This window comes from Elephas maximus, chromosome 11 (genome assembly GCF_024166365.1).
Source record: "Elephas maximus indicus isolate mEleMax1 chromosome 11, mEleMax1 primary haplotype, whole genome shotgun sequence".
NCBI lineage: Eukaryota > Metazoa > Chordata > Mammalia > Proboscidea > Elephantidae > Elephas > Elephas maximus.
In genome coordinates, this window is record NC_064829.1 from 35,409,943 (window position 1) to 35,554,121 (window position 144,179).

The following is a 144,179-nucleotide window of genomic DNA, read 5'->3' on the forward strand; positions in this document are numbered from 1 at the left end:
TTAGTAAGGTGAGTTCTAAATCTGATCACTTTCGTGTTATAAAAAAAATCAGATTAGACACAGAGATACACACATTCAGGGGAAAGACAAACACCATATGAGGATCTTCTACAAGCAAGGGACAAAGGAATATCCAGGACTACCTACAAGGAAGGAATCAACATGGCAGACCCTGATTTGGACTTTCAGCCTCCAGAACTGTGAGAAAATAAGTTTCTGCTCTCTGAAGCCACCCGCTTGTGATATTTGTGTAACAGCAGTACTAGGAAACTAAGGCAAATATTTATAAAACAACAACAGCATCCATAGATTAACAGAATTAATTATATATATTCATATTATTCACAATACCCAAACAAAAAACCCATTGCCGTTGAGTTGATTCGACTCATAGTGATCCTATAGGACAGAGTAGAAGTGCCCCGTTAGCTTTCCAAGGATCCTTTGGTGGATTCGAACTGCTGACCTTTTGGTTAGCAGAGAAGCTCTTAACCACTGTGCCACCAGAGCTCTGATACAATACATGCACATCATTTATTTCAATGTACATTCTCAACTATTTTTTTATGGTGTTTTTTCTCTACAAGGGCACATACTTTAAGCTCAGAGATTCCTGTTTGGTCCCCAAGAACACTTTATTAATAATCTTAGGTATTCAAGTGATACTGATCTTTGTGTAGAAGACCACTTCAGGTTAAAATAATTTAGACCTGGGAATATTACCTACTAGCACCAAAAACAAAAGTACTGTAAAAGCACACTTTGTAGTTATTTTATCTATGAATCAAAATGGAAAACGTCTAGATTGTAGCTTGCTATTCTTTGAACTCTACGCTTTTCCATTTAAAACAGATTTGGTTTCCTTTTTCTTAAATTGGCACTCAGGCAGAATCTTTATTAAAAACAGCGATCTCTATGGAGATACAGATTATATTTCATGTTAAAATGTTTGCTGTTGACATTCTTTGGGTTTAAATTGGTGGCACATATAGTTTTACAGGAGTATCCTAAAATGATTTTGACAGTAGAAAAACGGTGCCATAAATATTAATGCATTTTTGCTCTTGACTATAGGGTAGAAGAATGTAGGATTTTAGAATGCTACTTTTTAAGCCTTACACAGCAGTTGAACCACTCTACAGATTTGAATTTGGATGGAATTGGCACAGAGCTTTCAGGATGTCCCATCTAATTTAAAGATTGTTTTGGTGATATGAAAGCTTCTTGAGAAGTAAAGGTTAGGTCTTGAAGCTTTCAACATATTTTTGACTCTTTAAAGATTTCTTTTTTGTTGTTGTTGAAGTTTAATCAGATCTCTTGAATACTTCTTTCCATACCTGAAACCAAAAAGCAAACAAAAAAACTAAACCAAACGCATTGCAGTCAAGTTGATTCTGATTCATGGTGACCCCATTTGTTACAGAGTAGAACTATCTCCATAGGGTTTTCTTGCCGGTAATCTTCATGGAATCTTTCAGTTGGTAACTTGCACCAGCCAGGGAGCTCTTCAAAATTAAGATTGATCTATTTATTCATTTATTTTTGTTGTTCAAGTTTAATCTTACATCTTCTGAATATTTCTCTTGCTACTTTAAATGCATGAAAATTTTCCCTCTAGTTAGGGAATTCCACAAATATTCCATCTTAAGGACATCTGTGAACAAGTTTTCCCATGGTCACCTAAGTGTTAAAAGACCACTTTCAAAAAGGTTCTGATATTAATGACCCCACACTAAATAAATACCATGACTCTCTTCCATGAGTGCCCTTAAATTATCATTGTTAGGTGCTGTCAAGTTGATTCCGACTCATAGCTACCCTATGTACAACAGAACGAAATACTTCCTGGCCCTGTGCCATCTTCACAATCGTTGCTATGTTTGAGCCCATTGTTGCAACCACTGTGTCAGTCCATCTCATTGATGGTCTTCCTCTTTTGTCCCGACTCTCTCTTTTACTAAGCGTGATGCCCATCTCCAGAGACTGGTCCCTCCTGACAACATGTTCAAAGTACGTGAGGTGAAGTTTCGTCATCCTTGCTTCTAACGAGCATTCTGGCTATACTTCTTATAAGACAGATTTGTTCGTTCTTTTGGCAGTCCATGGTATATTCAGTATTCTGTGTTACCACCATATTTCAAAGGCATCAGTTCTTCTTCAGTCTTCCTTATTCATTGCCTGGCTTTCCCATGCTTATGAGATGATTGAAAATACCACAGTTTGGATCAGGTGCACCTTAGTACTTAAAGTGACATCTTTGCTTTTTAACACTTTAAAGAGATCTTTTGTAGCAGATATGCCCAATGCAATGGGTCATTTGATTAGAAGCATCAAACTTTACTGGTATATTTTTGATGCTATATTCTATACAATGATGAACATTTCTTTCTCCAAAGTTTTTAAATTTAATTCTTTCACCATGATAAGTTATTTATATCTTTGTCTCTGGCCTATCGAAAATGAAATGGGCATTTGGGAGTCCATGATTCTTCTGTTCAAATGGAGGTAGCACAATTTGACCAGACTCTCTACAGTAAATTCAAGTATTGGGTAGAACAGATAATCTACCATCAAGTTATCATCAAAGCCTAATATTCTGTTATTATATAATTGAGGCCACAGGGTTGACACTATCAAATACATTCATCACTTCCTTAAATCTGCAACTAGAAACCAATGCCAGAATTTTAAGTTACAAAGACATCACTGACAGCACGTGGGACATTTTCAAAGCTGTGCCAGGGGATTTAAGGAGCATTGCTTCCATTAATCTTGCTAGAAGTCTCATAACTAAATCCCTATGCATTGGTTTTAAGATTTGCTCAAAAATATCTCAGCATACAAAGTATGGACAAGTTATTAATTACGACTTTTACTTTACAACATTCTGAAACTATTTCTAAGTAATTTAGCGCTGAATTTCCTCTTCTATAAAAGATCATAAAATGCTTTCTGCCTAAATGAAAGATTTGCTTTTTGATAACACGAACTTTTACGAAGAGCGAAAACTAGTTTTTACACTGAGATTGACTGAAAAGAGAAATAGTAATAAAGTGAAAAGAAACCATAGCAGGTCTATTGATTTTTTTTTTTTTTACCAAAAATATATAATCTTTGGATTTTTTATTGCTTAGAATTGCAATATATATATATCTTATATGTCCCATGAGTCAGAACCAACTTGACGGCAACTAACAACAATGACATATATATTATATATAATTTGTTGATTAACAATTGTGTGCCAGGTATTGTTATAGGTCCTGGGAATGCCAATATTGATAATAATTAGAGTAGTTCACAGTCTGTTTGAAGAGAGAGAAATATAAAGTATAGTATAGAAATGTAACAGAGAAGAAGCCTGGGAAAGAAAAAAGTTTGAGGCATCAGAGTCATCTCAAGTTTTTGGATGATAGAGTTAGTTGATGTTCTAGTACTATAGGACATAAAGCTAAAAACCCATCAAGTCAGATTTAGAGGACTTTGTAATGAAACGATAATATGTACTTCATTTTGTGGGGGTGTATGATCAAATCAAGGGTTTAGAAAGATAACTCTGGTAGTCTCATGAATGAAGCTTTGGAGTGAATAGGCAATGAAGATGGGCAGGTCGTAAGGATGCTGTTTCAAAGAGCAAGTAAGAGGTGATACAAATCTGAACACAAGTGTCAGAAAGAGAAAGAAATAGATTGAAGGAACTGACTGATTGTGGGTTAGGGAAAAAAAGGAATCAGTGATAACTGAGGTTTTCATCACGCTGGGCTGAGATATCAGAGAAAATAGTAGAGATAGCACAAAATTGAGGTGGAAGGCAATGATTTCTGTTATGGTTATGAGAAGCTAGAGATCTCTGAGATGTGTAATTGCTGAGTGAGTTTTCAGGCTGTAGGTACAGATTTTGAGACATAAGGTCATTAATTATGGGGTTGAGAAGCTCACCCAGAGGGGGAAAAAATGGAAATAATGAAAAGAAGATTGATTGGAGAATCTTGGTGGTGCTTGATATTGGGAAAGGAGTCAGGAAAGGAGAGGGAAAAAAGTAGTTAGAGAGATAGAAAGAGGACCAGGGAAGAGTGTAATCTATGTAAAACTATGGAGAAATTTCATCAGGGGTCCAACGGGCAAAGTAATTGATTGGGATGAGGCCATATATTTGGTAACTATGATGTTATTGATATCTTTATACAGGACATTTTCAATAGACTGGTGGAAACAATAACTGCAGGGAATTTAGGAGTGATAATGTATATACATGATGAAAAATATAAAGAAGTGTAAGTGGATAGCATAAACTTGCATTCATAGATGTTTGGAAACAGAAAGGAGATGAAATTGGTAGTATATTGTTGATACAGGTTGAGAGAAAGATTCTTTGGGAAGGAAGAGAGATCTAAGTGTATTTATAGGTTACACCAGAGAGTCAAGTGGAGAGAAAACAAACAAACAAAGGACCTTTGGGTAAAGGAGAATTTTAATGTTTCATTTGCTTCCAGTTTTAAGAAATCATTAAGTACAATCTCTCATACATAAAATCATGGAAAGGATGATTTGAGTAGTAATAACTGCTCAGAGAACTACCTGCGTCAGTCAGGATAGGCTAAGGTTTGCTGCAGAAGTAATCCCCATTCCACTATATTAACATTTTAATAGAATAAAATGTTTTTTTTTTGGTTGTGCTTCATGTTTAATGAGGGCTGGCGGAGACATTCACTGCAGTCATTCATTCACACACTCAGAGTAATAGAAGCTCCATCTTTTTTTTAAAAAAATTTTTATTGTGCTTTAAGTGAAATTTTACAAATCAAGTCAGTCTTTCATACAAAAATTTATATACACCTTGCAGTATACTCCAAATTGCTCTCCCCCTGATGAGACAGCCTGCTCCTTCCCTCCACTCTCTCTTTTCATGTTGATTCTGCCAGCTTCTAACCCCCTCTACCTTCTCATCTCCCCTCCAGACAGGAGATGTTAACATAGTTTCAAGTGTCCACTTGATCCAAGAAGCTCATTCTTCACCAGCATCTTTTTCTATCCCATTGTCCAGTCCAATCCCTGTCTGAAGAGTTGGCTTTGGGAATGGTTCCTGTCCTGGGCTAACAGAAGGTCTGGGGGCCATGACGACCGGGGTCCCTCTAGTCTCAGTCAGACCATTAAGTCAGAAGCTCCATCTTGGCAAGTCCTTCTGCACTTACACTGTGGGAAAAAGGGGACATCATGAGTCTCACATTGATTCCTACAGAAGTGACATAGGTTACTTCTGCCCACATTTCATTGGCCAAGCAAGTCACGTGGCCACACCTAATTTCAGATGGTCAGGGAAGTGCAGCCCTACCAGGTATCTGTAAGAAGAACCAGGTATTTTGTGAACATTTGCAATGATTACAACACTACCTAACGAGCTTAAAAGGGAACTACGTGATTCAGGGGAGATGGATGAAGGGGCAAAATGGGTTGAATTAATTACATTATCCAATGCTATTATGCTTCTTGAAATGCATATAATATTGAAATCATTTCATAGGAACACCTGGGAAAGGGAGTTCTTCATAATAGTTTCCGAATGGTTCTAATAAAATGAGACAATTAGCCTTCTCTGATGTATTAGGTATGATTAGTTTCATTTGCATGCAACAGAAAAAAAAAAAAGAGTGTAACAGGGGTTGAAATAAAATGCATTTTATTTTTCTTTTCTGTAAAAGTCTGGGTAAGAGGTCCATGGCCTTCATGATCATCAAGAACCAGCTTTCTTCTATCTAGTTTCTTTATCATTTTTAGTGTTTGCCTTCCATTTTATGGTCTGAAATGCCTGTTCCACCTTCAGCTGTCTTAGCAGCTTTTTAAGTTGCAGGATACTTCCTGTAAGTTTCACCACCACTTACGATTATATTGCATTGCTCAAAGTTTAGATACCTGCAATGAAGACCGACCTATGTGGCCTTTATTCTGGGTGCCCATTTGCTCAACTAACATTTGGGTGTTCCATTTCCGAGCAAGAAGAGCAGAACAGGTATCATATTACTACCCATTTGACATACATCACCATTCTTATGTGTATGTCCTTTTTTATAATTTAGGATTCCTTCCTATTTTTAGCAATTCCCAGCATGAATAGAAAACAAAAGGCCTCACAACGGGACCAATAAGCAACATCATGATAAATGGAGAAAAGATTGACGCTGTCAAGGGTTTCATTTTATTTGGATCCACAATCAATGCCCGTGGTAGCTGCAGTCAGGAAATCAAGTGAAGTATTGCATTGGAAAAACCTGCTACAAAAGACGTCTTTAAAGTGGTAAAAGAGCAAAGATTTCACTTTGAGGACTAAGGTGCACCTGACCCAAGCCATGGTGTTTTCAGTCACCTTGTATGCACGTGAAAGCTGGACTATAAGTAAGGAAGACTGAAGAAGAATTGATGCCTGTGAATCATGGTGTTGGTGAAGAATATTGAATATGCCACGGACCGCCAGAAGAACAAACAAGTGTGTCTTGGAAGAAATACAGCCAGAATTCTCCTTAGAAGCAAGGATGGGGAAACTTCATCTCACATACTTTGGACGTGTTCTCAGGAATGACCAGTCCCTGGAGAAGGACTTAATTCTTGGTAGAAGGTCAACAAAAAGAGGAAGACCCTCAATGAGATGGATTAACACACTGGCTGCAACAATGGGCTTAAATATAGCAAAGATTATGAGCATGGCGCAGGACCCAGTAGTGTTTCATTTTGTTGTACATAGGGTCGCTATGAGTTAGAACTGACCCTACAGCACCTAATGGTGACGGCGAACATGGCAGGAATCAGGGCATCCATACTCCACATCAGAAATATCCTGACTGACTCAATATATATACACTTTTGGAGCTAAAATGTCTTCTGTAGCCTCTTAATTGGAGTGAATCAACACTTTAAGAAAATGTGTGTCAGTATTGGTTTTGGTGCTAGGATAGAAGATCAGTTTTTCATTTTGCATTTTGTGGCCACATACTTCTTGTTGTTGTTAGGTACCATCGAGTTGGTTCCAACTCATAGCAACATCGTATACCACAGAATGAAATGCTGCTTCGTCCTGTACCATCCTCACAATCGTTGCTATCTTTGAGCCTGTTGTTGCAGCCACTGTGTCAACCCATGTTCTTGAGGATCTTCCTCTTTCACTGTCCCTCTGCTTTACAAAGCATGATGTTCTTCTCCAAAGGAATGTGAAAGTTATCAAGCAATATCATTACTATCACACACAAGCAAAATTTTGCTGAAAATCATTCAAAAATGGTTGTAGCAATACATCGACAGGGAACGGCCAGAAATTCAAGTTGGGTTTGGAAAAGGACATGGAATGAGGGATATTGTTGGTGGTGTCAGATAGATCTTGGCTGAAAGCAGAGAACACCAGAAAGATGTTTTCCTGTATTTTATTGAGTATGCAAAGGCATTGGACTGTGTGAATCATACAAATGATGGATAACGTTGTGAAGAATGGGAATTTCGGAACACTTAATTGTGCTCATGTGGCCACTTACTAGCTTTGCCTAATTCACAGCTCATGGTGGGAAGTGAGAGCAGGCTTAAAAAGGTTTGACCAATATTTTCAATTGGCTATTACTTTAGCTAATGAGCCCTGGTGGTGCAGCGGTTAAGCACTTGGCTGCTAACTGAAAGCTTGGTGGTTCTAACATATCAGCTGCGCTGTAGGAGAAAGATGTGGCGATCTGCTTCTGTAAAGATTTACAGCCTTAGAAACCCAATGGGGCAGTTCTACTCTGTCCTATATGGTTGCTATGAGTCAGAATCGATTTGGTGGCAGTGAGTTTTATGACTTTAGCTAATAACGTCCTACACAGAACTGGGGCCCACTATGGAGTTCTTGCCATAGAGCTACAAAGAGATAGTGAGTTTTGGAGAGTGGCAAATATCCTTCATTTTTGCTTTATTCCCATTATGGGAGCTGTAAGATGGAACAGAGATTGCAGCCAAAAGAGAGAAGAGATAAAGTACTGCAGAACTTCAAAAGCAGGAGAGGTTGGCAGGTGTGTTTGACCCAGCATTGGACCTGGCACAGATTTCAGAAAATAGCAGAGATCTGTTACTTTACACTTTTGTTTTTCATTTGTTCCTTGTTGGAATCTTCCCACTTAGCACACCAGATGCTGAACTTCCAAGATTATTATGTTGGTAGTAGTAACACAAATTTGAATTCCAAGAGAATGCATTATTCAGGTTGTAGATGAGACAATTTTTGCCAAACGTGCATGAATTAAACATCCAGTAGCCCAGGGCTTGATGGAGCTCTAAGTCAGGGAAAGCAAGAGAATGATTAGGGAACTGTGGTGACCGAGACTCCTGAGGTTTAGGTGTCCCTTCTCTTGCTGTTTTGCACTTTAAGATAGGATAATGATGACATAACAGAAAGGCACACCTAAAACTTGAAGATTTTCTATCTAATTAGGATTGGATCATAGTCTAATTAAAATCATAAATAGTAAACCAAAAAAAAAAAAAAAAAGACCCGTTGCCATCGAGTTGATTCTGACTCACAGTGACCCTATAAAACAGAGTAGAATTTCCCCAGAGGGTTTCCAAGGATCAGCTGGTGGTGCAGCTGAGCTCTTAACCACTGCACCACCAGGGAAGATGTATAGAAATCAATTTTAAGCACAGGAAGGAAAGTAAAAATGAAGACTTTTTATTTTTAAATTGATATTTTAGTCCACTCCTTGCTGCTATCTTTAAATCTCACATAATATTACAAGCCCCTCTTATATTTATTTCTCTCTAAAGTTTGTTCAAGTTTTCATTTTTATGGGTGATATGATCAATCTCAATATTGATTATTTTCTTTTTGTATTCCTGACCAACTCAACTCCTTTTTATAATTTCATAGCCTTTTCATATCACCAAATTTATCTCCATGTTAGCTAGCTCTTCTTTATGACAAACAAAAATAAATTAAAAAATGATCCGATAACAACCTGACCCCAAACTGTGTACACAACTATTTATTATTTCTTGAATCGGTTTTTAAAAGTTCATATGACACTGTGTATATCAAAAACCGATTTGAAACACTCAAAAATAAGATTTTAATGTAAGATACGAAACCATCTTTTAAAGTTCAGGGACATAAAGCATCAACATATTTATTTATCCACAGCTTACATTGGTCTTATTTTAAGTGACTATACATTAATAAAAGATAACTACTGTTCATGCCAAATCACATCGCTTTTTCTTTATACAGAAGAGAAGCAAAGTAATCTATTATTTTATATAGTTATCAGTGGAGAGAAAACAGATCAGCCATATTACAATACCAGCTTATAAGAAATCTCTTGACAAGAAATTTTGCACCAAAATTTATGGTGCATTTGTGGTAGCAGATTATAATCTCTAGTGAAAGGAGGATGAATAACACCCAAAGGATGCTGCAATGCAGAAGACTATAAACAGCCTTATCCTATACCCACATCTTCAGCACTCTAGGAATACCATGGCTTTAGAGGTGTATGCCGGTTAGCAACAGGACGTCATGGCAAGTTGTTCCACAGATTCTGGAAGGGAATACTAACAAGAGAACACAATATGGATAAACTCTTTTACCCAGTTATAAGAGCAAAATATGACAGAACCAAATCAAACCCATTGCCATCAAGTCAATTCCTACTCATAGCGACCCCTCACGACATATCCCTGGCAAAATATGCTCTCTCTACGTGTTTGCGTGTATATATGTGAGCTTAAATGTGACTGGCACATGTAATAAATCGTAGAGTTAAAAGATATTGAAATTTCAAAAGGGTCCTGAACTGTAAGGTACAGTCACTTTGTTGTCAACATTTCCACAGATTTTGTATGAGTGGGAGGAATTATTGGCTCTTAATGAGAGTAAACTAAATCTCTTCTCTCCTTCGTTCTGTTTTGGATTAATTGGTGTTGGCTTGCCAGAATCTCAGTGCAGATCATAAAGAATGGGAGGGCTTGGCATGTACCATGTTTTCTCCACTGCATTAATTGAACTGTAAATGAGATTTTGGTCAATAAAATAAAACATGCTGCCCAGAGCATACAAACAAAGGCACAAGGAAAAGATTCAAATGCTTAGTAATGTGAGTTATGTGAACACAGCCTAAAGCTTCTTCCATGCATCAACTCAAATAATGTACAGTGTGTACTCCTTGTTGATCTATTCCCTCATGCCATTTTACAAATTCTCAGGCATACAAAAAAATAAATTTCGACATCTGATGTACTTTTCTTCTCCAAAATATAATTTTTTAGCACTGCTTTTGGCATAATTCATTATGATTTCAATATCTATGTAGGTTTACATAGACATTGAAATCATGATTACTCTTCCAATATCCTGGACTCTCTATCCTTTGTTCTCCTCTCCTCCCATGACCTTGTCCAACAACTTCTTTCAGTCTCTCACACTCATGATCTTTCCTTACATCTTGCCATTTCCATTAACTGACCTCTCATACTTTTAAGTATTCCACACTCAAACTACCAACCTCTGTTTTTCCAGCTCACTCCCTCTAGTGCCCTTACTTCATCAGTGTTTCTTTTTCAAATTGGGATTTAAAGTACATTGATTTTCCCTCATCTTCACTCTCTTCATGTCCTCGTTCCTCTCTTCTAGTAACAATACCAGTTGCTGTTAAGTCCATTCCAGCTCATGGTGACCCCATGTGTGTCAGAGTAGAACTATGCTCCATATGGTTTTGAATGGCTGGTTTTTTGAAAGTAGATTGCCAGGCCTTTCTTCTGAGATGCCTCTGAGTGGATTTCAACTTCCAACCTTTTGGTTAGCAGCCAAGCATATTAACTGTTTGCACCACCCATGGGCTCTTCTTTCTTCTCTACCCACCTTAAATTCCATGGTCAGTCACAGTCACTCTTTCCCACATATCTTTGACCCTACTGATTTTTTCTCACTTCATTATGCTCAATGTTGTAGATTAAATTGTGCCCCCTCCAAATAAGTGTTTGAATCCTAACCCTTATACTTGTGGATGTAATCTCGTATGGACATAGGGGTTTCTTTGTTATGTTAATTAGATCATACCCAAGTAGGATGGGTTCTAAATCTGATCACTTCTGAGTTATGAAATAAAAAGAGTAGCAGATTACACACAGATACAAACACATGGAGGGGGTTGGTGAGGACGGAGACAGACAGATGCCATGTGAGGCTAGATTGTCTGCAAACCAATGAGATGCCACATGAGGATGGATTGTCTACAAACCAATGAACCAAGGAAAGCCCAGGATGACCTACAAGGAAGGGATCCACACGGCTAAGACTCTGAGTTGGAATTTTAGCTTTCAGAACTGTAAGAAAATAAAATTCTTTTCTTTAAAGCCTCCCACTTGTGTTAGTTGTGTCATAGAGTGCCATGAATTACGCTGCATGTTCCCCACCCATTCAGTCCTCTACTCTCCTAGATGGCTACTGCATACCTTCTTTTCTCCTCAAATACCAACACCTCTTCTCCTTTCTACCTCTCAACTGATGATGTTTGTTCTTATGTGACTGAGAAAATAGTGTTCTACTAACACTCTACCTCCTATGTTTGTGCCCGTCTTCTCAGCTTTCTTTTTTCTATTACAGAAGAACTAACCACACCTCTGAGAATAGCCGTCTTTACCATCTGTGATAGGAGTCCCATAAATTCTCCTGTTTCTCCTTAGAGCATTGCTTGTCCTCTTAGCTAAATATTCCCATCATTTACAGCCACGCTGTTTTCTCTCATCTGGAAGGAAAGAAAGGAAGCAACGAAGGAAGAAAGAAGGAAAGAAAGCCTTACTTGATCTAATTTTCCTTACTTCTACTTTTCTTCACTTGAAAATTTATTTATACTTTCTGACTCCAATATATTTCCTCTCACTCTTCCTTGAACCCCTCCCCAATCAGCTTTTTACTCTTCAAGCCCACAGAATCTGCTTTTAGAGGTCACTGCATAATGACCTCCATATGTGTGGAGGTGCAAATAGTTAATGCACTCAGCAGCTAACGAGAAAGTTGGAGGTTTAAGTCCACCCAGAGGCACCTCAGAAGAAAGGCCTGGTGATATAATTCTGAAAAATCAGCCATTGAAAACCTTGTGAAGCACAGTTCTACTCTGGTACTCATGGGGTCACCATGAGTTGAAATTGACTCAATAGTAACTGGTTTAATGAACTCCATGCTGCTAAGTCTGATGGTCGTTTCTCAGTTGACCCAGCTGATAACTCCCATCTCTGTAGAACACTTTCTTCACTTGACTTTCAAGATACCCCCCTTTCCTGGTTTTTCTGTGGGTTCACTGACTATGCCTCCTCAGGTTTCATTTTTGGTAATGCCTCATCTCCCGACCTCTTAACCTTGGTGTACTCAGGGCTCAGACTGTAGACCTCTGTCCCTTTCAGCATTTAGTCATTCCTTTGTTGATGCCATCCATTTTCATGGCTGTAAACACCAAATTATGTTGAAGGCTGTCATACTTATTTTTCTAGCCTGGGCCTTTCCCTGAAACCCAGGCTTTTGTATCTGTATAAATATCTAAGGCGCAGATACCCAAGGCATGTCACCAAGTCATGTCAATATGTCTAAAACTGAACACTTGATCTACACCCAAAGCCCTCACCCCCAACGAACATGTTCTTTCCCAAGTCCTTCTCATTTAGTTAATGGCAACCCTACCCTTCCAATTTTTTTTACGTCAAAAACTTAACAATCATTTTTTATTATTCTTTTGCTAATACCCCCATCCAGTCACCAAGCAGTAAGCAAATACTGTCAGTTCTACTTTCAAAACACATCTGCTTCCATCCTGGTCCACTCTGCTCTCCTATGTTGTCTGTATGGTTACAGTAACCTTCTAACTCCTTCTGTTCTTGACCCTTTTCCCCACTTTAGCCTATACTCACTAGGACAGCCAGAGAATGCCTATAAAATCTTAGTCTTATTGTGTTGTTACTTTTCTCAAAACCCTGGAATGGCTTCCTAACTCAAAGTAAAAGCCAAAGATGTCATGAACACCTATAGTCTAACCCAGCCTGTCTCTCATTTCCATGCTGATCTTTCCTGCAAATCTCTCCCGTATCCGTTTTGCTCCAGCCACACGAGCATCCTTGCTGCACCTGTAACACGGGCAAGTGCCTGCTTTAGGGTCTTTATAGTTGCTATGCATTCTACCTACAAAGCCCACCCCCTCACCATTTTGGATTTTTCCTCAAATGTTATCTCTCAATGAGGCTCACCCTGAGCAAATTGCAGTCTTCCTCCAACACTTTCCACCTCTCTGTTTTTCTCCACAACATTTACATTATCTGATGGATTATATACTTTACTTATTTACTTGTTATTTTTCTTTTGTCAGTTCCCCCCATTAGAATGCAAGTTCTATGATGGCTGAGTTTCTTCTTCTTTTGTGTGTTTGTTTTCTTTGTTTTCATTGCTCTATCCCCAACACCTAGAATGATGTCTGCTGTATAATAGGTGTTCAAAATTATATGTGGATTGAATCAATTAATAGGTTAAAAAGCTAACATTTTTTTATACATAATATGGGGACAAAATATACTTTTAAATCGTATGGCCGCTTTGGGAAAAAGTACATTTGACAGTATTAACCCAGGTTAATGGGGTCTGACTGTGGAAAACCCTGTTAAAATTTAGGGTCATCTTGTCCCTGAAAATGAAGAGTAGCTTCTAGGATATCCAGGTATTGCTAAAAATCAACTCCTGTCCTTTGCTTATGTCATTTTTGTCCCGTTTTTTATTCTTATCCTGCAAAAGTTCTAGAGAGAAATGTTTCTGGTCAGAAACTTGCCAACAAATAACATGTCTTTAATTGAGCCTCCTTGCTTTCCCCACAGAGGAATTAAATGCCCAAGTTCAGGCGGGTGGCAGCTCTTGATCTAGAATCCAGGACTCTCTTCTGTTTATTTTTAGCTGCTGTGACTATAACTGCTTCTTCTATCAAATTTAAGGAAAAGTTATGCCTATTCAGTGGGGAACTCTGAAGGTAAACACAGAAAATCAATTCCTAGCAAAGTGATTACGTGATGACGGCATGTCCCAATGTGGGTTGGCGGTGGCAGTGGGGATAACATTATTCTGATACATCAAGTCACTGATCAGAAGTAGCAGACTAAGACTTTTTATTACACAAACTAAACAGAACTGAAGGAAAGTAGTGACTATTTTCTCTTAAATCACCTATCTAGTTGTGACACTTTCCTTACAATTTGCTCTTGTCTGTTTCATAGCGTTTTCCCTGCTAACCTCATTGTTCTCCTCCTCCTCTTCACTTCTGGAGGAGCCTGTTTGTACACATTAACTGAGAGTCAGCCTCTTGCTCTCTAGAGGAGCTGTCTGTTTTCTACTTTTCATCTTGGAAGGTCTAGGTGCCTGGGGCACTATTTGCTGGCTGGCTTTGAATATCTCTGGCTGGAATTCAGAGGTATTAAAGATATTCTCTTGGGTATTTATTTCTTTCAAATGGCATTATTCTTCAGATTGCCATACACTAATGCAAAAAAATCCTGAAATATTTAGATTCATTATCTCCAGACTAGAAATGTGGAGAACTGCTTTCTAAAGGTCCCTCAGGGCTTCCGTTAGTCGTTACCATTTGATTGCCAGCTGCTTTCATTTCATTCTGCCTTCAGCTGCCAGAGAAGTTGAATACTATAATACTTCTCTGCCTTTATGCTAAAAAAGCCTTTATCCTAGAAAGGATTCCTGTCCTATATCTGCTTCTACTGAACTCTATACATGTTCTCATTGCTCCTTTTCTGTTACATTTGATTTGGAACACCCATCTTTGAGCCTGCATTGCTACCAGTGTAGATTTTCTGGAGGCCCAAATCCTGCATTATTCACAACACCAATCAACTGTCTCATGGGATGTCCACCTAGGCGTGTGATACACTGGAACCCTTCACATTGCAAAATATGGCTTATTTTATGCAGGATAAAAGAAAGTTGCATAATTTCAGAAATGCCATCTTTTAAAGCTTTCATTGAAGTAATTCACCAGGACTACTTAGTTCCATCCCTAATGCATGCTCTTTTCTCAGGGGTCTGGTGCCTCCCTCCTCTGCGCACCCCTGTTTTCACATCCTGATGTTCTGGATGGCCTTTTCCATCCTGGGTCTTTTTCGTAGCATTCCCATCTCCCCAGGGGCTTTCCCATACCAATTCCATGGTACCCCTCTAGCTAAGGAAACACTTTATCTCTCTGCTTCCTTCACTTCCCATTTATACCTCCTGATTTTAAAATTCATTCCTTATGAAGACATTTGCACCTTCTAAGGTGACAATTAGCCAATTTGTCATCTAACAACTAATTTGTGCTAATAAAAGAAAGCCACCGGAGATAGCTCCTTTCGCTCATGGCCCTCTAGGCCTCGTTGAGTAGGAAGTATATTTTGCTTGCGATCTTTTAGCTACAATTGTCCCACTTTTGTGGTCAAAACCAAAAATACAGCTAATAGTACATATAATAATTTTAAATATGTATTGAACACTTCCTAAGTGCTGAGCTCTCTGTTAAGTGCTATAATATGTTCTCTTTTTTAGCCTTCTTCATTACTCTAGAGGCGTAACAACTGTTATAAACCTCATTTTACTCAAGAAAAGTGAGATTATGGAGATGAAGTTACTAGCCCAAGGTCACACAGCAAGTCTGACATAACACTCCTGTTAATAATCCTCACAATTGCCGAGCTGGCTGGTGCAGAGAACTTAACTAATTTTCCATGTGTCACAAAAGCAGTAAATAGCAGATCTGATTTTCAAAGTCGGGTCTTCTGACTTAAGAACCTTTGGATTTTTCTGTGACGCCAGCTGCTTTATTATATTAACTTTGTAGAAAGTAGTAAGGCTTTTTGAGATCTGTTTACAAGATGAGAATATTTTGTTTGAGGTTGTGTCAGTTACCTCATGTTATAAAAATGCTGTGTAACAGTCAACCACAAAACTTCAGAGACACACACATAAATGTTTATTTGGCTCAGGAGTCTAAGTCTGAGGAGTTCAGCTGATATGGGCCTCGTTGGCACACTTGCTGGCAGTCAGCTGTGGGTCATCTAGGCTGCTCTGTTCTGCTGGGCCAGGCTAAGGCCTGTGTCTGGAAATTGGCTGGCTGCCATCAGATCTAGATGGCCTCAGCTGGAATGACTGCAGCAGCTTGGCTCTCTGCCACGTGTCTCTCATTATCCAGCAGGCTAGCCTGCAAATATTCCCATGGAAATCTTAGTGGAGAAAGAGCAGATAAGCCCAGTCACACAAGCACTTTTCAACACATACCTTGTGTTGCATTTGCTAAAATTCCATTGGCTAAAATGAGTCACATGGCTGAGCTCAGAGTCAGAGTAGGAGGGTTCTACAAAGTTTATGGTGAAAGGTGTGAATACATGGAACGGTGAAGAATTAGGTCATTTTTTGTAAACTACCATTTTTTTTTTTTTTTTTTTTTTACCATAAGGTTGTTACCGCAAAGAGCGGATTCGAGCTGCCTGCCGCAAGCCAATAGTGAGACAGGAGGAGGTAAACAGCAAGAGGGCTTTATTGAACACCGTGTTCAAGAGACAGAGGAGGCAAAGTTTCCTCTAGATTCCGTCTTCCCCAAGAGGGCTACAAAAGGGTTTTATAGGGAGAGGGTCAGGGTTTAGAAATTCCCAGCAATGCTGATTCTTCTTCAAGGGGGACGTAATGATGAAGTGGCTTATTGTTGACGTCTTGCTGGCCTCTTTACGCCATCCTGGTTTCGGTCACTGGATGGGTCCGGGTTTTGCTCAATTATCTCGGGTCCTGATGGTATTGCTCATTGTTTTCATCATCTCGGAGAGAAGCATGGTTTAATCAACAACAAAAATCTTGATTACCTTGTTTTCTACAATGGAACAGTTGTGAGACAGATTCCAGAGCAAATAATCGACATTTTCAAAGGCTAAAGATTTTAATCACGGCTTATACAGCTAAACTAGAAAATATATTCTCTCTTATTTTAACACTAATACACTACAGAAAATGTATTTTGTCTACTTCAGGGTCTAGCAAATTTCTAGCAGAAACAGAAAAGGGATCCAGTAATCCTCCGTTTCAACTCTTCAGGTAAAGTCCACACTGAAAAAAAGAATGTAACATTTCTTTACTATATCGTCACTGCTCTGATGTATTACCTAGTCGATCCTGGCTCTAGAAGCCAACATTTACAAAAAATTGAACATGTGACTTCAGTGACATAAATGTATTCATGCTCTTAATCATGAACCATAAAACCAGCTTCCCATTTTTACAGTGCCAAAGCCATGCTGCCTGAAGCTATAATTCTCTTTCAAATAGAACCTTGGCCTAACTCTCCCAGTGCCTGATGTTTTCATGGTTTAGAAGTTTGCTTTCTAGAATTTGATGCAGCTGTTCTCTCTGAATGAAAGTCCGTGGGGAAAGGTGGATAAACACATAAAGCTTCTGAAAGCCATTCCAGATCCCTCAAAGTCAGCCCTCAGCTTAATGTCTGAGTCAGAAGCGTAACAAAGTTAGTCTTGGTAATTGCTCATGAGTTATCAGAGAGACTCATTATCAACACTCACAAACCTGGTTTCAGTCCAATGAAGCTTTATGAGGCTAAATTCTAAGCAGAGTCAAAATATATGAGAATAAAAAGCTCAGCCTAGAGAATGGATGCTTACAACTAGATATACATAAGGAATTTGTAGAACCAATTAACATTGTTTTATTTTTTTGATTTACCAGAACACAAAGATGTTCCCAGCCACTCAGTCTGTTTTCTCAGTTCAGAGGCATATAATGATAAAGCAAGGACATGCAAGTGCCCCGAACTTACATGAAACAGTAACTTGCAAAAATCATTAATTCTACAAACCTTTTATTTTATTTTTTTATTTACCCACAAAAAAATTATGGATTATATTTCCATCTGTCATGACTATTTTGTGCATCCTCTTTTTGACTAATTTCTTCTTTCCTCTGTACTTTTTCATGTTAATTGATGATGGTCTTCCAATAGACATTGCATCAATATCTGAAAGGGGTTCCAAGCTTCAGATCTATGTGGGTGGGTAGATGGAGGCTGTGGGGAGAAGAGGATGTCAAGGCATCTTGGGAAGGAATATTCACTTTTCACCTCTACCCACCCACATTCACTATTTTCCATGTGTGCCCTTACAATCCTCTCTTTACACATGTATTTCTTTAATTTACTGACCACAATTTTTTACCATACGCCTTTCTGTTTTCCCCATATTTTGGCTCACCACCACTATTTCTTTAAATCAATGTGTTCTTTTATTACCCTTTATTCTGTGAGCAGGACTTATCTTTGCTTTATGACCCCACACTGGAAGAACTTATTTTCATTTGTTCTGATCCAGGGCTTCAAACTGGTTTGTTTCGCTTTGAACCCCTGCTGAAAATTTTCATTTCCACCGCAGATATACTGAACCCAGAATCTACATTTTAACAAAGCCCCCAGGTGATTCTTACATACAATATATTTTGAGAACCACTGCTCCACTTGTGGTCCAAGGAATTGGTGCCTAACCAGCAGCATTAGCATCGCCTAGGAACTTATCAGAAATGCAAATTTTCAGCAAGTGTTTGAACTTGAATGAGCCAATTGGAAGCACTGTTCTGATCTGAATTGTATGGATTCATACAGGTCCAGCTCCAGTCTTACCTCCACCATCAAAACTTTCCTAGTCTTCCCAGCTCAGAGAAGTCTTTCCATCATCTGACCTCCAGGATAAATGTATATCTATTTTTTGGTAGTCAATTAACTCATTCAACCAGAATTTATAAAGCACTAGACACTGAGATTTACAAGTGATTACAATAACAAATGCTGTCATCATTATTTAATATAGAGATAGAATTGAACAACAATCACATAATAAAATAAGCATTTGGCTTCAAATTATGACAAGTAAAGGGTATTAGTAGTTATAAGAGCAAGGGGACCTGCTTGTGTTCAGGGACACGGTTAAGTCTCTGAGGAAATAGTATTTAAACTGGACTGGGAGCTGGTTTAAAGGATAGGAGCAAAGGAATGTACTAGAAAGAGGAAGAAAATGTATTTGAGATCTTAGGGAAATAAAAAGAGGCTGGTATTGCTGGAATCTAGAAATAATGAAAAGCGTTGCTAGATAAGAGACTTGTAGCCTTGTTAAGAATTTTGGTTATTATCCCACGAGTAAGGGAAAGCCATCTAAAGCACAGGAGTGATACAATCTTATTTGATATATTTAAAAGATCACACCTGCTACTGTGTGGAGAATGGGTATAGAGGGAACATGAGTGGAAGCAAGGAATTCAGGATTAGAAGGTTATTACACTAGTCCTCCAGAGAGAAGCTGAGGGCTTAAACTGGAGTGGTGCAGAGACAGAGGAGACAAAGAGCCCAGGTCTATTTTGGAAATGAAGCTGTGGAAGTTAGTGATGGATTTTAAATAAGGAATCATGAGGGAAATGGGAAATCAAATATGCTTCCTCACTTTCTAAAATAGACAAATGGATGGATGGAAATATCATTTACTGAGATTAGAAAAAGCACAGGAGGAGCAGGTTTTGGAGAGGCGATCACTTGTCCTATTTAAGGTATATTTGACTTAAAATGATTTAGCATAATCCAAATGGAGATGTCAGAAAGGAAGATTGAACACTCAAGTATAGACCCTAGAGATGAATTCTGATCACTACGTTGGCATACCCAGCTAAAGGGATTATTTAACGTCCTCCTTTATATGACCAAATTATTTTCACTAATAACCGTGACATGAAGCAGATAATAAAAATAACTAGAAAAAAAAATACAGTGATACTTTTCTTTTATCATGTGTGTGTATGTATGTATGTATATAACTAAATATTCCACTATACAAAAGGAAAAAAGTATTGGGGTATTTTTCAAAAAAAGAGAAAAAAAAACCTTACACCTGTCTGTGGAGTCAAGCATTACTATATGAAGATTTTTGTCTTTGTTCCTGCTTCCTGGGAGGTAACCTCTAAATTCTTGGAATTTCCTGAGTGATTGAAGTGTCTTTGTTATCCATGAGCAGTTTTGACCACACCTGAGGGTTTATGCTAAAGAGGAGACTCCTGTTGTCCAGAGGCTAGCCATGCAAGAAAGATCCATCATATGATATCAGCCCAACCAAGAGGAAGGAGGCTGGAGATTGAGTTCAACCATGTGAACAGTGATTCAATAAATCATGCCTACATAAGGAAACCCTGGTGGCACAGTGGTTAAGAGCTACCGCTGCTAATCGAAAGGTCTGCAGTTTGAATCCACAAGACACTCCTTGAAAACCCTATGAGGCAGGTCTACTCTGTCCTAACCTACTCAATGGCAGCGGGTTTGGACATAATGAAAACCAATAAAAACTCTGGACACTGAAGTTCCGGTGAGTTTTTCTGGTTGGTGAAAGACATTTGTACTACTCAGACTGGCGACATGTCCTTTGGAAATGGTAGCTCTGTGTTGGAGGCCCTCCCATACTTCACCTTATGCATCTCTTCTTTATGCTGGTAATGATTTGTAGGCTATAAAATAAAACTTTAGTTGTTAGTATAAAGCTTTCCTGAGTTCTCTGAGTACTAGTGAACTATTAAACCTAGGAGATATGGTGGAAATGCCTGAATTAGTAACCAGCAGGTGGCAGTTGTGAAGAATTCCTAAGATGCGACTGACATCTGAAGTCTTGGGTAGACTTGGGATTCTGGAGAACTGGCCTTTTAACTTGTGAGGTCTGAGCTAGCCCTAGTGGTTAGGGTCAGAGGAGAAAGAACTATACTTACACCTCATTGTCATGTTACCATAATAAATAATGACATTGTTTCCTGTTTTTGAGCCTTCTGCAAATTTATTAATTATCTTGCCAAAATTGGTATTTTTATCACATACTTTATTCAATATACAGTATAGCCAAATATGTCAACCAATATTCTTCCATAGATAACTGAAGAACACTTTTTATTAATTATAATTTCAAAAGTTTTCTTTCACTAGAGCTACCAGAAGATGAAAGAAGCAAGAGAGGATCTTTTCCTAGAGCCTTCAGAGAGTGAGTTTGGCACTGTAACACCCTGAACTGGGACTGCTAGCCTCTAGAACAGAGAGACAATAAATTTATGCTCTTATTTAAAAAAAAAAAAAAAAACTTTCACATGAAGCAAGTGGATATGCAAAGACACGTTAAATTTACCTATCAGTGTGGCTTGTTGTTGTTATTAGGTGCCATCCACTCGGTTCCAACACATAGTGACCTCATATAAAACAGAAGAAAACACTGCTGAATCCTACGCCAACCACACAATCGTTGCTATATTTGAGCGCATTGTTGCAGCCACTGTGTCAATCCATCTTGTGGAGAGTCTTCCTCTTTTTTGCTGGCCTTCTACTTTACCAAGCACGATGTCCTTCTCCAGGGACTGCTTCCTCCTGATATCAGGTCCAAAGTATGTGAGACAAAGTCTCCCATCCCCACTTCTAAGGAGCATTCTGGCAGTACTTCTTCCAAGACAGATGTGTTTGTTCTTCTGGCAGTTCATGGTATATTCAGTATTCTTTACCGACACTGTAATTCAAATTCATCAGTTCTTCTTCGGTCTTCCTTATTCATTTTCCAGCTTTCACACACATATAAGGTGGTTGAAAATACCATGGCTTGGATCAGGCACACCTTAGTCCTCAAAGTGACCCCATTCCACAACAAACTCCAGAAATAATAATAATAATCTTTTTTTTTTCAGGATTTATTCTAATGGCTTTGAAATATTTCTGCAGCTTAAAAACCGGAAACACAGATAAAAATTGCACATGGTCGCATAGAATGAGAGAATGGAAATAACTCCAGTTGTTTCTTTGTCTCTACAATTACTGTGTTACCACTTGTTACTTGGAATCTAGTATTTAAAAGCAGGGGTATGTAGAGCCATTGGACTTGGAGAATATGCATGATGCAAGTCCAAGCTGTTTTGAACCTATATGAGATTATCCTTAAATCAATGTGTGTATCTGAATCAGGATAAATCAGGGACTGGCTGTAAAACTTAGAGTTTTCCTAAGTATTTCCATATAGAATGTATTGTTTTTTTAAATTAAATTTTATGAAAAAAGTAATAATCTAAAGCTTACATATATATTATTGAAATGCAAAAAATAACCACAGTAGTTGTTTAGATCCCCATGTGTCTGTCAGTTTGTGGTAATAGGGGGGCTTGCCTGTTGCTGTGATCTGGAAGCTATGCCACCGGTATTCAAACACCAGCAGGGTCACCCATGGCAGACAGCCTTCCATATGGATATACCTCACCAGAAAGTAAACAAAAATCCTCACAACTGGACCAGTGAGCATCACCATGAAAAATGGAAAAAAAGATCGAAGTCATCAAGGATTTCATTTTACTTGGATCCACAATCAACACCTGTGGAAGCAGCAGTCAATAAATCAAGTGACTTATTGCATTGGGCAGATCTGCTGCAAAAGACCTCTTTAAAGTGTTAAAAAGCAAACATGTCGCTTTAAGGACTAATAAGCTTCTGACCCAAGCCATAGTGTTCTCAATCGCTTCATATGCATGGGAAAGCTGGACAAAGAAAAAAGAAGACCAAAGAATTGATGCCTTTGAGTTGTGGTGTTGGAGAAGAATATTGAATGTACCACTGTACTACGGACTGCCAAAAGAACAAACAAATCTGTCCTGGAAGAAGTACAGCCAGAATGTTCCTTAGAAGTAAGGATGGGAGACTTCGTCTCACATACTTTGGACATATTATCAGGAGGGTCCAGTCCTTGAAGAAGGATATCATACTTGGTAAAATGAAAGATCAGCAAAAAAGAGGAAGACCTTCAATGAGATAGATTGACTCAGTGGCTGCAATAATGGGCTCAAACATTGTAAAAATTGTGAAGATGGCACAGATTGTGCAGTGTTTAGTTCTGTTGTACGTGGTTTGGCCATGGGTTGGAACCGACTCGATGGCACATAACGACAACAACAACAATTGTTTAGAAGTTAGTCTGACGATAGATTTTTTTTTTTCAGTGAGGAGTATTTTATCACTGATATTGTTTAAACTATCCAGCACATGGTGATGATAAAAAAGACTGATTTTTAGTCTTTTTTATTATTTTAAATTATAGACAATGCATTACTTTATTACCTACACTGTGGACAGACTCCCCCACTTTCACACTATTGGTGTGTCACTGGTTCACAGATACAAATTTAGGAGTCGACAAACAATAGACAGTGTTTAAACTCCTGAGAGCGATAGAGATTTTCCAAGGAAAAAGTTTTTAGTGAGAACAAAAGAAGCTTGGGGCAAAACTATCAGGATCTCCAAATTTAGGAGCAGAATGGGAAAGGAGGACAGGAAAATCTGACTAGAGAAATAAAATCGGAAGACAGTTGTGTCATTGAAACCAAAAAGAGTATATTTTGAGAAGATAGAAGTATTCATTTCTGTGACATGCAGCTGAAAAATAAGAAGAGAGCTGAAAAAAAAAAAAGATCACGAATTTGTTAACATGGAGGTAATTGCTGGCCTTTACAGGAACAGTTTCATTAGGATATTGGAAGTTAGATTGGGATACCTAGAATTTCCAAATGAATTAATTAAAAAATGGAAAATTATGAAAATAGATAATTTCTTATTGGCCTAGTAAGATGGTCACACAGAGAATCAACATACAAAACTCCACAGCTTTGTCAAGCAATGATTGTTGTTGTTAGTGCCTTCCAGTTGATTTCAACTCATGGTGACCCATTTGTCCAGAGTAGAACTGCTCCCCAGGGTTTTCAAGACTGTTACCTTTTGGAAGCAGATTGCCAGACTTGTCTTCCAAAGTGCCTCTGGGTGGGTTCAAATCGCCAATCTTTTGGCTAGTACTCCAGGGCTTAACCATTTTGCACCGCCCTCATGCAACAATATAATTTAAAAAATATATTAATTATAAAATATGTATGCATAAGTCTAGGAAGCAATATGCAACACCTATATGAAGAGATAAAATAAGAATGGAATAAATGGGGCAAAATATTATATTCTTAGATGGAAAAAGCATAATGTTGTAAACTTCTCAAGTCTCCTCAGATTAATCTATTAAGTTCAAAGCAATCCAAATGCAACTTCTGTTTTTTTTTTTTTTTAATACTTTAGATGAAGGTTTACAGAGCAAACTAGTTTCTTGTTAAACAATTAATGCATTTATTGTCTTGTGACATTGGTTGCCAACCTCATGGCATGTCTACATTCCTCCCCTTCCCGACCTTGGGTTCCCCATTACCAGCTTTCCTGTCCCCTCCTGCCTTCTCGTCCTTGTCCCTGGGCTGGTGTGCCCATTTAGTCTCCTTTTTTTTATGGGCCTGTCTAATCTTTGGTTGAAGGGTGAGCCTTGGGAGTGACTTCATTACTGAGCTATAAGGGTGTCCCGGGGCCATACTCTTGGGGTTTCTCCAGTCTCTGTCAGACCAGCAAGTCTGGTCTTTTGTGTGTGTGTACGTGTGTGTGTGTGTGTGAGTGTGAGTGAGTGAGAGAGTTAGAATTTTGTTCTACGTTTTTCTCCAACTCTGACCCGAACCCTCTATTGTGATCCCTGTCAGAGCAGTCAGTGGTGGTAGCCAGGCACCATCTAGTTGTGCTGGGCTCAGTCTGGTGGAAGCTGTGGTAGTTGTGGTCTGGTCCATTAATCCTTTGGACTAATCTTTCTCTTGTGTCTTTGGTTTTCTTCATTCATCCTTGCTCCTGAAGGGGTGATACCAGTGGAGCATCCTAGATGGCCACTCACAAGCTTTTAAGACCCCAGACACTACTCACCAAAGAAGAATGCAGAATATTTTCTTCATGAACTATGTTATGCCAATTGAGCTAGATGTTTCCCAAGACCATGGTCGCCACAACTCTCAGCCCAGTAATTCAGTCCCTCAGGGAATTTGGATGTGTCTATGAAGCTTCTGTGACCTTGCCTTGTACAAATTGTGCTGGCTTCCCCAGTATTGTGTCTTGTCTTACTCTTCATCAAAGTTACCACATATCCTTTTGTCTATTTAGTCTTTTTCCCTCCCACCCCTTCCCTCCCTTGTAACCATCAAAGATTGTTTCTTTTCGTGTGTAAACCTTTTTATGAGTCTTTATAGTAGTGGTCTTATACAATATTTTTCCTTTTGTGATTGACTAACTTCACTTAGCATAATGCCCTCCAGATTCATGCATGTTATGAGATGTTTTTCAGATTCATTATTATTCTTTATCATAGCTTAGTATTCCATTGTGTGTGTGTACCATAGTTTGTTTATCTGTTAATTTGTTGATGGGCACGTAGGTTGTTTCCATCTTTTTGCTGTTGTGAACAATGCTGCAGTGAACATCGGTGTACATATGTGTATTTGTGTGATGGCTCTTATTTCTCTAGGATATATTCCTAGGAGTGGGATTGAGTAACAGGATTTTTTTGCTACCTAAAAAAGGGATTGCAATGTACACCTGGAATATAAAATATAAAAAATAGCCCTTACGTATTTGAAACAGTACAATTATGAGGGACTTGCATCAACCAGATATCAATTTATACTATAGAGCTACTCTAATAAAACTGGGTTTGTTGGCAAAGGAATAATAAAATTGATCAGTAGAACATAATAAAAGCTCATATATATATGTATTTAATATATGTTTAAGCTAGTACTTCAAGTCAGTGGTGAAAGGATGGTGTATAAAACACCACCAGGGCACTGTCTTGTATCCCCTCTCTTGGCCCAATCTCTGATGCCAGCCGATGCCATGACACATAGTTATGTACAGGTTTTGAGCAGTTTGCTATTAGCTCTGCAAAGCAAGTGTGTACTGAGCAGCTCTTGCTTCCTACTCTGATGCTCCCGCCCTGGTCCATTTGACCCTGATAAACAGGGGACAGGGGCTAATGGACGAATATGTCTCTCTTTTAAGACCTGAGTGAATGGCTTTAAACTACATGTTCTGAGGCATCTCAGAAGGTCCCACACCGGAGAACTAGTCATCTGAAGATTTGGTACACCAGACAGTGTTTGAACTGGCCTTTAGTCCTTCTCTGCTGATGCCCTATCTCTCACTCCAGATCACTCAGAACACGTTCTTAAATTTGTTACCTCTGTCCCAGGCTCTGCTTTTGGGAGGAATCCAGGCTAAGTCAGGTAGGCTACTCAATTAAAAAATCCATTGCTGTCGAGTCGATTTCTACCCATAGTGACCCTATAGGACAGAGTAGAGCTGCCCCACAGCGTTTCCAAGAAGCAGCTGGTGGATTTGAACTGCTGACCTTTTGGAAAGCAGCTGAGCTCTTAAACACTGCGCCACCAGGGCTCCATTGAATAAAAAGCGTTGAAAAATTGGCTATGCAGTAGAAAGAAAAATACGACAGAAAAAGAATAAAAATTTATCTGTATACTTAAAGAAACTCCACAAAAATTAAAAGGCTAAAATGTACAATGTCGTTAGGTGCCATTGAGTTGGTTTCTACTCATAGAACTTGATGTACAACAATGGAATGAAACACTGCCCAGTCCTGTGCCATCCTCACAGTCTTTGCCTGAGCCCATTGTTGCATTCATTGTCAGTCCGTCTCATTGAAGGTCTTCTTCTTTTTCACTGACCCTCCGCTTTACCAAACATGATGTCCTTCTCTAGGGATGTAAAATAAATTAGGAAGGTATGTGAAAACACACACACATGTTGTTGTTACGTACCATCCAGTCCAGTTGATTTCCACTCATGTAGACCTTATAGGACAGAGTAGAACTGCCTCAAAAGGTTTCCAAGTCTGTAATCTTTGTGGAAGGAGCCCTGCTGGTAGAGTGGTTAAGTGCTGGGCTGCTGACTGAAAGACGGCAGTTTGAACCCACCAGCTGCTCTTTGGGAGAAAGATGTGGCAGTTTGCTTCTGTAAAGATTACAGCCTTGGGAACCTTATGGGACAGTTCTACCCTGTCCCTCTGTGAGTCAGAATTGACTCAACATCAATGGGTTTGGGTTAATCTTTATATCAGATTGCCAGGTCTTTTCTTCTTGGAACCACCAACCTTTTGGCTAGCTGTTGAACACTTAACCATTGTGACACCAGAGCTCCTTACACACACATGCACACACACACACACACACACACATAAATGGCCCCTACCTCCATCTCATCTTTCTCCTGTAATGTGAACTCTTTGCTTTATCTTGTCAATGTGATTTTATTTGCTCTATCTTCCAGAAATTTGTTAATATATTCTGTTTGCTAAAGGCACCTTCTTGTTTTAAGTCTTGATACAGGTTTATTCTCTTATATACATCTTTCTTGTATTACAATTGTATTTCGGGTGGTCAATGGAAATAAATGAATGTATTTAGTTTGCCTTTTGGAGCCATAATATTCTCAATTTTGCATTAGTTAACATAGCAGCATAGAACTGTATTAATCAGTATATTTTGAGAGTCTCTGACAAGTACAATTGTATCAAACAATGATGATTCACTAATTAAACTAGTCTCAACTGTCTTGTTGAGGCAAAAATGTCACCTGATGGTGCACTGTCTTTATCATAGTACACTAGAGATGGAAGGTCTTAAGAGATCATTTAGTCCCTGGGTATCCAATGATAACTTGATGATCAAAGTAGCCTATATTATCCTTGTTATAGATCCCATGAGAGTGTTACATTTTTTTAAAACTACATGAATCAACATTCATGTATTAGAAGGCTAGCAGTTCCTATCTACCTGTAGCCAACATTTAAAATTATCTAATGGCAAATTGAATTAATCAGTAATTATTATGTATTTTAATTTAATCTGATGGAGTTTTATAAATAATTTTTGAAAAAACCTCCATATGCATTTCACTGATGTTTTAATTGCATGTTTAAATTTACATTTATGCCATGCATACATACTCTAGGCTCACCATTTTAAAAGTTAGTGCAGCCTATATTTGCATAGGTGTCTGTTCAAGTGGTAACCTTTAAACATTTTTTGTTCCTAGTAATCAAAACTCCTCTATAAAAAATGTCAGCATTATGACCTAGAGAGCTAAAGATTTTGCCCAGATCTCCATGCAGATCTGTTCTAAATGCCTCATTTTCTGCTTAAGGAAAAAAAAAAAAAAAAAAAGGCAGAAAACTATTTCTTTGCTGTATTTATTCAGCCATGGGAATAACATAGGACCATTGAGGCTACATAATTTTTTACTTTTTATTTTGAAATCACTATAGCTTCAGAGAAAGTTGTAAAGCTAATACAGAGAGGACCCCTGGACACGTCACCCAGTTTCATCCAGTGATTACATGTTATGTAAGTACAGTAGAGTATCAAAACTAGAACATTGACATTGACACAACGTGTGTTTGTTTTTAGGGTATTTCATCACGTGTGCAGATTCCTGTGATGACACTGCAGTCAAGATACAAAACTATTCCATCCTCACAAAGATCCCCCTTTAGTTGCCTCTTTATAGTCACCCCTTACCCCATCTCCCAGCCTTTTCCAACCCTTTGCTGTTCAGGTCTCCAAATCTAAAATTTTGTCATTGCTAGTAAGTAGAAACAGAACTGAGATTCATATGTTGATCGTATATCCTGTGAGATTGCTGAACTCATTTAGTAATTCTAAAAAGACTTTTTTTTTTAAACGGATTCCTTCGACTTTTCTGTGTAGGTCATCATGTCATCAGCAAATAGAGACCATTCTATTTCTTGTTTCTGATCTGTAAGCCTTTAATTTCCTTTTCCTGTCTTAGTGTAGTCTCTTCCACTTCCAGTATTATGTCAAATAGCAGCAGTGAGAGTGGACCATCTTGCTTTGTTCCCAACCTTAGGGGAGAAACATTCATTCATTCACTATTATGTACAATGTTAGCCATGGACATTTTGTAGATGCTCTTATCACCTTGAGGAATTTTCCCTGTATTCCTATTTTTCAGAGTTTTTACCATTTATGGTTGTTAAATTTTGTCAGATGCTTTTTTCTGCATCGGTTGATATGATATGTGATTTTTCTGCTTAAACTGTTCGTATAGTTGATTACATTGATTGATTTTCAAATGTCTAGCCATTACATGCCTGGAATGAACCCCACATGCTCATGGTGTATACTTTTTATATGGTGTTGAATAATATTTGCTAATATTTTGTGGAAACCTTGGTGGCAGAGTGGTTAAGAGCTGTGGCTGCTAACGGAAATGTCAGCAGTTCAAATCCACCAGATGCTCCTTGGAAACCCTATGGGGCAGTTCTACTCTGTCGTATACGGTCGCTGTGATTCAGAATCGACTCGGCAGCAAAGGGTTTTAATATTTTGTGAAAAATTTTTGTGTGTATGTTCATGAGGGATATTGATTTGTAGTTTCTTTTCTTTTTCTTTTTTTGTACTGTCTTTGTCTGGTTTTGGTATCAGGGTGATATTAACTTCAAAAAAAGAATTCTATAATATTCTGATTTGTGGAAACAATTGTTTAGAATTGGTAATTCCATATAATTAGTGTTGTCTTTTTAAAATATAGAATTCTCCTGTGAAACCATCTGGGCCTGGAGATTTCTTTCTCAGTAGGTTTTAAAATTATGAATTCAATTTCCTTACTAATTATAAGGCTATTCAACTTACCTGTTTCATACTGGGAATGTTTTGGTAGTTGACGCCTCAAAAGGAATTGGCTCTTTTCATTCAAGTTATCTGTTTTATGTTTGTAGAATTGTTTGTAGTAGCTGCTTATTATATATATATATATTTTGTCCATATGGTCTACAGTGGCATACCCTATTTCATTCCTGATATTGATAATTTGTGTCTTGTCTCTTTTTTGTCAGTCTTGCTAGAAGTTTGTCAATGTTATTGATCTTTTCAAATAACCGGCTTTTTCTTTCTGTTTTTATTTTTCTGTTTTCAATTTCATTTATTTCTGCTTTTATCTTTATTATTTCCTTCCTTCTTTTGCTTTGAATTTATTTAACCTCTCTTTTTGTAGTTTCTTGAGTTAAGAATTTAGATAATTCTTTTGAAACTTCCCTTCTTTTCACTGTGTGCATTCAATGCTATAACTTTCTCTCAGCACTGTTTTATCCACATCTCACAAATTTTGATATGTTGTGTTTTCACTTTTGTCCAGTTTAATATATTTTTAATTTCCCTTTAGACTTTCTCTTTGAATCATGGACTTTTAGAAGTGTTTTGTTTATTTTTCAAGTGTTGAGGATATTACAGTTATCATTCTGTTACTGATATTTAGTTTGATTCCATTTTGATTAGACAACAAACTGTATGATTTTAATTCTGTTAAATGTTTGAGGTTTGATTCGTGGCCCAGGTTATGGCTGTCTTGGTATGTTATATGGCTATCTTGGTATATGATATCTGTTCTGTAGGCACTTGAAAATAATGTGTATTCCACCGTTGTGGGGTGCAGTGTTCTATAAATGTTATTTAGACCTCGGTTTTGATGGCATTATTGAGTCCTTCTATATCCTTGCTGATTTACTGTCTAGATAATCTATCATTTGTTGAGAGAAAAGTGTGATGGTTAATTTTATATGTCAACTTGGCTAGGCTATAGTGCTCCGTTGTTTGGCCCAACACTAGTCTATATCTGTTGTGATGTGGTTAGATCAACTGGCCTTAAGTAAACTGGATTACCCTCCATACTGTGGGTAGGCCTCGTCCAATCAGTTGAGGGTCTTAAGAGCAAAAGGGAGTTGTCCCTAGGTTATATCCTGCTTGCAGACCATAAATAGGACATTTTGCTAAAACTCCCTCACTCTTTACCCTTCACTCTACCTGGTGTCTGACCTAAGGAATTTGGGGCACAAAGCTGCAGAAATCTCCAACTAATTGCCTGAACTACAGATTTTGGACTTAACAGACCCACAGTTTGGACTTGACCGCCACAATTATGTGAGTCAATTCCTTATCTATCTATTTCTATGTCACTGGTTGTGTTTTTCCAGAGAACTCTAAGACAAGCGGTATGCAAGTCTTCAAGTATAATTGTGGACTTATTTATTTCTTCCTTCAATGTTATCAGGATTAGCTTCACATGTTTTGAGCTTTGTTTTTTGGTACGTACACATTTAAGATTGTGATGTCTTCTTGGTGGACTGGCCCTTTTATTATTTTATACTGTCCCTGGTAATTTTCTTTGCTGTTAAGTCTTCTTCATCAAGTATTTATATAGCTACTCCTGGTTTCTATTGATTAATGTTTTCATGGTATATCTTTATTGTCTTTTGCTTTTGACCTACCTACATCTTTATATTTGAAGTGAATTTCTTATACCAAACAAAACAAAACAAAAACCAAACCCATTGCTATCAAGTCAGTTATGATCCATAGTGGTCCTAGAGGGACAGAGTAGAACTGCCCTAAACGGTCTCCAAGGAGTGGCTGGTGGATTTGAACTGCCAACATTTTGGTTAGCAGCTGTACTACTTAACCATTGTGCCACCATAACTAGGTTATATAGTTTAATTCACTCTGCCAGTCTCTCTCATTTAATTTTTGTGTATACCATTTACATTTAATCTAATTGTTGATATTTTGGACTTACATATGACATTTTATTGTTTATTTTCCATTTGTTCTCTATGTTTTCTTTTTCCTATGCTTTTGTGGGGTACTCAAACTTTTTTTAGAATTTTACTTTATCTTTAGTGTTTTTGAATGTATCTCTTATATAACTCTTTTAGTGGTTGTTCTAGGTATTACATAATATATATATATAAAACGTATCGTAGTCTAGGAACGTCGTTACTTTATCAGTTCAAGTGAAATGTAGAGACTGTGTGCTTCCTTTTATGTCTGTTTATTCTCTTCCATTTAGAACATAATTATCTTAAATATTTTCTGTATACGTATTGAAAACCAGATCATACAGTGGTGTGCTTTTTGCTTCAATCATCAAACATAATTTTGAGAGCTCAAAAGGACAAGGAAAATCTACTGCATTTTTGCTCTTATGTTTTCTCTTTTGAGAATTTCCGTTAGATATTCTTTCAGAGTGGGTTTGCTGACAACGAACTGTCTTAGTTTCCTTCCTCTGAGAATATCTCGTTTTTCTCTCTATTTTCAAAAAATATTTTTTACTGGCTATAGAATTCTGGGTTGACAGTTATTTTTTTCTTTCAAAAATCGAAAAATATGCGCCACTTCCTTTTAACTTTCAGTTTTTAATGAGATACATACTGTCACTTTAATTGCTTCTCTCCCCACCACACACAGGTAAGGTGTTTTTTCTCTAGTTGATTTCAAGATATTTTTTTGTCTTTAGTTTTCAGAAGTTTGACTCTGAAGTGTTGTATTTTGATTGGAGTTCAGTTATCTTCTTATCTGTGTAAATTTATGTCTTTTGCCCTATTTGGGAAAATTTTCAACTGTATTTCTTAGAACATTTTTTCAGGTCTCTCTCTCTCTCTGTTGTTGTTGTTAGGTACTGTTGAGTCAGTATCATGTGTTCCACTCTCTCTCTATGTGTGTGTGTGTATATATATATATATATATATACATATAACAAAACATACATATGTTTCTATTTCCACAGTTCCCTAAGTCTGTTATTTTATTTTTTCTCTCTTGTTCAGATCAATTTCTGTTGTTCTTTCTTGAAGTTCAGTGATTCTTTCTTCTCTCCTTTCCACTTTGCTGTTGAGTATGTTGATTATTTTATTTCTTTAGTGATTTTTTTTCAGTTCTGTCATTTCTATCTGGCTCTTTTTTGGATCTTTCATTTCTTTGCTGAAATTTTTTTTTTTCATTTTTTGGGGGGAATTTTAATTGATTGTTGAAGCCTATTATGATGGCTGTTTTTAAATTCATACCAGGAAATTCATAACCTTGGTGTCAGTACCTTTTGATTGTCTTTTTTCATTTAGGTTGTGATTTTCCTGATTTTTGGTATGACAAACAATTTTTGGTTGAAATACAGACATTTTAGGCATTAAGCTATAAGATTCTTTTACAGCAGACTTTCCCTGGCACTGTTTAAGTGAGGATGCCCTTACCTATCACTGCCACCAAAAAAAAAAAAAATCAAACGCATTGCTGTTGAGTTGATTCCAACTCATAGTGACCTTATAGGACAGAATAGAACTGCACCATGAGTTTCCAAGGAGCAGCTGGTGGATTTGAACTGCCAACCTTTTGGTTAGCAGTTGAGCTCTTAACCACTGCACTACAAGGACTCCATTACTGCTACATGGGCGTAGAAATCAAGCTTTCCCTCTTGGCCTCCATTTATACTGAGGAAGGGAGGTTCTTCTCCTTATTGTGTAGGGGTGGGAGTTTAGGCTCCCAGTTAAGTGTCTGCTGATACTATACTGGGTGGGAAAGACATGGGTGCCTTGTTTCTTGGCCTCAACGATACCACTGAGGTGACATCATTACCGCTGGTTGGTGTTGAAAGTCCTGACTCTTCACTAAACCTGCTCTGACTCTTTCTTAGCAGGAAAGTGAAGGAAATCCTCATTACCTCCAGATGGAGGTGGACGTCCAGACCGTCCATGTGGTCTCCACTGATACCACAGTGTTAATACTTACTGTAAGTGAAGATGAAAGTTTCAGCTTCTCACTTGACCTTCTCTGACACTGCCCTGGCAGAGGGGTTGCGGTGCTTCATTACAACTTGGAGAGATGTTCTATGTGGCACATTTCTGTCTAATATGACATATGCAGAGTATTGGGATCTTTTGTCAAGGCTTTGTTAGAGGTCAGATATAGCTAGTTTTACCTATTTTCCCCTTCCCATTCTTCTTTCTTCCCTAATGGGATGTTATGACTATAAATGCCATCTTGCAACCTTGTTGGAAAGGTCAATATATCACAGACATTGTATACCTTCTATCAGGAATCAGCAAACTTTTTCTGTAAATTCCAAATAATAAATATTTTAATATTCATGGGCTATGCTATCTCTGTCACAGCTACTCAGTTCTGCTGTTGCAACATGAAAGCAGCCACAAGCAACAGTTGAACGAATGGGTGTGGCTGTATTTTAATAAAACTGTGTTTACTAAAATAGGCAGTGGGCCAGTTTTGGTCCATGGGCTCTAATTTGCCAACGTCTGCATTATATTATTCTGCAACTGAACAAGTGTCAGAGACTGCATAACTCTCCTTGTTATGGGAGCAAAATAAAACAGTATTTGTTTAAGACATTGTAGTTGGGGTCTCTTACTTGTAGCTGAGCATATTCCTGACCCAAAGCCCATATGCAATATATCCAAATTTCCCACTAGAGATATTGTGAAGACAAGGAAATTTTAAACTTCACAATGGTAAAATGCTTGACCACTAGCCCAAAGCTTGGCTGTATGAACACACCCAGAGGTGCCTCAGACTATAGGCCTGATGATTTGTTTCCAAAAGATCGTAGCCTTGAAAACCCTATGGAACAGCTCTACTCTGCACACATGGGGTTGCCATGAGTCAGAATTGACTGGGGGGCAACTAACAACAACATTAAGATTTCCAAGGAGTTGCATTAGTAGTAGAAGCATTAAAGAAATGAGGGCCCACCCATGTGTTTTTTACTTCACAAAATAGCACCACCACTTGCCAGGAAGAAGATGGAGTATTTGTCTGTTCATCTTTCCCTGTCTCAGGTAATCTAAATAATTCACAAAACTAGACAACTGTACTTTTATAGGAACCCCTGATGGCGTAGTGGCTAAGAGCCATGGCTGCTAACCAAAAGGCTGACAGTTTGAATCCACCAGGTGCTCCTTGGAAATCATATGGGGCAGTTCTACACTGTCACATAGGGTCTCTATGAGTTGGAATTGACTCTACAGCAATGGGTTTGGTTTTTGGTTTTTGTACTTTTATAACACAGGTACTCTTCCTGTGCTCATTAGAGTTCTATTTCTGTGTCTGTTTCCTCCCACTCAGAAACATATAAAACTCCATTACCATTAAGTTGATTCCAACTCATAGAGACCCTACAGGACAGAGTAGAACAGGCCTATAGTGTTTCCAAGTGTGAAAATCTTTACGGAAGCAAACTACTGCATCTTCCTCCTGAGTGGCTGGTGGATTCAGACCACTGACCTTTTGGTTAGCAGCTGAGTGCTTCACCATTGTGCCACCAGGGCTTCCCAGAAACATAGACATACAAATTCCAATCCAGTGGAAAATTACAACTTCCAGAAAGCAATAGGAAAGGTCATGAAGTAATGCTGGGGGTTGATAGGAGAAGGTATGCTGCTTGCCTTTTTCATTATTCTCATTACATATCCTTTCCTAAATGTAATGTGCTCTAATCAAAGAAATTTATGTTAACAGAACCCTCAGACAGATCTTTGCATTTATCAAGTTAGCAGACATATTTTTAAGAGTCTAATAATTTTCATCCACTACTCATCAGTTTGTCACACTGTGGTGGCTTGCATGTTACTGTGATACTGGAAGCTATGACACCAGTATTCAAAAAACCTGCAGAGCCACCCGTGGTGGACAGATTTCAGAGGAGATTCCAGACTAAGACAAACTAAGAAGGACCTGGTGATCTACTTCTAAAAAAAAAAGGCCAGTGAAAACCTTATGAATAGCAAGAAGACACTGCCTGATATAATGCTGAAAGATGACCCTCTCAGGTTGGAAGGTACTCAAAATACCAATGGGGAAGAACTGCCTCCTCAAAGTATAGTCAACCTTAATGATATGAATTAAGGTTGAGAACACTATTTGCTGAGGTGGCACAACTCAAAATGAGATGAAAGAGCTGCAAACATCCATTAGTAATCAGAATGTGGGATGTATGAATTACGAATCCAGGAAAATTGAAAGTTGTCGAAAATGAAACAGAACATATAAAGATCAATATCTTAGGCATTAGTGAGCTGAAGTGGACCAGTATTGGCCATTTTTAATCATATAATCATGTGGTCTACTGTGCTGGGAATGACAAATTAAAGTGGGATGGCATTGCATTCATTGTCAAAAAGAACATTTCAAGATCTATCCTGAAGTATAATGCTATCAGTGATGAGATGATATCTATACACCTACAAGGGAGAACAGGTAATAGGACTATTATTCAAATTTATGTACCAACCACTAAGGCCAAAGGTGATGAAATTGAGGCTTTTTACCAACTCCTTCAGTCTGAAATTCATCAAACATGTAATCAAGATACATCAGTAATAACTGGTGAATGGAATGCAAAAGTTGTAAATGAAAATGAAGGATCGGTAGTTAGAAAATATGGCCTTGGTGATAGAAAGATGCTTCAGATCGTATGATAGAATTTTATAAGACCAACAACTTATTCATTGCAAATACATTTTTTCACCAATGTGAATGGTGACTGTACACTTGGACTTCATCAGATGGAATACACAGGAATCAAACTGACTACATCTGTGGAAAGAGACAATAGAAAAGCTCAATATCATCAGTCAGAACAAGGCTGGGGGCCAACTGTGGAATAGACCATCAATTGCTCATATGCAAATTCAAGTCGAAGATGAAGAAAATTAAAACAAGTTCACAAGAGCCAAAGTACAATCTTGAGTATATCCCACATGAATTTAGAGACCATCTATAGAATAGATATGAGGCATTGAACGCTAGTGACTGAAGACCAGGTGAGTTGCCAGAAGACATCAAGGATATCAAACATGAAGAAAACAAAAGGTCATTAAAAACAGGAAAGAAAGAAAAGACTATAATGGATGTCAGAAGAGGCTCTGAAACTTGCTCTTGAATGTAGAGTAGCTAAAGCAAATGGAAGAAACGATCGTGTAAAAGAACTGAACAAAAGATTTCAACGGACAGCTTGAGAAGACAGAGTAAAGTATTATAATGACATGTACAAAAACCTGGAGTTAGAAAACCAAAAGAGAATAAAATGCTTGGCATTTCTCAAGCTGAAAGAACCGAAGAAAAATTCAAGCCTCCAGTTACAATATTGAAAGATTCTGTGAGAAAAATACTAAACGATGCAGGAAGCATCAAAAGAAGATGGAAGGAATACACAGGATCACTGTACCAAAAAGCATTGGCAAGAATTGGACATGTTAGCAGGAGGGACCAGTCCCTGGAGAAGGACATCATGCTTGGGAAAGTAGAGGGTCAGCAAAAAAGATGAAGACCCTCAAGGAGATGAATTGACACAGTGGCTGCCAACCATGGACTCAGCATAGCAATTATTTGTGAGACTGGCACAGGACTGAGCAGTGTTTCATTCTGTTATACATAGGATCTTTATGAGTTGGAACCACCTGGAAGGCAAGTGACAACAATAATATTCATGTTGGCAAAGGTGTAGTAAGATTGTCACATTACTTCTAATAGTGTAAATTGGCACGAATTTTTTTTTTTTTTTGAAGAACTACTTGGTAATATGTATCAGAACCTTGAAAGAGTTCCTATTCTTTAATCCACTTATTTCACTTTCAGGAAACTTTCTTATGGAAATAATCAGTATGCAAATAAAGCTTTATATAAAAGGAGTATTCAGTGTAACATGAGTTTCAGTACTGAAAAATTAGAAACAGTCTGTATTTCAACAATAAACAAGTCACTAAACTAAGTAAGATATATCCATGTAAACAAATATAACCATTCTAAAATATTTCCAGTATACAAAAGTAATGCTTTAAATATAATGTTAATTGGAAAAAAGCCAAACATAAATGTGCAGTTAAAGAAATATTCTGATTTTGCACTAACCTTTTTTTGTGTTCTCACTCTAACTTTTGTCTTTGTTCTTATGATTGCCTTCTCAAACTCTCTCATTCTCTGTCTATATTTCTCTCTGTTTTACAAACCTACCTATGTAGTTGTCTGCATAGCCCTTTTGTGATCAGTAGGACATACATGGCTCACCTACATTTCCCTCTTCTTTGTTTATTGGGAAGCTGCTTTCCATTAATAGTTTGTGCAGCCATCAGGAGAGGACCTGTATAACTGTTTAAAGAGGAAGAAAAGGGCGTGTGGTGCAAATTATTGTTTTTACAGGGTATTGTATGAAGTGGTGCATCCTGGTGCATCCTGTAGGGGCACATGCATCCCATTAAACCCACACATGGGGAGGTGGAGCCAAGATGGCGGAATAGACAGATGCTTCCGGCGAGCCCTCTTAAAACAAAGACCCGAAAAAACAAGCGAAACGAGTATATTTATGACAAGCTAGGAACCCTGAACATCAAAGGCAAGCTTAGAAAACAAACTGAGGGGTGGGGGAGGCAGAGATGGTTCAGAAGCGGAGAAGAGTTGCCAGACCTGAATTGCGGGGAGCCCTCAGGCACAATTCCCGGGAGCAGTGGCGGTGGACTGGTACTACTCTTTGGCCACAGTTTCCTCAGGGAGAAGCAGCCAGCCATGCAGCCTACTCACATCTGGAACCAGAGAAGGACAGCGCTCTTGGCAAAAGCTAAGTACTTGCATATATTTTACTGCACCGGCACCCCCCTCCACCCGCCCAGCTCCCAAGCCGGCTTCAGCGGCTGATTCCCTAGGCCTGAGATAGGCCCTCTTGAGTGCCTAGAGCCATCCTCCGGCCTTGGAAAAGGAATGAATTTGCAACTGGGGTAAATGATAATTTGCCAGCACCACTAACCAGGGAAGCTCAGGACAGAAGCGGCTCCTGTCCATGCATAAACGGTCCGTGGACTTTGAGTACTTTTCCGCTCCGCGTGGACCTGTATGGGAACATTTCAGGAGAATAGGCCCTTGCTGGCAGACTCCAACTGTTTCAGCTGTGCAGTTGAGAGGTGGGTGTTTGATGTTTGACATTGCTTTGCCTATTAAACAAGGTCCTCACCTACCCATATCAGGGGCCTAAGGACTGGTGGCTCCACTCAGGTCACCCAGCCACCCGTGACAGGGGTCCAAGGATACTGGTACCTCCCAGTCCTTACAATCAAAAACACTGGGTGCCCATGGTCCATCTACAGAACCCACCCACCTGTACGCTTTAGGGAACAGGGACACGCTTTCCTCAGAGACACATGGAGGATGATTCTCAGCCCCCTGCCTTGTTCAGAGTGTGGCCCTCTGCTGCAACCAGATACCATGGTGCCTACATCAATCACCCCTGCCCCTCTAAGATTGTAGGACAGAGCCTGTACCACACAATTGATGATCAGCTACCTGGACACCTGAGCTGAATTCATACAAGAAAAGTGAATGGACTCCTAGACTGGTATACCTGATAACAGCTCTAGCCACCTGGGGACACTACATCAAAGCTCCAAAGGCAAAAATAAGCTGGCTCACTCAAGTAACCCATTTGGGCATATCAAAACAAAACAAAGCAAGAAGCTATGACACAGTAAGCAGACGTAAAATAAATACAATAACTTATAGACTGCTTGGAGACAACAGTCAATATCAAGTCACATAAAGAAACAGACCATGATAGCCTCAACGAGCTCTCAAAACAAAGAATCAAGGGATCTTCTAGATGAAAGTACCTTCCTGGAATTACCAGAGGCAGAATACAAAAGATTAATATGCAGAACCCTTCAAAACCTGCACATGAGTCCACCGGGACATGGGCATCCCAGAGTCCAAAGGGACATATGCATCCCACCAATCCTACTCTCCCTAGATGCATCCACGCCAAGTCCAGTTGGACATATGTGTTCCACCAATCCTACCCTCCAGAATCCAGAGGGACACACTCAATTCAGACACACTAAATGATTCAGCATGTATCCCGTTTATGAAGAAAAAAATCAACTAGAATTTTTTTTTTTAATTTTAATTCGATCATGAAAAGGATAGAAAAAAATCTAAGAAAGAATTACAGTCAAATGTTAGCATCGCTTATTGTTGGGTAGTGGGATTATATATGGTTTTAATATTCTTAAATCCTTAGAATTTTTGTTTTCTGATTTTTATATGATGAGCAAATATCATAAAAAAATTAAATCTGGGGTGAGTCATGATCCAAACAAGATTCTGTATATGTGAGAAAATGTAGTTTGTTCACCATTAACAAATCACTAGTCTGTTTATACGCCTCCTACAGAGCTTGTTGTTTTTTTTTGCAGAGACTTTGTACTCTGTTACCTTAGCACTTTTCTCTTAACATCTCTCTTCTTTCAGATTTTAAGGTCAGAGGGAGGGGAGTGAGAAACGTTTTTCCTTGCTATAACTTACTCTGCATCAAGTATTAAAAATATCCCAATATCGTCCATAAGAGATGCAGTCTTTAAAAATCACACATACTGGTGTTGCTTCACACTGTTGCCCATTTCTTTCTCCCTAAATAAGTCCATAGAATAGGAGTTAAAAATCTAAATAAGATCCAAGGAATATAACTTAAAAACCTTGGGCCTTCCTTCTTTGGAAGTAATTTATTCACTATTCATTCACTCCATTAATTTAAAAATATTTTTTTACAACTATGTATTTGATTACGTAGTGGTGGAAGATGATATAAAGATGAAACAAAAATGTTCTTCTACCCTAGCATAACTCACAATTTTGAACTAAAGGAAAGATATGCAAAGAAGCAAATACAATGCAATTAGCCAGTTAAATACATAGTAGAAATGAAAGGATAAAATGCCATAGGCCTTCAAAAAAAGAACCAGATGAATGTATGTCCAGAACAAGATGATACATACAACTGAATAAAACATGGCTAGTAGACATTAACCAAAAAAAAAATTAAAGATTTTAAGTAAGCCAGTTTTCATAAAATGTGCACATGATCTAAGCCATGGTGTTTTCAATCATGCATGTGAAAGCTGGCCAAAGTATGTGAAAGCTGGACAATAAGCAAGGAAAACTGAAGAAGAATCGATGCCTTTAAATTGTGGTGTTGGCGAAGAATATTGAGTACATACCATGGACTGCCAAAAGAATGAACATCTCTGTCTTAGAAGTACAACCAGAATTCTCCTTAGAAGCAAGGATGGTGAGACTACTGTCACATACTTTGGACATATTATGAGGAGCATCAGTCCCTGGAGAAGGAAATCATGCAATAATAATAAACTCAAAATCAAATTTTAAAGTAGATCAGTGTGAAAAAGAGGAAAACTCTCAAAAAGATGAATTGACACAGTGGCTGGAACAATGGGCTCATGCATAGAAACGATTGTGAGAATGGCGTAGGATTGGGCAGTGTTTCTTTCTGTTGCACATAGGGTCGCTATGAGTTGGAACTTATTGGACAGCATCTAACAACAACAACAACAACATAGCAATTCAATAGAGCATGTACAAAAGACGTTGAATAGCCAAATCACTTTTACCAATATGCTAAGAGAAATATTTTTCTGCAAAATAGGGCATTTATTGAGTATCCTTCCTTACTGTATCTCAGGGTTTTTGAACCTAGGTGCTGTTGACACTTCAGACTGGGTAATTCTTTTTGATATGGTGACATCCCTGAGCATTTCAGGATATTCAGCAGCATTCATCACCTAAAATGCCAGTAACAGTCTGCTTTCCTAGTCAGGATCATCGAAAACGTGTCCTGACATTGCCAAGTGTCTTTTGGGGAGTAAAATTACTCCCACTTGAGAACCACTGCTTTAACCCCTAAGGAGCCCCAGTGGCGCAGTGGTTAAAGTGATTGGCTGCTAACCACCAGTGGCTCCAAGGGAGAAAGATGTGGCAATCTGCTTCTGTAGAGATATACAGCCTCAGAAATCCTATGGAGTTGTTATGAGTTGGAATTAACTTGACGGCAGTGGGTTAGGGTTTTAACCCCTCTAAAACATTAACTTAGCTATAGGTGGCCAGGAAAAAAAAAAATCACCAATTTTATCATGTTCGAAATTCAATTAAAGTTGACTGTGGTCCCCAGGGAAACCCTGGTGGTGTAGTGGCTAAGATCTACTTCTGCTAACCAAAATATCGGCAGTTCAAATCCACCAGATGCTCCTTGGAAACCCTATGGGGCAGTTCTGCTCTGTCCTATAGTTTTGCTAAGTGTCAGAATTGACTCGACAGCAATGGGTTTTTCGTGGCACCCAGGGAAAGGTCTGTACATGGCAACTTATAAGAGACTCAACAGAATCTCAATACGATGTCATGAAGGTTGCAAGACACTCTTTTTATATGTTGTTGTTGTGTGCCATCAAGTTGATTCCAACTCACAGTGACCCTATATGACAGAGTAAAACTGTTGCATTTGGTTTTCTAGGTTGTAATCTTTATAGGAGCAGATCACCATATCTTTTCTCCTGTGGAGTGACAGGTGAGTTTGAACTGCTGACTTTTCAGTTAGCAGCTGAGGGTTTAACCATTGCTACACTGGGGCTGCCTTTTATATGTTAACCAGTAAACCAGTGCCGTTAAAATCACCTAATATATGCCATGTAGTCAGTCGTTGGCCCAGAAAAAAAAGAATCTCGTTAATGGGTAGTTATCAAGTACAATTATGATTTTTGTATTTATACCTATGATTTACTAAAATGCTGAGTTTATAAAGGGTTGCCAAGCTTCTGGCACTGCACCTTTGATATTTTAGTGATTAAAACTAATACTTATCATACTAGTGCTATGATAGGTGGTGGAGACCTACAATAATTAACACACTGTCTATTCCCCAAAGATAGCTACAGCCACAGCCCTTTCTGGCCCTAGATTCAGATCGAGCCCTTTGTCTTGGACCTCAACCTGCTCCACAAGAACTGTCCTTCTCCCTAAAGCCAAAAACCAACACGTAGCCCATATTGTAGATATTTATACGACATATATTTACACTACATATACAATAGACAAATAGATCAAAAACTAAACATGACCTAAACAAAAATTACTAGCTCCCTTCCCTTCTTTCCCTATGCCTTTTTTAATTGAGGTCAGTAATGAGGAAGATTTTTTTTTTACTCTGAGCAGCATGGTGGATGGGGAAATAGTGGAGAAAACTTGACAGAATGGATATAATGCTGTATAGAAGACAATGCATAATGAAAAAGACATTTGTGGCAAAGGATTGAAGAGACAAACAAGGCCAGGTAGGTGTGAGCCAAGAGAGCAGGAGATATTTAGAGGAGGGATTGTGGCTGAGAACTGTGGAACTTTGAATTTTTAAGAAGTTGATCTATCTTAGGAGATTTCAATACAATGATTGATTAATTAATAATGATTACTTAATACTCAGGCTGCAAACATTTAAAAGAGAGGCATTAACAACCGACATTGGTGTGGGGGGTGTACCTACTTTTCCAGCTCTCTCAACCCTTTATGGGACTACATCCTTGCAAACAATTCATGGGAGTATGTGAAAAACTTGACCTCGGAACTGGTACAAAGAACTTTCCAGACTTTCATTTGAGCCCAGGACTTCTAACGCTTGTTTTCCCCGAATATATGACACACTTTGGCTTTTGATACTCATCTTGGACTCTCAGACCTGATGAAGCATTTAACTTATGCTTCTTCAGTTCATTCCTTCGTAGCTGGTTCTGGTAATCCTTAAGGAAAAATACTTCTCTTTTACTATGGCCTAGGAAACCCTGGTGGCGTAGTGGTTAAGTGCTACAGCTGCTAACCAAAGGGTCAGCAGTTCGAATCTGCCAGGCACTTCTTGGAAACTCCATGGGGCAGTTCTACTCTGTCCTATAGGGTTGCTATGAGTCGTAATCGACTTGACGGCACTGGGTTTTTTTTTTTTTTTTTTAAGGAAACTCAAGGTACAAGGAACAGGTTTTCTTTAATGTTTCTGTTGGAAGAAGATTTTTCAGATACAGTGATTTAGGGCCTGGCTTACAAGCTGAGGAAGCCCTGGTGGCGTAGTGGTTCAGTGCTTTGGCTGCTAACCAAAAGGTCAGCAGTTTGAATCTACCAGGCGCTCCTTGGAAACTCTATGGGGCAGTTCTACCCTGCCCTGTAGGGTCGCTATCAGTTGGAATCGACTCCACGACAGCGTGTTTGTTTGTTTTTTTTTTTGGTTTTACAAGCTGAAGGCAACACATGGAGTCCTTGTTATTGTTAGGTGCCTTTGTGTCGGTTTTGATTCATAGCAAGCCCATATACAGCAGAACAAAACACTGCCCAGTCCTGCTCCATTCTCACAATCACTGCTATGTTTGAGCCCATGTTGTAGTCACTGTGTCAGTCCATCTTGTTGAGGGTCTTCCTATTTTTTGCTAACCCTCTACTTTACCAAGCATGATGTCCTTCTTTAGGAACTGGACCCTCCTGATAACATGTCCAAAGTACATGAGACGAAGTCTCACCATCCTTGCTTCTAAGAAGCATTCTGGTTGTAGTTCCTCCAAGTCAGAATTGTTTGTTCTTCTGGCAGCCCATGGAATATACAATATTCTTCACCAACACCATAATTCAAAGGTATCAGTTCTTCTTAGGTCTTCCTTATTCATTATCCAGCTTTTGCATGCATATAAGGTGACTGAAAACACCATGGCTTGGGTCAGGCACACCTTAGTCCTTAAAGTGGCATCTTTACTTTTCAACACTTTAAAGAGGTCTGTGTTTGGAGTCTTTTTAACTGTAAAATTAGTGCTGTATTTTCCATAAATCCTCATGCATTATTCAAGATTCTTTTGAATTCTTTCGTCACTTTGCTGAGTGACAGAAATGCAACTGAAACTAGTCAAAGCAAAACAAAAAGATCAACAAAAATGTAGAGGGTTGTGGGAGGGGTTTATTGGCTTATGTAACTGGATAAAAATCTATTATGGAATGGCTTTGGGCACCAGTAGATAGAGGGTTTCATAATGTTTTCAGAACTCTGTTTCTTTCTCTCTCCATTTCTCAGACATAATCTTTCTGTATTTGAAAAAAAGAAATAGAAAAAAAAAAAAAAAGCCATTACCAACACTCCACATTTCCTTTTGCTTCAGCTAAGAGCTCGGATATTTGGAGTTAAATTCTTTATCCAGTGGCATGACCTAAACTATAATGCCTGGAGCATGGGGACCTCAGTGTACTTATTTGTATGGAGTTGTCATAGTTTCCTGTTACTTGTTACTATTGAACATGGTATTATAGGGAGGTGTCCCAGGAAATCACTCGGCTTCATCCCGACACCTTCCTTTTTTCATTGTGAAGTAGCAATAATTGTTTTCCCTTTGGTTGTCAAGAATCAATATTATATCTGTGTTCCTTTTTCTCCCAGTGGAAACACAGGTCCAAAATGGACAGGCAGCAATCTCAGTTTTCAATTCAATGGAACCATTGTTGAGTAAAATGTTCTCTCCAAGATACAGCTTTCATTGAGTCTTCAATGTGTTGTTCCATTATCCTATAAGGCCAGCTAATTTTGGCTGATTTTCATGTGAAATCAATGAATGTGGGAGCAGCAACTCAATTATATACTTTTTTGTGCACAGCGACTTCCTGGTCATAAATAATGTTCTAAGGATGAAATGATAATATAAAAAGCAAATAATAAGACTACAGTTGGTATGGCTTGCAGAAAGATAAAATCCAAGTTAGAATAAATATCTATTCCAGTGATGAAAAATTGCTTTACTCTAAGGTGGAAGATATCAAATGCAATCAACCTGCCGTGCCTCCAGGTGACTGGTTGTTCTTAACTAGAGGGTTCAGGGCTGTTGCATAGTAGGCTGTCACCTGGGGGTATAGCTAGACCAGTATGCATGACAGGATTTATATGTCATTGAGCCTCTCCCTGCCAATATGCTTTTATAAACCGCTTGGTAGTCCTTCAATATCTGCTTAAGCTAGCTGATATGAGTTTCTGTGGTTTACTACGAAGAACCCTGACTGTTTCAAGCATTGGCTCCCAGGAACGGAGTAAAGGAAAATTGTCACTTCTTTGGTATCCATGAAAGGAGATGGAGTCATGCAGGAATTGCCCTAAAATAGGTGTCAGATATTTGATGGTCAGAAACACATTTTACCCTATGGGAAAATGGAAAACAGAATTTTAAAAACCCACCTCCAGGGAGAAAATAGAATGATTTGTCTGAGTCATATATATCCATCTCTGAATCTGGAGGTCAGTTTAGAACAGTCCCTTCCAAATCATTAAGAACAAATCTCCTCAGGAAATAGTTAATATTTCTGATCACTTAGTAGGTACAAGTCATCTTTCTAAGCACTTTGCTAGGGTTATCTCATTTAATCCTCGCAATTATCTTATAAGAAAGGGACAGTAGTAATCTACATTTTACAGATGAGGCACACAGATGTACATAACTTATACCAAAGTCACAGACAGGCAGGACATGAATCCAGACATTTTTATTCCAAAGCCTGCATGTTTAACCACTAAGTGATACTGGGGGAAGAAGGAGGAGTGAGCAAAACTAAAAGACATCCACTGCCTTCCATGAGCAGGTTACAACTCTGGTGTTGCAGATTGAGTTCTCCTGAAGCAAATGCCTGAGATGAAGTTCCAGAAGTATGATATTTATTATGGATCTGCATCTGTGAAAGGTACGGGAAAGAAGCAGAATTGGGCAGAGGGAGACTGCATGGATCAGATATAGCTGGACCTTTATAATCTCAGTCACTGATGTGGATTGTCAGGGGAAGGACATGAACTCAGGAAAGGTGGCTCTTAGCAGCTGAGGCAGACTCTGGAGGAGCAAACAGCAGGAGACTGTCTACTGGCCTTAGCTTTTGCAGCTGGACAGGGAGTCCTTTCTTAAAGAGAGGTATAGCAAGGAGGTTGGTGGGAAGAGGCACATTTGCACACCTATCATCTAAATATCATAGCTTTCAACCTTGATCACATACTGTCACCTGGGGAGTGTTTTTAAAAATTCCATTACCTGGGTCCTATGCCATTGTAATTAAACCCAAATCTCTAGGGGATGATCCAATATCAGCATTTTAATATAATTCCCAAGGTGATTACAGTATGTAACCTTGATTGAGAATCACTGAGAGAGAGCAAAAAAAAAGTAAGTGTTATTTCGGAACTTACAAAATAAGGGGAAAAATTTATTTGCATTGTTTAGAAAGCCATTTAAGGTGCTGAGAAACTTATTTGTGATAACCTTTTGCCATCGAGTCAATTCTGACTCACAGGGATCCTATAGGACAGAATAGAACTGCCCCATAATGTTCCCAGGGAGCAGCTGGTGGATTTGAACTGTCGAACTTTCTGTTAGCAGCCAAGCTCTTAACCACTGTACCATCAGGGCTCCCATTTGTGATAAGGTTACTATAAATCCATATTTTAGTTTGAGTTTTTCTATAAATAGTTTTCACATTCAGAGGTATAGATAGAATGATACATAAACACACATAACTTCATATAATTTTTTCCCTCAATATTTCAGAATACCCCAAGCCTGCTCATATGGTGTTGCAAGCAAATAGTTTTTATCCTTGATCTTTAAATGGATCTCTTGAAAAATTTAATTCTTCAGCCCCATGGAATCTCAGATGGATGAGTTTCCAATTATCTATTTATAAATGCAATTCTGACCTCGCTGCTGGAAAGGTCATGCCTAGTGTGATCTCTCAACCATATGGCTGAGAAAATGAAGTGGTAAGTTTGTTCTTCTGAGATATATGTTGATGCCTCAACTAATTAGTCTTTTCCAAATATGTGTCACTGCTATCAGAAGACACGAGACAGAGAAAATCTCTAGTATTTAGTTAATAATACACCATCTTACTTTGAAATGAAGCCAGATAGACCAAACGGTAATGTTAATTAGGAGACATACGAGTGAAACCCTATAATGCTGAATTCCACTGATTCAGCCCCACTATTTTTACTTGAACTGGAACACATTTAGAGCAAAATTTAATGTACCATTAGCTTGTAACTTAAGTATGTGCATGTGTGTGTATGATTGTAATAGCTATTTTAATAAAAATACCTAGTTGTACTCCATCTGTGTGCCTAGCTCTGTCCATGTATTCTGTTTCTCACAGTGAAGGCCACTCTCATTTGTACTTACAGATGTAACACCCTAACTCAGACTTTGGAATCAATTCTGTCCCAAAGGCCAAGGAGATAATGAAGGACCTAAAAAAAAAAAAAAAAAAACCTATTGCCAATGAGTCGATTCCGACTCATAGCAACCCTATGAAGGACCTAGAGTGTGTAAATTTCTGGTTTAGCATTGTTACTGTAATGCTGGCCTTGGTAAACAATCTGCTTCCTCTCCTTGAGCACTTAGTTCCATCTCCAAAGAGCTTACCTGAATTTACTGTGCTTGCTGACACTGGAACAGTTGTAACAACCAGTCTATTTCCTTTTGGAGTAAAAATCTTGAATCTTGATGCTAGCCCTGACTTTTGGCTAATATGATTTTTTGTTTGTTTTCCTTTTTTTCTAGTAAATATTTTGGGTTTGATGATAGATCTTCAAACTCCTATTTCTGATTGTCATCCCCTGTCCTGGACCCTATTTTCTGGAACCCAACCTTTGGCCAATTTGGTAGGTCCTTTGGAAGTCCTACCAGTTTCGACAAGTGTGATTTACTTTCCAAATTGTTAACAAGTAATAAACTTTAAATATTGGTCTCTCGGCATGGAATTTTAATTAGACTTTATACACAGTAGCAAAATATAATGCATAAATTTTATATTTTGGCAATATATTGTTAATGCACACAGAATGATCAATTTATATCATAATACTGTTGTTGTTGTTAGTTGCCATCGAATCGATTCCAGCTCATGGTGACCCCATGTGTGCAGAGTAGAACTGCTCTACAGGGTTTTCAAGGCTGTGACATTTTAGAAGCAGATCATCAGGTGCCTCTGAGTGAGTTTGAACTGCCAAACTTTCAGCTGGTAGTCAATAGCATAACCATTTGTGCCACCCAGAAACTCCTATATAATAATATAGAGGATGGATAGTATACAAAGAGATTTAAAAATAGAGCTCAGGGGTCATAATGTTCTAAATTAAAATGTGAGGTATTAATAGAGTGCTATTGCAGAAATTATCAAGCATGGAACTGGAATCGTTAAACTTCCTACGACAAGGTCAAATGTCTAATATGATTTGCACAGGCCAAATATCTTTCAAAGTTCTATGCTTATTTTGCTGTTACTAAATAAATTAAAATTACATCTACATTTCTCTTTCATACTGGGGCAGTGATCTGTTTCCTATCATACAAAAAGTGTCATATAAATGATATTTTCCAGAATATATTAACATATTTGATTGGAAAAAAAGAAGACTTTAACACTCTCTGTGGGAAGAATTTTATCGCTGGAATGTCAAACTTACAAAAAACAAATACTTAAAATGGAAATGGAAATAATTGTAATGGAAAGATTTGAGGGAAATGAAGTTGACATGGGTAGTGAAAATAAACTATAACATTTTCTAACATTGGTTCTGCTCCTTCTCCTTTAAGGGCTGCCTTTCCATCTTCTCTAAAGTTTTTAGCCTGAAAGTTTAGTCCATCAATGACATGATGTCACCCTAACATATTCACATGACTTACATTCTTGTCTTCTCTCATTCTCAATTTTGAGAGAACCAAAATCATTAGATAAAAAAATTATATATATATATATAATGAATATATTATAAATGTACATATAGGACAGAGTAGAATTGCCCCATACGGTTTCCAAGGCACAGCTGGTGGATCCAAACTGCCGACCTTTCAGTTAACAGCCAAGCTTTTAACCTCTGTGCCACCAGGGCTCTATATAGATATATATACATACATACGTGTGTGTAATGTTGTCTTCTTTAATGCATACTAGTCAAAGATCACCAGGAACACAACTGTAGCTGAACAAAGTTGGGTTTATTTGTGATTCTTGCAATAAGAAAGACCACACAACTTGGGGAATCAGTAAAATGGTGTTAGAAGAGGCCTGTTTTGGGTTTAGACTGTGTCAGGGTTTTGGGGAGGGTCTAGTGAATTTGATTCTTTCAAAGAGTGGAGGAAATGCTGTGATTTGGTGTCTTAGTAAGTTATCTGGAAAGTGGGAGGGACAGAGTAAGGATAACACTATATTTGTAAAAGTGGCAGCAGACGCTGGTGGCAGCTAGAGAGGGCCATTTTTTTGAATTGTTTTTATTTGGTTTATTGGTTTTATCTGTGCTGAGGTATGTTTATGAAGTGGTTTTGTTCCCTCATGGTCACAGAAAAGGTTTCTCTGATGTTACTGTTGTGAGACATTGTTTGTTTGATAGAATTCCACGGTCTAGCTGCCGTGCCGGGCCAGCTTCCTGCTGACCACTCCTGGGGCTACATCGTCCTCTCTCTCTCTCTAACATATGTATAAAACCTATTTTGGATCATCTATTGCATTATTTTCATGTTTTATTTACATTTGTGTTTATTATTATATTGGAACAAATAGGACTACTTTAAATATTAGGGAAAAAACAGAAAAGGAGAGAGATTAGGTAATTATGTAAATAACATAATAGCATCAAATGATCATTAAATGATATCTTCATGTACGCTACCAACAATGATTTCTTGGCTGTTTGGTTCTAAAAGAATGTTTTCACAAGGCATATGGTAATATATAAAACAAAAACCAAACCCAGTGCCGTTGAGTCAATTCTGACTCATAGTGGCCCTAGAGAACAGAGTAGAACTGCCGCATAGAGTTTCCAAGGAGCACCTGGCAGATTCGAACTGCTGACCCTTTGGTTAGCAGCTGTAGCACTTAACCACTACACCACCAGGGTTTCCATACGACTTTGTCCTATAGGGTCGCTATGAGTCGGAATTGACTCTGTGGCGCTGGTAATATATAGATATGACAAAAGGATCTGTGCTCTAAATTTTTTACATGTTGAGCAGTGTTTTGTTTCAACAATATAATACCACTTATTACATTATACTGGGGTTCTTGATATTAATTAATTTACTGATTTTGTACTTTTATTTTTATTTAATTTGAGAAGTTTTAATTTGTGGTTGGATAAGAATTATAACAAGAAGTACTTAGGATTAGTTTTATGGCGTACATATATAACATATATAAATCATATTAAAATAATAATCTTGTGATTATGAGAAAAAAACTTTAAAAAAGTATTTCTGCATTCAGATTTGATGAAATTACTAGACCACTTGCCTTCATTCCAACACGTCTGTGCTTTCTTTTTTATGTGTTTTCTTGTGTTTTTTATTCTACCTAAATTACCTTCCTTTTAACTTTACCTCTTGAAATTTTGTACATCCTTTAAGGCCCATCACAACTGCCACCTATCCTTTCTCATCCCTTTAGTAGAATTTTATCCTTTCCTTCTCTGTGTTCTTATCATATCTCTGTATCTCCACATACTCCATTCTGTTCTGTTTATGTGGGTAGCAATCTGTCAACTTGTAAACTTCTTGAGGGCAAGGAACTCTATGTGAATCACTATCTTCCCTATGTTGTTTTACATAATTTTGGCACATAGAATTCACTATATAAATATTATTTTGCATAAAATTAAATTGATTAAATACTTGAAAATTTCTAGAATTTATAAAAGATTACTGGCATCAAGCCATATATGCATGCAAAACCTGGACAATGAGTAAGGAAGACTGAAGAAGAATTGTTACCTTTGAATTACTGTGTTGGCAAAGAATATTAAATATACCATGAACTGCCAGAAGAATGAACAGATCTGTTTTGGAAGAAGTACAACCAGAATGCTCCTTAGAAGTGAGGATGGGGAGACTTCATCTCATGTATTTTGGACATGTTAACAGGAGGGACCAGTCCCTAGGGAAGGACATCATGCATGGTAAAGTAGAGGGTCAGCCAAAAAAAGGAAGACCCTCAATGGAATGACACAGTAGATGCAATAATGGCCTCAAATGTAACAATGACTGGGAAGATGGTGCAGGACTGGGCAGTGTTTCATTCTGTTGTACATGGGGTTACCATGAGTTGGAACCAACTCCAGAGCACCCAAAAACAACAACAGCGATAATTGACATCAGAATATTAATCTTGAAATGAAAAGGTCACTGTGATATAATAAATATCTAAACATAAAACAAAAAAATTGCTTGCCATAATAGTAATAATTATTGTTATTATTATGAATAATTATTGTACAATGACTGTGTGTCAGACATTTTTCTAAGTATTTAACACGCAAACATGGATTTAATTTCTAAATCAACCCTATGACATTGGAAACATTATTATCTCCATTTTACAGGTAAGAAAATTGAGGCATAGTGAGATTAAGTGACTCACCCAGAGCCACATGCTTACCAAGTAGTGGAATCAGCTTCAAAATCTAGGTTTGGCTCCACAGTCCAGGCACTTAATGACATAATTAAAGAAATTAAACAAATGGTAAAACTACAATTCTATTACATGTAAAATTTACTTTTCAATGTAAAGCCATCAGGTACTAGAAAGGATTTTCAGAGTATACTGTATTTTATGCAAATAACATGTGCCTTCTAAGTTTGTTTGCCAGCCTCTCCATCCCCTGTGAGGTATTTTCATAAGTGCTGCTATGCCAATTTTTTTTACATGTTGTTGTTAAAAAAAAAAAAAACTTATCATAGTGTGCTTACGAAAATACCAGCAGCAGGCAAACAAATGTAGAAGGTGTGCGCTATTTGTGTAAAAATAGGGTATTGTGGAGTCTTGATAGGGGAACTGAAGTAGATAACTGGAAAGTTCTCATTCAGTTCTATGTTTTTAAGTTTACCCATGTTTCATAATTTACTTAAAATTAAGGCATTTAATGTTTCTACATATTTCGTACTTGACTATTCTAGAAAAAATAATTATGACCTTCAATTAAAAGGAATATGCAAAGATGTTGTTATGAAGTAAAGTTGAAAGCTCAAAATGCTTAATGCTGTCAAATAGTTAGAGGTCATCGTAAGTCCCTATCTGCTCGTAAACTAGTTTCCTCTGAAGGGATTTTATAATACTATTTCTAGTTAAGTGAAAATCCTGTCTATTCACAGTAAAACTCTAAAGCTTTGTTATAATAATTGGCAGTAAATACACTGGAGCAGAAATTTTACAGTATTTTTTTTTTTTTTTCCTCCAGATCCAACACAGATGACTAACATTTAAAAGACTGGAATTGTATTAGACGCTTCAATTATTAAATGACAGAAATGTTCCAAGGGAGATGATAAAGACCTTATTCAAGTTTGACCTGTGACCCAATTTTGCTCCTTTTTAAAAATAGTGTGTTTCCATGCGATGTTCAATAAATTGCAGATGATTGAGATTTATCAAAAGACGTTTAATTGGCATCTCATAGGGAATCTGACCAGAACATTTTTAAAATACCCAAATCAAGAGCAAATGAAGCTTACGGGATGCCCCTCTTACACATACCAAATCTTACATGAATAAATAAATTCACTTGTGAATGAAAACCAGAAATACTATTAGAGAAAGTTTACGCTCCCAGGGAACTATCAATAGCTGGCTCATGGACATATGAGGAACAGATAACCGTAGGAACAATTTAAAGGACCAATAAACACAAGGATTCCCCCAGAAATTAGGACCATCCAATTTGCATAGTGAAGTTATTAAATACTCCTATTTGGCATCTAAATAATGTTCAAATCTAGTCCCCTAGATAAGCATTAAAATAGAATATTAGCCTTCAGTTGTCATGGAAATTTAAGATTTTGACTGTTGTTCATTCCTTTTACCATGGCTTTGTATACATAAGCTTTTAATCATCATAAATATTTAAGAATATATGCCAAATTTTAAATGTTGTTGTGCTGCATTGGAGTCAGCCCTCGCCTCATGACGACGCCATGCACAACTGAACAAAATGCTGTGCCATCCCCATGATCCTTTGAAGATCAGGCCATTGCAATCCATAGAGCTTTTATTGGAAAGTATTTCATCAGGCTTTTCTTCCTAGTCCGTCTTTGTCTGGAATCTGCTGGAACCTGTTCAGCATCATAGTAACGAGTAAGCCTCAGCTGACAGATGGGTGGTGGGTATTCATGAGGTGCATTGGCCAGGCGTCAAACCCGACTCTGCCTCATGGAAGGTAAGAATTTTACCACTGAACTACCTCACATTTTAAATAAAATCATTAGCACATCTCTAGGATTTTGGGCAAGAAAAATAAGATGCAGTGAAATTACTCACTCAATGCCAAGTTGTTAATTATTTGCAAATATGGCTTTAAACTTAAGTCTGCTGATTTTCTGGACAGTGTTATTCCTACCCCATTTTATAGGTGCCACCTATTTTATAGACAAATGATGAAAACTCCTTTAAGTAGTACAGTTTTTAAATCGGGTGAGAAGTTTCAGTTTAGGATAACAGAATGAATACTTTTCCCTTCGAATCTACTTTTAGAGCCCACTGAGATAAAAGTACAGAAATATAAATTAAATGAAGAAAGTGGAGCAAAGGGTATCAGAGCTCAGAATATTCTAGAGGGAACTCTAGTAGCAGTGAGAACTGATCTGCTGTTAGAAGCCTGGAAAAACTTTAAGAAACTATTGTGGTAGAGAAAAAGATTAATGATAATAATGAGTTGAAACAAAATAATTCACTTTCTTTATACAGACGCTTTGATTTCTCTACCCTACCCCCACCCCCAGAGATTTACGATCAGGCTCCCCCAAACAAACAAGCAAACAACAAACAAACCACTTTATCTAAAAATAATTTGGGGGGAACTAAGAGACCTCTAGATTGGTTATTTCACTCCCAAGTAGAGCCTTCCTTATTCTGGAATTTGAGGATGAACACATCTGATAGCAGTCTTCCAGCCCACTTAGCCTAAATTGAAGCCAACCAGATGAGATGCCATGGTAGCCTTCCCAGAAATGTTTCCCATTCAGGATAGAGGATTATAGGGAAATTTACCCTTTTACAAATAGCGGAGGGAACTCACACCAACTTCCAATTTTAATTCTTAAATATTGAGGAATCAATCAACAATCACATGTTGAAGTTTGGGTTCCCAGGATGCTGACTCCGAGATGAAGGGTAGCATGCAAGAAGTTTATGAGGGAATACCTTTGGGATCAACACCTGCAGGGTAAGGAAAGGTATCAGGTTCAGGCAGAGGGCAAAATGATGCTGTGGTAGAGTCACAACAAAGACACAAATGTCCCTACAGGGAACCCTGAGGCTGGGATAGCCCTTCAAATTTGTCGGAGCAAGGGCTCTGGAGCTTTATATTCCAGTATTGGGTGGTGGCTCAAATGAGGTGCGTTTGCCAGGAGCCAAATATGAGTCTCCTGAATGGAGGGTGAGAATTCTACCACGGAGTTACCAATACCCTCACATCTTTCACAGCAGACATTAAAATTGGGGGGCTGGAGGCATTGCCTGGAAAGGTGATATTGCCTCCAGGGTGGCTCATGGCAAACACAACCCTGGTAAAGAGCAATCAGTATCTTGAGTTCTCGGCATACCCACAGAATGTGTAGGGTGAGCAAGCCATGGACAACAGACTCTCCCAAGAGGGAGAAAAAAAAGAAAAAAAAATTTTTTTTTTTCTTTTTCAGGGAGGCAAGATACTAATTGAGATTCAAAGAAGAAGAGAAGTAAAAGCCACCATGTAAAGCTCCGAAGGTAACCAGTATAAAAACTAGAAATGATAATGTAGCTCTCAAATAGTAGGAAAAGTAGGAACTGAAATGTACTGATGCCATTTTTTCATATTTGAGGATTAGTAAATACCATCTGGACGGCACCCAACAACAACAACAAATGTTGTCTAAAGCTAATAAATTTAGGAGAAGTAATAAAACCTTACTATGTGTTTTTTATGTAGAGAAGTGGAGGTAGCCATCAAAAAGTGAAAGCATAAATGTTTAAAAGACGGTGACTTTAGAATTAGGGAAAATGTGGGAGATGATGGTTTTCATCCTGTTTTATTCTATTTAAGCTCTTAACACGTCCATGTCTTTTTACATATGTAGGTTTCCTTGAATCTAAGACTTGATATATTTTTTAAGTTAAAAAAAAAATTTTTTTTTTTTTTACTATAGGAAAAAAAGTGCTAGAAACATCATCTTCAATCAATTACAAAAGACAACTAACCTTGTTAGCTGCCCAAGTCAGAAGAGTCATGTATTGAAATTAAGCGAATTAAATAGTGGTTTAGAGGAGAGAGGCAAGTTTTATGTTCAGCCAGCTAAGACTCTCTTCTTCTGTTCAAATTAAGAGATAATTTAAGAAGAATTAATTCAGCTAACTTCTCTTAAGTGTCTATGTGCCAGACAGTATTCTTGGTGATAGGAATAAAAGATGACTCTTTCTCTGATGAATTTCCCAGGTTAATAGGGGAAGAAAGTCATGCAAACCAGTAATTATAATACATCATGTTATTTCAATATCTAATTTTCAAGTTTGACATTTTTTAGGATTACCCATTTGTATTTTAATTTAAACATCATTTTATAATTTGAAATTAAACATGTAGCCTCAAATCACCTTTTCTTCTTTCCATGTGAAAGAAGAATAACATGTTCTAAAGCAAAGTTTGGTTTCAAGCCCTCAGCTACCAGGAAATTGGCTAGAACATTGCTTAGAAGAAAATAAAAATCTGCTCATTTACATTTTATTTTTTTTTTTAACCTTAATTGTTTCCTTTCACTCTGGATAAGTAGGAAGATTAATTTTCAGATATTCCTAAAGCCTTTCTCGGCTCTCAATTAGATCAAGTTGGGAGTTTTCTTCCTTATTACACTGCTCCTTCCCTGCTGGCAGAAAGTCTCTTGTCTCTGTCACTTGTCTATAGCATGTGCTGTTTGTCTTCCCAATTAAATTGAGAATCCCTAGTGTTTCTCATTCAGCAAATTAAGAAAATATCAGGGATTCGAAATGCTCCTTTGCATAAAAATATGTATGAATACTGTTCAGCAAATATTGCCGTATTTAATGAAAGTTTCAACAATCAGAAAACAGAAAGCTATTAAAAAGGAACAATTTTAGCAAACTATATTACAACATGATCAGGGTACAGTCTATTAGATTAGATATTTAAATGCCACAGAAGTATTCGGTATAAATGTTGTACATTAGAAATTCTAGGTTATTGCAGCAAAAACTAGGGAAATGACTTGGTGATCAAATAAATTTCCATTGATTCATAATTGAAATCCAGATAATTGCCCCCTTTATGTGGTACACCAAATTTTTCGGTGCCATCTAAGACTCATGCAACTAATATAATTATTATTATTATGAATCCTGTGTAGGACACGAAAAATGTTAAGTAAATCTTAAGTAAAAAAGGTAGAATACAGCATCATTATTGCAACCAAGAAAATATATATTTATAATACATATTTATACATATAAGCAAATATTAAGACTATATAAAAATGAAGTTCTGTTGCATAGGATTATGAATGTTAGGCTTTTTCCAGATTTACCCAACTTCCTGTAAAGCTGTTTTATTACCTCTCTAAATAAAGTTAAAGTGTTTGTGGCTGAACATTATGTATTGTACAGTCCCTTTTTGGAAAAGTTTATATATGTCTATCTGGTATATTTATATATATCTATTGACTGCTTTTTTTTTTTTTTTTTTTTTTTTTGACTGCTAACCAAAAGATCAGCGCTTTGAATCCACCAGTTGCTTCTTGGAAACCCTATGGGGCAGTTCTACTCTGTCCCATAGGGTTGCTATGAGTTCGAATCAACTTAATAGCAATGAGTTTGTTTTTTTGTTGTTTATCTATCTATCTATCTGTCTGTCTGTCTGTCTGTCTGTCTATCATCTATCAATCTATCATCTGTCTGTCTATCTATTATCTATCTGTCTACCTACTTACCTATCTATATAGTCAGTAAAATATAGGAAGGGTATATATTAAAAGATAAATTCCTTCTAATACATGGGAACAAGTGCATTTGGTAGGAACCTTTATCTTTTTAGACAAGTCTATATTTTTGGGGGTTAAAACATTAAAAATTAAAAAGCACAAAAAACTTTAACTAATTGATCTTAGCTATCCCCCATTACATCTCCCACTGGTTTCTATACCCTCGCGAAGTCCTCTCCCACATCGAATCTGAGGTGGCCAGTGTGACCAATAGAATACAGCAAATGTGACACTATTTAGCTTTTAAGGCAGCATCATAAAAGCCACTACAGCTTCTGCCTTGGTATCTGGAATCATGCATTCTGGGAGAAGCCAGGAAGCACACTGTAAAGATCTACAAGCAGCCACACGAAGGAGTCCATGTGGATAGAAAATGAGGCCTCCAGTCAACCACCAGCATCAACTTACGGACCATGCGAGTGAACAACCTCAGAAGCAAATTTACTAATCTCCGTCAAGCATCAGGATGGCTGCAACACCAACCAACATCTGATTCTGACTGTAGTCTTGTGAGAAACCTTGAGCCAGAACCACCCAGCTCAATTCCTGACTCACAGGACCTGTGAAAAAAATATATATGATTATTGTTGTTATAAACCTCTAAGTTTTGGAGTCATTTGGGAGTAAGTTATACAGCAAATGATAACTAAAACATAATTCATGATATTTCTGTTCTTTGGAAGTTGCAAGGAGCTCTGTGCTGCTTTTTAGATGTCCCAGAATGAGCTACTGTACGTATGACAAATAAATATTTTTTGTAAAGTAGGGATATTCTTAGATATGTCTTGTTTGAACTGTCCCTAGGATGCCCACCATGATGACATTTCTATTACCGGGCCAAGCCTGATGGCCTCCCATTACACATTCTGGAAGTCAATGAAAGCAAAGTCTTGATATGTCAGTGTGACAAAAAGGTGGCTCCAGACCCTAAATGTTTCATGGTTGAATAAATCAGGTAATTAGCACAGCCATTGTGTTTACTCGTGCCTTTAGATTTTTTTGACATAGACTATGAGAAAATGTATTCTCCTTCTGCCATTTAGATGACTAGTGCTACAGACCAGTACACAGATGAACATTAAGTAGCATTTAGATCATTCAGAAATAAGATTTCTTTGTTTGTTTGAACAAGGTTCTTTTGGGAATAGGAAGGATGATTCAACAATGGCAATTAAACACAATTTTTCAGACCCAGCATTAAAATGAATAATTATGAGACAATAAATGATAAAAATAAGTCTAATAGTTTATAAATTTATGAGATTTTTAATGTTATGTTTATGCAATCTAGCTACCTGAAAAAATTATAATTGGAGGCATAGGGTCAAAAGGAAAATTTCAAATCTTGAATTTATTAATACCAAGCTTGTGAATTCTCTGAAATGAAAAGTTACCGGAAAGGTAATCTTAAAAAATGTGATTTTGTCTGTATAACCCTAGAACCTAAAAGTGAGAAGACACATTTTTTATGCATATGACAAATGGAGAATATGAAAGGGAACTACCCGAACTTCTTTTGTTGACGCTGAGTCACTGATATAGAAAAGGATCTGGGACCTTCTTTCTGATTACTTAAGGCCTGTTTGTCTGTTAACGTTGCAGAAGCAAACTAGCATTCATTGTCTCAGAAATATATTTTTTCACTTGGTCCCCAGCGCCATTCAAATTCATTGTTTTATTTCAGACTTGTTTGCTAAGGCACGCTCTGCAGCATTCACCAATATCTTTCCTATACCGAAAACCAAAAGGGAAAACCAACAGCTCAACAATAGACGCTTTGGCATATGAGCACGTACTTGAAAACTACACAAATGATAAGTGCAGCTTTAGGCAGCTCCACTTGCTACCTCAGAGATTTATATCGCTCATATCCAACTTCAGTCTGGTGCAGTGGCACTGACAGCAGGAAAGTCCCTCCATTTCCAGTGTCTCCACCACATCCTTTTGACAGGTAACTAATATTACAATCATAATTGAATTCCTTGTTCGTAATGTGCCAACCATTTTATGGAAATTTAGCATTTGCCTAATCTAAACCAATTTCCCTGCTTCTTTATTCTGAATTAAATACACTTTCCATATGCAACAGCTTGAAGAATAAGATAAAATGCACATCTGAGTTCTTTAAAAATGCTTGAAAAGTTTAGGTTCTCAACAATTCCAAATCTTCACTCTGTAAACCCTTGAGATCACAACACAGCATTGCATTCCTGAGAGTCCTTGATGTGATGGGGCTTTGTTTTTTCCCTCTGAGTCTTGTCACGTGGCCACTCAAGCAGCATTGCCTGTTTTTCAAGGCTTCGTAAATCCTCTACAGAAACAGCTCCTCCAGCTTCAGCCTGCAGTGCCACACTCCATAAGGATCATACTCCAGCTCTCAAACTGAAGCAGGCCAATCAGTCTCCTAAAAAAAAATGGTACCTCCCTCTCCACCCTTCTCCATTCTGCCTCTTCAGTCCTTACAAGGGACTCCCCAAACAACCCCACCAGCTCTTTTCCTTTTAGCCAAAAATTATCAAGCAAATTAACTTCTGTTGGTACTCTCCCTCTGGCTTATCAGATATTCTGAGATATGCCCAAATCTCATTTTATGTTCAAGTTGATCACGCGACTTTCATTAAAGTTTTTTTTTTTTTTTTAATGTGTGGTCTGTTGAAAATTGTTTCCACAACTTTTACTTGTGACAATGCCATAGAGGTGGGTTAGAAACAGTAAACATCACACCAAGAATTTTCTGTTCTTAATCTTGTTAAATAGGTAATACTGGGTGAAATAAACAAGAGGAAGAAAAAGAAATACAAAAGGAGAGCAATACAAACCCAGAAGGCGTATGTGGGGGGTATGATAGCGATAGGCTACCACTCCCAACACCTTTGCATTAATGGAAATTAAGTTCTAAATTTTTTGAACTAGAACCATTTTACTAATCATCTAGTGAAAACATTTCATGTAATAGATGACAAAAATAAGGGTCAAAGAAGTCATTGCAGACACTAAATGAGAATCAAGTTTTCTTTTGTAAGTTGCAAAACACAATTTTATTTTAAATTAACATGCATTAAGTGCTTATTTTCTGCCTGTCCTTTCTAACTACTTTCCACATATTAATAACCTTTTTTTTTTCCTTCTGATAGCACTGTGCTTAGGATTTGATTCTATATGTGTAATAAAAAAAAAAAAAATTTTTTTTTTGGAGGTTATTAATTAGTGTATAGGTTAGATTGTTGTAACATAGACTCAGACAAAATAGATTTTTGTTTGTTTTCACACAGGGAGCAATCTAGAGTTGGGTAGTTCTGCTTGCCCTGGCCCTATGGGAATCCAGTTTCCTTCTATTCTATTATTCTTTCATCCTCTAGGGTTTTGTCTTCATCTGCATTGTTAAAGCTTGTCATGCCATGTCCACACTATAGTCCTTGTAAAGGAAGGAAGAGAAGAAGTAGAGGATAAACAATTCCTTCTGCATATGTAATGAGGAAGTTGTAGACACCATTTCTGCTCACATTCCATTGGTTAGACACTATTACGTAACCACAGCTAGCTGCAAGGAAGGATAAGAAATTCAGTCTTCAGCTGGGTCTTCAGGATGCACAACTGAAACTACAATACCGTGGAAGAAGGAGAGCCATCCCTTCAGGGGAAATGAGCTATCCCATAAAAACTAGATTAAAATGGATGCTTTGGCCAAGAACCTATGATTGTAGATAACTTTTCATCTATAATCCATGAGTTTTAAAACTCACTTCCCTATAAAAGTATATAACACAGACAGCCAAACTTTTCAGAAGCCTCTTTAAGTTCTCACTCATATCGAGAGTATAAGACTTTGTGAGCTGCAAATTAAAGGAGGATTTTTGAGGACCATTTTTTCAAGTTATCTGAGTTGTGAAACCCTAAGAGGGAGACTGTGTATTGTGCTGGTCCCAGACCCCTAGCCTTGTGAAATGGACTTTAAGGAGACTCTTTAGGGAGCTTGACACTTCTGTATCATTTAAGAAGCATAGGGGACTGCAACTAACTTCCACCTGGAGTATCCAAAGATTAAAGATTTTTCTGCATACTCTGAGTTCATCCAGGCCAAACATGTTTCTTATGGACCAAAGGAGGTTCACAAATGAAAACACCAATGTGGACTGTCCTAAGTACTATCCAACAGGGTTACCTAGAAGGACAAAGATATTCCAGGTTAAGAAAGGAGAAAGAAACAGGCAACCAACCAGAATACAGATATATTAGCCTGGATCAAGGCAATGCCAATATCGCTCTCCCCACCCCAAAGATTTTCAGAAAACCTTGTGGATCAAGTAAAGCTGAGTTTTATGAATACACGCAGCAAGGGAGAGCACCACCTTGAGAGAATGTTAGTATCTCCTCAAAAAGAGAAAGTAGGGAAGGGTATATATAGAGTTTAGAACCTCAGTTGGGTGGTTTCAAGGCAGAAGCTTCCTGGGATTGAGTAATACGATAGCTTTAGATTGGAGGGCAGAGCAAGAGGAGGATCACGAAGCAAGTCTAGATGCCAAAAAACAAAAACAAACAAACAAAAACAACCCAGTGCTACACAGTCGACTCCAACACACAGCAACCCTATAGGACAGAGTAGAACTGCCCCGTAGGGTTTCCAAGGAATGGTTGGTGGACTCGAGCTGCCGATCTTTGGGTTAGCAGCTGAGCTCTTAACCACCGTGCCGCCACGGCTACACAAGCCTAGATGACCAAGCTATATATTGAAATAATCCTGATGGGCAAACTGTTAGTAAGTACCACAGTTTTTATGCAGATAACGTGTGCCTTCTACCTTTGTTTACCATTCATGCCCCCGCCATGAGATATTTCTGTAAGCATGCTATGATTTTTTTTTTTTTTACAGCGACATGTTAAAAAAAAAAAGGAAAAAACTGGCATAGTGGCCCTTATAAAAATACTGGTGATGGGGAGGGCATTGTTGGCAAACAAATGCAGAAGGTGCTTGTTATTTGCATAAAAGTACGGTAAACTGTTCTGGTGAGTTTACCACCATCTTCTTGGGAACAAGTATTTAGTGGAGAAAGAAGCTAAATTATTTTTGCTTTGTCTCAGTATTGTTTAACACAGAGACAGAAGATGTATTTGAGTCCTCAGAAACTGCAAATGAAAGATGGCCAGAAATGGGATCAAACTTCAAGACTCCACTAAACACTCGCAAGAGAAAGTTTCAAACATTTTTCCAGTTTTGGAGGGCAATCACAGTATGCTTCAAGTAAGGCGTTGCCTGTCCATCCACCCTTTTCCAATTTCAAACATTTTCAGCCATCACATTCCATTCCACAGCCAGCTCTGCATTCTCCATGAAAGAGCAGAAACCACTCAATTTGTATATTAATGTAGAAATGTGCTCTACAGAGTTTTCAAGACTATATAACCTTTTGGAAGCAGATGACCAGGCTTGTCTTCTGGTTGCCTCTGAATGGATTTGAACTGCTAGCCTTTTGGCTAGTAGTCCAATGCTTAACAATTTGCTTCACCCACGGACTCCTTACTTAAGTATCTAGGGGGGCAAGAGAAGTCAACCACCAGTTGAGGAAAGTCAAAAGAAGCCTACAATATATCCTCTTTCTCTAGGTGCAGGCTTTCTAATTATTTAGGCTCACTTTAAGAATACTAAATTATAACATTAAGTGAATATTTAATAGTTTTGATTATTAAATGTAACTAAATTATGAAGAATAAAAAAATTATTAATTTTTTTTATTCTTCATAATTGCTAAATTGTGGATTTTTTTTTTTAAACCTAAAATTGATCAGAAAGTAGTGGTGCTGGCCTTGATTTTACCCAGGGTCAGGAAAAGAACCACTTCAATAGGGATACTGAGAGAGAAAAAAATTATTATATATTGTTTTAGTTTCTTAGTTCTGCCATATCAGAAATATCACAAGTGGGTGGCTTTAATGAATGAAAATTTATTTTCTCACAGTTTAGGAGGCTAGAAGTTTGAATTCAGGGTGTCAGCTCTCGGGGAAGACTTTCTTTCTGTCAGCTCTGAGAGGAAGGTCCTTGTCTTTTTTCAGCTTCTACTCCTAGGTTCCTTGGGATCTTCACGTGGCGTAATATCTATCTTCCCCCTTCTTGGCTTGCCTTTCTGTGCCTTATCTGCTCATTGTAGATCTCAAAGGCAATTGGCCTAAGACACACCCTACACTGATACGGCCTCATTAACATATTAATATCTTTGAATTATGGTCTTGGCAAAGAATATTGAACATACCATATACCACCAAAAGAATGAACAAACCTGTCTTGGAAGAAGTAGAGCAAGATTGCTCCATAGAAGTGAGGAGGGCGAGACTTCATATCACATGCTTTGGACATGTTACCAGGAGCAACCAGTCCCTGGAGAAAGACTTTATGTTTGGTAAAGTAGAGGGTCCACAAAAAAGAGAAAAACCCTCAAGGAGATGGATTGACACAGTGGCCGAAACAATTTGTTCAAGCATAAGAACAATTGTGAGGATGGCGCAGGACTGGCCGGTTATTTTATTCTGTTGTACATAGGGTAACTATGAGTGGGAACTGACTCGGTGGCACCTAACAACAACAACATAACAAAGAAAACCTTATTCCCAAATGGGATTACCTCTACAAGTATGGGGTTAGGATTTACAACACATATTTTGGGGGATCAGAATTCAATTCATAACATATATCTGACTCTTCAAGGTATGTTATGGTTGCATACAGCTCTAACTGGATTGAAATTTTATGTATTCTTCACTTAGTAGATCCTTGTGCCATCATGTGTCGACTGAAGGTGAGTAAGTACCAAAAATGGAAAGGAGACTTGGTAAATGGTTTTCAATGGGTCATGTAAGCTTTGCTGTCGGTATCAGGTTTTTTTCTCATTTGCTTTTCTCTGAGATACTGTTCATATTCTCTACTACAGTATGGAGCTACCCTAAATTTGAGCAATTATTTTGGTTTTCTGAATCCGAGGAAAATCTGTGTCCATAATCCAATCTAAATCTAATTAGAACTTTTTATGAACAAATATTCTTTTTAATGTATTGTCCTCAATGTTGTCAAATCACAGCCGATAAAAATCCATTTTTTTGTGTCTATAAATAGTTGGTATGTATAGACACATAACAGGAGCCCTGGTGGTGCAGTGGTTAAAGCACTCGGATGCTAACTTAAAAGTCAGCAGTTCAAACGCAACAGCTGCTCCGTGGAAGAAAGATGTGGCAGTCTGCTCTCATAAAGATTACAGCCTTGCCCTATGGGGCAGTTCTACTCTGTCTTGTAGGGTCACTAGGAGTTGGAAATGACTTGATGGCAATGGGTTTGGTTTTCGGTTTGGCATAGACATATACTGCCTTACACTGGCTTATCTATGAGTAATATGTTGTGATTATTTTAGTTTTTTTTTTTTTAATTTTCATAATCTTCTCCACATGCTGATATTTGAAAATTTTACTGAAAAGCCGTTTTAATACAACAGGTCAAATCTAGCTAATATCTGTAAACCTAGTGTGTTCCAGATTGAATTTTTGGATTGAGTTTCCAAATGGGAGAGAAGCTGCAATTCAGAAACAGAGACTATTTTGCCCATCAATGACCATCACAGACTGAATTATGCCCCCCAAAAATGTGTGTATCGACTGAGTTAGACCATCAGTCCCAGTATTCTGTGGTTATCCTCCATTTTGTGATAGTAATTTTATGCTAAAGAGGATTAGGGAGGGATTATAACACCCTTACCAGGCCACATCCCTGATCCAATGTAAAGGGAGTTTCCCTGGGGTGTGGCCTGCCCCACCTTTTATCTCACAAGAGATAAAAGGAAAGGGAAGCAAGCAGAGAGTGGGGACCTCAAACCACTAAGAAAGCAGTGCCAGGAACAGAACGCTTCCTTTGGACCTGAGGTTCCTGCGCTGACATGCTCCCAGACCAAGTGAAGACTGATGACAAGGACCTTCCTCCAGAGCCGACAGAGAGAAAGCCTTCCCTGGAGCTGGTGCCCTGAATTTGGACTTCTAGCCTACTGGACTGTGAGAGAAAAAATTTTTCTTTGTTAAAGCCGTTCACTTGTGGTATTTCTGTTATAGCAGCACTAGATGACTATGACGGTAATGTTATGCAGAGCTCTGAGAAAACTCATTTCCTCTCTGTGGCCTACTTTTTGCATTAAAACACAGAGACTAGTTATTGTTTATTAGTAAAAAAAAATTTCAACCCTGTAGGTAAAGACTACCTTCCTGTTCCTGGTTTCTTCACAGGAAAAAAGAACTGGGATTTTTTCCCCTTAATTTTGATAAATTTTCTTGAGTTGATAATCTGTACCTCTTAGAGTTATAGAGAATGCCTCATAATCTGTACCTCTTAGAGTTATTGAGAATAGGGAAGAGCGTGGATAATGACAGACTGGCTGGAGAAGCTATTCAACCATCTGCCCTTGATTTCTAATAAATTCTTATTAGCACCAGTGGTCTGCTCTTTTAATCTTCCATGGTTAAACTTTTCATTAATTTAGGAGATGATTTTGAATTCCAGGGTGGTTTCTTTCCACCAACACTAAGTATGGAATTGCACCTCTAATTTGGACTGAATATTAAATGATTATAATACTGAGAAGCTGTATTATAATGAAAACAAAAACAAACAATATTTTCCTATATTACACAAATTTAAGTTTGTGGTAAAGTTTTCTAAAGACAGAGCAGAAAAAAACATAAGCAATACTAACAGGTCAAACAGGGTATGACTTACGATTTATGTCACTGTAAACCTCGGTTGTTCTTCAGCTGCAAAGTTGGGATAATGTTGCTACTTCCTGCTCTTGTTGTGAAAATTAAACAGGAGAGTGAATGTGAAGAAGTGTTGTTTAGTCACTGAGCTCATGGGAGGTGCCCGGCAAATGATCCTCCCTTCTTTTTCCTTTCTTACCTGGAAATTGATTTCCCTTTCAGTTGACTAATCATTCTAATTGAAACAGTTTAATTATAGAATTTATAATATTACATACTTCTACTTATTTATTTTACCTTTTTTTCCCCTAGTAATTAGTCTCTCAAAATCATTTGCAATTCCTTGTTAAACTTTTGGAATAATTAAAAAGTATAAATTATTTCAGCTTGTGCCTTTGTACAGCGTGTGTGTGTGTGTGTGTGTGTGTGTGTGTTTTAGATTAGTTCATTTATTCCAGTCAGAGGCAGGTAACTGTGCTGCAGAGGAGGCAAGAGGAAAGATGGCTCAGAGAAAGATTGCTCCCTATATCCTGGGGCTACGTGTGTGACTGTTCATCCTGGTGGCAAGTGGGGATACTATCTCTCAGCCAGCTCCTGTGTGTAATGCATCTGGTGATATAAATAAGGAGAAGAGCTAAGTTACATAAGGGAGTCAAGACAAGAAACAGTCAAAGGAAAAGAAATCATAATATCCTCTCATATTTCAAATTTGAGTAATTTAATTACATGATGCCTATTTCTTTTCCTGCCTCAAAGCTTATGCATACTCCTTACAGGGTAGTTTGCGAAATGGCTGATCATTTTTCCCTTCCCCACTTATTAAATTTTATTATTGTGATAAAATATATGTAACATAAAATTTTTCATTTTAACCATTTTTAAGTACAGATTTCAGTGGCATTAATTACATTCACAATGTAGTGCAGCCACCACAGCTATTTCCAAAAGATATTCATAACCCCAAACAGAAACCCTGAATCCATTAAACAATAAATTCCAATTTACCCTTCCAGCCAGCCCCTGCTAACCTCTACCAACTTTCTTTCTCTATGCATTTACCTGTTCTTTATATTTCATATAGGTGGAATCATATATGCCCTTCTGTGTCTGGCTTATTTTACCTAGCGTAATGTTTCCAAGTTTCATCCACATTGTAGCCTTTAACAAAATTTACTTTTTTATGATGTCTGAATGGTATTCCATTGTAGGTAATACCACATTTTGATTATCCATTCATCTGTTTTTGGACATGGGTTGTTGCTACCTTCTGGCTATTGTGAATAAAGCTGCAATGAACATTGGTGTACAACTATCCGTCTGAGTCTCTGCTTTTAATTATTTTCTGTACATACCTAGGAGTAGAATCTCTGGGTCATATGATAATTCTATGTTTAACTTTTTGAGGAACCACCAAAATGTTTTCCACAATGGCTATACCATTTTACCTTCTCACCAGCAGTGTATGAGAGTGCCAATCTCTCTACGTCCTCACCAACACTTAAATATAAAATGGAAAATTATAAAGCATTTAGAAAAGACTTAGGAGAAAATATTCAGGATCTAGGGATAAGCAAAGTGTTCTTAACTTGAAAAGCATAATCCATAAAAGAAAAAGAATAACTGATGTCATAAAAATTAAAAACTTTTGCTCTTAGAAAAACTTTGTTAAGAGGGTGAAGACTACAGAATGGGAGAAAGTGTTTGCAATCCACACATCTGACAAAGGACTAATACCTAGACTATATAAAGAACTCTCAAAACACAAAGGTAAAGAAACAAACAATCCAATTAGAAAACAGGAAGAGACATAAAGAGAGATTTCATGAAAAGAGATTTATGGTGGCAAATAAGCACATGAAAAGACGTTCAACATAACTAGTCATCAGAGAAATGCAAATTAAAACCACATTGAGATACTACTACACGCCTATCAGAACAGGTAAAAAAAAGTGACAACACCAAATGCTGATAAAGATACAGAAAAAGGAATCACTCCTACACTAGCAGTGGGAATGTGAACTAGTGTGCCCACACTGGAAAGTATTGGGCAGTTTCTTAAAACAAGCAAACAAACTACACTAAATAAGAAACTATCATTAAAAAAAAAAAAAAAAAACTATCATATGACCCACTAAATTCACTCTTGATAATTTATCCAAGAAGGAGCCCTGGTGGCACAACAGTTAAGGGCTTGACTCTAACCGAAAGATTGGCAGTTCGAACCTATCCAGCAACTCTGTGGGAGAAAGGCTGCCAAGAAAACCCTATGGGGCAGTTCTATTCTGTCACATGAGGTCACTTTGAATCAGAATTGACTTGATGGGACCCAACAATACCAATTTATCCTAAGAAATGAAAACTTACATCTACACAAAAACCTATACACAAGTGGGCATGGCAACTGTATTTGTAACAGCCCCAAACATCTGGAAACAACCAAGATGTCATTCAATGAGTGAGTGATTAAACAAACTATGGTGCATCCAGCCCATGAAATACTGAGCAATAAAAAGGAATGAACTATTGATACATACAACGACCTGGGTGAATCTTCAGAAAGGCATGCTGAGTGAAAATGCCAATACCAACAGATGACACGACATTTGATCCCATGTATATAACATTCTTGAAATGTCGAAAGATAGAAATGGAGACAGATCAATCGTCACTAGTTTTTAAGGAGATAGGGTCAGGAGGGAAGTGGGTATGGTTGTAAAAGGCAAACCTCAGGGAAACCTGTGGTAATGAAACTGTTCTGTATCTTTCTGTATCAAGGTCAACTCCTGGTTGATATTGTTTTGCAAGATTTTACCATTGGCGAAAATTGGTAAAGGGCACACAGGATCTCTGTCTTATTTCTTATAACTTCAGGTGAATTTAAAATTATCTCAAAATAAAAAGTTTAATAAAAAACAACATTCATTTTTTTTAATGTGGTTTATATAATAGTTGTATCCCTTTATTCAAGTTATTAATATGATTTATATTATGATGTCCTTGTTTGTTAACATAGATACTCCATGGTTTCTGCAAATTTTATGGAACAATGAGTTTTAAGAAGGGGGAGTACACATTTTTAAAAAAAATTAAAAATTTAAGAATCAAGTCTGTACTCAATTTCCAATCACTTGCAAACATTGAATCCTTGCTATTTAAGATTTTAACACAGGTGAAGGCATATATGTTTCAGTCAGACCAGAATCATACACTGTTTTGTGTCCTTAGCTATCTACTTTTACATCTTGATGGAACACTCTTAAGTGTCTATAATAACACATGGCACCGATATTCTGATTTTACAGGTTATAAGATTCTCTCAATTTCATTATCTCTTTTCATCTTCAAAAGAACCACATGTAGTTGTTAGGGTATACATTATTATCCCCATTTTTTTTTTCCCCAAAAAAGGAAACTGAAAGTCAAGGTATTTAAGTGAACTTGCCCACGTTCTCAATTAATAAGTTTCAGAACTGGAACTAAAATTTTTTGTCTTTGAAGAATTTCCTTCCGCATGATGTTGCTTCAGAATGTTAACTGCCTTGTTCTTATCTCCTTCTCACACATAACTGTAATGTTTTCAGACTGGAAGGAGTGTGAATCTGCTCTTTCCTGAAAGGGGCCATTTTTAATATAGTAGCATTCTCCTTTCTCTAAGCCCACTAAATTCTGCTCTGACCACCTGCACAATTTCTTCAATGTGAGTTCTTGAGATAACAAGGAGAGTCAGTTTTTCATAAACTAGGGCAGTCAGAAACATGCGTAATTTCTAATTCAAAAATACCAGAACCAAAGAAGCCGTGATCTAATCCTACTTAACACATTGTTTAGGCAGAAATTAGTATCTCTGAGTGAAAAAAACATGAATCTCACTGATAATACAACATTGTTAATTTTGAACTGAAGTGTATTCTATTGAAAGAGGCACAGAATTTCTTCTCATAAATAAGAATCCGATGACCAATTTTACTTAAATTGTGAACCAAAGTCTTTATCCCCCTTTATGGAATGACATTTTCCCCATGAATAGAAAATGAAATGTAGACTCTTAACTGTTTCTCTTTGTGTCCTGCTTCTAGAAATCTCTGAGTTAAGAAATATACACAATTACTATAGTTTGCTCAGCCAATGTTTCTTGATTCCTTTGTCTCCTTCTTTGTCTTTCCTTTTCCCATTATTATCAGATTCTGGTAGGAAACCGAAGGAATTCGTAGCTGGGATTTTTGAGACTTTATAAAAAGAAGAGGCAATATGGAAGTATGGTGACAAGATTAAACTTTACTTAAACCCTACGCTTCTAGAAAAAAGCAACAGTTAAGAAATCCCCCCACCCTCCCCATATGACTTACATAAGACTCAGGGATCACCCCCCTCCTTTTGTTTTTCTATGACAAAGCCAGACACAGACATTCTGAATTCTCATTCTTTGTTTTATAAATGATTAGCTGAGTTGTTTGTACCTCGACTAATCTGAACAAAATACCTGCTAACTTGACTTGACCAAACTTTAGTTAAACTTTTCTACTTCTCCAGGCCTCTGAACTGTGATCCACCTTCAGCCTAAACCAGTTGCCAAATAGGGAACAACCCTAATGGTCCCTCCTGAGAACAGAGAGATCAGAAGAAAATACATTTTTTGTTCAACTATCTGATTACACCAGCTACTCCCCCCACTCCCTGAGCCTGGTTCTTCCTTGTTTACCCTTCCCTAAAAGGACATTCCTTTCTGCCTGCCTGCCCTTTAAGATGCTTGCAGATTTTAAAGTCAACACCTTCTCCATATTGAAATAATCCACCTCCCACTATCACAATAGTCTTTTCTAACTGAAAGGTTGGCGATTTGAATCCACCAGTTGCTCCACAGGAGGAAGATGCAGCAGTCTGCTTCCATAAAGATTTGCAGCCTTGGAAACCCTATGGGGTAGTTCTACCCCGTCCTATAGTGTTGCTATGAGTTGGAATCAACTCAATGGTAACCCTATAGGGTTTTTCACCTAAGTCCAGATTTGGCTTTATTTGTCAATGGACAGTGTTTAGGGTATTAATAAAGACTGTTGATGCACCCAGGGATGATCAACAAAAGGCAATCATTATATTCCCAGGTCTGGAAGGTCAGGGTAAGGACATAGGCAACTACAGCCTGCTTGAGGGCTGGTGCTCTGGAATGGGAGCGTTTTGGTATAGAAGGATGCACTTATGCCAAAACCAGAGTGTGGCAGGGAGGGACAGGAAGGAATAAATCCCTCATTCTCTCTCTCCTTCTATGGTCCTATCTCTTGCTGGTGCCTCTCAGCTGAAAACAGGCAAAAGCCAAAGGACTATGGGCCTGAATGACATAGTTCTTAGAAATCAGTTCCCCATCCCAACCCCAGGGAACAACAACAAAAAAAAAGCAGGACATTAAATGAAGCCCTGAAAACATAAGAACAACTAGTACAGCTCCTTTCTTTTAATATTTGCGTATAATTATTTGTTATTGTACTTGAGATTTTACTGTAAGCTGTCCCACTATCGTTTTGTAAGTAGAATATATATGGAGCCCAAAAGGTCAGCAGCTGGAATCCATGAGCCGCTCCTTAGAAACCCTATGGGGCAGTTCTACTCTGTCCTATAGGGTCTCTATGAGTCAGAATTGACTCAAGGGCAATGGGTTTAGGTTTTTTTTGTAAAACAAAACAAAAGCCGATCTAGTCAGTTCCAAATCATAGTGGCCCTAGAGTGACGCTATTGGACAGAGCAGAACTGCCCCACAGAATTTCTAAGGAGGACCTGGTGGATTTGAACTGCTGACATTTTGGTTAGCAGCCATTACGCTTAACCACTATGCCACCAGGGTTTCTAACATATAAATTCGTCAGTTAATTAAAAGTGCGAAATAAAAGGAATTTTAACAAAAATTCAGTAGCGGTGAACAATTCCTGGCTGGACAATTCTACATTCGAATAACTGCTTAAATTTGACTTATTGCCTCACTGATGATTCTCTGCTAAAGCTCACCAATGTACTTACTTTGAATGTAATAACCTGCATTTGAAAGTGTATTCTTGCTTGTATCACTAACATAAAAGAAAATTTAGGTTTTGTTAGTCACTAAATTAGGTAACAATTATGTAATGTGTGTCTAATAGGGATGTAATTAAGATACATACAGGTGTCATTATGAAAGGGTGTTATTACTTGATTTACAAACTCTGAGCATCAGTATCTTGACTGCAATTACTAGAAAATTCTCCCCATTTCATAGTCCTTCCTAATCATCCTTTTTATGATTCTTTAATTTGATGAACATTAAAGATACAAAAGAAACTATTGAGTAAAATACATCTCAAAATATGGAACACATTACTAAATTGACTCATTCAGTAAATGCTTACCTAGCACAGTAAATATTCTACAATGTTCTAGGCACTGGCTTTAGCATGGATAGAATTGCCAAATAAGATACAGAACACCTGATTAAATTTGAATTTCAAATAAACAGCCATTAAGTATTTAGCATAAGTATGTCCCATGCATGGTGAGATGGAGCCCGTTACAACCCTTTTTGCTTGGTCACATTATCTATGTGAGATCAAATTGACAATGGCATCTCAAAAGTTTGGATGAGAATCTTAAAAAAAAAAAATCTTAGGGGCAGTGAATTTAAGATCTTGGTGGTAAAATAATTTGAAAAAGGATAGGAAGAATGGTAGCACAACTTGAAGAACATACTAAATATCACTGAGTTGTGCGTGTATAAAGAGTTGAAATGGTGTATCTTTGGTTGTGTATACTTTCACCAAAATGAAAAAAAAAGAGTGATCAGCCATTTTCTAATCTAGGCTATGTCCTATAACTGTTTGGGGTATACAGTGGTGAACTCAACACACATGATGTCTTCCTCAAAAAGATTGTCATCAGATGGATATTTGATAAAGAACCATCAAAATAAAATACATAAATTACAAATTATAGTGATACAAATGAGGTAGTTAAAAGGCACATTGGGAATAGGAAACATTCCTGGCAAAAGGAATACCATGTACAAAACTCCTAAAACAGAACAGATGTTGGCATAGTCAAGGGACTGAAAAAAAATCAATGTTACTGGAGGCTAGAGGCCAAAGGGGAGAGTAAAGGAGATGACACTAGAAATAACTCAAGGATCAAAAAAATGCACACTTTTTTTTTATATATAATGTTTATTGTGCTTTAAATGAAAGTTTATAAATACAGTCTCTCACACAAAAACCCATACACACCTTGCTACACACTCCCAATTACTCTCCCCCTAATGATACAGCCCATTCTCTCCCTCCACTCTCTTTTTGTGTCCATTTCACCAGCTTCTAACCCCCTCCACCCTCTCATCTCCCCTCCAGGCAGGAGAAGCCAACATAGTCTCAAGTGTCCACCTGATCCAAGAAGCTCACTCCTCACCAGCATCCCTCTCCAACCCATTGTACAGTCCAATCCATGTCTGAAAAGTTGGCTTTGGCTTTGGGAATGGCTCCTGTCCTGGGCCAACAGAAGGTCTGGGGGCCATGACCACCAGGGTCCTTCCAGTCTCAGTCAGACCATTAAGTCTTGTCTTTTTATGAGAACTTGAGGTCTGCATTCCACTGCTCTCCTGCTCCCTCAGGGGTTCTCGGTTGTGTTCCCTGTCAGGGCAGTCATCGGTTGTAGCTGGGCACCATCTAGTTCTTCTGGTCTCAGGATGATGTAGTCTCTGGTTCACGTGGCCCTTTCTGTCTCTTGGGCTCATAATTGCCTTGTGCCCTTGGTGTTCTTCATTCTCCTCTGATCCAGGTGGATTGAGACCAATTGATGCATCTTAGATGGCTGCTTCTTAGTGTTTAAGACCCCAGAAAATGCATACCTTTTAAGGCTCCGTGAAGGCCTTTGAGGAGCCCTGGTGTTGCAGCAGAAACCCTGATGGTGTAGTGGTTAAGAGTTCGGCTGCCAACCAAAAGGTCAGCTGTCCAAGTTTACCAGGCTCTCCTTGGAAACCCTATGAAGTAGTTCTACTCTGTCCTATAGGGTCACTACGAGTTGGAATCGACTTGACAGCAATGGGTTTTGCTTTGGTTGGTGGTGAAGTGATTAAGAGTTCAGCTGCAAACCAAAAGGTTGGCAGTCTGAATCCACCAACCACTCCTTGGAAACCCTGTGGAGCAGTTCTACTCTGTCCTATAGGGTCACTATGGGGTCGTTATAGTGGGAATCTACTTGAGGGCAATGAGTAAGGCCTTTGATCTTTGTCCTAAAATTGATGAAATTCATTTGTAGGTAATTGAATGTGACCACTGATGGAGAAAGAGTTAAGAATGATTCTTAAGTTTCTGGCTAGAACAAAAAGATGCAGAAGAATACAAAAACAAAGCAAAACAATACAAAAAAACCATTCTTGTTGAGTCTGTTCAGACCCATAGTGACCTTTTAGGACAGACTAGAACTGCTTCATACGGTTTCCAAGGAACGACTGGTGGATTCGAACTGCTGACCTTTTGGATAGCAACCGAGCTCTTAACCACCCCGCCAACAGAGGTGAAGAATATGCAGGAACACCAGAATATGTGCTCTCAGATACACTAAGCTTTATGCTCTCTAAATCCTCTAAGTTGAGATAGCAAGAAGTTAGATACGTAAGTCTGTTGTTCACATTAAATATAGACTGGGGTTATTAGCAAGCGCATAAATGATTTTAAGTCAATTGATCAATCAATCAATGATGAAATGATGTCTGAAACTGACATGTTCACTACATCATTAATCATGTTTCTATGCATAAAGTTTTACTTTTACAGTTATGTATTCATTTGTAGAAAGTTTACCTAGCATAACAAATCCATGATTCCTTGGAAAATGTTAAAGATGAGGATAGTAAACTTCATAGACAAGAAGACTTACAGGTTTGTGCTCAGGCATCCCCCGATGTTTTAGACTTACAGAACTGAATCTTCTGCATAACCACTTGGAAATATGCATGACATATATGATCTAGATCTCGAGTGTGGATCCTCATGTACTGAATGTCAGTATGAGAGTTCCTTTCAGCAATATGTTGCACGGCCACTTCCTAAGTATTGAATAGTCTTTAGTATGCGATTAAGAGAATTTTGCCCCTTAATTTGTTTACTGGAAGTAAAATCTATTCTCTATGGCGTAACCAAGGAAACCCTTATAATTTAGAATAATGTAATAATGTTTAAAAGGAGCCCTGGTGGCTCAACGATTAAGTGCTTGGCTGCTAACCAAAGAGTTGGTGGTTGGAACCCACCCTATGGCTCCACAGGAGAAGAGACCTGGTGATCTGCTCCCATAAAGATTACAGCCCAGAAAATCCTATGATGAAGTTCTACTCTGTCAGATGGGGTTGCTATGAGTTGGAATTGACTTCTTGGCACCCAGTAACAATAAGAATGTTTAAAAGAGGAAATCATGATGGCACAAAAATACCAGTTGTATCAGGGAACTGGCTATTAAATCCTTCATATGTCTCTCTGTGTCGTTATGAGCTTGGCTGTTGGTAAAAATCACTACTTTTTCAAACTGATGTTCACCGACATTATCATGGAAAGGTCTTCAGTTCTCTGCTTCTCTGTTTCAGTGTCTGTAAGGGCTTCCAAGACAAGCTTATGTGAATATCCCTCCTGAAGAACAATGATTAAAAACCTGGAGCCACAATCTACAAACTCTGATTATGGTTTCCTTTTTTCCTTTGTCTTGGTTGAAAAACATATCCAAGTTAAGTGTAACTCATAAAATATGAAAATATTTTGAAGATAATGAAGAGCCTTGAAATGCTAGAGAGGGCAGTCTGTAACTATTTCCCCAAAAGTAAATATCATAAGATTTTCTACAAAATCTAATCAGAACACTTTTCAGATATTATCAGGTAGATTGACTCAGTTAGAATAAGAACATAAAGAGCTTCAGACTTTTTTGAGGGAAAATTTTAATCTTAAATCTGGTAAAGATAGAATGAGAAACAAATAAAAGCTATTTCTTCATCTTAACCCATAAATGTAGACGCAGAAGTTCTAAATTATAGATCTAAAAACAGAATCCGGCAGTGTACCAAAGGACTATGGCCAAGTAGGATTTGTTTCAGAAATATAAGTATGGCTCTGTATCGAGAAAATTATCAATATAATTCATTTGAATGAAAATATAAGAGAAAATATGATTGTAGCAAAAGTGGTAAAAGTGCATTTGATAAGAATCAGCAACTATTAATAATAAAATTTCTAAGTAAAATAGGGAGAGAAAAATATTAAAATAAAACATAATGTTTATTAAAGTTCCTACAACAAACTTATTTTAAAAAGTCATTTCACTAAAGCAGAAACAGGCCATGGATGCTATCATTAATATTATCTAACATTGGTTTAATTTTTTTTAACATTGGTTTGGGTGTTTGTAACAATCAATACAAACAAGGAAGAAGAGTTCAAATTGCTTTTTTTTTTCCCCCCGATGATATAATTGTATGCCTCAAAAATCCAATAGAATCCATCCAAAATTATCTAGAATTATCAAGTGGATTTGGCAAAAAAGATGGGCACCAGATCAATACAAAAAAATCAAGAACTTTATATCAGCAATAAGTAACAATAATAGAAAGGAGAAAGCTATTTCACCCACAATAATGAATGAAAATGATGAGATACTTAGGAATGAATTTGTAAAGAATGGTACAATATACTTATGACAAAAGACCATGAAATTTTATTGAAGTACATAAAATAAAAACATAACAGCAAACTCTTACATAGTGCTTACTATTTGCTAGGATTAGCACTTATTAACTCATTTGATCCTCATAAACTGCCTATAGGGCAGGTGATGTTTTATTCTTGTTTTAAAGATGAAAAAGCAAAAATACACAGGGCTCCCATAACTTGTCCAGGGTGACACATACAGAAATGTGAAAACAAGGAATTGAATACAGGCAGCCTGGCCTAAGATTCGTGCCTTTAACTGCTAAACTCTACTGCCTCTGCCTGACCTAATGAGAAAACATCATCTTGAATATGAAGACTTAATACTATGACAATGTCAATTCTCAAAATTCACATACAAATATATCTTGAAAAGGAAAACTTACGAGTATGACAATATAAATTCTCAATATTTATAAGTAAATGTGGTATATGGTATCTCATTGGGGGCATAGTGGATAAAATGATCTTAAACTTCACATGGGAGAAAAAATATCCAAGAATAGCCAACAAGTTTTTTTTTTTTTTTTTCCTTAAAAAGGGGGATAATGAGCAAATTTGACTTATTTGATATTAAAACCATGGTTTTAGGTACTCTTTCAAGCTTCTTAACTTTCTAGAGCAGGCAAAAGAATTCTTCATAAACTGGGGAAACACTAAAAGAATGGAATTTTCTTGGATGTTAAAAAAAAAAAAAAAATTTTTTTTTTTTTTTTTAATGCTACTGGGCTTGCCAGAATCTTATTCCAAGTTATACCAAGGGCAGAGGTACCTATAGATATTTCTAGAAAATTGTATATTTAAAAATCACACACCAATGAAAAATAATTTCTAACATCTCTTGTTTTCATTAATGAAACCTCTAGTACACATTTAGATAGAGAAATGTAAAGGCTTGCTCTAACTTGCCTTTGGCCTCTGTAGTGTGGATACAGGAGCCCTGGCGTTGCAGTGGTTAAGAGCTCAGCTGCTAACCAAAAGGTCAGCAGTTCAAATCCAACATCCACTCATTGGAAACCCTATGATTTTTGTCAGTAAATACTTCAGGTCATCTTCATTTTTGGCAAGACTGTGTCATCTGCATATTGAAGGCTGTTAATGATTCTTCCTCCAATCTTGATAAAAATCAAAGACTATAGCCTTCAATACAGATTACAGCTGAACACAGAGAAAATGAAAATCCTCACAACTGGACCAATAAAATCATCATGACAAATGAGAGAAATTGAGATTGTTAAGTATTTCATTCTTCTTGGATCAATGATGGAAGCAGCAGTCAAGACATCAAATAATGAATTGTGTTAGGCAAATCTGCTGCAAAAGACCTCTTTAAAGTGTTAAAAAGCGAAGCTGTCACTTTGATGACTAAGGTGCTCCTTACTCAAGACTTGGTCTTTTTAATTGCCTCATATGTATGCAAAAGCTGGATAATGAAAAAGGAAGACCAAAGAAGAATTGATACGTTTGAATTATGTTGGCAAGGTGAATTGAATATCCCATGTACTGCCAGTCCTGGAACAAGTATAGCCAGCATAATCCTTAGAAGTGAGGATGACAAGACTTTTTCTTGCTTACTTGGGACATATTATCAGGAAACACCAATCACTAGAAAAGGACAACATGATTCGTAAAGTAGAGGGTCAGGGAAAAGAGGGAAACCCTCCATGAAATGAACTGACACAATAACTGCAACGATGGGTTCAAATATATCAAAAATTGTGAGGACGTTGCGGGTAACGTTTCATTCTATCATACATAAGGTAGCTATGCACTGGAGATGACTCCAGGCCAACTAACACAACCAATAACAACAAAACTAGAGAGTTATTGAAAGAATTAAAATAATCAACAAGTTTACTTTGTGTCTGCCTTATAGCAAGTGCGCCATTAAATGACATTAATTGATTAATCATTTAAACATTTACATACGTGCCTTTAAAATTCTAATATAACATCGTAGTGTGATCTGGTGTGAACTAACAGTATGTCTTCTCCAGAGTACTGGTGAAAACATCTAAACAACTAGTACGATACTTTTGTTTGTGTGTTCTGATGCATAGCAACGCTGTGTAACAGAGTAGATCTACCCCCCAGGGTTTTCTAGGCTGAGATTTTTATTTTGGAGCAGACCTCCAGGTCTTTTCTCCCAAGGAGTTGCTGGTGGATTTGAACTGCCGACCTTTCAGTTAACAGCTAAACTCCTAACCATTGCGCCATCAAGGCTTCCTGGGAAATGAGATTAAAAAAAAAAACCCTTTGCCCTTGAGTGGATTCCACCAGCCACGTCTTAGAAACCCAGTGGGGCAGTTCTACCCTGTTTAGTCAAAATCAACTCAACACCAACGGGTTTGGTTCTTTTTGCTTTATATGTAGGCTAGCTTTACAATTATAATGCTCCTATAAGTATGCAATTTTATTATTCTTGGCCAGTAAGAATGCAAACAATTTCTTTTCTACAAGTTATAGATCTTCCAGGGTCATTGGTCAGTTAGTCCTAAATCAATCTACCAAATAACCTCTCTGCCAAATTATTATTTTTATTGTACTTTAGATGAAGGTTTACAGAACAAAGTAGCTTCTCATTAAACGGTACATGTATTGTTTTATGACACTGGTTAACAACCGCATGACAGGTCAGTACTCTCCCTTCTGGACCTTGGGTTCCCTTTTAACAGCTTTCTTGTCCCCTCCTACCTTGTAGTCCTTGCCCCCGGGCTGGTGTGCCCCTACAGTCTCATTTCATCTAGTAGGTCCGTCTAACCTTTGGCTAAAAGGTGAACCTCTGGAGTGACTTCATTACTGAGCTAAAGGGGTGTCCAGGGGCCATACTCTTGGGGTATCTCCAGTCTCTGTGAGGCCAGTAAATCTGGTCTTTTTTTTTGTTTGTTTTTGAGTTAGAATTTTGTTCTACATTTTTCTCCAGCCCTGTCTGGGACCCTCTATTTTGATCCCTGTCAGAGCAGTCAGGGGTAGCTGGGCACCATCTAGTTGTACTGGACTCAGGCTGGTGGAGGCCTGGTAGTTGTGGTCTATTAGACTTTTGGACTAATCTTTCCCTTGTGTCTTTAGTTTTCTTCATTTTCCGTTGCTCCTGAAGAGGTGACACCAGTGGAGTATCTTAGATGGCCGCTCACAGGCTTTGAAGACCCGAGATGCTACTCTCCAAAGTAGAATATAGAATATATTCTTTATAAACTATGTTATGCCAACTGAGCTAGGTGTTCCCTGAGATCATGGTCCCCCCAGCCCTCGGCCCAGTAATTCAGTCACTAAGGGACTTTGGATTTGTCCATAGAGCTTCTATGACCTTACCCTGAAAAAGTTGTGCTGGCTTCCCTAGTATTGTGTACTGTCTTACCCTTTACCAGAGTTATCACTTACCTATTGTCTATTTAGTGTTGTGCCATGCCACCCGTTCCCTCCCTCATAACCATCAAAGATTGTTTCTTTTTCTGTGTAAACCTTTTCTTGGGTTTTTACAGTAGCGGTCTCATAAAATGTTTGTCCTTTTGTGATTGACTTATTTCACTCAGCATAATGTCCTCCAGATTCACCCATGTTGTGAAATGCTTCTTGGATTTATAATTGTTCTTTATCATTGTGTAGTATTCCATTGTGTGTATGTACCACAGTTTGTTTATCCATTCATCTGTTGATGCACACCGAGGTTGTTTCCATCTTTTTGCTATTGTGAACAATGCTGCAATGAACATGGGTGTGCATATGTCTATTCTTGTGATGGCTCTTATTTTTCTAGGATATATTCCTAGGAGTGGGATTGCTGGATCATACGGTATTTCCATTTCTAGCTTTCTAAGGAGAGTGCATTCCCACCAGCAGTGCGCAAGAGTTCCAGTCTCCCCACAGCCTCAGCAACCTTTGTTATTTTCTGTTTTTTTGATTCATGCCAGTAATATTGATATGAGATGGTGTCTCATTGTGGTTTTGATTTGCATTTCTCTAGTGGCTAGTGATTGCAACGAGCATTTCCTCATGTGTCTATTAGCCACTTGACTATCTTCTTTGGGGAAATGTCTGTTCATTTCCTTTGCCCATTTTTTAATTGGATTGTTTGTCTTTTTGTTGTAGAGGTTTTGAATTTTCCTGTCGATTCTGGAGATTATAACTTTGTCAGATTTGTAATAGCCCCCAATTTTTTTTTTCCCAGCCTGTAGGTTCTCTTATTACTCTTCTGGTAAAGTCTTTTGATAAGCATAAGAGTTTAATTTTTAGAAAATCTCAGTTATCTAGCTTATCTTCTATAGTTATGGTTTGTACCCTGTTAATGCCGTTTATTAGGGTCTCTAGCATTTATCCTATTTTTCCTTCTAAGATCTTCTTAGTTTTTGGTTTTATATTTAGGGTTTTTTTTTTTTTGTTTGTTTGTTTCCATTTTGAATTAGTTTTTGTCTATGGTGTGAGGTATTGGTCCTGTTTCATCATTTTGCAGATGAATACCCAATTTTGCCAGCACTGTTTATTAAAAAGACTGCCTTTTCCCCATTTGATGGACTTGGGCCCTTGTCAAAGATCAGGTGTCTATAGGTGGACGGATGTACATCTGGGTTCTTGATTCTGTTCCATTGGTCAGTGTCTCTGTCATTATACCAGTACTGGGCTGTTTTGACTAGTGTAGCTGTATAGGAGGTTCTAAGGTCAGGCAGTGCGATTCCTTCTACTTCATTATTCCTCTTCAATAATGCTATACTTATCCAGGGCTTCTTCCCTTTTCATATAAAGTTAATGATTGTTTTCTCATCTCTTTAAAGAATGTTGTTGGTATTTGGATCTGGATTGCATTGTATTTGTAGATTGCTTTGATTAGAATTGCCATTTTCACAATGTTGAGTCTACCTATCCATGAGCATAGTATGTTTTTCCATTTATGTAGATCTCTTTTGGTTTCTTACAGTAGCGCTTTGTAGTTTTCTTAGAATAAGTCTTTTACATCCCTGGTTAGATTTATTCCTTTTTTTTTTTTTAGGGGCTATTTTTTTATTGTAAATGGTATTGTTCCCTCATTTTATTTTCATCATTCTCTTTATTGGATTAAGAATCCAACTGATTTTTGTATATATATCTTGTATCCTGCTACTCTGCTAAATCTTTCTATTAGTTCCAGTAGTTTTCTTGTGGAGTCTTTTGGGTTTTTTATATACAGTATGCAAATAGGGACAGTTTTACTTCTTCATTACCAATTTGGATGCCCTTTATTTCTTTTTCTTGCCTTATCACTCTAGCTAGGACTTCCAGCACAATGTTAAATAGGAGTGATGATAAAGGGCATCATTGTCTTGTTCCTGTTCTCAAAGGGAATGTTTTCAGCCACTCTCCATTAAGAATGATGTTGGCTATTTGTTTTGTACAGGTGTCCTTTATTATGTTGAGGAATTTCCCTTCTATACCTATTTTATTGAGAGTTTTTATCAGGAATGGGTGTTGAACTTTGTTCAATGCCTTTTCTGCATTGATTGAGATGATCATGTGATTCTTTTATTTATGTGGTAGATTCCATTGATTGATTTTCTAATGTTCAACCATCCTTGCATACTGGTATGAATCCTACTTGGTCGTGGTGTATTATATTTTTGATACGATGCTGAATTCTATTGACTAGAATTGAGAATTTTTGCATCTATATTCATGAGAGATATTGGTCTGTAATTTTCTTATTTTAGTATCTTTGCCTGGTTTTGGTACCAGGATCATGCTGGCTTCATGGAATGAATTTGGAAGTATCTCTTCCTTTTCTATGTTCTTAAATAATTTGAGTAGTACTCATGTAATCTCTTCTCTGAATGTTTGGTAGCATTTTCCAGTGAAGCCATGTTGGCCAGGGTTTTTTTCTGTTGGGAGTTTTTTTTTTTTATTACCTTTGTAATCTCTTCCCTTGTTATGGGTCTGTCGAGATTTTCATCATCATTTTGTGATAGTTTGGGTAGGTAGTGTATTTCTAGAAATTTATCCATTTCTTCTAGGTTTTCAAATTTGTTGGAGTATAGTTTTTCATAATACTCCATTATGATCCTGTTTATTTCGTTTGGATTTGTTGTAATGTCCTCCATTTCATTTCTTATTTGCGTTATTTACATTTTCTCTGGTTTTCTTTTTTGAGTTTGGCCAGCGATTTCTCAATTTTGTTGATCCTTTCAAAAAACCTACTTTTGGTTTTGTTGATTCTTTCTCTTGTTTTTTCTATTCTCTATTTCATTTATTTCTGCTCTGATCTTTATTATTTTCTTTCTTCTGATGGGTATAGGCTTCTTTTCCTGTTCTCTATTTGTTTAGGCTGCATAGCTAATGTTTTGATTTTGTCCCTTTCTTGTTTTTTTTGATGTGTGCATCTATTGCTATAAATTAACTTCTGAGCACTGGGTTTTCTGTGTCCCAAAGGTTTTGCTAAGATGTGTTTCCATTCTCATTTGATTCTAGAAGTTTTTTTAATTCCATCTTTGATTTTTTCTATTACCCAGTGGTTTTTAAGCAGGGTATTGTTTAGTTTCCATGTAATTGATTTTTTTTTTTTCCTTGATCTTCCTGTTGTTAATTTCTACTCCAATGGCATTGTGGTCAGAGAAGATACTTTTTATTATCTCAGTGTTTTGGATTCTGTTGAGGTTTGCTTGGTGGCCTAAGACATGATCTATTCTGGAGAACATTCCATGTGCATTGGAAAAAATATGTATTTTGCAGCTGATCTGTGGAGTGTTTTATATATTTCTATGAGTTCACTTTGGCTGATCATGGCCCTTAGATTGTCTGTATCTTTGTTGAGTTTCTTTCTAGAACTTCTGTCCTTTACAGAGAGTGGTATGTTGAAGTCTCCTACTGTTATAATGGAACTGTCAATTTCTCTATTCAAGGATGTTAAAGTTTTATGTATTTTGGAGCCCTGTCATTGGGTGTGTAGATATTTATTATGTTTAAGTTTTCATGATGGATCATCCCTTTAATCATGATAAAGTGCCCTTTTTTGTTGTTTATGGTGAATTTTGTTTTAAAGTCTATTTTTTCTGAGGTAAGTATTGCCACTCCTGCTCTTTTTTGGTGGCTGTTTGCTTGATATATATTTTTTGCATCTTTTGATTTTTAATACATTTATAACTTTGTTTCTAAGGTGTGTCTCTTGTAGACAGCATATTGATGGATCTAGTTCTTTTATCCATTCTGAAACTCTCTGTCTCTTTAGGGGTGTATTTAGGCCATTTATGTTTACTGTAATTATTGATAGGTGTGAGTTTATTATTGTTATTTTGTCATGCTTTTTGTTGTTGTCGTTGTGCTATTTCTTTGTTCCTCTTACTCTCCTATGCTGTTTGCAGATTTTTTTCTTTTTTTTGTAGATTTTGTTTTTTCTGAGACTTTATGCTTTTCTTCTTTATTTTGATGAGCAGGTTTGTTAACTTCCTTTGTGGTTACTTTGAAATTTACCCTTATCTTCCTAGGTTTGAACCAGTTTATTATTACTTGGTATCGCCTTGCCTTCCTCGCCATTAGAAAGTTCTATACCTACACTCTTTATTCCCTCTTTTATTGTTCTGACATTATTGCCATTTGAAGATTAACCTCTCTGGTTCCCTGTTGTAAATCCTTTGATTCTGAATAGCCCTTGAGAATTCATTTCCTAGATTGGTATCTAACTGGTGTGATCTTGTGTGCTAGATTCAGGCTGTCATCTGATGTTGTTTGTTCTCAAACTGAAGGGCTCCCTTTAATAATTTTTGTAAATTTGGTTTTTACATATTTCTTTAATTTCTGTTTATCTGGAAATGTCCAAATTTCACCACATATTTGAATAAGAGTTTTGCAGGATATATTGTTCTTGATTGGCAATTTTTTTCTTTCAGGGTTTTATATACATCATCCCATTGCCTTTTCCCCTGCATGGTTTCTATCAAATAATCAGAGCTTAGTCTTATTGTTTCTCCTCTGTATGTGGCTTTAAGTTTTTCTTGAGCTGCTCTAAGGATTTTACTTTGTCTTTGTTTTTAGTGAGTGTGATTATGATATGCCTTGGTGATTTTCTTTTAGGGTCTATCCTATATAGGGCTTGTTGAGCTTCTTGAATGATCCACTTTTCATCTTTCATGATATCAGGGAAGATTACTGTCATCGATTCTTCAATGATCCTCTTTGTTTTTTCGGTTTTCTCTTCCTGTTCTGGAACTCTGATCACTTGCAAATTTTTGCTTTTGATTGTACCCCACATAATTCTCAGGGTTTCTTCATTTTTCTTCATTCTTTTCTCTGATTTTTCCTCAAATAAAATTGTATCTAGGTGTTTGTCTTCAATTTTGCTGATTCTGTCTTCCATTGTTTCAAATCTATTCCTCAGCTCTTCTGTGACACTGTCCATTTCTGATATCTTGTTGTTTATCTTTTGGATTTCTAGCTGTTGTTTTTGTATGATTTCTAGTTGTGAATTTATTTCGGCATTTTGTTCCTGTATTATTTTCCTGAATTCTTTCTTTTTTTGGCTGTATTTTCCATGAATTTGTCTGCCTTTTCCATGAATTTGTCTATTTTTCCCTCAATTTTTTCTGCTTTTTGCTTCGACTCTTGGATAGCTCTGAATAGATTTGCATTCTGCATCAGGTAGTTCTAGTGCCTTTTCTTCTACTGGAAAGTCATCTGGTGTTTTATTTTGGATGCCTACTGGAACCATCCTGTCCTTTTTTTTTTTTTTAAATATGTTTTGATATTGTCTGCTTTCTTTAGGACATTCTGTAGTTATTTTCTTCATTTATTGATTGTAGATTTGTTTGTTTCATCCTGCTTTTTTTGTTTTATTTGGTTAGGTCTGAGCAGGCAGGCTGTGCATTCTTTGTTGTTTACTTGTCTGTGGATACTATATTTTTCACCTCCATGTCCAATGGTCAGGGCCAGTTGCTCAGCTATGGTGCAGCAGGGCATGTCCAGCTGAAGGGGAAGAGCTGGGATGGGTTGTTGGAGACATGTATGGGGCCTGACAAGGTGAGCTGGGGGGCCAGTGCAAGGCAAGTTCCAGTAACCTGTGCCTGCGCTGTTCAGGAGTGCAATGTTTAGCATAAGGTACAGATAGGCAGGAGAGAGGCAGAGGGGGAGTTTTTGATGTGTGGAGCTAGGTTGGGTATGGAAAACAATACGGAAAGGAGAGAGAAACAGGAGGGAAAAAAAAGTGCTGAGGGAGACTGCCGCTGGAGTGGAGAGACAAGAAACCAAGAAATGAAGGAAAACAAATAAATAAAAAAAATCTAAAAAACAAAAACAAATCCCATCATTGATCCCATCAATGATGCTGCACAGACTGGGGAAGTGGCTGCCAAGCCACACTGTACAGCCTAGCTAGAAGGGGTGAAGATGATACACAGCCCCAGTTATTCAGGAGACAGGAAATGAAGGTAAGTGTGAAGAGACGAGAAACCAAGAAATGAAGAAAAATAGGAAGGAAAAAAGAAAGAGAAAACAATCAAACAAACAAAAAAAATCCCCCATGTGTCCCACCAGCCTGCAACTTGAACTGAGGAAGCTGTCCTCCAGCTGAGCGACAATTCACAGCCTATCAAGAAGAATCAAAGATGGCACATGGAGTCAGGTGCTAGAGGGAAAGGAGGTGGAGGAGGTGAGAGGCAGGGAAGAAACCAAAAGAGGCTGAAAGCAGCAACACTATCAACAAAGAAATGGCAGTGAAGAACCCGGCTGGTGTGGGTGGGGCAAATCTGCATCGCAAGTAACCGGCTCCTTCTGGGCTATGGTCAGGGCCCACTTGGAAATGGCAGATCTGCCTGCTGGGAAGCAGTGAATCGGCCCTCCAGGAAGCCGGGAATTAGCCCACCAAAAAGCAGAGAATCGGCCCACCGGGAAGCCAGAAATCATCCTGCCAAGGAGCTGCAGATCAGCCCCCCAGGAAGCAGTGTATTGGTCCTCTGCAAGCCAGGAATCAAACTGCTGTGGATTGGCTGGCTGGGAAACGATGAAGGGGAGGCAGGGCAGGGGGTTGGAAAGCACTTCTCACGGTTACCAGGTGCTTTGTCTCCTGCTGAGAGCTCCATGAATCTGCTTTCTTGTACTCCCTGTCCACCGATTTCTGATAGGAGTCCACGATGGTGGATCCCGGCTGCGTTAGCTGATAGGAGACCTCCACTTGTAACTGACCTCGCTTTCTAGTCTCTGTCAGTTTCTTATTTTATTTGGTGCTTGGTTGAGTTCTTTACCTCTTCATTTGATGCTTAGGGTTCCAGGATTGATGTTCGTCTCTGTTTTACTTAGTTTTTCGGCTCTTTGCTGTGGAGGGACAGTGTGGTGCTTCTGACTATAGTGCCATTTTGGCTCTGCGTCCCTCTGTCAAATTATTTTGAAGACCGGTTTCACTAAGATCACAGGACAATCATGAATCTCATATCCAGTGTGTATCTGGGTCATTGGTTGAAGGTTAACGGGACCCGGGAATAGGATTACCAGATAAAATACAGGATGCCTATATAATTTTCAATTTCACACAAATAATACTTTTTTATTGCAAGTACTTAGTATACAACATTTGGAACATGCTTGTATTTTTAAAAATTCATTGTCTATCTAAAATTCAAACATGTGTCCTTGAATCTGCTGATCCTACTCAGGAGACTTTCTTCTTCAAGGCTTTTGCATCCTTTTGACTCTGGCTTCTGTCTTTACAATCCTCTTTAAATCATACTTTGTTCTGAATTCATGAAGTATGGAGAAAATGCTTCAGTAGCAGCCTTCTTGGCTCCCTCAGAGGCTTGTTTTTTGCTAGTGTCTTGATGATTGTCTTGGCTGACTATGGTTTTCTTCCTCTACCCTTGATTTGGTCTCCAGTTCCCATCTCTTTTCATTTTGCACATTCACAAATTTACATCCCCATAGCTTTGGGTATTATTTAGAGGATGCATGAGTAGTCTGAGTTCAAAATCTGTGTTGAGTCCTGGATTGTTTCTTAAGCCACAGAACCGTTACTGAGAGCCTGCACTTAAATTTCCAATATATATCTCAAATTCAACATAATCTAAATAGAACTCATTTGTCCTATCCCACATACAGCCAACTCTCCTTTTACCTTAACTTTTATTGGTGGCAAGCATTTCTTGACTCAGTGGTTCTTAAAATTAACATGCATAGGAATCAACTGACTTGAATCTTTAAAATGCAGACTCCAAGATCCTATGCCTTGATAATAAATTCAAGATGGGGCCCAAGACTTTTGTTTTTTTCTTTTTTTTTTTTAGCAAGTCCTCTGAGCAATTTGATAGAGCAAAAAGGGGTTGGCCTCTGCAATTTACCTTCTGTCTAAATTTACAGTCTTTTTCTTTAGTAAAGCTGCCACCTGAGACTGTGACCTTCCCCATGACTTCCCTCTTCAGTTCTTTAATAAAACATGTAACTATCAAAATCCTTTGTATAATTACCTTTATGTTGGAAATGACTATAAACAGGAAGCTTGTGTGTTTGCCCTGTTATGAGGTGACACTGCCCAAGCTTGTGTGTTTGCCCTGTTATGAGGTGACACTGCCCGATTACTGCAGCCAGAGGCTCTAGAAAACCTGAGGATGTAAATTACCAGATTGTGAAAACCTCAGTGAAGATTTTTTATGTTTCTAGGCCAATGACATTGAATACTCTATAATCCAAGGAATGGGCAGAGCTTCCTCTAACTCTGGTTAAATTTTAGTGTACTGGTGGTGTAGTGGTTAAGTGCTACACTGCTAACCAAAATGTTGGCAGTTTGAATCCACCAGGCACTCCTTGGAAACTCTACGGGGCAGCTCTACCCTGTCCTATAGGGTCGCTATGAGTTGGTTCGACTCAACGGCCCTGTTTTTTTTTTTTTAATAATCCATAAATGGCAGCAAGCTAGTAAGTATGGAGTGCATCCCCAATTGAGTGCTCGAGTAAAAGCTGAAAGACTGATAGGTCGAATCCACTTTAGAGGAGCCTAGGAAGACAGGCCTCGTCTACTTCCAAAAGATCACAGCCTTGAAAATGCTATGGAGCAGTTCTACTCTGCACACATGGGGTTGCCATAAGTTGGAATCAACTCAATGGCAACTAACAATAACAACGACACTAATAAGTATAATCTTGCATGCTGCTCCTAAATCCTCCATTATTAAGTAGATAACTAATGACATAAAGGCACTTCTAAAATATTACAGGAAGGAGGCCTGTACAGCTAAATGGCTATTTTGAGATGAAGCAGGAAAATTACCTAAAGTGTAATTTTGTCACCAAGATACTTTTGTAAAAGAATTTTCTCTCATAGTGACAGAAACTTCTAGACTGTGAAAATATTTCTATACTGCAAGTTATTTGAAGTGTAAAATAAAAGAGAAAGCTATTTGTAAATATTTTCAAATGAAATATTCATTTCCAAATGTTACCATGACCAAATATTTTTGAAATGCTTCATAGGTATTTTAAACATCCTTCAAAAACAAAACCCAAAAAAACTACTTGTATGTATTTATGCTCGTATAAACAGTTTATTTCCTGTCTATCTATCATCCATTTATATCTAACTACTTATCTTCAATTAGGAAAAGCCTAGAAGGAAATGAACAAAGAGCTATCCTTGTGAAATTATGGGAGAATTATATTTTCTTCTTTATGATAATGCCTATTTCCTAACTTTTTTAGACTAAGTCTATATAACTTGTCTAATTAGGAAAAGGTAATCAAAATTGATCTAGTCAGACTATTAGACTAAGAAAAAGTATAAGTTGCTCTTAATAGCATGTTTACATTATAATATTGTCATGCTGTTGTTCAATGTCATCCCAAATGTTTGCTTAATTGGCACTCATTTCTTCATTCAGTTATCCAATAAACAGTTTTTTTTATGACAACTATGTGCTAGACATGCTGCTAAGTAAGCCTGGTAAGAAAATGAATAAGTCATGATTCCTACTATGGAGGACCTCATAATCTAGAAAAAGGGAGAATAGGTATACAAAGAGAAAAACAATCATAACACAGTAAGTGCCAACATTTAGACAGGCTGTTAAGTAAATATAGAAAAAGAGCCAACCAAGCCTACCTGGAGGAATTGGGGACATTTCTAAAAAGAAGAGAGACTTGAGAGAGGCCTTGAGTACATTCTTGGTCTCACTTTGGGTGGCAAACACTTTAGGATTCTTGTTTGTGAGGGTATGAATAAGTTGTTTATTTAATTAATCCCCTATTGGACAATTGGGGAGCCATGGTGGCACAGTGGTTAAGATTTCAGCTGCTAAGCAAAAGGTTGGCAGTTTGAATCCACCAGCCGCTCCTTGGAAACCCTGTGGGGCAGTTCTACTCTGTCCTACAAGGTTATGATGAGTCAGAATCGACTTGACCACAATGGGTTTTGGGGTTTGTTGGACAATTAGACAATTTTCTATATTTTGCTATTATAAATGCTGTGATCCATATCTTTGAAGCTAAATCTTTGTGCACATTCATAGTTATTTCTAGGTGTAAGGAGGATTTTAGAAGTGGACTTGCAAAGTTATAGTTTCTGACTACTTTAAAGGTTTTGAATTGCCAAATTACAATTTAAATGGTTGTATTGATCCACACTCCCTCTTACGACAAATGAAAAAGTAATGATGCATAAAATTCAAATAACTGCAAAATAACAAAGTAAAATGAAAGAAATTAGAAGAATGAAACAAATAGAATGAAATTAATTTTTTAAAAATATGAAAAATCATGAAACAGAAAGTGGAAAAAGCAAACATAAAAAGTGTTGAAATGACAAAAAAAAGAAATGTCTGACAAATCCAGCAAAGAAAATGTAGAGGAAAAATATATGCACAGTTCTTTAATTTCAGGTATTTGGGCTTGTGAACCTTATGAAGCTTGAGATTTTCCATTACAACTATGTATCAAAACTTCTAGATAAACTCACATGTTCTCTTTAATGACCTAGCTCTGATGCATTGTTTCCTAAGGGTTCTTTTGACTCTTTAAAATCCTCCGAATTCTTAATTTGGAGCATCAATGGTTAATGCCTACAACACATTTGTTGATTGATATTGACAATAAACTCATAAGTAACTCACTTCCACTGGACTTCTTTTTCCCAATTGTGGCTCAAAATTTAAAGAAACTTCCATTTATCATGTCTTGTTTGACTAATGGAGTCCTTGGGTGGTGTAAACAGCTGCTAACCGAAAGGTTGGAGGTTTAAGTTCACCCAGAGGCATCTTGGGAGAAAAGTCTGGTGATCTACTTCCAAAAAATCAGCCATTGAAAACTCTATGGAGCAAGTTCTGCTTTGCTACACATGGTGTCATTATGAGTTGGGATCCACTTGACATCAACTGGTTGTTTTGTCCAAAACCTTCTTGCTTGGTCTAATGTAATAAGTAGCACAGCAGAGAGAAAAGTAGGACAGCATAATTGTTATGATGATTAATGTTGATAGTAGAGTTATGTTTGAGTCCAAGTTAAGTCACTCACAAATTATGTGGTCTTGGATAAGCTACTTAAACTCTCTTTTGTCTCCTTTGGAAATCAGATATAATTTTAATACCCACCACATTGATTTGTAATGAGAAATACATTAGATAGTGTATGTCAGAGACTTAGCACAGTGTTTCACACATACTACATGCCCAGTAAATGCTTGCAGTTGCTGTTACCTAGCTGGTTTCCCAGACCCATAATTGAACCTCTTTTGCCTTCATCACTTTCCGTGCCCACATAAGAGCATTAACCCCTTCTGCTTTCAGCAATTAATGCATTTAAGTTGTTACTATACCTTAGCTCCTAGAGCAGCTGATCCAAATTTCCTTCTCCTAAAGCCTCCATAAGTCAGAATTGATGTTAAACCTACAAATTCTATTTCATTCAGGGTGTTAATTTTCTCTCTATTTTAGAGAAAAAAAACCAAGGCTATCTGGTGTGAATTATTCCTTTACTTATTCTTTTTTTTTTTTTTAACCTTAAGTTATTGTCATGGATTGAATTTTATTCCTCAAAAATATCTGTCAACTTAGCTGGGCCATGGTACCCAGTATTGTGTGATTGGCCACTATTTCATGTGATTTCCCTATATGTTGTAAACCCTATCACTATAACATAATTAGATGGGTTAGCAGCAGTTATATTGATGAGATCTATAAGATTAGATAGTGTTTTAAGCCAATCTGTTTTGAGATATAAAACATAGAAGTGAGCAGAGAGACATGGGGACCTCATACCACCAAGAAAGCAGTGCCAGAAGTAAAGCATGTCCTTTGGACCCGAGGTTCCTACCTGTAGAAGTGCCTAGGCCAAGGGAAGGTTGATGACACAGATCTTCCTCCAGAGCTGACACAGAAAGCCTTCCTGTGGAAAGCAGGCTAGCTGAAAGCAAATGTAGAAGCAAACAACATATGAAGAAAGGAGGTAAAGGAGATGATACAACCTAGAGGAGAAAAACACCTTATCAACAGAAGACACCTGGACCAGCTAAGTCACAAACAAGGACTTATCAATACCCACCAAACGGGCTCAAAGAGCTCCAGCTAAGTCATAAACAAGGACTTGTGAACACCAATCAAAAGGGCTCAAAGAGCTCCAATGTGTATAAAAGAAGGGACACTAAGACTCAGCTTTGCTCGGAGTCATAACCAGGGCGAACTCGGTCATACGTTGCAGACTGGGAAGCAGTGGGCTGCGGCAGCTCACCCGGGCTTACTCCCAAGCCCTAGAGACATTGTCTATCTCTGTCATATGTTGAGGACTAGGGCCCAGGATGTCGGGAAGCAGTGGGCTGCAGCAGCTCGCCTGGGCTTACTCTGGAACCTCCTCCTAATCTAACATACATTTCTTGTTGCTCTGCTATCTTGGTCATACGTTGAGGGTCGAGACTCAGTGAGCTAGGAAGCAGTGAGCTGCGGCAGCTCACCTGAGCTTACTCCTAGTTCACTTCCGACCCAATACACGTTGCTTTGGTCATATATTGAGAGCTAAGGGATAATAAGCCCTTGTGTTCAAGAGACGTGACAGAGATCCCATGAGAGATTCTCTGGGATCAAGGCTGATTTGACATCCGAGCCATTGATGACAGCATGGTTAAAGTTGGCCTGGACCAGAGAACAACAATGCGCAAACACCATCCTCGTTTGCCGTAAGCTTGCTTGTTTTCCCTCTCCTTTCCCCTGGTGAACTGAGATCTCTGGTGTCCGGGGTAGTCAAGAACCTGTGTGCCTAATAACTAACGAAGACATTGTGGAAAGACATAAATTGTTTGGAGTAGTCATTGCGATCCCTCCTCAGGACACTTCCCCTGGAGCTGATGCCCTGAATTTGGGCTTGGAGCCTACTAGACTGTGAGAGAACAAATTTCTCTTTGTTAAAGCCATCCACTTCTGGCGTTTCTGTTATAGCAGCACTAGATGACCAAGACAGTTATGTCGACTGATTAATCTTAAAAAATGATCTTCCCTCATCTTGTGATAAAATTTTTATATAGCAAAATTTTTTATAAAGTAAAAGCAGCAGTATTTTTTTTTTTTTTTTAGGTCCAGTCAGAAAAAAAAAATTTTCAACTGAGAAGAAAGATGTCTTCTCAAGATGAGCCTTTACAGTAACTACAAAAAATACAAAGACAGAAGGATTTTTACCTTTGGCATACAATATAGGCAGGCTAGCCCTGCAGAAGGAAAAAAAAATCTCTTTAATGTTGTTATGTTTTGAGTGGCAATAAAACACACCATTATATTCAAAATAGCTCCCCTTCTATTCTGCATTCCATGGTCTGAAATTCCTATCATACCAACCATAGTAAACATTCATTTAATGGGTTTGCTAGAAGAACATTTTGTTTACCAAGCTGGGTCTCGGAATAAGAGAGGGTAGGTCAGTTTCAAGAGATATGAGCAGACACAGGAGAAAGGAAAGGTGAAACCAAACTTTTACAGTTTCACTATTTTTTTTGGCCTGGGGCAACATCTGGTATACAGCATTATAACAACCCCATAACCATGAAAACATTATCAAAACTATTCAGCATACTAAGAAATTAAGATTATTTTTCAACTGCAATTAGTTTCAGTCTGATTTCCCCTTTGTCATAATTTCTCTTGTGTTGGGTGGTTTTGGATTGCCCATGGCCTTTTTGGAGATTCTGCTAAAGAGAAATTTGAGCGAGGATGCATTCAATGGAATATACTTACATGTTTTTAGTCCCTTTTAAGTATAGTTACATTATTACTAACTGTCCCGATATAGGATACACCAACCCTCCTTCCCATATAATAAGAAGAAGGTTCAAGGTTGAGGTCATATGAGGGCATGGCTATCTTCCAGTGCCCTTGACACCATGTGCATAGTGAAGGAGAAACAAAGTTTAAAAAGTACAGAGCAGAAGCTAACTGAACATTCTTGCAAATATTATAGTTCATTTTTGAAAGAAACTTGATAGTAATTTTCACCAATATGACAACAATCCTTAATAATAATAATAATAAACACATTAATTCAACTATGCTAGAGGAAAAGTAGAATTACCTTTCTCTTTCCTATTTAGAAAATATCAGGAAATTGTTGTCTTAGGAAAAGAATTGGAACCCTGGTGGTGTAGTGGTTTAGAGCAATGGCTGTTGACCAAAAGGTTGCCAGTTCGAATCCACCAGGCACTCCTTGAAAACCCTATGGAGCAGTTCTACTCTGTCCTATAGGCTCTCTATGAGTCAGAATCAACTCGATGGCAATGGGTTTTGCGTTTTTTTTTTTTTTTTTCAGAAGAGAATGTAGGCAAAAAAAAAAAAAAGTAAGAGAAAGTATCACAGAAGTGTTTCAGCAGTTAATTGATAATTTTTTTTTTTTTTTTTACTGGTACTGGATTTTGTGATATCTGTGGTATTTTTCTAGCTTTAAAAAATTGTAATTTGTTGTGATTTATTCTGTCATTCTAAATAAATCCTTATTTTTGTATTTCATTTTGTATTTGCAATTTTGCATTTTTTTCCTTAATGAGAACCTTCAAATTATATAATCTTTGGCCTTTGTGAAATCTTGATCTACCTGATTACAGAAACTATACAAAATGAGTGTAGGACATATTTTTGTTCTAGAAAGTAAATAATCTGCCCAGTACTTCTTGGATTGTTCCAATGGACACTGAAATCTGCATGGTGGGCTCCCACTGGTCTATGGTGAGACTATCTGAGCATCAAAATGACTTCAGCTGATTGGATATTGTTGAGGTCCCATGAACTTGTTACTCAGAAGATTGAAAATAAAAGGAAAATACTTAAGCCTTAATCCTGTTTTTCCAGTATGAAATACATTTCAGGGTAGACAATAGCCTAGTGAATGAGGAAAAATTTCACACAGAAGGTTCCCAGATAATAGCAGCAGAAGGAATGATAGAATGAGAAAAAGAACTATTTTTCAATCTTAGTGAAATGATTCTTAGAGCCTCAAACATTCTTTGATCTGTTTCCAACTCTACTATATCTGGAATAAATTGATCAGATTTTGTCTATATTTCCCTGAGATTATGAAGGGTTTCCTATTTTCATATTTTTGGTCATTTTAATTGGTGGAAGAATGGATGAAAATAGGAGTTTGATGCATATTTAAGTCAAAATCCTATCTGGAAGTCAATTTCATCTTTTTTTTTGTTGTTGTTAAATGCCATCAATACTGATTTATAACCTAAGAGTAGTTTTAAATATCCCATTATTTAATTTTGAATTGCACATATATCTCTATAATATCCATTTTCCTTTACTCGTATTTCAAAACCACTTTGTTTGAATCACATTTTGTGGCTCATACACAAAAATAAAATCAAATAAACAAAAGCTGTATTATGCTTACCATCTTGTTAACTGAAACAGAAAAAGATGAAATCCATATAAAGGCTGTATGTACACTTTCCAGTGTGCAGTATTTGTTAAAATATAACCCAGTGCCGTCGAAAATGCCGTTTATTTCCCCTGTGTGTACAATTAGTTGAACTAACTTACTATGAGCATGTAAAATCATACATTAACAGCTTACTTAAGTCTTTTAAGGAATTTCCTAGCAGACTCCTCTGAGTATAGAAATCTCAAGAGAACTGCTTATAAATGGAGAATCCCCATTTTTTATGCTGAGTTCCTCACTCAGCATAGTCTAGCCGTGGCCTTTTAGCAATGATATTCCTTTTTTTCCCAAAGGAGAGTCACTCCACCAACTTCTGAATTCAGTCTCTTAGAGATAATTACGGTCTAGAGCAAATAGAAGGCTTTGAGAGAGCTCTGGGGATAACTGGGCAATCCCTGACACAACACATGGGTTCTGGCTGGCTTAAGTAATAACCAAACACAAGGCAAAGGAGTCAAAATATGTATGGTTTATGCTTTGGGAATGGGTCACAAGGTAACTATTTTTTGAACAAAACTAGATTCTTACTGACATTTGGCAAAAAAAAGCAAAGCAAAACAAAATCTTGTACGTATTTTAAAATCTACCATCCACTTGTAAATATATAAATAAGTAAACTAATCATGCTGTCATGACTAAGAGCATATACTTAGCCACACAGGTAGACTCTGTTTCAAGACCCATTTCTATCACTAATTTGTTTGACCAATTAGGCAAGCTTTGTTTCAGATGTAACATATTCTAATATTTGAGGTGTGGATGATAATATTGCCCATTCCATGATAATATTGCCCATTCCATAGAAACACTGGGATGCGCCAATGAGATAATACATTCTCTATTACATAGTCATCTTCCCATAAATGGTAGCTAAAGTGCACCATGGTATTTTCAGTTGCCTCATATGCCCAGGTGTAGCGACCTGGCATTGTTTTGTTCTGTTGTACGTAAGGTAGCTATGAGTCAGAACTGTCTCGACGGCACCTAACAACAACAATATTTTTATTATTACTTTTATGATAAAGCAGTATTAGACAATAGCTACTTTCTGCTTGAAATGGGAAGAACATTTTGGATGGGCTTTAACAGTACTTGGCAATTTACCTAATCATATAATTGCTTGGAATGTTTACTCAAAGTATAATAAGATCACACCCTGGATATCTTGAATCTAAATATTCATAGGTTTGGAAAGAGTGTTTGGAAGATGTGTTTAACAAGCACCTCAAGGTGTTGTTATTTTCAGAACAGCTTTAGAAGTAGCGCTAGTGTATACAGAACTAAGAATTGACTAACGATAATTTAGTTCCTTATAATTGGTGAAAAAAGAAGTTTCAGCTTTAAAATTATTCACAGACACTGTTCTACTGTTGCTCCAACATAAACAACCATGATTACATTCTCTGAGCACCAACTTATTTCTATTCTCATTTTTGGATGCATAGTTTCTTCAAAATTTTATCTCTCAGTTTTAGACAAGCTGGTGGTATAATATAAAGGAGAGGAAAAGCAAAACATAAGGAAGTTAGGTATCAAAGATAACAAAATGCAGAGGGTCAGAAAATTGACAGTTTTCACATAAAATGAATTTGTTTCTCTTTATTCTAGGGTCCAATTCAAATTTCATGACTTCTTCCACATAGCAAACTATCTCAATGCATTTAGTTGTCTTCATGACATGTGTTCTTGCAAAATGTACATGGTTTTATGTGCAGTGTATTTTTAGTTTATGTAAATATTATTGTGATATACGTTTTATTGTCTTACATTTTTCACTAAAATACTATGTTCTTAAGATTCATTTGGATGCCATGTGCACATCTATTTTGTGGCTTCTAATTGTAGCATAATGTGTTCCACATTTTACCTATCCACTTACATTGTTGGACATTAAGGTGGTTGCTCTAAGTTACATATACCCCTGGTGGGCCTATCGTGTAATTTCAGGATATGCATGTGTCCTATGATTCTTGGGTCATAGGGTAAGCAAGTGCTTACTTAGCCACACGCCAGCTTTCTTTCCAGTATAGCTGCCTTGCCTGCATTTTCAACAGGGCATGGAATCCTCCTTAGCTGCAAAATCGCATCTAGCCTTGATATTTTTCATCTTTTGCCAGGGATATCTTGCTATTGTCTTAATTTTCATTTCCTTGAGCATTATTGATTCTGCATTCCCCTTCAAGTGATGCTTAGTTTTTTGTGGGGGTTTCTTTTCTGAAAAAGAAGATGGAAGGAATACACAGAGTCACTGTGTCAAAAAGAATTGGTCTACCTTCAGCCATTTTGGGAGATAATATATGATCAAGAACTGATGGTACTGAAGGAAGAAGTCCAAGCTGCACTGAAGGCACAGGTGAAACACAAGGCTTCAGGAACTGACGAAATAGCAATTGAGATATTTCAACAAAGAGATGCATCTCTGGAAGCACTCACCGGTCTATGCCAAGAAATTTGGATGACGTTACTTGGTCAAACAACTGGAAGAGGTCCATATTTGTGCTCATTCCAAAGGAAGGTGATCCAACAAAATGTGGAAATTATCAAACAATATCAATAGTATCAATGCAAGTAAAATTATGCAGAAAATAATTAAAAAACGGTTGCAGCATTACATCGACAGGAATACTGCCAGAAATTTGAGCTGGATTCAGCAAAGGATGTGGAACAAGGGATATCATTGTTGATGTCAGATGGACCTTGGCTGAAAGCAGAGAATACCAGAAAGATGTTTACCTGTGTTTTATTGATTATGCAAAGGCATTTGACTATGTGGATCATAACAAATTATAGGTAACGTTGCAAAGAATGGGAGTTCCAGAACACTTAATTGTGCTCATGAGGAACCTGTACATAGACCAAGAGGCAGTTGTTTAAACAGAGCAAGGGGATAAAAATCAGAAAAGGTGTGCATTAGGGGTGTATCCTTTCACCATACTTATTCGATCTGTATGCTAAGCAAATAATCTGAGAAACTGGACTATATGAAGAAGAATGTGACATTAGGATTGGAGGAAGACTCATTAACAACCTGTGATATGCAGATGACACAACCTTCTTTGCTTAGAGTGAAGAGGTCTTGAAGCACCTACTGAAGAAGATCAAACACTACAGCCTTCAGCATGGATTACACCTCAACATAAAGGAAATAAAAATTCTTGCATGTAGACCGATAAGCAACATTATGATAAACAAAGAAAATACTGAAGTTGTCAAAGATTTCATTTTATTTGAATCCGCAATCAATGCCCATGGAAACAGCAGTCAAGAAATCAAATGATGTATTGCATTGGGCAAATCTGCTGCAAAAGTCCTCTTTAAATTGTTAAAAATTAAAGATGTCACCTTGAGGACTAAGGTGAGCATGACCCAGGACATGGTGTTTTCAATCACTCATATCCATGCAAAAGCTGAATGATGAATAAGGAAGACCAAAGAGGCACTGATGTCTTTGAATTATGGTGTTCGCAAAGAATATTTAATACACCATGGTCTGCCAGAAGAACGAACAAATCTGCATCAGAAGAAGTACTGCCAGAATGCTCCTTAGAAAGGAGGACTTTGAGACTTCCTCTCTCATACTTTGGACATGTAATCAGGAGGGACCAGTGTCTGGAGAAAGACATCATGCTTAGTAAAGTAGAGGGTCAGCGAAAGAGAGGAACACGTTCAAAGAGGTGGATTGACACAGTGACTGCAACAATGGGCTCAAACACAGGAACAATTGTGAGGATGGTGCAGGAGTGGGCAGCATTTTGTTCTGTTGTACAGAGTCGCCATGAGTTACAACTGACTGAAAGGCTCCCAACAACAACTTTTTTGAAATGTGTATGTTGATATCCTTTTGCTGAGTAACTTCATTGGAATCAGATGTCAACTTCACGCTTGCAAAGAAGCTGCAGTGGACGTTTTTAAGGGCAGTTTTATCAAGTTGCAGTACCTCTCCTCTCTATAGACATTTACATCTGAGATTTTCTCATGTAGCCTAGTTTATGGAAGTTCTTTCTCAGAGAGATATAAAGTTGAGAGAAGAAATTGCATGAGCACAGAAAGCGCTTGAGGCATATCTTCTCCTGGAAAAAATAACTAAGAATGAAAGTGAATATGTAAGTTAGGGTCCCATTAGGGGTGATAGAATCCAAGGGAGAATAAAAGTATTTTTACTATATTGGGTAACCCTTAGGGTGCCCAGCAGCATGAACGATGTGTGCTATCACACAAATAGTCAGGATTAAATATGAAAGTCCAAGAAAAAATGTCTACCCTTCCCACGGTTACCCCACTCATGACAACTACCTAAAGTTTTCTGGATTCTGACACTAAGTGAAAAATAACTTTTAAACTGTGTGCAAAGTGCTTCAAAATACCCCGTGGGAATTACAAATAGTAAAATTGATCTCAGCATTCTAGATGGAAGTAAAAAGGAAAGTGTCTTCCAGGCCAGTTTTGTAGTCCGCTGACCAAGAAAGAAAATTCATTCACTATTTTGTCAACATTATTCCCTGTCATTTATGAGTTCTTCCTGAATATCCGTTCATTCCCCAATAATTGCCAATTTTATGACCTAAATATTTCCAAATTTGTCTTCTCCCTATTTGCATGACCGAAGCCCCAGTTCAGGATCTTATCATTGCTTGATTGAAATAGCTCCTGCTTTAGCCTCCAAAACCTACCCCTATTTCTCGATCTCGCTAATACCATACTCCATGATGTCGTCACTCTGTCTTGTGATTTTTTTTTTTTTTTTTAAATAAGTAGAGAAATACTCAGGTTTGTCAGCATAAATTCATTTAGTTTTTTGCCAGGTAATCATGACACAGCACACATGTAAGCACCCAGGACATTCATTTAGTTAGACCTGTAGAATCAGGATAAGGGAAAGTTAGTCCAATAATTAAAGTCCAAATCTTCAGCTTTCCTACATTTACCTTTACTGAGTGGTCTCACCAGAGGCTTCTTCTCTGTGAAGGTTCCTCATAGTTGGGGTTTAAGGTCAGCAGTGGACAGAGGCTCCAGCAGTCTCAATCTTTGGAGAAAGCTAGAATTATGAATGATAGTCGTTCTGCCTCTACCTTGTTCTAATTGGAAGAACAAAAGCCTGAGGTTTTGTACGTGGTTTAATCCTTCCAGTCTTGCACGATAAGAGTCTTATGGGGAGAGTCCAGCTCACATTGCATCAGTGTAACTCATATCACAGTTTCATAATTAGCAGTGCACATTCGGGGTGTCTAACATAAATAAGTTAAGGGCCATGCCACACCATATCATAGCAAAGCAGATGTCTAGAACAAGATTGTTGTTGTTAGATGCCTTTAAGTCATTTCCACCTCATAGCAATGTTATGTACAACAGAACAAAACACTGCCCAGTCCTGTGCCATATTCACAATTGTTGCTATGTATAAGCTCATTGTTACAGCCACTGTGTCAACCCATTTCATTGAGGTAGTTGTTGTTGTTAGGTGACAACGAGTTGGTACCGACTCAAAGCAACCCTCTGTACAACAGAATGAATCACTGGCAGTCCCGTGCCATCTTCATGATCATTATTATGCTTGAGCCCATTGTTGCAACCACTGTGCTTATCTATCCTGTTGAAGGTCTTCCTTTTTTTCTACTGACCCTTGACTTGACTAAGCCCAATGTCCTTCTCCCAGGGACTAGTACTCCTAATAACATGTCCAAAGTATGTGCTTGTAATGAGCATTCCAGCTGTACTTCTTCCAAGATGGATTTGTTCATTCTTCTGGCAGTCCATGGTACACTCAATATTCTTCACCAACACCATAATTCAAAAGCATCAATTCTTTGGTCTTCTTTATTCATTGTCCAGCTTTCACATACACATGAAATGATTGAAAACACCATGGCTTGGGTCATGTGCAGCTTAGTTTTCAAGGTGACATCTTTGATTTTTAACACTTTAAAGAGGTCATTTGGAGCAGATTTGCCCAATGCAATGCGTCTTTTGATTTCTTGACTGCTGCTTCCATGGGTGTTGAACGTGGATTCAAGTAAAATGAAATCTTTTACAACTTCAGTATTTTCTCCATTTATGGTTATGTTTTTTATTGGAGCACTTGTGTGGATTTTTGTTTTCTTTACATTGAGGTGTAATTCACACTGAGGGCTACAGTGTTTGATCTTCATCAGTGAGTGCTTCAAGTCCTCTTCACTTTCAGCAAGCAAAGTTGTGTTATCTGCATATCACAGGATGTTACTGAGTCTTCTTCCAATCCTGATGCCCTGTTCTTCATATAGTCCAACTTCTCAGATTACTTGCTCCACATACAGATTGAATAAGTATGATGAAAGGATAAAACCATGATGCACACCTTTCCTGACTTTAAACCACATAGTATCCCCTTGTTCTGTTAGAATGACTGCCTCTTGGTCTAAGTACAGATTATTCATGGGCACAATTAAGTGTTCTGGAATTCCCATTCTTCACAATGTTATCCATAATTTGTTATGATCCACAGAGTTGAATGCCTTTGCGCAGTCAATAAAACCCTTGTAAACATCTTTCTGGTATTCTCTGCTTTCAGCCAAGATCCATCTGACATCAGCAATGATATCCTGTGTTCCACGTCCTCTTCTGAATCTGGCTTGAATTTCTGGCAGTTTCCTGTTGATGTACTATGCAACTGCTTTTGAATGATTTTCAGTAAAATTTTACTTATGTATAATATTAATGATATTGTTCAATAATTTCTGCATTCTTCTCTACCATCTTTCTTTAGAATGGGTACATATATGGATCTCTTCCAGGTGATTGGTCAAATAGCTGTCTTCCAAATTTCTTGGTCTAGATGAGTATTTCCAGCACTGCATCCATTTGTTGAAACATTTCAACTGGTATCCTATCTATTCCTGGAGAATTGTTTTTTATCAATGCCTTCAGTGTAGCTTGGACCTCTTCCTTCTTTCATCGGTTCTTGATCACATACTACCTCTTGAAATGGTTAATGTAGACCAATTCTTTTTCGTACAGTGACTTTTTGTTTTTTCCTTCCACCTTTCTTTGATGCTTCCTGTGTTGTTCAATATTTTGCCCATACAAAAACCCAAGGCCGTTGAATAGATCCCGACTCATAATGACCCTGTAGGACAGGGTAGAACTGCCCCATAGAGTTTCCAAGAAGCCCCTTGTGGTTTTGAACAGCCCACCTTTTGGTTAGTAGCTGTAGCTCTAAACCACTATGCCACCAGGGTTTCCTATTTTGCCCACAGAATCCTTCAATATTGCAACTTGAGGCTTGAAATTTTTCTTCAGTTCTTTTAGCTTGAAAAATGCTTAGTGTGTTCTTTCCTTTTGGTTTTCTATCTCCAGATCTTCACACATTTCATTATAAAACTTTGTCTTCTAGAGTTGCCCTTTGAAATCTGTTCACCTGTTTTACTTCAACATTTCTTCCTTTCTCATTAGCTACTGAAAGTTCAAGGGCAACTTGCAGAGTTTCTTATGATATCCATTTTGGTCTTTTCTTCCTTTCCTATCTTTTTAATGACCTCTTGCTTTCTTCATGTGTGGTGTCCTTCATGTCATTCCACAACTCGTCTGGTGTTTGGTCATTAGTATTCAATGTGTCAAAGCTATTCTTGAGATGGCCTCTAAATTCAGGTGGGATATACTCAAGATTGTACATTGGCTATCCTGGACTTGTTCTAATTTTCTTCAGTTTCAGCTTAAATTTTCATACAATCAGTTGATGGTCTGTTCCACAGTTCGCCCCTGTCCTTATTCTGACTGATGACATTGAGCTTTTCCATCATCTCTTTCCACAGATGTAGTCAATTTGATTCCTGTGTATTCCATCTGGCAAAGTCCACATGTATAGTTGCTGTTTATGTTGAAAAAAGTATTTACAATGATGAAGTCGTTGGTCTTGCAAAATTCTATCATGCTATCTACGGCATCGTTTCTATCACTGACCATATTTTCCAATTACCAGTCCTTCTTTGGTTCCAATTTTTGCATTACTATGGCCAGTTATTATCAGCGTATCTTGATTGCATATTTGCTGGATTTCAGAATGCAGAAGTTGATAAAAATCTTAAGTTTCTTCATCTTTGGCCTTAGTGGTTGGTGCGTAAATTCAAATAGTAGTTGTATTAAATGGTCTTCCTTGTAGTTGTATGGATATTATCTGATCACTGGCAGTGTGGTATTTCAGGATGAATCTTGAAACGTTCCTTTTGATGATGAACACAAAGCCATTCCTCTTCAATTTTTCATTCCCAGCATGGTAGACCATAGGATTGTCTGATTCAAAATGGCCACTACCAGTCCATTTTAGTTCACTTAATGCCTAAGATAGCAATGTTTACGCACTCCATTTCATTTTTGCACAATTTCTTATTTTTCTAGATCATACTTTGTACATTCCACATTCCTATTATTAATGGATGTTTTCAGCTGTTTCTACTCATTTTGAGTTCTGCCATATCAGCAAATGAGACCCTGTAGACTGCTGTAAATCTTTAAGGAAGCAGACTGGCATGTCTTTATCTTGCAGAGCAGCTGGTAGGTTTGAACCATTGACTTTTTGGTTCACAGCCAAGCACTTTAACTACTGCACCACCAGGGATCCCTAAGATAAGGCTCAAATCTTTTGTGATCTCATTTTCTGTCTCTTCTCCACCATACCTCTCCACCCTAACATGGATTAGCTTCTTGTAGTTCCCTAGAAACACTAGACTGGCTCTTTTATGTCCCTGATCATTTATTCTTCCTGCTGTCTATGCCTGGCTGGCCCTCCTCTTCTCTGGATAAATCCTACTCCTACCTTCAGACTAAGGGTGATTAATTATTTACCTTCTTCCCAATCAGGCTGAGCTAAGTGTTCTTGTATGATACTCCCAAAGCACCCATGAAAACCTCAATTACTGAACTTATTATATTATTTTTAAACTTTTTCTTTAGGTCTATCTGATCCTATGTTGTAAGTGCCCTTCATTAAGGGAAATATGATTTATTTATCTTTATAGAAATAATAATATTTAAAGGCTGGCAACAGAATTCTTCTGGGGAAGAAAATGGTTTTGGATTAGTGAAACACCTTGATGATTGAGGGAAATTTAAGAATAAGAATACATAATATTTAATTTTCATTTTTTATTGTAGTGCTCAACAGTAGCTACCTTCTATTGTGCTAATCTTCAGTAAAGTATGCTATTTACATAACTTTGAGCTGGTAAACTTAGTGAAGTAAATGTATTAGAGTCTGTTCAGCAGAGATATTGTTTGAAAAAGAGGATGTGCTCAACGGTGACAAAATGTAGACAGGATATCAAGAATCCACTGGAGGCAGGAACTGATTGTCCTGGAGAAAGATGACTCTTTCAAGAGTTTTTGAAAATATATGGAGCATTGTTGGAGTTCCTATTGTAATTTGATGTCTGAGCCAATTTTATTTTGAAAGTCAGGGAATAGGATGGCGCTCTGGATAACTTGTGGACACTAAACCCAGAAACCCAGTGGACACTATATATAGTAACATGAGAAAGTAAAATTGTAAATTAAAAAAAAAAACCCAGAAAATAAAACATCATAGGTAGGTTGCCCTGTCTGTATAATAGTTTATGTCCATGCATAAAAAGGAATGTTACAAAATATTAATAATAGTGGTTGTTTCTGGTTGCTATATTGCTATATTTTCAACAAACGGAGAAAAGATTGAAGTTGTCAAGGATTTCATTTTACTTAGATCCACAATCAACACTCATGGAAGCAACAGTCAAGAAATCAAAAGACTCATTGTGTTGGACAAATTGACTGCAAAAGACCTTTTTGAAGTGTTGAAGAGCAAAGATGTCACCTTGAGGACTAAGGTGCACCTGACTCAAGCTATAGTGTTTTTAGTCACCTCATATGCATGCGAAAGTTGGACAATAAATAAGGAAGACTGAAGGAGAATTGACTCCTTTGAATTGTGGCGTTGGCGAAGAATATTGAAGATACCATGGACTGCCAAAAGAATGAAAAAATCTGCCTTGGAGGAAGTACAAACAGAATGCTCATTGGAAGCAAGGATGGTGAGACTACGTCTCATACACTTCAGACATATTGTTAGAAGGGATCAGTCCCTGGACAAGAACATCATGCTTGGTAAAGTACAGGGTCAGCCAAAAAGAGGAAGACCCTCAACGAGATGGACTAACGAAGTAGGTGCAACAATTGGCTCAAGCATAGCAACAATTGTGAGGATGGTGCAGGAACTGGCAGTGTTTTGTTCTGTCATACATGGCGTCGCTATGAGTCAGAGCTGACTCGATGGCACCTAACGACAACATATTTTATTTACTTTTTCGTACTTTTAGGTAGTGGCCACATTTTATAAAATGACTGTATATTACTTTTTGTCATCAGGAAAGAATGTTATTTTTTAAGAAGTAAAAAAATTAAAAATTACTGTCATCGGTGGTTTGCCATCCAAACCTACTGAGTTTGGCCCACTTGTCAATGTTTGCCTTCACCACTTTATTTTTTATTACTTGGAAAAATGTTTTTGAGTAAACTTGTTTCCTGATTAGGGTCGGTGCCCTGGAGCAGTCAAGCCAATGAAAAGTACTCCAAGTCAGAAAGAGTGAGAAAGTTTATTTAGGAGGTGTCCACTAATAGGGATCTGACAACAATGCAGCCTGTCTCTATGGAGTCCCAAAGTGCAATTTTACTTCAGGGCTTATATATGATTTTTAACCTGAAGATGGCATGGCCGGAGGAGTTATTCATTACAAGATAATGACAAGGGACTCTATCAGACTAAAGATATACAAGTCAGATATCTGGGCTCTAATCTACCTGTGAGGGGCGGGGGTCATAAGTCACAGGTGGTCGAACAGAACAAAAGATAGTTATTAGCATTAGATGAAAACAAAGAACAATGTTATTTGCATCAGATCAAAATAAAGTCATTAACAAAGTTATGTGGAAAGGAGCAGGCAGGCAGAGGAAGGAGAAAAACTTACAGGCTTATCATGGCATTAGTTAGGTCAAGCTCTCAGTCGCTCATTTTGAAAAGGAGAAAACATGCTGGGGAGCATTAGGGTCACAAACTGAATGCTACAGGGCACAATTTAGGTATTGTTTACTACTGTACTTCTCCCAATATCTTCCTTTGACCTATGCTGAAATATGACTTTAGATAATTTTTTTTAGAAGGATACCCTTGGTGCATTCTCAGCCCTCTTGTCTAAATCTCTTTTTCCAAGTCTCTGCTAGTGCCCTGAGGTTTCATGATGGGTCTTCAGGTTTCACTCTTCTTGTGTCCAGTGGCATTTTTTGCTCTCCATCACAGTGATTTTGTTCCTATTTGCCACTAATGATAAATTACGTATTTGATATCTCATTCCTTCAGCATTTTATGCTCTTTCTAGAGACAAGGTAATTTGGAAAAATAAATCCTTTATAATCTATTGCTCCTCTTTAAGTCATCTTCTATTTGATTCCTATTCTATCTTACTATCTCCACATTGATTAATACAACCTATTGGTTTTGCCTAAGAAATCTCTCTCAAACCTATGTCTTCTTCCCTGATAAGTACTGTGCTTATCCAATGCCTCATTATCACTTTCTTTAGTTCTGCCTTGTTTTCAAATTTTCACTTCCCTTTGCACTATCCAAAGGTTTTTTTTTATCCCTAGAATTATCTTTATGTACTATATATATATATTTTTTTACTATATGTAGAATTATGACATCTCCTTTCTTTAAAGCAAAACAAAATTTGATGAGGCAATAATATTTTCAGAAATATTGCCCTAGAATATAAATCCAAAAATCTCAGCATATCATGTAAGATTTTTATGATTTGGTCCCAGTGGGCTTTTTCAGTATTAGTTTTGTCATTCTGTGGCTCTCTCTTACTCCCAAGACATATTGTTTTCTGAAAACAGGGTGCACTTGTCGTATGCTATCCCCTGTCAAAAATTACCTACCACTGCCTCTACCTGCATAACTCATATTGCTTCTTTGAAACCCAAGCCATTCAGTGCATTTTATGTGAATAGTTCTGTTTCATCAATAACTCTGTCTGCTATACTAACATAGCACTTTTCCCATCATCAATTACAGTACCTAGAACATTGCATTATAATAATTTACCAACGTATCTGTCTCACTATTATTCTGTGAGGTCACTGAGGATCTATCTTCTCATCCTAGTAGTTACAGAGTTAACATAAAGTAGTTTCTAAATTAATGATTGGGGAATGAAATAATATAATATGAAAATTCAGTTAAAGTACCTAATTGTCTAGGATGATCCTGCTCAGAATAATTTGATGTGACAATCTTGTTCTTTTTTCCTAACATTTAGAAATACAACATAGGGAGGATTTGCTGGTACCTAAGATCTTCCATTTGGGTGGTTGCTTACTCTGTTAACATATTTAGTTGTTCTTTCTTAGATTCTGATACTGCATTTTATCTGAGGATTTGCCTAAGGAGTCACCCAAACTTTTTCTGTAAAGAACCAAATAGTAAATATTTTAGGTTTTGCAGGCTATGCAACTACCGGACTCTGCCTTTGTAGCTGGAAATCTGTTACAGACGATATGTAAATGAATGGGTGTGGCTCTTTTCCAGTGCAACTTTATTTACAAAATAGGAAGCAAGCTGGATTTGCTAATGTGCTCAGCTACTAACCAAGAGGTTGGAAGTTCAAGTCCACCTAGAGGTGCCTTAGAAGAAAGGCCTGAAAATCTATTTCTGAAAAATCAGCCATTGAAAATCCGATAGAGCACAGTTCTATTCTGACACACGTGTAGTTGCCATGAATCTGAATTTACTCTATATCAATTGTTTTGGATAGCTAACACTGATTCATTGAAGGTGGTACAGTGGTTAAGAGCTACATCTGCTAACCAAAAGTTTGGCAGTTCGAATCCACCAGGCGCTCCTTGGAAACCCTATGGGGGCAGTTCTACTCTGTCCTATAGGGTCACTATGAGTTGGAATCAACTTGATGGTAATGGGTTTCATTGATTCACGGATAGAACTCCTTAGCAGGTCTTACAATGGCTGTTCTCATTGTAGTCCAGATGATAAATTATCTCAGTAAACTTTCTGTTGTGGTTACAAATCAAAGATGATGCTCGGAGAGCTTCTGTATGGTATTGTTACTTCTGGAGTAAGTATTCAAGTATCCCACTGTACCTACCAAGTAAAGACCTGCTTCTCAGAAACCACACTTGCAAAAGCTCCACCTGGTCATCATAAGATTCCTCAATCAATACATTTTGAATCCTTGTTTGGAGAAGTGGGTTACTGCTAGAAGTTTCTCCAGACAGGACAGCATAACTGCCAGCAGCAACAGTAGCTTTGCTTGTTCACTCAGAGCTATTTAACCAACACTGTTTCTCCAATTGTGAGATCTGGTGATCTCACAATTTAGGAACCAGGCTGCAGAAAGTGTGCATGATTTATGGAAGGATATGTGGGAAGGAGGAAACCCTGTGTCGTAGTGGTTAAGTGCTACAGCTGCTAACCAAGAGGTCGGCAGTTCAAATCTGCCAGGCACTCCTTGGAAACTCTAAGGGGCAGTTCTACTCTGTCCTATAGGGTTGCTATGAGTCAGAATCGACTAGACAACAGTGGGTTTGTTATGTGGGGAGGATTCCTAAAAGAACAATTAAAACATACATGAAGTACTTTAGAAGGAAAAAAAAAATTCAAGCTTACATGAAAAAAGTTGTTTTGCATAATGAAGTGCAGACTATGTTTTTATAATGCTTTACGTCCAGCTTTTCTTCTATTGATGTCTGTGAAGTGATTCAAATAACTCCTTATCTGAGAATAGTAATGACTCACTTAGTAATTGGTACAAAATGACATTGTTAAAGAACAGTATAAGTACTTAGTTTGAGATGCAGAAGAAGCGATAGTTTCTGCTCATCAAAATCAAATTTGATCTCAGGTAGAGGCTGAATCACGAACAACTTCAGAAACATTTGTTTTAATGCTTTTGTGGGGAAGTAAATCAGTAGTTGAAAATCCAATGCACAATTGTTTAAATTTTTATTGCTCTGGACTTCTTATGTCTTGCTCCTCTCGATTATTTGTGTTCAATTTTCCTTGTGTGCTCTTGTTGCTGAGGAAATGGGATGACTTTTAAGGCATGCTCTCCTTGTGCATCACCTCTGCTGTCATCCTACTTCATGACTCTGCTCCCGCCATGGTGAGTGAGCACCTTCTGAAGCACCACCTGCCAGGAAACAACTGTTCTTGGCGATCTCAATGTGACATCCTACAAAACAGGTGAGCTGAAGAAAAGCTGCCTTTTTAGTTGGTAGGACAAATTCAAGGTAGGCCATACAATTTTGGGAGAGACGTAAGCAAAAATACGTGAATTAGGAACTCTTCTATTTTTTACGAATTGTATTTATTTTGTTGTTGTTGAGAATACACACAGCAAATCCCACACCCGTTCAACAGTTTCTACAATGTACCATTCAGTGACACTGATTGCATTCTTCCAGTTGTGCAACCATTCTCACCCTCCTTTTCTGAGTTGTTCCTCTTCCATTGACATAAACTCATTGCCCCCTAAGGTTCCCATCTAATCTTTCAATTTGATCCCATATAAACCAAAATCAAATCTGTTGCCATGAAGTTGATTCAGACTTGTAGGAACCCTATAGGACAGAGTAGAACTGCCCCATAGGATTTCCAAGGAGCTGCAGGTGGCTTCTAACTGCTGACCTTTTGGTTAGCAGCTGAGCTCTTAACCACTGAGACCCATATAGATAGATCTTAAAAGAGCACAACGCTCAAGACAGACATTCTTTACTAGTTCAGCTAAACTATTGCTTGGTTTTAAGAAGACTTCAGGGGATATTTTTGGTTTAAGGTGTAAAGACCGTCTGCGGAGTGCCTGGCGTTTTAAAAGCTTGGAAACGACCATCCAACAAGGCACAAAAATTGGTCTCTATTCACCTGGAGTCTAACAGAGAAAGAAAAGCCGGGAATAGGAGGAAATGAAATGTGTGGCTAATTGCCTCCATGAACAACTGCCTCCTTTGCCGTGAGACCAGAAGAACTGGGTGGTGACTGGGTACCATTACTGAACATTTTGATCAAAGATTCCATAGAAGGACCCTAAGCAAATGGGGAAAATCCAGAGAAGAGTTTCAAATTCTCATGGACTCCAGGCTTTCTGGTGCCATGGAGACTGGATGAACCCCTGAAATTCTTCTATTTTTTAAATGATATTTCTTTTACTATATTGTCACACTTTGAGGTCCTTTCTACATTGTCATATTAATCCCAACATATATAATTCTCCCTTACTAGTCTTTGTCATTGTGAAAAATTTATAAAAGACTATGCTGGGCTGGAAACCCTGGTGGTGTAATGGTTAAGTGCTCTGGGTGCTAACCAAGAGGTCAGCAGTTCAAATCCGCCAGGCGCTCCTTGGAAACTCTATGGTGCAGTTCTACTCTGTCCTATAGGGTCGCTATGAGTCGGAATCAACTCGACGGCACTGGGTTTGGTTGGTTTTTGGTATGCTGGGGTTATCTTAAAAATAGTAGTTATGTTCTAATAAATGTTCGTCTATTTAAAGAAATTAAAGGTATTTGAACAAGACGAATTCTCGATAGTACTTGCTAAGGGGAGACTTCCCTAATAGGTAAGATCAACGTTGAATATTTTCTACTCTAGGAAGTTAGATGATTGTATTCTGGGGATTTAATTATATTAATGGTTCCACACCTACTCCTCACTTATGACTATCTCATTAGACATTTTACATTTACGACAATAGTAAAAAAAAATCTACTATCCAACTATTTTGCACATTAACGTGGTGGCAGGCATGGTGCCAACAGTGGCAGGGAGTCCCTTCCCTCCAGGAATGTCTCCAGGTGGCCTCTGGGAAGCTGGGCCAAGCTGCCCCACACCTTCCTCTCCCTCCTGCTGGCAAGGACGTCTGTCCAGCTGCCCAACAGGGACAACTTTCTCTATGGCCATGGCCTCTGAGTGGATGCACTGGCAGCATTGAGCCAGTGGGTGTCTGTTCTGGGTTCCCATCTCCTAAGTAGGCTGAGGCCCTGCAGCTCAAAATTGCTGTGGGTTGAGAAGGGAGGAAAGAAAGGGGCATTGGAGAGGATGTTTGGAAAATATGCATGAGAGTTTAATGACATCCCAAAGTGAGCTGAACTGGTCCTGAAGCCTCCACCTCAGTGGGGCCAGGTGCATGGCCAGGCTCCCAGCGCCCTTGCAGGAAGCCCCAAGCTTCGGTGACTCACCAGGCCCAGAGGGCAGAAGAAGCTGTGAGATCTGGATCCCGAATGCAGGGCTTGCAGGAGTGGGAGTGGAGTTCTGGAGGCAGCTCCCAGACGGAGGCTCTGACTCAGCACAGGAGGGAGGTGAAGTGATTAAACTGTAGACCCTCCAGTCACACAGCCCGGCTTTACCCAGCTTTGTCTCCAGCTTGGAGGCCTCTTTCTCAGCAAAGAACTGGACTCATGACAGTGATAAGCACATCAGTAAATCGTAGCTGTTATTTCTAGACTGTATTTTCTAAAACAAAAAAATTGTACAAATGGTTGGTCTGAAAATAGAAATAAAAAAAAAAATTCCTCCATTTTCACATAACACCAATTTTTGTGTAAAGGCCTGGTCTTTGGAACCTAACCATGTTGATATGTGAAGAGTGGGTGTATCTCAATCTTACAGTTTAAGAATGTCATTTTTCTTTGATTAGTGACTTAGTGGCCTTAAATAACCAAAAAGAATGTTCTTAAATGTTTAGAAGATTTTTGAAGTTTTTTATTTACAAACGGAAACCCAGATTTAGTCAATATAAATAAAAAAAAAACCATACCTGCTGTGGTCAAGTCAATTCCGACTCATAGTGACCCTAGGGGACGGAGTAGAACAGCCCAATGGTGTTTCCAAGGAGCTCTTGGTGGATTTGAACTGCCAAACTTTTGGTTAGCAGCCATAGCTCTGAATCACTACACCACCAGGGTTTCCATAATTTTATATATATATATATATATATATATATATATATCCCAAAACCCAGGGCCATCGAGTCAATTCTGACTCATAGCTACCCTATAGGACAGGATACAACTGTCCCATAGAGTTTCCAAGGAGGGCCTGGCAGATTCGAACTGCTGACACTTTGGTTAGCAGCCGTAGCACTTAACCACTACGCCACCAGGGTTTCCATATATATATACATATTTTAGTAAAGGAGTTTTAATTGCAGACATAGTTCGTTAGTAATGGATATTAGCCTTGAAGTAGTTTCATGTACATTAACAAAGAAAGAAAATAGGAAGTATTATTTTGTTCATGGAAATTGAAAGCTCTCTCTTTTTGCTATGCTGTCATTGTTTCTTAGCAGACATGTTTAATCTGGTAAATTTTGTCTTGAATGTCTGAGTCTCCTGGGGGACTGGCTGAGTCCTTCCTGTCTTTGATTTGTATCATTTCAAGAACAATAGGCAGGTCATTTTCATGTTCTGAAATCAAAGCCATCTAGAAGATCAGAAATTAAGCAAATTCTCCTGAGAATAACTGAAGATGATTGAATTTCCAACATTTTTATTCAAATGATAAAGTTTTTTTATTATTATTTTATTCATACAAGTATGAGGAAAGAGTAGGTGTTTGTAAGTGCAAATATATTAAAGGATATGAGGAATAGAAAAACGAATAGAATTCACATTTTAAGATTTGTTATTCCTTGTTTTTTTAAAAAAATGTTATACTTCCTTTTTATAAGTTTGTTTTTTTCCAAGCTGGATAATAAAGCTCATGATCAAAATTATGTTAATAGAAAATAAAAATATAGTAATAATTTTGATCTAATCCTAAGTGAAAACTAAAAATAGAGCATTCCAGAAAATTCTGAGGTAGCCAAACAAGTCACTAGTGAATCTGGGAAAAGAACTCGCTATCACCTAGAAGGAAAACTTCATTTCCTGAAATGTTAATGAAGAATGCTCCCTGGGCCCTAAATATAAAGCTAGCAAAGCAAATAGACTCTATCAGTAATTTGCAGGCAGATATAGAAAATCTGTTTTGCCTAGAAAAAAGCCTCCTGATATAAACCAATCGAATAGAGGAATTGTTGCCTTAGTTTGAGAGCCTGATAGTAGAAGGGGAAATGATATTGTATTATGTGAAGCACTAGCATATTCTTCTACCTCAGAGAAGAAAAATGGTGACCAACTGGGCATGATTTTAAGAGCCTGCTTGCCCTCTAATGCAGACATTGGATCCTGTGATTGATTCCCCTGAAAGAAAGCCTTGGTCCCGACAGACTGGAGCCAACTGTCTTTTAACATTTCTTCTCAGTGCTGCTCAGCTAAGGAGACAGTGTCAGCCTGTATGTGTTGCATTTCACTTCGCAACCAAGTTCACAATCATTAAGAAACTTCAGAGAATTCAGGGCATTCATTGCATTTTGTCTACAAAGACGGTTTCCACAACTACTTTTAACATTTCTAATGACGATGAACGTTGCTTGCTTATTGCTCTAAGTAGCGAAGTGAAAACTCCACCAGAGATAATAAGAAATGATCAGAGCTGCCATTCAAGTTTGTAACCCACCCCTGTTGCCCTTCCCAGCTACCTGCGGTTTAACTGATTTCTAATCACTATTACTGCAGTCAGCCCCTCTTCCAGTTCAGTTGGGAATCTCTGACAACCCCTGAAAAGAACTGGTTTTGCTGGAGAACTCCTTAGTCATTTCGTAGTCTGCTTCTGCCCTTTGGGGGTGTGTGCCAGGTAGCCTTCTCTTTCTATTCATGTCCTGGAGAAGCTCAGTGTTGAGGTGGGTCTCTGTTCTGGCCTGTTCATTGCCAGAGATACATTTGGACAAATTCTGAGGTTTCCAGCCTTTTGGGCCTATTACTGAAGAAAAAGATCCCATTTTTGTGAGGTTCAAAGTCTTTCTGGTGCCCTTGGATGTACTTCAGTTAAGCATGAATCAAATCTAAGGAACTTTTGAAGTTTGCTCGTTAGTCCACTCAAAGAAAAAAAGATAAAAGGCAATTTCCATATGAGATTGGGTATCATTTTATAGCCATGTTATTACTGAAAATCTTGTGTCCAGCAAATTTCCAGCTATCAGTCTTTGTGAGTGACTCCCTGAGAAGGGCTTAGTAGTTGTGCCCCAGAAATGGGTGGAGTACGTGGATTTTACCCTGCCAAATGAAAGCTCATTGTAGGAAGACATTTCATAACATAATTTAAAAGCCTTTGAAAGCCCAGCACCTTCATCGCTAATTGCTAGGCAAGGCATTACCATCAGAGGCCCAGACTGCTCTTTAAAAGGTTTTTAAATGATGGTGTGAGGAAATAAAAGCTTGTCATCTGAAAGCTTTTTCAAATGTGCTCCTCTTCCTTATGCTAGAAGCAGCATCTGGACTTTGCACGTAATGAGACCTTCCGTGACTGGTGGGAACCTGATGCTAAAGGAGAGAGCAATGAATAAAGGCTAAAGTGAATGAGGGCTTTCTTTGCATTGTGTGTGGCTTGCATTAAAGTAAAAAAGAGAACTTCTGGATCTAGCAACTCAGACCAGAACCAGAGGTCAGCTTTTTCCTTATTTCTTTGCTCTCTTGCTCCAAGCTGTTGGGAAACTGAAGGGAAAACAGACAATGCCATGATCTTTTAAGGGAAATACAGTAACTCCATTAAAAGTACTCTCAATAACAGGCAAAAAGTCTTTTGTGACTATTCTAGAATAACCATTTAGATGACATATTATGAATTTTTATTAATAAATTTCTTTTTACAGTACGGTTTTTTGGTTTTAGTTTTTTTTTTTTGGATTCAAATAACAGCTAAAGGATTGAGATACTGGACTATATAAAGTCATCCAAAGATCCAAACCGTTCCAAATAGCTTTATGTTATTATTAGTTTTGTGGTAATTGCATTTTACACACATTATTTCCCAGTATGCGGAAAATCTTGCTCTTTGGTCTGGCACTGCCTACCTTGCCTTGCATTTTGGTTTAAGCCACACAGCATAGAAAATTGAAAAGTGGTTCTCACAGGGCAAGAGAGTGATAATGTTTGGAAAATATGCCTATTCTAAGGCAGACGGAGACACTCATGAGAATGCTGTTCCTAAACGGTGTTACAGTAATTATTTAATCTACTCTTAATTGTATACTAATTTCTTTCTGTCTATTTTATGTGGATTATTAAATATTGCTAATGACTTCCTTTTGGAAACTATAACATATTAAGAAATTTACTGAGTTTATTACTAATAATCCAACTGTTTCAAAAACATCTTTAGGTGATGTTTATAATAGAAGAAAAAATACGATAATATCATTAGAATACAAATAAGAAAATGAATGAAACATAAAAGTTATGGAAGGTAAATACAATGATATGGGCTAATATAGACTGTGCAGTTAAGTATTAAGTTGAACCTGTGATTCTTGGCCACTAGAGCCCAAAGGAAAAAGTAATATTCTCTTTTAATATCTGATAAAGGAAAACATAAGCAGTACATAATAACAATACATAATAATAACAAAGAGATGACGGATGTGTCCTATGTCCTATGTCCTTTAATTACGTTAGAATTCCAGTCTTGTGTTGCCAGGTGAAAACTCCAGGTTTTGCTCAGCGTAACTTGTTACAGCCAGTAAACAAGAGGCCAAAGTGGGAGATCAGGAAGACACCTTTATTTCGTTGTACAAGGAAAGGAGCAATCGGGGCCTTTGCCTCCAAAACCGCTCAAAGGCAGCTTGGGGAGGTGAGGTTTTACGGAGAGCAGACAAGGAAATATAAAGTCATCATGAATATTCAGGATTGACCTTCACACAGGTGCTCAGAACTTGGGGATGACTATGCATTTTCTTTAGATAAGGGTTCAATATCCCACGATGGAGGAAAAGGTTGATTTTCTTTTATTAAGATGTTAAGTCTCCACCAAGAGACAGGTTGAGGCCATGTATGGCTGTTCTGTGGTTATCTTGTCAAGGACAATTTCAGAAGAGTGTGCAGCTTACTCTGCTCGGTGTAGGAAGATAAACCAGAGCAGGTGTCTCTTAGAGAGATTGGGCTCTGAGGCTGCCTGCCTTGATTGGATCAGGTCTGCAGAAGAAATGTATCATTTTTCCTCAACAAAGACATTTTTTAAAAAAGGAGTTTGAGTCCTTCTTAGCCACATCTGACATCTCAGGCTTGGAGGATAGTCGAGTTAGGAATTCTATTCAGGGAATATAGTGTTTGTTGGGTCACTGTTTTTAAGCTAGGTCCCTAGGTGGCACAAATGAGTTGTGTTCGTCTTCTAACTTAAAGGTTGGTGGTTCAAACCCAGCCAGTTGTGCCACAGAAGAAAGGCCTGGCAATCTGTTTCCACAAAGATTACAGCCAAGAAAACCCTATGGAGCAGTTTTAGTCTTTAACACACAGTGTCCCTACGAGTTGGAATCGACTCTACGGCAACAGATTTTCATGAGTCTTTAAGCTATTGAAAATGACAACATGCCTAACCAACAACTAAAAGCAAACAAAGAGATGCCTAAAATTCTAGTGACTATGAAGAAATAGACCCTTAGTAATGAGCTGCTTATTCTGACACACCTTAAGATTCGTCGTGGGGCAGCTCAAATGAGCATAGGGTTTGAGATCAGAAAGGTTCAGTCCTGTCACTTACTAGCTGTGTGAGCATAAGAAATTTACTTGATATCCTCCTCAATCTCCACATCTCTAAAATAGGGGTAGCAATCTACGCCTTGATATTTTGCTGTGTTAAATAAGATAATAGGTGTAAAATGCCTAGTATTTTAAAAAATCAATAGGTACCTCTGGCTGCTTTCTCTTTGCTGTGTATAAAATTATTCAAAATAAATATTAAAAAAACACAGGAATTACACTCCTTAATGTAGCATTTTGCATTGAAGTCTGGGAGAATAAGAACATTTTTTTTTTTTTTAAACAGTGATTTCCTCTGGAAAGTGGCATTAGGTGGTGTGGTTAGAGGGGAGAGGTTTTTTTTTTTTTAATCTAATGTTCCAATTTTCTGCAATGAGAATATATGTATGTGTCATTTATGTATTAAAGTTATCTAATAAAATTAATTTAATCACAGAAATATATCTTATAAGCTTAACTCCAAAGTAATAAAAGCCTTCATAGACTTTGTTCTGGTCTACTTTCCTATTTGCTGAAATGCGAGCAGCTGGGAGTGCACTGGCTGAATACGTATGTGTCTTAGACTACTGACCTCCCTTGGGTAATGCAAACAAAATTTCCACCACTACATACATTGTTTATGGTTCTGTAATGTACATAGAACTACCCTTCATGTCACCTGGAAAGGAGGTAGAATATAATGTTGAAGCTATGTAATGTGATAGTTCAGAGACATATTGGTAAACCCAAAACCCAGTGCCGTGGAGTCGCTTCCAACTCATAGTGACCCTATAGTAGAACTGCCCCATAGAGTTTCCAAGGAGTGCCTGGTGGATTTGAACTGCTGACCCTTTGGTTAGTAGCCGTAGCACTTAACCACTACACCACCAGGGTTTCCATTATTGGTAAAGAGATTGTTTTTGATGTCAATTGAATTATATAAATGTTTTAAGGAACGAAGAATTAATTTGTATAAAATATAGTCTTTTAAGATAGTATTTGGGGGTTCTAGCTCTGCTTTGACAGTACAGACCCAGATCAGCCCATCCCTCCTGCCACAGTTTCCTAGCACTGCTGTAACAGAAATACCACACGTAGGTGGCTTTAAAGAACAGAAATTTATTTCCTCACACTTCAGAAGGCTAGAAGTTTGAATTTAGGACAAGAGCTATAGAGGAAGGCTCTAGTTCTCCCTGTCAACTCTGGGGAAAATCCTTGTCTCTTCCTCTTTCTTTAGCCCTGGTGTTCCTGGGCTATTTGACGATCCACAAGTGGCCTCTATCTTCCACATTTGTGCCTGTTTGTCTCTGTGTCTATGCTGCTCCTTATACCTCAGAAGTGATTAGGCTTAGGACATGCCCTAGTCTGATATGGTCTCATTAACATAATAAAGAAAACTCTATTTCCAAATAGGATTATATCCACAGGTACAGGAATTAGGATTCCAATGTGTATTTTTTGGGACCCAATTCAATGCATAACATCATCCATTAATTTCAACTAAAATGTGTGGAAAGATAAAAAATAAATAAATAAATAAAACAAAACAAAAAAACTAAATAATTGGCTGAGGACTGGAAAGTAAATAAAAAACAGGTGGAGGGAAGTAAAATCTTGTCCTATATGAAGGTGATTTTCCCTTCTTTTTTTTTTTTTTTGCTCTACTGGATTTGACTTGTTGGCAGCCATAGTTGCATAGCAAGTAATGGTGCTGGCAATTAAAACTCTGAAAGAAACTCATCTTTCTGGCCAAGGAACCAAGAAATGTGGCTTGGACAGACCAGGGACTGTGGGGAGATTGCTGGAGGGAAGACTGTTGGAGCCAGGAATCACCTGGCTTTATGTTTGAGGCAGTACTTGTCTTAGCATAACACCTGGGCTACGCTGGTGAGAGACAGAACCAAACCAGCACAGCAAAGATTAAAGAATTGAACTGATATTTGAACCAAAGTTCACAGGAAGTGAGAAAGAACTTAAATATAAAGCAAATCAAGTCTCTTGCATGCTAATACAAAAACATCAACATTCTTCAGAGTATTATACTGGACCCAGAATTTATATAATGTAGCCTTCCAAAAGCCCATGGTACATTCCAAAATTAGTTGATGTGGAAAGAGTCTGGAAAAATGGAAGCAAATCTCAAGGGAAAAGAGACTCAACAGATGCCAACTGTGAGATGACTCAGATGTTAAAATGAACAGACAAAAGTTTTAAACTATGTTCTTGAGGGAAAGGAAAATATATTTGAAATAAATGAAAGACATTTTCAGTACAGAAATAGAAATTATTAGAGAGAACCAAATGGAAATTTTAGAACTGAAAAATACAATACCTGAAAAAAAGGTCATTGGAAAAAAAAAAATTGGATGGATGGGCTTATTTTTTTTTTTTTTAGCAGAGGGGAAATGACAGAGAAGTCAGGGAACTAGAAGATAGATCAATAGAAATTACCCCATCTGAAGAACAGAGAGAGAAAATATAAGAAAAATTGAGAGTCCCAGAGATTTATGATATAAAATTCAATGGTCTAATATTCATTCAAAATACTCAGGAACAAATCATTGTTCCAGGTGATAAGACAGATGAGATTCTCTCCACTCATAGAAATTAATAAAATTGTTAGAGACGGAACATAAACAAGGAAAATAAATATAACAAAATGATACAATATGATGTGATATGTGATATAATATAATCTCTAAAAAATAAAGCAAGGAAATAGCATGGAACATCTATTTTAAATAGGCTGATCCAGGAAGGTACTGTAAGGCAGTGAGTGACAATTGAGCACAGACCCTGGTGATTATATATAAAATCTCAGGAAAAAGAAGCATCTCAAGCCAAGTGAAAAGGCCCTGCATCATGCTTGTCACATGTACAACGCAGCAAATAAGCCCGTGTGGGTGTTTCAGAGAGAACAAGGAGGAGAGGTATACAATGGAGATGTAACAGGGAGCCAGACCACAGAGGCTCTGATAAGCCACAGTAAAAAGCTTGGGAGTTATTCTAAACGTAGCGGAGGGCCAATGTGGGGTTTTTGATAGGGGAAATGACACAATCTGATTTGCATTTTAAATGGAAGATCTGGTTGTTGTGTTGGAAATGGACTGTAGAGAAATACCAGTGAAGGAGAGAAAACAATTAGTTGCCTGGGGGAGTGGCACTGGTGACCTGGGTTAGGGTTATTAGTGGTGGAAGTGGTGAGTAGAGGTCACCACTACTCAGATATATTTTGAGGCAGAGCCAAACAGTCTTGAAAGGATTGTAAATTAGAGCAACTGGGTGAATGCTGGTACCCTAATTGCATAGATACGTAAAGCTTGTTGTTAATGATATGACTTCCCAAAAGAACATCATTTGAGAATATATTTACCTTATTTTTACATAAAAAAAAGTTCACAAAATTATGGGAAAATTTTTTTATCTTTTTTATGCATTACTTAAAATCCTCTCCCCTAAATACAAATAATGGTAAACTTTAGGATTTTATATCCAAAAAAGCATTAATCTGTAGTAGAGCTTTACTGGTGATTTTTTTTTTTAAGTTCCTGATTCTTTATTTGTAAGTATTCAGTGAGGGAAGTGGCCACTCACACTTTTACAGGAAATTTTTCTCTTCTGCCATGACTTCCACATCATGTCTGTTGGCTTGACTACTCAGTATGCAATCAGAATACATGTAAGATTAGAATTTGGACTCTATCTTCTTTGAAGACAATCTTAAGAACACAGAAGGCAAGTTGAACAGGAGCTGCCTGAAGTGACAGCAGTGAGAAAGCCAAAGTTCCACCCCAGGAACAGGACGCAGGCTCTCTCTCACTCAATGGCACCTAACAACAACAACAAAAGTCCTTACAATATGGGAGGTATTTTTCCTTTCAGGAAGTTTTGTATTACATTATTATTTTTTGAAGCAATTACTCACTTCATAGTTTTAATTATTAATTTTTTATTTGGCAGGAATTATGTTTGGCAGTGTGAAGCTTCCTTGTCACCTAAAGGGAAATCTTAGTTTGAATATTCCCCATAAATTTAAAAATTGTGTTGGATAAATTCATAAAATGAACATCTCTTTAGAAACACTGTACCGGGTTTTAAGTGAAAACTATGTGTTTGATTTACCATCTTTAATTAAATAGCATAATCTCATGTTTCAACATCATCAAAGGGGTAATACAGATTGTGCTGACGTCTAAATGACCTTCAACCAATAAGAGTCCTGAGTGATCCACGCGTGGCAATGGTTCTTCCCCCCCATTTTTTTTTTTTTTAATAAAAGGGGAAAGAATATCTATACTGACTTATTACATGATCTGTTGAATTCAGACATATGAATGTCCTGCAATTCATTTCAGAGCTGATTTCATTTTATCTGCATGGCGTTAGTACCATACGTGAACATTAGGTCTCTTTAAAAAATGATGGGGGATGATAAATGCTTTAGAAATTTGTTTTGCTGAAGTGAACTAACGACAGAGGAACATATGGTGAAGTGTATTTTTAATTACTTTTCAACAATGTTGACTATTTTTTCTTTATTTTTATATTTAATGTTCTTGATCAAGCTTGCTGAAAAGTCTTCTCAGAAGGAACACAGCATTTTGCATAGTAACACATGACTAATTTTATGGGCAATAAGTATCAGTATACGTAAGCAACATTTTTACTGCAGGAGTTTAGAATTTTGTTTATGATTCTTTATATCTTCAAATAGAAAATACTTTTCTTTGCCTGGCCTCCTAAACTAAGATGTCACCATCACATTTTTCCATTCTATTGAGTTTTTTTTTTAATCAGTAAGAATTTGGCAATGATTTGCCTGTTTCCAGTTATGGACAGCTTAAATACTAAGAGGACGTCGAATGCCCAGTTTGAGACTTTTTTTTTACTCCCAGCCTGCTCAGTTGCAGTACATTTGAGGAGTCATGGTGCATAGAACAATTGATGGGACACTTGAAACTTTCAATTTTATTGAGTTGAAGTGGTAAGTGAAATCTCTGCTTAGATTCATGTCACAAAATGTTCCGGAGTTCTGATCCTCCTCCTATGAACAGCCAGAATTTACACTAGATGCAATATTGAAGACTAGATAATGGCTAGGGAGCTCTGGTGGTACAAAGGTTAAGTCCTTGGCTTCGATGGCTAAAGTCAACTTTTATCAGATATAAATAGTTGAATATGCATAAAAAGGGAGCCGAGTTAAGTGGTCTGCTGCTAACTGAAAGGTCAGTGGTTCAAACCCACCAGGAGAAACGGGAGGCAGTCCGCTTCCATAAAGATTACAGCCTGGAAACCCTATGGTGCAATTCTACTCTGTCCTATAGGGTCACCGTGTGTCGGAATTAATTCAATGTCAATGAGTTTGGTTTTTGTTTTGGTTTTATACATATAAAACGCTCAGGACTAGGTTTTCCTGTCCCAGGGATCACTCTTACAGTCTTTTTTCTTTCTCTTGGAGACCAGCTAGATTATGCAGTGTTACTTAACATTAAGAGCCCTGCATACCTGCCTTTGCGATCTCCATTATTGAAGGAAATGAAACAGAACAGCATTACCCAATGCCTTTCGATTTGCCCCTCTGTTTGTTGCTGTCTTGTAGTGTCCCTTAGTTTCCAGGAATTGAAAATTGCTCATTATTAGAAATGATGGAGGAAAGAGATGTCATCTCTAATTGTTAGCAAAGGGGACTTCATGTTCCTTATTAATGGTGGATAGGTAGCATACAAAAAAGGACAAACAAAACCCATGCTTTTCTGAGTTCAGACTGCATGTTAGAAGATATTTCTACATCTGAATGTCCCAAATGTTTTGGCTACGGAGACTTAGGGAGGAAAATGTCTGACATGCGGTTGAAGAACACTTTAAGCTCCTGAATCTATAGCAACTCGCCTTATTACAAAAATAAAAGAAAAGCTATTGTTAGCATTTATATTAAAAACATGATGATGTGTAACTCAGAGGATGCCACCAGGACCCTAGAGCTCATCTTTAGTTTTTCTTCCCTCAACTCACCACATTAAAGTAATCTTTTCTAGTTAAGAGAATTTGCATTTATGCCTGGCGAGGGCAACTCTGCAAACTTCTGCCAAACGGGGTCAGCCAATTGATCTGAAAATCAAAACTATACAGGCCTTAGTCACACCTCAACAAACAAGTATTGTGTGCTCAAAATTGACCGTCAGCCAGCTAGGTATGGTAAGTTGCACAAGGTTACTTTCCACTAGAGAGGTGTCAGAGGCGAGAGGGAGAGTGCTAAGCAGAGAGAAACATCCAAACATTGAAACGGTACTTGAGATTCCTGTGGCAGGATATTAAAATCATTCAACTAGAAGGAGATTTTCCTCACGAACATCTAATGTTTGTACCTTATGGGTTGGAAAACCAGATTACGTTCAGCCCTGCTGTGAACATCAGGTGTCCTGATGTGTTTACCTTTGGCTACCGTTGGTGTTCTGAACTATCAGTATGGCCTGCCAGCCCATTAAAGTGATGCCGAAGACACAGTCAGGTGACAACATGAAGCTTAAAAAAAGCATCTCATACTTGGAAAATGTGGAGGCCAGTCTTTTTTTTTTTTTGAATAAAAACAAATGAGTAAAAATTAAAAAGTGAAACAGAGCTATATTAAAGTGTTTTAAGTTTAGTTTTTTAAAAAAATATTCACCCATGTCTGTGCAGACAGCCCAGCAACAGGCTGAGATTTATAGGTGTGTTGGTGTTCTGGCTACGCAGCTGATTTCGATGCCCTGTTGATGAGGCCCAGCCATACTTCTATGTGTGCACTTCTATACGTGTGTACCATGTGATCCTCCACTCCTCCTCCTCATCTGACATTATGTGCTACAGCAAGCTTTTACACTCTTAAGGCGGCAAGCTTCTTTCCTGCTAGAGGGAGACATTAGGTTCCCCCAGAACCCTGATGGTGCAAATGGTTAGTGTTTGTCTGCTAACCAAAGAAGGTTGACAGTTCGAACTCACCCAATGGCTTTGCAGGAGAAAGACTTGGAGATCTGCTTCTGTAGAGATTACAGCCAAGAAAACACTACACAACAGTTCTACTCTGTCACTTGAGGCAGCTATGAGAATCAACTCAGAGGCACCTAACAACAACAAAACAGTGTGAGAACATTCAGTTTAAAGCTGCAAGAGGACTTCAAACAACAACAAAACCAACAACCTCCCTTCCTTGTCCCCAACTAACAACAGTAAAACCCCAATCTATTCAACTATGTTTTATTTCCTAACGAGCTTCTTTAGCATAATTCTTGAAAGAGAATTTTAATAGTTGCCATGGCCTTTTATTTCTTTATTCTTTTCGGGGTTCCAAGCTTGAACTGCGTATTTTTTAAGATACCTCAAAAGCTTTGTGTCCCATGTCTAAAGGCCTCTTGCACATTTTCCAGCTGTTGAATGTTGCTTCTCTTGGCACTTTCCTTCTTTAATCATCTCTGGCGCTACCTGCCTCCTGTTCCATGCTGCTACCAGAAATAGCCCACTCAACAGCTGGTCTCTAAGGAACAAGACTGCTGATATGCCTGCAATGTGACATCTATCCTGCAGGTAGGAGACATCGTTCTGGTAGCTCCTAGTTTGTGCAGGAGGGGTTTAGGGTAAACTGCAAACTAGTACTTGGCCAAAAGCCCAAATGACTGAAATTGGCCCTCAGAACACTTTAAAGAACAATATCTGAGTGTTTCTTGGCCCCAAGTATTGATGAATACTGTAATTCACCTATAAAAATTGCTATGGGCTCCAGGGGAGACAAAATTAAGCTGAGAAAATTCTTGTTGATCTTCATATATATATCAGTCTTCCAAATGGATGTTTCCTTTAAGGAGAGTGGAAAGGAGCTCTGGTGGTGCAGTGGTTAAGCACTTGGCCGCTAACCTAAAGGTCACTGGTTTGAATCCACTACCCAGCCTACGGGAGAAAAATGCGCAGTCTGCTTCAGTAAAGATTACAGCCTTGGAAACCCTATAGGGCAGCTCTACTCTTATTCTGTAGGGTAGCTATGAGTTGGAATCCACTTGGCAGTGATGGCTTAATGAGTTGGGAGTTTTTTTGTTTTTTTTTTGCTTTTATCTTTTGATTCTTTACCATGCTACTGTGTAACTCTATGGATCTATCATATTGAGCACCATTTCAAATCAGAAATTAGGCAATGTTATTTCCCACAGTGGATACCAAAAGGCCTTTGGTTTATTATTTTTCAAACACACTGGCTACTTTTTATTCTTCTTCATCTCAGACTGTGTTTTCTGTATGATACCAAGTCTGTAAGTTATTTTGCAAAATGTTGCACAGCTACCATGGAAAGTAACTAATTAACACTTTCTACGTCAAAATTGACTGTCTTACAAAGAGAAAGCAGTATAATGTGTCAGTTCCCTCTGGAAAACATATACAGATGGAACTCTGACCATATGTTAAAGAGAGCTGCTCTCTTTGTATAACCACTATCTCCAGGAAAAAAGTATCAATAAACACCTTCACCACCATCCTCACCACCATTCCCAGTATTACTACCACCATCTCAGAAATTACCCAAGAGGCTGTGCTAGGTTGGTCTTTGACACTATCACTGGGTATCACCTACTGGAAGTTTGACTTTGTTTTCAGAGCTTTGCCTCTAATTAAATGAATTGTTAAGTAGCTTAAGAAACGGCCTGTTTTAAAATCTCACTGGAAAATGAGAGAAACAGTCTCTTTAGTTTTCATTTCCAGTTCAGATGTAGGAGAAAACGTTCCATTATTCTAGCGTGCTGCATTCTCTGGTCTGAAAACAGAATCTCTGGCAATGGCTAACACTGGGTAGAACAAAGTTTGAATTTTAACTGTTGTTCCTCCCTTGGAGACCCAGAGGACCCAGTCAGGCCTCAGCAGGAGCCTGCTTGGCACTGGATGTTGGCAGATGAGACTGCACACAGTGGCCACTGAACTCAGGGCAGTTTGAGGCCACTGGGATGTGTCCTGATTGTTTATAAAGCTCATAATTTGGAGTAAGAGAAATTCTAGTGTTTTCTAGCTCATTTGAATTACCAAATTGATGTGGGAAATACAAATGAGGATACCAGTATAGGCAGGGAAATGTCTTTCAGAATAACAGCTATTGAACTGAAGTCTGCAACTCTTGATTTTAACAATACATGTCTGTCAGCTTCAGGATTGTGGTACTGCCAGAGGGAGAAAACACATGAAACTCCCATGATGGAAAAAAAAAAAAAAAACAGCATAACAAATACAAAATAAAGAGCTACTGACCCTACTGACAAAGGCTACCACTGCAGAGACTCTCTAGTCAGCATGGGATGTCAGGATGGAGAGGAAATAGCACAACAGGCAATACGGAAAGCCGTTTGTTTCTTCAGTTATTTCTTTATGACTTCCTCCTACTATGTCCTCTATATGGCTTAAAGATGAAAAATAAACTTTAGATTATATAGACGAGGCATAAGAAAAACCTAACTCTTTGCCGTAAAGTCAATTTTGACTCATAGTGACCCTATAGGACAGAGTAGAGCTGCCCCGTAGGGTTTCCAAGGAGCAGCTCATAGATTCAAACTGTCAGTCTTTTCGTTAGCAGCTGAGTGCTTAACCATGGCACCACCAGGCCTCCAGACAAAGCATAGCAGTGGTAAAACAGACCTAAAAAGAATCAGATATTAAATGTGCACTGTATCAACACGACACCAAAGCAAATTATCATTTCCATGAAAATCTGTATAAAATCAGTTACATGGCATCAAACCAAAAACCAAACCCAGTGTTGTCGAGTTGATTCCAACTCATAGTGACCCTATAGGACAGAGTAGAACTGCCCCATAGAGTTTCCAAGGAGTGCCTGGTGGATTCGAACTGCCGACGCTTTGGTTAGCAGCTGTAGCACTTAACCACTATGCCACCAGGGTTTCCATTACATGGCATATGTAGTACAAATTAAAAAATATATATATATATATTAAAAGGATGGCTGTTTTAATATCTTGATACACTCCTAAGGGAAATTTAACATTCTATGAGATAGCTTTCTAGTCTCTTCCATTTTGTTTTTGATGGAAATTTATGTTGGTGAGAAAAAAATCATTATCTGTTGCCAGAAAATGGTTTTCAAGCCTTAACTTAATGATATGGAGGGTTCTAAGAGTAGGTGAAAATGGTCAGGGAGTGGTTTTAAGAAGTCTGAGAGCAGTTAAGAAAAATTTTGCAGGCTGACTGAAATTTCTGAATGCTTAATGATTTTAGAAAGCTCTTTTCAAGCTTGACATAGACAGCTGCAATTATCTGTCTTTTACTACGTTGTGGATTGAAAGTGAATGCACTCTCTTAATTGGGTGACCAGCTTATATTCAGAGTTTTTGAAAGGTGTTATTTCATTTTTCTTATTTGAATTCAAACACCAGAGTGTTTTCTGCTATCAGTTATTATGTCAGCTGCAAAGTCAGGTGATATCTATTTCAAGGGCACAAGAAGCTCTCTGGGCTTGCTTTCTCCATACTTTTGCTTATCACAATCTCAAGTAGATTTTTTTAAAGGCAAAGGAAATGCACTGCAATGAATATCTCAAATATAGAACACATATGAAACCCTTCTCTGCACTTCCCAAAACTGCCTTATTTTTTTAAGTGTAGAAACCTATTGCACCAGCAAGGAGCGTGGAGCAAGATGGCAAAATGATTGGATGCTCCCATTTACTCCCCCAGCAACTAACCCACTGAACAATGGCTAAAAACAAGTACAGACTGAGATCTCAGAACTCTGGACAGCAGCTGAGGTGTTAGAAAATTAGGATGAGTCCAGAGATGGGAAGAGGAGGAGTAAGGAAAATACAGAAGCTGAGAGAACTTACTTGCTAATATCTGGAGCCTTTGCTCATTGCAGACATTTTGGGACGGGGTGGGAAACAAGCAGAAGAGGGAATGCAGAAAGATAGCTAATTTAAGGAAACCTGTAGCTGATTTTTTAAGGAGGCACAGGTTTGCCATGGGAGTTTATGGGCTGAGTAATTGCGAAGGGGTGAAGGGAGACTGTGGTGCTGGGAGACAGTGCTGTTGAATCTCACTGAGCCCTGAGACTGACAGGCACTAGGACTGGGAGTTACTACAAGGGCAGCAAGGTGAGGGAAATATTTCAGATGGACAAGTCACACAGAAGGAAATGGCTGACTCCCTACCCACAGTGGGACACCATGGGAGAGCTTGTGCAGGGGTGCCTGTGATGGAAAGACATACAGAGCCCCCCACCTTTGCCACAGGAAAGTCTAGCTCCACTGTTTACATCAGCATCTGTGACCAGCTAAACCTCCTCTTCCACACATGTATGTTGAAATCCAGAAATCAAGCATACAGAACTTCTTAACCAGCACTGAAAAACAAACAAACAAAAAACCCTAAGGAAAAGAGTGCCCTCTATTGGCTATAAAAAGAAGATACCAAGCCTACTATCATTGGGTTGATTCTGACTCATAGTGACCCTGCGGGCAGAGTAGCGTTGCCTTGTGGGGTTCTCAGGGCTGTGAGTCTTTGCAGAGGCAGGCTGCTTCATCTTACATCTGCAGAATGGCTGGTGGCTGTGAGTCCTGGCTTTTTCGTTGGTGGCTGAGCTCTTAGCTGCTGTGCCACCAAGGTCCATAATCAGAAAATTTTCCCACAAAAACCAGGAAACAAAATTTAAATTAAAAAAAAAAAATGCCCAGGTTCAACAAAATTTAGTAATACACACAAAGTCAGAAGAGAAGAGGGACTGATAAAAAGCAAAATGTGAAGAAAACGAAATTTCTCTTATGCAGTCTAGACTAATAGAAAGATTTGACAGTTTTCAGACTGTGGTGCTAAATATGCTAAAGAAAGCAAAAAACACACAGAAAACCAACTAGTGGAGATCAGGAAAAAAAAATGGAGGAACAAAATGACTCAACAAAGAAGTTGAAAACATCAGAAAACAAATCAAAAACAAACAAAAAACCAATGAGAATTACTAGAACTGAAGAATAAAGCAGCTAAACTAGAAAAAGCAAGGGAAACACTCAACAATAGGGTAAAAAAGATAGAAGTTAGATAAATGAAGTAGTGGACAAAATAACTGAACTTATCAAGTTTCTAGAGAAATAAGAGTAAAGAGCAAAGAAAAGCAAACAAATCCAAATGGAAATATGGGATTCATTAAGAAATCTAACACTAGAATTATTGGAATCTCAGAGTACCATGACAACAATAAGGGCACAGAAATAATTTTCCAAGAGGCAATCAGAGTTTCCCAGGCCTAAACAGAGAGCCAAGCCTGCAAATACAGGAACCTAAACAAACTCCAATTAGAAAAAACATGAAAAGATAAACCCAGTGCCATATTCTAATAAAATTCTTGAAAACCAAAGATAAGGAGAAAATTCTTGAAAGCAACAAGAGAAAAATGAAATGTAACATACCAAAGGTCCTTCATTAGAATCAGTGAAAATTTCTCCCAAGAAACTCTAGTGGCCAGAAGACAATGCAGTGACATATATAAAATATTGAATGCCAACAACTGCAAACCAAGAATTCTTTACCCAGCAAAGTTGTAGCTCAAAAATGAGAGGTGAATCAAGACATTCCCAAACAGATAGAAGCTCTGGAAATATGCTACTACCAGACCAGTTTTGCAAGTATTACCCAAGGAAGTACTCCAAATGGAAATGTAAGAGCATTAAATAAATCCTCATAGATAGAAAGATAGATAGATGATATATGAGTAAAAAATAAGAGAGAGATCCCCAGAAAATGCAACAATACAGGCAATCATAAGGACCAAGTATATGATATTTTCAGGGAATAAACTCAATAATTAAGTCCTACAAACAATACAACATCATGTTTGTAAGAAATAAGTATAAAGTTATTGAATACATGTTGTATATTGCTATTAATGGAGACACACCAACAGAAATGGGGGAAGGATGGGCATATCAGGAATTATTATGTTAAGATTGTACATGCTAAATGTTGTTGCAATTGTATATTGTGTAATGTAATATATGTGGTAACCACTAAGAAATTACCAAGAAAAACATTCAAAAGAAGGACGAAAGCATAAAGGTTCATCACAAGAAAGCAGCAAATACAAAGAAAACTCAGAATGAAAAAAAAAAGATACAAAACACTAAAAAACAAGTAGCAAAATGAGTGAGGTAGGCCCTTCATTTTCAGTAATAACCTTAAATGTAAATAGTCTAAACGCCCCATGCAAAAGGCAGAGAGTGGCAGAATGGATTAAAAAAAAAAAAAAAAAAAAAGATCCATTCTTTTGCTGTCTATAAGAAACACAGCTTAGACATAAAGACACAAACAGGCTGAAAATAAAAGGGTGGAGAAAAACATTCCATGCCGCCAGTAACCAAAAAACAGTAGTGGTGGCCATACTGATATCAAATAAAATAGACTTTAAAACAAAATCTATTACAAAAAATAAAAGAACATCACATAATAATAAGTCAATCCAGTAAGACTATATGCACCTAACAGCAATGTTCCAAAATACATGAAACAAAAACTGACTAATATGAAAGGAGAAATCCACAATCCCACAATAATAGTAGGAGACTTCAACACACCACTTTCGATTATAGACAGAACATCTGAAAAAAAATTGCTACAGACATTTAGAAGTTAAATAAAACCATAAGCAAATTGGATCTAATGGACATATATAGAACATCCTGCCTAGCATCAGAATAATATAGTTCTTCTCCAGTACACATGAATCCAGCAGGCATGAGACATTTTCCAGAATAGACTATATGCTAGGACATTAAACAAGTCTCAGGAAATTTAAAAAGATTGAAATCGTAGAAGGCATCTTCTCTGGCCATACAGTATGAAGCTAGAAATCAAAAACAAGAAAAGAAATAACAAACAAACAAAACAAAACAAAACAAAAAACATGGAAATTAAATGATACACTACTAAAAAATTACTGGGTCATGGAAGAAATAAAAAATGAAATTAAAAAAATTCCTAGAATCAAAGGAAAAGGAAAACACAACATATCAAAACCTTTGAGACACAGCAAAAGCAGTACTCAGAGGGAAATTAATAGCAATAACTGCCTACATTAAAAAAGAAGATCCAAAATCAATAACTTAAACCAACAACTTGAATAAATAGAAAAAAAAAAATAGAAAAGAGAGAGCAAAATAAGCCAAAAGCTATCAGAAAAAGGAAATAATAAAGATCAAGGCAGAAATAAACAAAATAGAAAAACAATAGAAAAATAAACAAAACCAGGAGATGGTTCTTTAAAATGATCAATAAAATAGGCAAACCACTTCCTAGACTGATAACAGAAAAAACCAGAAGAGGCAAATAACTAAATTAAGAAATGAAATTAGTGACATTACAACAGATCCAACAGAGATAAAGAAGATCATAACTAATTACTATGAAAAATTGTACTCCAAAAAATTTGAACAGCTAATGAAATGCACGCATTCCTAGAAACACATTACCTACCTGAACTAACACAACAGAGGTAGAGAATTTAAACAGACCCATTACAAGAGAAGACGTTGAAGATGTTATCAAACAGCTGACAACAGCAACAACAAAAGCCCAGTGACTACATTGGGGAATTCTACCAAACATTCAGAGAAGGGTTGACATCAATTTTACTCAATGTCTTCAAAATCATAGAAGAGGAAAGAACACTACTTAACTCTTTCTATGAAGCCAGAATAACCTTTGTACTTAAACAAAGCAAATATGTTACAAAAAAAAAAAAAAAAAGAAAACTACACACCAATATTCCTTATGAACATCTTTAAAGAAATGAAAAACTAATCATTAACTTTATATGGAAAGGGAAGAGGCCCCTGGTAAGTAAAGTACTATTGAAGAAGAAGAATAATGTAGGAGGACTCACGCTACCTGACCTCAGAACCTACTATACAGCTAAGGTAGTCAGAACAGCTGGGTACTGGTAGAACAACAGATACATTGACCAATGGAACAGAATTGAGACCCCATATATAAATCCATCCACCTATGGTCACCTCATCTTCTACAGGGCCTAAAGTCCATCAAATGAGGAAAAGACAGTCTTCTTAACCAACAGTCCTAGCAAAACTGGATGTCCATCCGGAAAAAAATGAAACAGGACCCATACCTCACACCATACACAAAAATTAATTCAAAATGGAACAAAGACCTAAATATAAAAACAAAAACTATAAAGATCATAAAAGAAAAAATAGGATCAACTCTAGAGGCCCTAATACACGGATTAACAGGATACAAACCATAAATAACAACACACAAACTCCAGAAGATAAGCTAGATAACTGGGATATTCTAAATATTAAACACTTATGCTTATCAAAATACTTCACCAAAAGAGTAAAAAGAGAAACTACAGACTGGGAAAAATTTTCAGTTATTACAAATCCGACAAAGTTCTAATCTCTAAAATCTACAGAAAAATCCAACACCTCTACAACAAGAAGACAAAAAATCCAATTAAAAATTGGGCAAAGGAATTGAGCAGACACTTCACTGAATAAGACATTTGAGCAACTACCAGGTACATAAAGAAATGCTCACGATCTGTAGGCATTAGAGAAATGCAAATCAAAATCACCATGAGATACCATCTCACCCTGGCATTACTAGCATGAATCAAAAAAACAGAAAATAACAAATGTTGGAGAGGCTGCAAGGAGATTGGAACACTTATGCACTGCTGGTGGGAATGCAAAATGGTACAATCATTTTGGAAAATGATATGGTGTTTCCTTAGAAAGCTAGAGATAGAAATATCATGTGATCCAGCAATCCCACTCCTAGGAATATATCCTAGAGAAAGAAGAGCCATCACACAAATAGACATATGCACACCCATGTTCATTGCAGCATGGTCCATAATAGCAAAAAGATGGAAACAACCTAGGTGCCCATCAGCAGATGAATGGATAAACAAACTGTGGTACATACACACAATGGAGTACTACGTAACAATACAGAACAATGATGAATCTGTGAAGCATCTCACAACATGGATGAATCTGAAGGACATTATGCTGAGTGAAATAAGTCAATCACAAAAGGACAAATATTGTATGAGACCACTACTTTAAAAACTCATGAAAATGTTTACACACAAAAAGAAACAATCTTTGATGGCTATGAGGGAAAGGAGGGGTGGGGTTGGAAAAGCAGTGAATAGACAATAGGTAAGTAGTAACTTTGGAGAATGGTAAGACAGTACACAATACTGAGGAAGCCAGCACAGCTTGTACAAGGCAAGGTTATGGAAGCTCCATAGACACATCCAGACTCCCCGAGGTACCAAATTACTGGGCTGAGAGCTGTGGGGACCATGGTCTCGTGGAATATCTAGCTTAACTGGCATAACATAGTTTATAAAGAAAATGTTCTACTTTCTATTTTGGAGAATAGCATCTGGGGTCTTAAAAGCTTATGAGTGGCCATCAAAGATACTCCACTACTCTCACCCCATTGGGAGCAAGGGAGAATAAAGAAAATTAAAGACACAAGGGAAAGACTAGTCCAAAAGACTAGTGGACAACCAAGTACCACAGCCTCCACTTAGGCTCATCAAAAGGCTTCACCAAAAGAGTAAAAACAGAACATCCAGACTGGTAAAAAAGTGTTGGCTAAACCCAAACGAGCACAACTAGATGGTGCCCAGCTACCACCACTGACCACTCTGACAGGGATCACAATAAAGGGCCCTGGATAAAGCAGGAGAAAAGTATAGAGCAAAATTCTAACTCACACACACACACAAAAAGACCAGACTTACTGGTGTGACAGAAACTGGAGAAACCCTGAAAGTGTGGCTCCTGGACACCCTTTTAGCTCAGTAATAAAGTCACTCCTGAGGCTCACCCTTCAGCCAAAGATTAGACAGGCCCATAAAACAAAACAGGACTAAAGGAAAGCACCAGTCCAGTTGCAAGGATTAGAAGGCAGGAGGGGACAGAAAAGCTGGCAATAGGGAACCCCTGTTTCAGAAGGGAGAGTGTTGACATGTTGTGGGGTTGGTAACAAATGACAGTAAACAATATGTGTACTGTTTAATGAGGAGCTAGTTTTTTTTTCTGTAAACCTGCACCCAAAGTACGCTAAAAAAGAATTCTAGCCAACAGGCTTCAGCAACACATCAAAAAAAATCATACACCATGATCAAGCAAGATTCATACCAGGACTAAAATGGTGGTTCAATGTTAGAAAATCAGTCAATGCAATCCACCACATAAATAAAACAAAGGATAAGAAACATATGGTCATATCAATTGATGCAGAAAAGGCATTCAATAAAATTCAACACCCTTTCCTGATAAAATGTCTCATTAAAATAGAAATAGAAGGGAAATTTCTCAACATAATTAAGGGCATATATGAAAAACGAAAACAAACACTATACTCAACAGAGAAAGACAGATAGTCTTCTTTTTGAGGACAGGAATGATAAAAGGATGCCCGTTATCACTGCTTTTATTCAACGCTGTGCTGGAAGTCTTAGTCAGAGCAATAAGACAAGAAAAAGAAATAAAAGGTATCCAAATCAGGAAAGAAGAAGTAAAACTATCTCTATTTGCAGATGACATGATCCTATACATAGAAGACCCTAAAGATTCCACAAGAAAATTGCTGGAACTAACAGAAGAATTTAGCAATGTTGCAGGGTACAAGATCAACACAAACAAGTCAGTTGGGTTCCTCTACACTAACAAAGACTTCTCCAAAATAGAAATCAAAGAAACAATACCATTTACAATAACCCCAAAATCGATAAAATACCTAGGAATTTACCTAGAAAGGGACGTAAAAGACTTATACAATGAAAATTATAAAACACAATTACAAGAGACTAAAAGAGACCTACAAAAATGGAAAGATATCCCATGCACATGGATTGGAAGACTTAATATAGTGAAAATGTCAGTTTTTACCTAAAGTGGTCTGCAGATACAATGCAATCTCAATACAAATCTCAACAACAGTCTTTACTGAAATGGAAGAACTAATGACCAATTTCATATGGAAAGGAAAGTAACGCCAAATAGCCAAAGCAATACTGAAGAAAAAGAACAAAGCAGAAGGCTTCACACTCCATGATATCAAAACGTAATATACAGCCACTATAACCAGAACCATAGACACATAGACCAGTGGAATAGAATTGAGAACTCAGAATTAAGCCCAGGAAACCCTGGTGGTGTAGTGGTTAAGAGCTACGGCTGCTAACCAAAAAGTCGGCAGTTGGAAACCACCAGGCGCTCCTTGGAAACTCTATGGGGGCAGTTCTATTCTGTCCTATAGGGTCGCTATGAGTTGTAGTTGACTGGACGGCAGTGGGTTTGGTTTTTCTTTGGTATCTATGGACTACTGATTTTCAACAAGGGGTCAAAGTTCAATCAATGGAGGCAGAAACAGTCTCTTTAATAAATTGTTCTGGTGAAACTGGATATCTACATGCAGAAAAATGAAACAGGATCCATACCTCACAGCGTACACAAAAACTAACTCAAAGTGAATCAAAGACCTAAATGTCAAATCTAAAGCCATAAAATTCCTATAAGAAAATATAGAAGAAAACCATGAGATCTAATATTTTGTAAAAATAAGATTACAAACATAACAACAAATACACAAATAGAAGACAAAATAAATAAATGGGACCTCATAAAAATTAAAAACTTATGCTCATCTAAAGACTTTATTAAAAGAGTAAATAGACAACCTTCAGACTGGGAAAAAAATCTTTGGAAATTATCCAGTTCTAATTTTTTTTTTTAATATCTAATATCTAAAATCTACAGAAAACTTCAACAACTCAATAACAAAAAGGTAACCCAATCACAAAATGGGCAAAGGGCATGAACAGAACCTTCACCAAAGTGGACATCCAAGCAGCCAACAAGTGTATGAAAAGATGTTCATGATGGTTAGCCATTAGGGAAATGCAAATGCAAACTTCAATGAGATACCATCTTACCCCCACTAAAATGACACCAATAAAAAAGCAGATAACAACAAATGTTGATGAGGACGTGTGGAAATTGAAACCCTTATCCATTGCTGGCGGGGCTGTAAAATGATAAAACCACTATGTAAAACAATATGATGCTTTCTCAAAAAACTAAAAATGGAACTACCCTATGATAGAGCAATCCCATTCCTATGTATATACCCTAAAAAAAAAAAAAAATACCCTAGAGACCTAAAAATAATGACACAAGCAGTCATATGCACACCTATGTTCATTGCTGTTTTATTCACAATATAAATAAATGGAAACAACTGAAGTGCCCATCAATGGATGAATGGATAAGCAAGTTTTGGTACATACATACAATGGAATACCACATAACCATAAAGAACAATGATGAGTCCACGAAACATATAACGTGGTTGGACCTGTAGGGCACAATGTTAAGTGAAATAAGTCAAGCATATAAGGATAAATATTGTATGATCCTTCTTTTACAAGACAAAAATAGTTACATATAGAGAGACCGATGCTCATTGGTAGTTACCAGGCAGGGGGTGGGTAGGGCAAAGTACACTTTGGATCGTAGACACTTGTTATTTTTGGTAATGGGAAAAGTAGCACCGAATGTGGATGTAGTAAGTAAATCACAACCAAAGTAAAAATGAATGTTTGAGCACATATGCGTGGGTAAAGGCATAGTGGTATACGGGTAGGTACAGTTATGTGCATAGGTGAGAACAGATAGAAGTATCTATAAAAAACCAAACCCAGTGCTGTCAAGTCGATTCTGACTCGTAGCGACCCTATAGGACAGAGTAGAACTGTCCCATAGAGTTTCCAAGGAGCACCTGGTAGATTCGAACTGCTGACCCTTTGGTTAGCAGCCGTAGCACTTAACCACTACACAACCAGGGTTTCCCAAAAACCAAACCCATTCCCATTGAGTAAATTCTGTAGACAGAGTAGAACTGCCCCATAGGATTTCCAAGGAATGGCTGGTGGATTTGAATTACCAACCTTTTGGTTAGCAGCTGAGCTCTTAACCACTGCTCCACCAGGGCTCGAAGTATCTATAGGTATGTGTAAACACAAATATGCGGGTGCAGGCACATATACTCATTGAAGACACAAAAACAAATACTCCTCAGACATAAACAAACACTTTCCAAGATTATTTTCCTGGGTTTGAAAGCTTAGCACTATAGTCTCATGAGACAACACAGTCACAAAAATCATGATTTTCATCCTAGTGAAGTGAGTAGCATCTGGGGTCTTAGAAGCTTGTGAGGGCCTTCTAAGACACAACTACTGGTCTTTACTCAACAGGAGCAAAACAGTAAGAAGGCAACCAAAAACTCAGAAAAGAAACAAGTCTACAAGATCCATAACCTCATCTACCCTGAGACCAGAAGATATAGAGGGTGTCCGGCTACCACCACTGATCGTTCCGACCAAGGTCACAGAGATGGCTCTGGATAGAATGGGAGAAAAATGTGGACCAGTATTCAAATTCTAAAACAGAAAAAAAGCCAGACAAACTGAAAGAGTAGCGAATAGAGGACTCCCTGAGACTACCACCCTGAGACACTCTTTAAACTTAGAAACGAGCTATCCCCTGAGATCACCTTTTAGCAAAACAGCAAAGTGGCACACATAATAAAGGGAATTACCTGTAAGATCAGTGTTCTACTTAAAATTCGTCTGTATGAGACTAAAAGATCAACAATTACTCAAAATCGAAGATGAGAAGATAAGGGGGCAGGGAAACTAGAGTCCTGGAAAGGGAACAAACAGAACACAAAGAGAATTTTGACACATTGTGATAAATGTAACTAATATTACTGAACAATATGTGGAGAAATTGTCAAATGGGAACCTCACTTGCTGTGTAAACGTTTCCCAAAAACTCAGTAAAATATTAGTAAAAAAAAAAAAAAGAAAGAAAGAAATCTATTGCAGCAGTCATATCTCATTTTCAAGTTAACAGCTATTTATACTGTCAACTGTGAATTTTAAGGTGGGACAACTCCCACTCAGAGAGGAAGGGGATGACAAAGTTGCAGAGAAGACGAGATGTCTCCTAATTAGAGATGTTCAGAAATATTTCTAGCTGTGAATCGAACTAAATAACCTTTCTAGGGAAAATATAGACCTATTAAGCACAATCTGTGGCGAAATCAAATGAAAGATTTTGAAGAACAAGATTTTAGATGCCTTCAGTACAATCTGCATTGAATTCATCTATTGAAACAACTTGATTAACCATAAAAAAAGAACACCTCCCATCTCATATTATCCTTTCACATATGTTTTCTCAGAAGACTAATTTCAGATCATTTTGCCAGGAACTCTGCTGTCTTGGAGAAATATTTTCTGCAAAGTGATTTCTCTTTGAATGCCAAAACACAGGTGGAATAGACAGATGCTTTATGTAAAATTTAAAGTGCACCAAGAATAGGCATTTTTGGAGAAACATCTAATTTTTAGAAGTTATGGTTATAAATATTAAAGCTATTCTAATAATACTAGAAAATGAATTAAAAAAACACAGAAAGAAAAGAAAGTGAAAATGTTATAGTACCCTATGCTAGGTCTCGTAGTTCTTTTGACCTGCAGCTGGTTTTCTGGAGGAACAGCTACAATTATCAAGAAATATTTGTGAGTTTGTAACCTGCAGTTGATTCTATTATTCTACATCAACATTTTGGATGAATCTACAATATTATTGATGTACCATAATTTATTTGCCAAATTCCCTATTCCTGGACATTGAGTTGCTTCAACTCATTCCTAATTATAAGTACTATTGTCAGAATCACAGCAAAGAACACTGCCCTAAAATTCATAATTCTTTTTAAGTGAAAGTTTACAAATCAAGTCAGTCTCTCGCACAAAAACTTATATACACCTTGCTACATGCTCCCATTTGCTCTCCCCCTAATGAGACAGCCCGCTCCCTCCCTCCACTCTCTCTTTTCTTGTCCATTTCGCCAGCTTCTAACCCTCTCTACCCTCTCATCTCCCCTCCAGGCAGGAGATGCCAACATAGTCTCCAGCGTCCACCTGATCCAAGAAGCTCACTCCTCACCAGCATCCCTCTCCAACCCATTGTCCAGTGAATCCCTGTCTGAAGAGCTGGCTTTGGAAATGGTTCCTGTCCTGGGCCAAGAGAAGGTCTGGGGGCCATGACCACCGGCGTCCTTCTAGTCTCAGTCAGACCATTAAGTTTGATCTTTTTATGAGAATGTGGGGTCTGCATCCCACTGCTCTCCTGCTCCCTCAGGGGCTCTCTGTTGTGTTCCCTGTCAGGGCAGTCATCGGTTGTAGCCGAGCACCATCTAGTTCTTCTGGTCTCAGGATGATGTGTCTCTGGTTTATGTGGTACTTTCTGTCTCTCGGGCTCGTGATTACCTTGTGTCCTTGGTGTTCTTCATTCTCATTTGATCCAGGTCGGTTGAGACCAATTGATGCATCTTAGATGGCTGTTTGCTAGCCTTTAAGACCACAGACACCACTCTCCAAAGTGGGATGCAGAATGTTTTCTTAATAGATTTTATTATGGCAATTGACTTAGATGTGCCCTGAAACCATGGTCCTCAAACCCCCACCCCTGCTTCAGTGGCTTTCAAAGAATTCAGTTTATTCAGGAAACTTCTTTGCTTTTGGTTTAGTCCAGTTGTTCTGACCTTGCCTGTATTGTCTGTTGTCTTTCTCATCACCTAAAATAGTTCTTATCAGCTATCTAATTAGTGAATACTCCTCTCCTACCCTCCTTCCCTCCCCTTTCTCATAACCATCGAAGAATATTTTCTTCTTCGTTTAAACTGTTTCTTGAGTTCTTATAATAGTTGTCTTATACAATATTTGTCCTTTCGCAACTGACTAATTTCACTCAGCATAATGCCTTCCAGGTTCCTCCATGTTATGAAATATTTCACAGGTTCATCACAGTTCTTTATGGACGTGTACTATTCCATTGTGTGAATATACCATAATTTATTTATCCATTCATCTGTTGATGGACACCTTGGTTGCTTCCATCTTTTTGCTATTGCAAACAGTGCTGCAGTGAACATGGGTGTGCATATATCTGCTCATGTAAAGGCTCTTATTTCTCTAGGATATATTCCAAGGAGTGAGACTGCTGGATTGTATGGTAGTTCTATTTCTATCTTACTAAGGAAGTGCCAAATCGATTTCCAAAGTCATTGTACCATTTTACATTCCCACCAGCAGTGTATAAGTGTTGCAATCTCTCCACAGCCTCTCCAACATTTATCATTTTGTTTTTTTTTAGATTAATGCCAGCCTTGTTGGAGTGAGGTGAAATTTCATTGTAGTTTTGATTTGCATTTCTCTAATGGCTAATGATCATGAGCATTTCCTCATGTATCTGTTAACTACCTGAATGTCTTCTTTAGTGAAGTGTCTGTTCATATCTTTTGTCCATTTTTTAATTGGGTTATCTGTCTTTTTGTAGTTGAGTTTTTGCAGTATCATGTAGATTTTAGAGATCAGGAGCTGATCGGAAATGTCATAACTAAAAACTTTTTCTCAGTCTGTAGGTAATCTTTTTACTCCTTTGGTGAAATTTTTCGATAAACATAAGATGTGTGATTTTTAGGAGTTACCAGTTATCTAGTTTTTCTTCTGCATTTGTTAGGAATGTTTGTATTCTGTTTATGCCATGTATTAGGGCTCCTAACGTAGTCTCTATTTTTTCTTCCATGATCTTTATTGTTTTAGATTTTACATTTAGGTCTTTGATCCATTTTGAGCTCGTTTTTGTGCATGGAGTGAGGTATCGGTCTTGTTTCTTTTTTTGCAGATGGATATCCAGTTATGCCACCACCATTTGTTAAAAAGACTGTCTTTTCCCCAATTAGCTGTTTTGGGGCCTTTGTCAATTATCAACTGCTAATATGTGTGTGGATTTATGTCTGGATTCTTAATTCTGTCCAATTGGTCTATGTATGTGTTGTTGTGCCGTACTAGGCTGTTTTGACTACTGTGGTGGTAAACTAGTTTCTAAAATCAGGTGGAGTAAGGCCCTCCACTTTGTTCTTCTTTTTCAGTAATGCTTTACTTATCTGGGACCCATTTCCCTTCCATATGAAGGTGATTTGTTTCTCCATCTCATTAAAGAATGTTGTTGGAATTTGGATCAGAATTGCATTAAATCTATAGATTGCTTTTGGTAGAGCAGACGTTTTTGTAATGTTAAGTCTTCCTATCCGTGAGGAAGGTATGTTTTCCCACTTACATAGGTCTCTTTGGGTTTCTTGCAGAAGTGTATTGAAGTTTTCTTTGTATACGTCCTTCACATCTCTGGTAAGATTTATTCCTAAGTATTTTATCTTCCTGGGGGCTACTGTGAACGGTATTGATTTGGTGATTTCCTCTTCAGTGTTCTTTTTGTTGGTTTAGAGAAGTCCAACTGATTTTTTTTTTGTTTATCCTGTATCCCAATGCTGTGCTGAACTCTTCTATTGGTTTCAGTAGTTTTCTTGAGGATCCTTAAGGGTTTTCTGTGTATAAGATCATGTCATCTGCAAATAGAGATAATTTTACTTCTTCCTTGCCAATCTGGATACCCTTTATTTCTTTATCTAGCCTAATTGTTCTGGCTAGGACCTCCAGCACAGTGTTGAATAAGAGTGTTGATAAAGGGCATCCTTTTCTGGTTCCCGATCTCAAGGGGAATGCTTTCAGGCTCTCTCCATTTAGAATGATGTTGGCTATTGGCTTTGTAAAAATGCCCTTTATTATGTTGAGGAATTTTCCTTCTATTCCTATTTTGCTGAGAGTTTTTATCATGAATGGACGTTGAACTTTGTGAAGTGCCTTTTCAGCATCAGTTGATAAAATCATGTAATTCTTGTCTCTTATTTATATGATGGATTACATTATCTGTTTTTCTAATGTTGAACCATCCCTGCATACCTGGTATGAATCCCACTTGGTCATGGTGAATTATTTTTTTGATATGTTGTTGAACTCTATGGGCTAGAATTTTGTTGAGGATTATTGCATCTAAGTTCATAAGGAATATAGGTCTGTAATTTTCTTTTTTTCTGGTGTCTTTACCTGGTTTTGATATCAGGGATACGGTGGCTTCATAGAATGAGTTTGGTAGTATTTCATCCTTTCCTATGTTCTGAAATACCTTTAGTAGCAGTGATGCTAACTCTTCTCTGAAAGTCTGGTAAAACTCTGCAGTGAAGACATCCGGGCCAGGGCTTTTTTTTTGGGGGGGGGGGGGAGTTTTTTGATTACCTTTTCAATCTTTTCTTTTGTTATGGGCCTATTTAGGTGTTCTACCTCTTTTTGTGTCAGTTTATGTAGGTGGTATGTTTCTAGCAATTCATCCATTTCTTCTAGGTTTTCAAATTTGTTAGAGTACAATTTTTCATAGTAATCTGATATGATTCTATTAATTTCAATTGGGTCTGTTGTAATATCACCCATCTCACTTCTTATGCAGGTTATTTGCTTCCTCTCCTGTTTTTCTTTTCAGTTTGGACAATGGTTTATCAATTTTGTTGACTTTTTCAAAGAATCAGCTTTTGGTCTTGTTAATTCTTTCAATTGTTTTTCTGTTTCATTTAGTTCAGCTCAAATTTTTATTATTTGTTTTCCTCTGGTGACTGTGGGTTTCTTTTGTAGCTCACTTTCTATTTGTTCAAGTTATAGGAATAATTCTTTGATTTTGGCCATTTCTTCTTTTTGTACATGTGCATTTCTTGATTTAAATTGACCTCTGAGCGCTGCTTTTGCTGTGTCCCAAAGATTCTGATAGGAAGTGTTTTCATTCTCATTGGATTCTATGAATTTCTTTATTCCATCCTTAATGTCTTCTATAATCCAGTCTTTTTTGAGCAGGGTATTGTTTAGTTTCTAAGTGTTTGATTTATTTCCCTGCTTTTTCTGTTATTGTTTTCCACTTTTACGGCCTTACAGTCAGAGAAGATGCTTTGTAATATTCCAATGTTTTGGACTCTGCTAAGGCCTGCTTTATGACCTAATATGTGGTCTATTCTAGAGAATGTTCCATGTGCACTAGAAAAGAAAGTATACTTGGCTGCTGTTGGGTGGAGTATTCTGTGTATGTCTATGAGGTCAGGTTGGTTTATTGTGGCATTTAGATCTTCCGTGTCTTTATTGAGCTTCTTTCTGGATGTCCTGTCCTTCACTGAAAGTGGTGTGTTGAAGTCTCCTACTATTATTGTGAAGTATCTATCTCACTTTTCAATGCAGACAGAGTTTGTTTTATGTATCTTGCAGCTCTGTCATTGGGTGCATAAATATTTAATATGGTTATATCTTCTTGGTATATTGTCCCTTAAATCATTATATAGTGTCCTTCCTTATCCTTTATGATGAATTTAACTTTAAAGTCTATTTTGTCAGAAATTAATATTGCCACTCCTGCTCTTTTTTTGACTGTTGTTTGCTTGATATATTTTTTTCCATCCTTTGAGTTTTAGTTTATTTGTGTCTGTAAGTTTAAGGCATGTCTCTGGTAGGCAGCATATAGACAGATCGTGTTTTTTTAATCCATTCTGCCACTCTCTGTCTCTTTATTGGTGCATTTAGTCCATTTACATTCAGCGTTATTATGAATAGGTATGAATTTAGTGCTCTCATTTTGGCGTATTTTTT

The 144,179-nt window shown here is 37.7% G+C and overlaps 1 long non-coding RNA gene across 2 annotated transcripts; it reads right to left on the minus strand.

Annotated features, from left to right (window-relative positions):
* Positions 1–17,918: 17,918 nt before the first annotated feature.
* Positions 17,919–92,399, minus strand: LOC126085870 (uncharacterized). Of its 2 annotated transcripts, none has more exons than XR_007519361.1 (5): positions 92,310–92,399; positions 58,060–58,211; positions 54,677–54,844; positions 52,073–52,123; positions 17,919–18,080 (listed from the first exon to the last, which is right to left on the minus strand). It is a non-coding gene; the product is annotated as an uncharacterized LOC126085870 (long non-coding RNA). The 2 variants fall into 2 exon arrangements; XR_007519360.1 differs by lacking the exon at positions 17,919–18,080 and adding an exon at positions 46,717–46,791.
* Positions 92,400–144,179: the final 51,780 nt, after the last annotated feature.